The 139,281-nt window shown below is 49.8% G+C and overlaps 4 protein-coding genes, 1 long non-coding RNA gene and 1 pseudogene across 21 annotated transcripts in view; 4 read left to right on the top strand and 2 right to left on the bottom strand.

Annotated features, from left to right (window-relative positions):
- Positions 1–38,139, top strand: part of NAA60 (N(alpha)-acetyltransferase 60, NatF catalytic subunit) — a 42,859-nt gene extending 4,720 nt beyond the window's left edge. For 4 of the 7 annotated variants that reach the window (XM_030924720.1, XM_030924719.1, XM_010376047.2 and 1 more), the window contains 7 exons: positions 477–546; positions 26,540–26,655; positions 29,964–30,093; positions 33,678–33,774; positions 34,530–34,764; positions 35,879–36,240; positions 36,646–38,139. In XM_030924720.1, the coding sequence (XP_030780580.1) occupies positions 26,546–26,655; positions 29,964–30,093; positions 33,678–33,774; positions 34,530–34,764; positions 35,879–36,035 (729 nt within the window). In that variant the 5' untranslated portion in view covers positions 477–546; positions 26,540–26,545 and the 3' untranslated portion in view covers positions 36,036–36,240; positions 36,646–38,139. Of the gene's footprint in view, positions 95–476; positions 547–8,231; positions 8,430–26,539; positions 26,656–29,963; positions 30,094–33,677; positions 33,775–34,529; positions 34,765–35,878; positions 36,241–36,645 lie in introns of those variants that run through there. The other 3 variants (XM_010376048.2, XM_010376046.2, XM_030924722.1) reach the window with 3 other exon arrangements.
- Positions 38,140–44,193: 6,054 nt separating this feature from the next.
- Positions 44,194–46,369, bottom strand: C20H16orf90 (chromosome 20 C16orf90 homolog). 2 transcript variants are annotated; one of them, XM_030924718.1, is made up of 3 exons: positions 46,123–46,369; positions 45,236–45,589; positions 44,194–44,703 (listed from the first exon to the last, which is right to left on the bottom strand). In XM_030924718.1, the coding sequence occupies exons 1-3, from the start codon at positions 46,211–46,213 to the stop codon at positions 44,546–44,548; spliced, it is 603 nt and encodes a 200-aa protein (XP_030780578.1). In that variant the 5' UTR covers positions 46,214–46,369; the 3' UTR covers positions 44,194–44,545. The 2 variants fall into 2 exon arrangements, with proteins under 2 accessions (XP_030780578.1, XP_010374346.1); XM_010376044.2 differs by having other exon boundaries at positions 46,089–46,196.
- Positions 46,370–47,055: 686 nt separating this feature from the next.
- LOC104672340 lies at positions 47,056–47,693 on the top strand (annotated as a pseudogene).
- A 5,765-nt stretch (positions 47,694–53,458) lies between these two features.
- Positions 53,459–96,246, top strand: CLUAP1 (clusterin associated protein 1). 6 transcript variants are annotated; one of them, XM_010376043.2, is made up of 13 exons: positions 53,459–53,602; positions 57,429–57,540; positions 59,045–59,129; positions 60,990–61,169; positions 65,105–65,200; positions 68,604–68,687; positions 73,940–74,073; positions 77,757–77,898; positions 82,411–82,483; positions 87,512–87,619; positions 89,307–89,362; positions 92,761–92,960; positions 95,618–96,246. In XM_010376043.2, exons 1-12 carry the CDS (start codon positions 53,581–53,583, stop codon positions 92,911–92,913), a joined length of 1,245 nt encoding a protein of 414 aa, XP_010374345.1. In that variant the 5' UTR covers positions 53,459–53,580; the 3' UTR covers positions 92,914–92,960; positions 95,618–96,246. The 6 variants fall into 6 exon arrangements, with proteins under 6 accessions (XP_010374345.1, XP_010374344.1, XP_030780577.1 ...); XM_010376042.1 differs by lacking the exon at positions 95,618–96,246 and having other exon boundaries at positions 92,761–93,102; XM_030924715.1 differs by lacking the exons at positions 53,459–53,602; positions 95,618–96,246 and adding an exon at positions 54,351–54,462 and having other exon boundaries at positions 92,761–93,102.
- NLRC3 (NLR family CARD domain containing 3) lies at positions 96,236–138,552 on the bottom strand. 5 transcript variants are annotated; one of them, XR_004055392.1, is made up of 21 exons: positions 138,304–138,552; positions 125,323–125,404; positions 123,489–123,550; positions 123,029–123,230; positions 121,176–122,928; positions 119,873–119,959; positions 115,174–115,257; positions 114,488–114,571; positions 111,860–111,943; positions 109,808–109,891; positions 107,838–107,921; positions 107,119–107,202; positions 106,564–106,647; positions 106,092–106,175; positions 105,561–105,644; positions 101,434–101,517; positions 100,629–100,712; positions 99,881–99,964; positions 99,383–99,466; positions 98,847–99,107; positions 97,914–97,969 (listed from the first exon to the last, which is right to left on the bottom strand). XR_004055392.1 is itself a non-coding variant. In XM_010376040.2 (20 exons), the coding sequence occupies exons 4-20, from the start codon at positions 123,204–123,206 to the stop codon at positions 99,017–99,019; spliced, it is 3,201 nt and encodes a 1,066-aa protein (XP_010374342.2). In that variant the 5' UTR covers positions 123,207–123,230; positions 123,489–123,550; positions 125,323–125,404; positions 138,304–138,552; the 3' UTR covers positions 96,236–99,016. The 5 variants fall into 5 exon arrangements, 3 of the variants coding, with proteins under 3 accessions (XP_010374342.2, XP_030780573.1, XP_030780572.1); XR_004055393.1 differs by having other exon boundaries at positions 97,926–97,969; positions 98,850–99,107; XM_010376040.2 differs by having other exon boundaries at positions 96,236–99,107.
- On the top strand, positions 99,240–103,330 carry LOC115895214. Its single transcript, XR_004055394.1, has 3 exons — positions 99,240–99,684; positions 99,775–99,858; positions 102,996–103,330. It is a non-coding gene; the product is annotated as an uncharacterized LOC115895214 (long non-coding RNA).
- Positions 138,553–139,281: the final 729 nt, after the last annotated feature.

Below are 139,281 nucleotides of genomic sequence, written 5' to 3'. Positions count from 1 at the left end.
AAATGTTCCTGACCTACTGATACTGAATAATTATTGTTACTAGAAGCTGCAACTAAAGACTCCTGGAGGGTAGTAAGAGGTACAGAGAATGCAGGTTAGATACAGTGAGGACAGAGAAGAAATGATGGGTTGGAGGCTGGGTGTGGTCACTCACACCTATAATTCCAGCTACTCTAGAGGCTGAAGCAAGAGAATCACTTGAGTCCAGGAGTTCAAGGCTGCAGTGAGCTAGCATTGCGCCACTGCACTCCCCCTTGGATGACAGAGCAAGACTTTGTTTCTTTTTTTTTAAAAAAAAAAAAAGATGGGTTGCTTTGTAGTTTAGAGAACTACATGTTTAGATAGTTATTATTTCCCCAAAAGGGCCCATGAGATTGAAATTCTGAGATCCAGGGTTTGTCTGACACTAGCCTATGAGTTGTAGAGATGGGATGGCCAGGAGTGAAGTGATGGCCTTGTGTCTTTCTCCCCTGCAGCATACAGAACGGCTGTACCTGGAAGAAGGAAGTGCGGAGCCAGCCTGAGTTAGGAGTAGAGCTCCAGAGAGTGAGTCAAAGCCCTCTGTGTCCTGCTATGAATGATGCCCTCATAGTCAGAGGAAGCCTACTTAAGTGAAATCCATTTTTGACTTGTCAAGTATTAAATATTTTCTTAATTTTTAGTACTGAACAATAGAAGGCATCTAGTGAAACAAATGCTTTCACTTTCTTGCTAGGAGGGTAAATGAGTATATTCTTACATTAGGTACACAGGGATACAGTACAAGTATACCAGCCTCTCTGAACTATAAACAAGTACACAAGATTTGGTTTAAACATCAGTCTCTAGTGAGTCTGATTGATAAGCCCAGTCTCAGGGCACACTGACAATGTTAGTGGAGAACGAGACTCTCCCAGTGTGCTGCCCTGACCCCCCCGAGATTGGTCTGTGTAGCCATGTGGTGGTCATCCTGTACCACTTCTGGTTTGGTTCTAATCAAAGGAAGCAGTATCATCTTTGGTGATCCGTCTTACACACTTGCATCATTTTATACCAAAGGAGAATTTCTTTTGTTAAAAATTTATTTTTCATTATCTACTCATAAAGAAGGAACCAAAGGTCTGGGTGCAGTGGCTCAGGCCTGTAATCCCAGCACTTTTAGGAGGTGAGGCAGGCAGATCACTTGAGGTTAGGAGTTCGAGACCAGCCTGCCCAACATGTTGAAACCCCATCTCTACTAAAAAACACAAAAATTTAACCAGGCGTGGTGGTGCCTGACTGTAGTCCCAGCTACTCGGGAGGCTAAGGCAGAAGAATTGCTTGAACCCAGGAGGTGGAGGTTGCAGTGAGCCGAGATCATGCCATTGCACTTCAGCCTTGGGCGACAGAGTGAGAGTCCATCTGATACGGTTTGGCTGTGTCCACACCCAGATCTCACCTTGAATTCCCATGTGTTATGGGAGGGACCCGGTAGGAGGTAATTGAACCACGGGGCAGGTCTTTCCCGTGGTGTTCTTGTGATAGTGTATAAGTCTCACAAGATCCATTGGTTTTTAAAAAGGGGAGTTTCCCTGCACAAGCTCTCTTTTGTCTGCCACCATGGGAGACGTGCCTTTTACCTTCCACCTTAATTGTGAGGCCTTCTCAGCCACGTGGAGCTGTTAAGTCCATTAAACCTTTTTTTTTTGGTAAATTGCCCAGTCTCAGGTATGTCTTTGTTAGCCGTGTGAAAATGGACTAGTACATCATCTCAAAAAAAAAAAAAAAAGGAACCAAAGAAGAATTTATTTGGAAGCAAAATATTTGGCATCCAGGGTTTTGATCCATGCATACATTAATAAACCCTTCAGAACAATGAGTTGGGATAATTCACTGTCCCTCATGTCAGTCTCATGGAACTTTGTGCTCTTCTGGGAGTGCTACCAGGGTAGTCTGGAGGCCTCTCAGGCAGAGCAGAGGCTGGTCAGCGAGCAACAGGGCTTGCCATAAAGTGGTTTGTTGATGATTTGTTTCTGGGACCCTGGGAAAAATGTTTTCAGGGTCTGCCTGGAAAGGCTGCTTTTGGAAACTCGTGGATTTCTTCCTGGGTGAATCAGGAAAGTTGTGATTCTGCCGGGCGCGGTGGCTCATGCCTGTAATCCCAGCACTTTGGGAGGCTGAGTCGGGCGGATCATGAGGTCAGGAGATCGAGACCATCCTGGCTAACATGGTAAAACCCTGTCTCTACTAAAAATACAAACAATTAGCCAGGCGTAGTGGCGGGCACCTGCAGTCCCAGCTACTTGGGGGGCTGAGGCAGGAGAATGGCATGAACCCGGGAGGTGGAGCTTGCAGTGAGCCGGGATTACAACACTGCACTCCAGCCTGGGCAACTGAGCGAGACTCCATATCAAAAAAAAAAAGGAAAGTTGTGATCCAAGGGAAAGCATACGGGTTTTAATGATGAACCAGTTTGCTCCTTTGTTTCCTGGCTTTCATTCTTCATGGCATGTACTCAGGGCGGCCACTGGAGAGAGGCATCATTCTGTATGGTATAGAGGCCTTGGGTGGGTGTTTCATCATCTGTAAAATGAGGACAACAATACTGAACTTTCAGCGCCATTGTAAATCAGAATATACGGTACAAGCATTGTAAGGTAGAAGTAAATTAGAACATACAGGAGGGATTATAACTCAGTGTTTAGCATATAGCAGACACTTAGTAAATAATGCATTCACTCTGTTCCATTCTAGAAGCTCCATTGTTGTTTGTACAAAACACCTCTGTTGCAGTGCTTATCAGATCGTCTTGTAATCACATAACTCCTCAAAGGCAGGATGTTGTGTAATCACATATTTCCTTGGTCACCATTTGTACCCAGAATGGGGAAGGAGGAAATGAAAAGAATCCAGTATCTAAGCTCAGCCTCCATTTCACTTGCACTTGCCTTTTATTTATGAAAATATAGTACTTGTCCATGTAAATAATATCTCTGAATGGATACCAGGAAAATGGTAAGATGAGTTAGCTAGAGAACTTGGATACTGAGTTGGAGGGAGGGAAACTTATTTTTCACCAATGTATCCTCTTGTTCTGTTTTAAGATAATTTACCACAGGCTTGCATTACTTATAAAAATGTTTAGTGTCAGAAAACCCCCCAAGTTAAACCAAAACCAAAATATGTTTGCTACATCTGTAACACTCATTATAAAAGATGACATATAAATGATTCAAAAATAGAAAAGGCAATCGAACTTACTGAGAAATGTACATTAAAACAATGAGCTCTTTTTCACTTAGATTGCAGAAAGGTAAAGAATAATACCTGGCCAGGTGTGGTGGCTCATGCCTGTAATCCTAGCACTACGGGAGGCCAAGGTGAGTAGATCATCTGAGCTCAGGAGTTGGAGACCAGCCTGGGCAGCAAGGCAAAACCTTGTCTCTACAAAAAATACAAAAACTAGTGAGGCTTGGTGGCAGGCACCCGTAGTCCCAGCTACTCAGGTGGCTAAGGCAGCTGAATCACTTGAGCCCAGGAGGCAAAAATTGCAATGAGCTGAGACAACACCACTTCACTCCAACCTGGGGGACAGAGCAAGACCCTGTCTCAAGAAAAAAAGAATACTTGGCTGAGCATGGTGGCTCATACCAGTAATCCCAGAATCCCAGCACTTTGGGAGGTGAGGTGATCAGATCACTTGCACCAGGAGTTCGAGACCAGCCTGGGCAACATAGTGAGACTCTGTCTCTAGAAAAAATAAAAAATTAGTTGGGTGTGGTGGTGCATACCTGTAGTCCCAGCTACTGGGGAGGCTGAGGTGGCAGGATCACTTGAGACCAGGAGGTTGACGCTGCAGTATGCCATGATCACGCCGCTGCACTTCCACTTGGATGATAGAGTGAGACCATGTCTCCAAAAAATTAAAAAAGACTAATCCCCTATGTTGGTGAGGCTGTGGGCCATTTGCCCTGCTGTAGTGGGTGTAGAGTTTTCACACTCTTGGCATGAGAATAAATTGGTAAAATGTTCTGGCAGGCAGTCTAGGGTTTGTTTCCAAAGTTAAATGTGGTTAATTAAAAATAATTTTACTTGTGCCTGTAATCATAGCACTTTGGGAGGCTGAGGTGGGCAGATTGCCTGAGCTCAGGTGTTCGAGACCAGCCCGGGCAACATGGTGAAACCCTGTCTCTACTAAAAATACAAAAAATTAACCGGGCCTGGTGGCAGGCGCCTGTAATCCCAGCTACTCGGGAGGCTGAGGCACGAGAATCACTTGAGCCCAGGAGGCAGAAGTGGCAGTGAGCCGAGATCGTGTCACTGCACTCCAGCCTGGGGGGCAGAGCAAGACCCTGTCTGAAAAAAAAAAAAAAAAAAAAAAGAATGCTTGGTTGAGCATGGTGGCTCACACCAGTAATCCCAGCACTTTGGGAGGTAAGGTGATCAGATCACTTGCACTAGGAGTTTGAGACCAGCGTGGGCAACATAGTGAGACTCTGTCTCTACAAAAAATAAAAAATTAGCCAGGTATGGTGGTGTGTGCCTGTAATCCCAGCTACTGGGGAGGCTGAGGTGGCAGGATCACTTGAGACCAGGAGGTCAACGCTGCAGAGAGCCGTAATCATGCCACTGCACTCCAACTTGGGTGATAGAGTGAGACCTTGTCTCAAAACAATTAAAAAAGACTAATCCCTTATGTTGGTGAGGCTGTGGGCCATTTGCCCTGCTGTAGTGGGTGTAGAGTCTTCACACTCTTGGTATGAGAATAAATTGGTAAAATGTTCTGGCAGGCAGTCTAGGGTTTGTTTCCAAAGTTAAATGTGGTTAATTAAAAATAATTTTACTCACGCCTGTAATCTTAGCACTTTGGGAGGCTGAGGTGGGCAAATTGCCTGAGCTCAGGCGTTCGAGACCAGCCTGCGCAACATGGTGAAACCCTGTCTCTACTAAAAATACAAAAAATTAGCTGGGCCTGGTGGCATGCACCTGTAGTCACAGCTACTGGGTAGGCTGGGGCAACAGAATCGCTTGAACCTGGGAGGCGTAGGCTGCATTGAGCCAAGATCCACTGCACTCCATCCTGGGCAACAGAGCGAGACTCTGTCTCCAATAATGAAATAATAATAATGAAAAAACAATTTTTTTGAGACAGAATTTCACTCGTTTCCCAGGCTGGAGTGCAATGGCATGATCTCAGCTCACCACAACCTCCGTCTTCTGAGTTCAAATGATTATTCTGCCTCAGTCTCCCAAGTAGCTGGGATTACAGGCCCACACCACCACGCCTGGCTAATTTTGTATTTTTAGTAGAGACGGGGTTTCTCCATGTTGGTCAGGCTGGTCTTGAACTCCCAACCTCAGATGATCCGCCTGCCTCAGCCTCCCAAAGTGCTGGGATTACAGGTGTGAGTCACTGCACCCAGCCAATAATAATAATTTGAACCAACATTCTAGGAATTTTCCCTAAGGAAATAATCAGAACGTATGCAGATTTGTGTACAAGATTGTAAATTGCAATATTGTTTTTGACCTGAATGTGTAGATTTCAGTGGGGAAACCTGGTCCTCTCCTCCTGCTCCAACCCCAGTCCATCTGCTTACTACCTTTCCCAAATAGAGCTTGAGTAGGGCCATTGGTGGCCAGGATCCAGAACAGGGTATGGGTTTGGGGGAGGTGGTGGTTGGAATCACCTGGGGTTGGATACTGGATTTAGTTCTATAACTCTGTGGGTAAATGAGAGCCTGGGGATTGTGAGGAAGAGGCCTAGGGTGAAAATTAAAATGCCTTAATTTCAGGAGCAGTCTTGGCCTTGGAGATTCATGGGACTTCAGAGAGGAAGGGCAGAAGCTGACCATGTAGATGGTAGGTTGTTGCTCTCCCTGGGCCAGAGGGGCCTGCTTGCCTCCCTGTCTCCAAGGCTGAAAGAGGGTTGTGCAGCTGAGGATATAGGAATTGAGGATACAGGCAAGTGCCATGGCCTGGCAGCTTGGTATGTGACTGTACTACAGGAGCCTGCTGGCTTCCCACCATTGGGAGTGCCTTTAGGTGTCTCTGGCCAGAGGGTGAAAGGAGGCATGAGTAAGTAGGCAAGAGAAAAGCGATAATATGCTGAAAGAGGCCTTAGAGCCAGAGGGAGAAGGAGCAGACAGACTCTCATAAATAGGGGGTTCTGGTGAAACAACTTCTGCAAGAGATTCAATTATAGCAAAACTTTCTGGAACTGAAAAGCTTAAAAAAAAAAAAACTCAGAAGTTTAATAGATAAACTGAAGGAGAGAATGGTCAGCACAAATGGAGTAGCCTGTTAGATCAAGTGGAAGAAACACTCAAACATAGCAAAAAGAGAAAGGAGAGAGAGGAACTAGGAAAGCAAAGAGATGGAGGACCAATCGGCCCTAAAGTCGATGGTGATCAGCCCATTCCTGAGCCATCCCTGTGACCTGTAGATGCCCCTCTGCTTGACTTGCTTAGGCAGGGGTCCTCTGAACTCATCACTGAGCCAAGGGAGAATGGGATGACCTTAATGGGTTAGAACACTTAGTGAACACACTGGAACAAGGGGTAGAGTCTGTGCTACAAACACACAGAGAAAGGGTGGAATTTTTTTAGGGTACAAATAACCTTGAATATCTCCTGTAGTAACACATGGTGCCTAACTGAATGAACTGTTGTGAAGCTAAAAGAGATCTTACATAACATGTTTAACACAATGCCTCACACATAAGCCGTGGAGAAATAGTTATTTTCTCATTTGTGTTTTAAAAGAGTATTTTTTTCTTTTTTGAGACAGAGCGTCGCTCTGTCACCCAGGCTGGCGTGCAATGGTGCAATCTCGGCTCACTGCAACCTCAGCCTTGCGGGTTCAAGCCATTCTCATGTCTCAGACTCCCGAATAGCTAGGATTATAGGCATGTACCACCATGCTCAGCTAATTTTTATTTTATTTTATTATTTTTAGTAGAGACAGGTTTCACTGTGTTGGCCAGGCTGGTCTGCTGGTCTTGAACTCTTGACCTCAAGTGATCCACCCACGTCAGCCTCCCAAAGTGCTGGGATTACAGGCGTGAGCCACTGCGCCCGGCACCGTGTGTTTGGTTTTTCTGTTTTGTTTTGTTTTGTTTTGAGATGGAGTCTTGCTCTGTCCCAGGCTGGAGTGCAGTGGCGCGATCTTGGCTCACTGCAACCTCCATCTCCTGAGTTCAAGCGATTGTCCCACCTCAGCCTCTGGAGCAGCTGGGATTACAGGCATGCACCACCATGCGCAGCTAATTTTTGTATTTTTAGTAGCGACGGGGTTTCACCATGTTAGCCAGGATGGTCTTGATCTCTTGACCTCTGATCCACCCGCCTTGGCCTCCCAAAGTGCTGGGATTACAGGCATGAGCCACGATGCCTGGCCAAGACTCGAATCTTATAACCAGTTCTCTTCAAATTGAATTCTGGAAAGCTCGGAGTTGAAATATACAGCCCAGGCTGGTCGTGGTGGCTCACGTCAGTAATCCCAGTATTTTAGGAGGCTCAGGCGGGCACAACACTTGAGGCCAGGGGTTAAAGACCAGCCTGGGCAACATAATGACATTCCCATCCCTAAAAAAAAAAAAAAAAAAAAAAAAAAAACTTTTTTAATTAGCCAGGCATGATGGTTCACACTGTAGTCTCAGCTACTTGGGAGACTAAGGTGGAGGCCAGGAGTTCAAGGTTGCAGTGAGCCGAGTTGCGCCCCAGCCTGGAAGACAGAGCGAGACCCTTTCTCAACAACAAAAACTTTGCGTTAGATCTTGCATTATAGAACCCCTGCAACCGGAAAGCAGCTGAGGTTGCTTGTTTTAGGCAGGGATAGCCCAAAACTGCCTTCCGCCAGAATCGGACGGCTGAGATGCCAGTGTCGTTGCGGGGTGATGCTGCCCACTGGCCCAAGGTGGTCGGCCGGGAGCCAGCCTCGTGCACCTGCTTCCGGTTTGCCCGGCGCGGCGCTGCAGGCCCTCGCGAGCTTCGGATGCGCCTGCCAGGGCCTGTGCGGGCGGCCACTCGGGAGCCGCGTGACCCCCGACCCGCAAACCGCGCCACCGGCGTCCGCACACGCTAGGCCGGTGGACCCAGGGGTCTGGCCAGCCATGTCTCGGCGACCCCCCGGAGCGCGGGACAGGAAAGGAGCCGGCCCTCGCCAGTGCCCGGCAGACAGAATCCTGGGGCTGGCTTCGCACGGGGCCTGCCCACTCCCAAGATGGCGGCGGCGGCGGCCTCACGGGGCGGGGCCACGTGGAGGCGGTGGCCAATGGGCTTCCGGGCTGCGCTGCCGGCCGGGAGCGGGAGGCGGAAGTGCCGCGGGCTGCAGCCTGCGTCCCGGCTGCGGCCCCTGCCGGTTACATAACTCGTTGCGGGCTCCGCGCGGCCCCACTTCCCGGCTCCTTGCGCCTACAGGATGCGCTGAGCCCTACGAAACCCTCAGCGGCCGCCGGCTCCCGCCACGAGGTGAGGTGGCGGGGGTCAGCCCCCGGGGCTCGGACCTGCGGCGTGGCGCCGAAGGGGGCGGGGTAGGCGGGGAGGCGGCGCTGGGGTCAAGGGGGCCAGCGTCCCCCGGGAACGAGCGCGCCGACACCTCCGGCGCACAGCCCTCCCGGGAGCCGGTTTCGAGGACGGCGGCGGGGAGTGGGCGCTGGCCAGGGACGAGGGGTGAAGAGTTCGCGGCTCTCAATGCTGGGTGGGAGTTGGGCCTTCTGCCTGGGGGTTGCGTCAGTGCCCGACCCCGAGACGAGTGGTCGTGACAATTTGCAACTAGAGGGTGGTCCTCATGGGTACCCTGTGGGGTCTCGCGCGAGGTGAAGAACCAGGCCATTTCAGTCGGTCAGCGATTTGCGCCTTCGACCAGCTCCCGCCTCGCCCGATCCGGGCCTGTTTTGGTACTTGTTGCGCCGATTGGAGTTATTTGCGACTTGTTCGCCCTCCTCTGAACTCCTGAAAGCTGGGGGCCCCGTCTAGGTCTCCCCCTCGTCTTACTCTCCCAGCTTTCTATGTTAAGACAAATTCTTTACGTTCCTGGCCTTTTACAGACCGGCCCTACAGAATCCACACCACCGGCTCCGACTTTCTTCCCCAGATTGGGTACTTCCCAGGGAGTAGAGGGAATCTGTAGCTTTTGTGGTTTGTCCTGCTGGAAAAATCTGGGGGGAAGTGGTGGGCCTTCTCTGGACGACCACCCACAAATCTGTGTGCCCAAGCGGAGACAGGACCCAGGGTCTGGATATCAGGCAAGGGGTACTCTGCAGTAAACGTGGACATTGCCCGTTTTGTGGGTGTGTTTTTACTCTGCCAAGTCCTTGAGCCGTACACTTTTGTGTCGCTCATTTGTCTTGAAAGAAAAGGTTAACAGCCCAACAGAGTAGTTCGCTTTGGTATCTGGTAGGGATCCGGTAGTTAATGGGAGTGCCAGAACCAGAGAGAACATTGCCATTTACAGGTGTTTGCCTTTCACCAGGTCACTGAAGGCATAAAACCCCTAGTTAATGCTTAACTGAGTGAACCATGAAAGTCATGTGACTCCAAAGGTCATCTCTAGAAATGCGGCAGTCCATGTAGCACTGTGATGTAGAAATTCTGATATATGGGTCAGTGTTCACAGGCAGGGAGAGGGGGAGTCTTCAACATCATTGAATTAAAAAGGATCTGGAGCAAAAACAAATAAATATACACATATCAGTCAACTGCTTTAAGCTCGGTTAGAGAAGATGACCTTAAAGACCAGAAGAAACTCGAGGGAGACTGCAGTATAAGTCCCAGTTATCTTTCCAAACAGACATGTTCATCACAGCACTGAAGGCTGGTGTTCATCTGCCGCCTTGTAGGATTTTCTGCATTAATGTGCAGGGCTGCCCTTGGAGAATGGGGCAGGCATGATTGGGCTGTGTTTTGCTGGAGTTTCATCTCACTGAGCTTGCAGACGCACTGGGTGTCTGTGACAGTGGTTTAAACTGAAAGTAGCAAAGTCAAGCCATGGTCTGGTGTCAGCAGGCCAGAATAAAACACACAGACAACTTTTTACGAGGTCTGTGTACATCCTATCTTTAGCCTCTCGTGGTTGTAACTTGAAGTGACTTTGTCGCCCTGTTTGTTTTGACCAGGCCCACTCTGGAACAGTATGGAGAGTATCTTTAGATGTGACTTGTCTGGGTTGCTTAGCAACGGCATGCTTCTGACTAGAATGGAAGAAAGTTCCTGGACGTGAGGAGATTTAAGGGATAAAAGATACACCTAAAAGGAGACCAGGAGGGGTCGTGCCCTGTCATTACTAACCGGGTGCTTGTAACTGGAGACTGGGTGTACCTGTTAGCAGCGGTGGTTAGACCAGGTGGATACAAAATCCAGAATGGTCACATTGCAACCACGGGGAACAGACAGATGCAGAGAAGAGCCTTCTCTGAGTTAGGGCAGTGTATGGCCTTGCTTGCTTCCCTGCCCTCTGAGTTAGGGCAATACATGGCCTTGCTCTGCTGAAATAGCCCAGAAGTCCCCTGTGCTTGGTGACAGCTCTCACCTGAATAGAAAGCTGGCTGCTTATCAGACACTGTTTCCTTAAATGGCAGCTCCTCCACATCTGCGTCATCTCCATTATCTCCCCTATCCATCTCTTTCTGGAAGGAATCCACAAAGCCCTCATGGCTTTTTGTTTGTTTTTGTGTTTTGTTGTTGTTTGGAGATAGAATTTCCAGCCCAGGCTGGAATGCAGTGGCGCAATCTTAGCTACCGCAATCTCCACCTCCCGAGCTCAAGCGATTCTCCTGCCTCAGCCTCCTGAGTAGCTGGGATTGCAGGCATGTGCCACCACGCCTAGCTAATTTTTTTGTATTTTTGGTGGAGACGGGGTTTTGCCATGTTGGCCAGGCTGGTCTTGAACTCCTGACCTCAGGTGATCCGCTGCCTTAGCCTCCCAAAGTTCTGGGATTACAGGCGTGAGAGCCACCACATCCAACCTGCCTTCATGGCTCTTACACCTCTTTTCCTGGTTTGCAGAAAGCAAGGCTGGGGTGTGGACCCTGAATCGAAGCTGGTTCTGCTTATGTCCATGTGAAGTGCTTTCAAGTAAAATGCTGATCTGTAAAAAGATGCTGGAAGTCCAGGGTCTCTTCCTGGCTAAGTTCAAATGCCAAATTTGATTCAGCAGATAGTTGTGAGTGCCTTGAAGTGCAAAATATGATCCAGGGTCAGGACTCCTTCCTTCTATATCATTATTTTGGTATGTATGTATGTATATATGTTTGGAGACGGAGTCTTGCTTTGTTGCCCAGGCTGGTCTCAAATTCCTGGCCTCAAGCCATCCTCCAACCTCAGCTTCCTCAGTCATTGGGGTTACAGGAGTGAGACAGTTTGCCAGGCTCTGTATCATTGTTTTTAGCATGACCTCTGATAGGAGGCTGGCAGGACAGTTCAGGACTTACCTGAAGCCCACATATCTTACACTGCTGATTAAAGAGAGACCTGTGTTTGAAAACCAAACGGGCGTCTAATAGGATTAACATTCTGCTGTGAACACTAAGGCATTTGCATAGTGCTTGTAGGAGTGATAGGAAGGGAGTCTGAACTGGGGGAGCCAGGGCTTTCTGCAGGAAGTGGTTTGGGGTCCTTGTCAACAGTGAATGGTGCTTAATGGAGCCAGAGTGCCCCACTGCGGAGGTGGGCAGAGAGGTGCCAGTCACCCCAAAGTGGCCACAGGTCTAAGCTGAGATGGTCAGATAGAGGGAAGCAAACAAGGGCCACTCCCTAGTCCCACCTTGTCAACAACTTGGACAGGATTCTCAGCCAGGGAGAAGCCATCGCGAGGACTGGCTGTGAGTGCGACGGCTTAGAGATGTTCCAGTGTCTCTTCAAGTTATAAGTGAAATTATTATCCATTTTGCCCTAAAATGGACTCTTAAACCCCCATACACTTAGAATAGCATGTATTTTGTGCTTTGAAGCCAGAAATAAACATTCTAAACGCAGATTTAAAGTTGCAATGAAGAGGAGGTGGTTGTGGACAGACATGCAGAACAAATGTTTGAGAAATGTTCCCTTTGCTTCCACAGAAAGACAAAGGTATTTTCTCATCTTTGACAAACCATGTTAAAAAAATATTCTTGGCCAGGTACAGGGGCTCAGCACTTTGGGAGGCCAAGTGGACGGATCACTTGAGCTCACAAGTTCGAGAGCAGCCTGGGCGACATACCAAAACTCCATCTCTAAAAAAATACAGAAATTAACCAGGCGTGGTGGTGCACACCTGTCATCTCAGCTGCTTGGGAAGCTAAGGTGGGAGAATGGCTTGAACCTGGGAGGTGGAGGTTGCGGTGAGTTGAGATGGTGCCACTGCACTCCAGCCTGAGTGATAGAGCCAGACCTTATATCCCCCCCCCAAAAAAAAAACCTTTCAGTATTCTTTTTTGTGGTGTAGTTATTGTTATTAAAAAGCAGATAGTGTTTCTCTTTTTTTGTTTAGTGTATTCCTGAAATAGGGTCGATTTGGCCAGCAAAGTATTGACATTGGGACCCATCTTGAAAATACCTATTGAAGAAAGCAAATTGCATTTTATAAAATAGTAGGTGGGTAATTTTCCCTTAGGTACCAAAAAGCATTCTTTTCTGGAAAATGTTAATGCAACAATATTTCCCTCATTCCCTTGGCGTTCATGGGTGTTCTATTGAATGCTTTTCCAAACTTACTTCTTTCTAGAATATAGCTTGTTCTGACTCCTGTTGTAAACTGTTCAGAGATTATTCTTTCTATAGTCTGTTACATTCAGAATGTCTTGCTAGTCTGCCACTTGCTGCCCTTCTCTTTCTACTTAGTTTCAGATTGCTTTGCATCTCCTGTGGCCTCCCATTTTTAACCTTTTCATTGATATGTATACACACAGAAAAGTGCACTGCGTGACGAGTTGACATGGCGTGAACATAACCTGTACACCCCCAACGCCAGAAGACACATGGGCCCCTTACCAGGCAAGCCCTTCTCCTATTAAGAAAGCCCTTTTCTTGTTGGAAGCACAAGAAACCACTAATAGTAATTATACTAGGGATGGGGCGCGTACAGGATTCTGAATTTTTGCTTTGTGTTGCACATGAATTCTTACTTTACTATGAACATGGGTTACTTTGACAAATTTAAAACAAAGGCTTGGCCAGGCGCGGTGGCTCAAGCCTGTAATCCCAGCACTTTGGGAGGCTGAGACGGGTGGATCACAAGGTCAGGAGATCAAGACCACCCTGGCTAACATGGTGAAACCCCGTCTCTACTAAAAAATACAAAAAACTAGCCGGGCGAGGTGGCGGCGCCTGTAGTCCCAGCTACTTGGGAGGCTGAGGCAGGAGAATGGCGTGAACCCGGGAGGCAGAGCTTGCAGTGAGCTGAGATCCGGCCACAGCACTCCAGCCTAGGTGACAGAGTGAGACTCCATATCAAAAATAAAAATAAAAATAAAAAATAAGGCAGGCCGGGCGCGGTGGCTCAAGCCTGTAATCCCAGCACTTTGGGAGGCCAAGACGGGCGGATCACCAGGTCAGGAGATCGAGACCATCCTGGCTAACACGGTGAAACCCCGTCTCTACTAAAAAAAATACAAAAAAAAACTAGCTGGGCGAGGTGGCGGGTGCCTGTAGTCCCAGCTACTCGGGAGGCTGAGGCAGGAGAATGGCGTGAACTCGGGAGGCGGAGCTTGCAGTGAGCTGAGATCCGGCCACTGCACTCCAGCCTGGGCAACAGAGCTAGACTCTGTCTCAAAAAAAATAAAAAATAAAAATAAAAAATAAAGCAAAGGCTTGAAAGGACTCCCCTTTCTCAAGAAAAGGAAAATGCATTAAAAAAATTTTTTTTGAAATGGTTGTCTTAAAATTTCTAAATATTTTTTAAAATTAGATTTTATATAGCCATGCAAATTGTTCTTCAGTGGTTACGTAGGAATACTTTAAAGTATTTTTGCAAAGCTGCTTGGCCTCCCTGTCCACAGCCGCCTCTTTGTTTCTTTGCGACTTTGACTCTGTGTTTAGAACGTTTATTTCCGGGATGAGTGCATAAAATGCCATGTTACTCCAAGGCACAGAGTTTCAGAGTCAGCGCTGAGTCTATTTTAGGGCACAATGGGTAATTCTACTCATAATTTGAAAACACACTATTAAATACACAAGTTGCTGCTAACTAAAAACAGCCTGTGAGATTATTTTAATATAAAAATGCAAGCTGAGGCTGGGCACAGTGGCTTACACCTGTAATCCTAGCACTTTGGGAGGCCAAGGTGGGTGGATTTCTTGAACTAAGGAGTTGGAGACCAACCTGGCCAACGTGGTGAAACCCTGTCTCTACAAAAAATGCAAAAATTACCCGGGTGTAGTAGCTCAGTGTCTGTACTGTCAGCTACTTAGGGGGCTGAGGTAGGAGGATTACTTGCACCCAGGAGGTGGAGATTGCAGTGAGCCAAGATCGTTCCACTGCACTCCAGCCTGAGCGACAGAGTGAGACCTTGTTTTTTTTTTTTTTTGTAAATGCAAGCTGGCCTGGATGCGGTGGCTGAGACCTGTAATCCCAGCTACTTGGGAGGCTGAGGTCGGAGGATCCTTTGAGCCCAGGAGTTGGAGACCAGCCTGGACAACATAGGGAGACCCAGTCTCTACTTTAAAAAAAAAAAAAAAAAAAGAAATTCAACCTAGACTTGGTGGCATGTGCCTGTAATCCTAGCTCTTTGGGAGGCTGAGGTTGAAGAATCCCTTGAACCCTGAAGTTCGAGACCAGCTGGGGCAACATAATAAGATCCTGTGTCTTAGAAGAAAAAATGCGTATATATGTTCATAATTTTCACATACAACATGTTCACTTTTTTCTGATAATAAAAACAACCCAAGGTTATTGCAAAAAAAGATCCAATAATACAGAAACAAATGATACAGAATGGAACCGTCTGCCGCAATTGCTGAGGCAGATTCAGGCAGAAATTTAGATTACCTTTTTTTTTTTTTTTTTTTTTTGAGACGGAGTCTCGCTCTGTCGCCCAGGCTGGAGTGCAGTGGTGAAGTCTCGGCTCACTGCAATCTCCACCTCCCGGGTTCAAACGATTCTCCTGCCTCAGCCTCCCGAGTAGCTGGGACTACAGCCACCACGCCCTGCTAATTTTTGCATTTTTAGTAGAGACGGGGTTTTACCATGTTGGCCAGGCTAGTCTCGAACTCCTGACCTCAAATGATCTGCCTGCCTCGGCCTCCCAGAGTGCTGGGATTACAGGCACGAGCCACCATGCCTGACTAATTTTTGTATTTTTAGTAGAGATAGGGTTTCACCATGTTGGCCACGCTGGTCTCCAACTCAAGCTCAAGTGATCCACCCACCTCAGGCTCTCAAAGTGCTGGGATTACAGGCGTGAGCCACCACGCCCAGCTAGATTACTTTTAAATTATCATTTTAGTCATAAAAGTTAGTCAGATGGTAGTTCATACCAATACCAAATTTGACCGACTTTTATATTTGATAGTTGCTTGATTCCAGAGGATCTTAAGTGCAAACCCAGAGAAGCAGAGAGTAAAAAGCAAAAAGGCAACAAAACCCAGCAGATGGTGATGGAAAGTGAAGAAGCCAGGGAGGGGCAAGCGGGCATAGAAGGTGCTCTGAAACCCGACCCTCTCTTGCTGGGCTTTTTCCTTTTAAACTGAGGAGCTGCCATGTCCATCTCGCCTGCTGCTTCCTAGACAGTACAGAGGGTTTCCTGTAGCCTTAAGTTCTCTGTCCGAGAACAGACAAGTTCTTGGTTGAGTCTTAGACAGGGTCCAGTCTTGGGTGTTAGTCAAGAATGCTATTCAAGTAAACACGTTTTACTATCATTTGATTCCCATCTGCCCCCAAACCTAGTATTTTTACAGGTAGTTTTGTTGTTGTTTTGTTTTTAAACCAAACAGGGTGACCCACTCACTCAATCTGAGTTAGGAAGTTTATTCCAGGCACAGCCTATCAGGCAGTTGCCTGCCAAGATCCCAGCTGAAAGCATCACCGGGACAAAGGTACTGCTCTGGCCGCCACCCTGTTGGCTCCATCCATCCCACACCTCAGTTGTCTCGAGCTGCTCTTTGAATGGGAATGTGAGATCTGGGAGCAGACGCTCATCTGCACCCCCATTTTCTATTCCAGAAAAAGGAAACTTGTCCGAAGCAAGAGGGAGGCAGCCACGGGGCCCCGTCTTGGCACCACATCTGGTCCCCTGTTTAGCGTTCTGTCCTTCTCTTGGGTCATGTTCTTGTCTCTGTTCTTCATCGTCCCCTCTTCGTCCTTGTCATCTCTGCTTCTGATACTGACCCAGTGGGGCCACAAAAGGTGAGCGCCCTTCCTGCTGCCCCCACCGCCCGCCACAATCCAGCCCCGGCCTAAGAGCAGGGAAGGTGCTGTCCCCCAGGCTGCAGACGGAGGTTAGTACAGCAACCTCAGACGGCTTGTGTGTCTTGGGTGCAGTTTCGAGGAGGATGCAGAGGGATGGATCCCTGCCTTCTTCCGTGTGACCCCTGTGGTCGGGGAGCATCCCTGCTCAGCCCGGGGGTGGCTCTTTTCGTGTTTGCCGTGAGATTCCTCTAGCAAAAGCAGTGGGTTTTGTGAGTATTTAGGTAATGGTGCCAGAAAGCACCACGACACCCTGGAACGTCCCCCCATATAATCAGAGAGTCTGACTCTGCTCACTGCTGAGACCCTGATACCCAGGATAGGGCCTGAATTTTCAGTGCAATTTCGATAAATTAACGACTAAATGGATTCTCAGTTTGAAACGCAAGGCGTGACAGAACGTTCCACCCAGGGAAGATTGAGTTGGACCCGGGACCTTGCCAGAACACCTGTGGCTGTTGCTGTTGTTAACTGAGGTGTAATTAACATGCAGCCAAATGCATAGCTTCACCCGGCAGATCCATGCATTTTGACAACTGCAAAACGAGACAGCACATTGCCATCGAGCTTCTCAGCTCCCCCTTCACCACTCTGGGTGCCAGCACCAGGGATTTGTTTGGCCAGTTCCACAGTGTCGTAAACACAGAATCCTCCAGTGTCACTCGTCTGCCCTTGAAGAGACGTGCATCAAGTTGTATGCGACCACTCTGCGGGCTCCCCTCGGCACATGATGGTTTTCAGAGAGAGGCTGTTTGGAAATAGAGTGGTGGGTTTTTGCTTCTTGTCACCTGGTAAATGATTCATTCTCCTGCTACTCTGACGCTTTGGAAGAAGCCCAGGCTGCTGAGGAGATGGTTGCTCTCCTGTGGGCAGCAGCTCGTTTGAGAAACAAGCCATGCGCAGTGTCAGCTGCTGACATCCTCCACATTTAGCTCTTGAGCCCATTTCACTGATGTGCAAGACAGTGGCCTATATCTGTCACTGGTGTGTTTTTCCTTTTCTCCCCTGCTCCACCCCAAAGACCAGGAGCATGGAGTTCATGAGTGTTGGATTTTTCAAGCTAGTACACCTTGCAGCTGCCAGTGGTGGTTAATTCTTGTGGTATGGACAAGCACATGCTAATCTCCCTTGAGCTTCTCTTGAGCAGAAGTCTGGTGTGCTAATGGGCAGAACTGGGGTGGTGCTTTGAGAGGAAGAGGAGGAAGGTGGCCCGAGAGGGAGATCCACTGAGATGCAAGCTGCTTGGAGTTTGGGGCGGGGATTCCTGGAGGGCCTCTGGATTTTGCAGAGGGTCAGCTATTGCTGCATCTTCACCAGCGTGCTAGGGCAGAAAGTGGGGTGAGTGAGGAGTGTTTGAGGGGCAGGAGTAAAGCAGAAAGGTGGCAGTAGGTGTTGAGCTGTGAGTGGTTCCATTGCCTGGAAAGGAGGTGGCAGGGAGGCCTGCCCAAGATGGGTGCCTGCAGGGTGCGGACAGCCTGTCAGAGGGGAGTTTGTGCAAAATAAGAGATTGAAAATGTCAGACAGTGGGTGCTAGGGCCTGAGAGAAAGGGCCTGAGGAGCCAGACCAGGGGTTGAGGAGCGGCCTTTAGAAGCAGCGTCTCATGCAGCCTTCCCAGCGACCCTGAGGGAGGTGGGAGAATCTTCAGGCTACAGCTGAGAAGCTGAAGCGTGTGGCGGGAGAGCCAGCTCAGAACACCTGAGATCCCTGCAGGGTCTGGGAGCATGTTGGGGGCTCAGAGTGCAGGTAGGGACTGGCAGGGCGGAGCTGTGAGTGAGAAGAAAGAGAAGGCAGGGCAGGGTGGCCATGGCCAGCTGAACACTGGGAGTCTGCTCCTGAAGTCGTGGGCAGAAGCCAGGGCACCTCTCAAGCCATTAAGAGAGTGGCCTTTCCAAGCGCAGTGTGACTCGTTGGTCTTGAAGCAGTGCCGTCGCAGGAGGAGGAGGCCCCCGTGGACTTGGGGCATTAGGACAGGGACTGCCAAGGAGAGAGGGCACTGGGAAACAGGGTTATTTTTGGCTTTCTTACCTGGGGTGCAAGTAGAGCACCCTGTGGGCATCATGAGGGTGTCAGAAAACCCTTCTGGTAACTGAAACGCAGTCCATGCTGTGTTCCCCAGATTCTGAATTTTCAGCACCTGACAGTGGCAGGGGATGGCAGACATACCTGTGGGTGCTGGAGACATCTTGGCGGCCCTTACTCCGGTTTCGCACCATAGCCCCCTGTGGGCTGAGCACGTGGGCTCCTGGGCAATTGTTACCGATGGAAGGTATCCAGGTTCTTGGCATGTTGAACAAAGAATTGGACAAAACAGCACAAACAAAGCAAGAAAAGGATGAAGCAACAAGCAGAGATTCATTGAAATCTAAAGTACACTCCATAGGGTGGGAGCAGGCCCTGGTTACAGAATTTTCTGGGGTTTAAATACCCTCTAGAGGTTTCCCATTGGTTATTTGGTGCATGGCCTATGTAAATGAAAGTGACCTGTGGTCAGTCTGATTGGTTGAGGAAAGCGTCAGTCTGATTGGTTGAGGAAAGCAGCCAACCAGAGGCTGAAGTGAAAAAACAAAGTTACACTCCTATGCAAATGAAGACTTGACCCGAGACCGGCTGGATTGGTTGCAGGAGGAGACCAATCAGAGGTACTTTCAGTTATTTATCTGCCTCCTAGAAAAGCAGGGGGTGTGAAGGGAGTAGCCTCTGGTCCTTTTATTACTTGGAGATGGAAAGTTGGGGTTTTCCTTTGGATTTAGTTCTAAGAAGTCAGCATGAATTGGCCTTAGGTTCCCTGCCTCCAGACCCTATTCTCCTGCCTCGCAGTGATGTTGGTCAGGGGCTCAGCTTGGCCCTGCCAGTCCAGACACCAGCCCCTTCCAGCTACTGCCAGTCCTCGGAGGAAAGCAGTCTCCGGACAGCATCCAGAGAGGTCATTTCCATGTAAAAGAAAGATGAGGTCTGCAGGCAGCTCAGAAGCAGGGAGTTGGGGGAAGCAGAGAAGGCGTGAGGGCTGAGGCACAAGCACGGCTTTTGTTTGGGTTGAGCAGGATCAGTGCCTCCTTCCTTGCGTTGTGTCGCTCACCACCTCCTGAAGGCGAACTGTGATGCAGACCCAGGAGGCCAGCCGGGGGAAGATTTCTCCCTGCAGCCGTGAACCTTTGAAACTCCAGGTTCTAACTGAAAAATTCAAGAGAGTGGCCAGGCTCGGTGGCTCATGCCTGTAATCCCAGCACTTTGGGAGGCCAAGGCAGGTGGATCACGAGGTCAGGAGATCGAGACCATCCTGGCCAATATTGGCCTGACAAGGCCGACAACCTTGTCTCCACTAAAAATACAAAAATTAGCCGAGGTGGCACGTGCCTGTAATCCCAGCTATTTGGGAGGCTGAGGCATGAGAATCACTTAAACCCAGGAGGCAGAAGTTGCAGTGAGCCAAGATCTGACCACTGCACTCCAGCCTGGGCAACAGAGCCAGACTCCGTCTCAAAAAAAAAAACAAATTCAAGAGAGCTTCCCATTCTCCCATGAAGCACTTCCCTGCTTGTTGTAGTAGAGACGCGTCCTGTACCTTTTTAGGAACATGTTCTGAAAGATGGCTTGGGCAACTGCAACTTTAGTGCTCCTATCCCCCCAGCACTGCCCGAGTACCCATCCTGTTTGGAGGGCTCAGAGCAGAGAGCACCTGCCTGGCGGGGCCTCTCTCTTGACTTCGCCTTGCTGCCTCTCACAGCACTGCCCGAGTACCCATCCTGCTTGGAGGGCTCAGAGCAGAGAGCACCTCCCTGGCGGGGCTTCACTCTGGCTTCACCCTGCTGCTCCCTATTCTCAGCACTCTTGTCCCTGTGTCCTCCAGGTGGCCTGCAGGCAATGGAAGATGAGTACTTAGTAGAAGGTTCTAGGTGGGCGCATGAGGGGAGACAGGAAAGCTGTGGGAAGAGGGAGCAACGGCAGGACAGGGGCCAGTGGGGATGGGGGCCGCTGGCCCTGCCTTTGGATCATCTCTGACTTGATCAGCATGAACCCCTGGCTGTAGAGAGAGACTGATGGGCCAGGGCACATGTCGGTCCCCCTCACTGCCTCCACAGCAGTGGACCTACAGCTGCCCTCTTTGACCCCATCTCTTCCTTTCATGGGCACACAGGCGACCTGAGTCTCTCTTTCATGCACCTTCCTGTCTTTTCTCCTCTGCCCATCAGTTGGGCTGAGACACATGAGGTGCTGTGATGCGTGCTGCATTTGGCCCTGACTTAGGTGTGATGTTTTTCGATTTTTAAAGCAAGGAGTCTAAAGAACTGGCCTCCAGAAACACGGAAGCACTTTTAGTAGGGATTTGAGAATCCGCAGATCGTTGTATATCTCGGAGCCCAGTGTTTTTCTTGAAAGTCAAACTGGGAACAAATGAGGATACTGGGGGAAATGTGCAGTCCCAGGACATGAGAGATGCGAGCTCATTACGAATCTGTCTTTAGTACCAAGCCACAATACAGAGATTTGTGAAAATCTTCAAAAATCAATTTGACTGAAGCTTAAGATATCCACATACAATACACTGCACCCGTTTTCAGGGTACAGTTCAATGAGCTTTGATGTCTGTGTAGCCACCACCACCACAATCAAGATCTGGAACGTTGGCCGGGCTCAGTGGCTCATGCCTGTAATCCCAGCACTTTGGGAGGCCAAGGCAGGCGGATCACGAGGTCAGGAGATTGAGACCATCCTGTCCAACACGGTGAAACCCCATCTCTACTAAAAATACAAAAATCAGGCCGGGCGCGGTGGCTCAAGCCTGTAATCCCAGCACTTTGGGAGGCCGAGATGGGCGGATCACGAGGTCAGGAGATCGAGACCATCCTGGCTAACCCGGTGAAACCCCGTCTCTACTAAAAAAATAAAAAACAATTAGCCGGGCGAGGTGGCGGGCGCCTGTAGTCCCAGCTACTTGGGAGGCTGAGGCAGGAGAATGGCGTGAACCCAGGAGGCGGAGCTTGCAGTGAGCTGAGATCTGGCCACTGCACTCCAGCCTGGGCGACAGAGCAAGACTCTGTCTCAAAAAAAAAAAAAAAAAAGAAAAGAAAAATTAGCCAGGTGTGGTGGCGGGCACCTGTAGTCCCAGCTACTCGGGCGGCTGAGGCAGGAGAATGGCATGAACCTGGGAGGCGGAGCTTGCAGTGAGCCGAGACGTGCCACTTCACTCCAGCCTGGGCGACAGAGCGAGACTCCCTCCGTCTCAAAAAACAAAAATAAATAAATACAGATATGGAACATTTTCATCCCCTCAGGAAGTCATCCCTGCCCCAGGCAACCAGGGAGGTCAAGGCCTTACCAACCCCACTTCCTGGGCCCAGCTCTCAGGCAGGTCTCTCTGTGGCCTCCAGACCTGGGCTGCACCGGCTGGTTTCACAGGTTGCCTGCGCTCATCCTGCCCTGTCCAGTGAGAGCCGAGCAGGCGGTGGTTTTTTCAGAGCCAGCTGGCCCCACAGGAGTTCAGAAACCTGGGCGGCTGGGCCCATGGGCTCTGGAGCTCTGCCCAGGGTGGCCAGGTGAGCGACCTTTCCCCCGTGCTGGTTCCTGTAGCAAGGAGGAGGCCGTGTGCTGTGGCGCTTGTGTCAGGAGCCGTCTCTGGAAAGGCTGAATTGAGGAACCGGCCTCTGCCTCTGCTTTTAATGTTGTAGGGTTAGTGGCTTTGTCTCAGAGGTTCAAAGTGTGGGTAAGTGGTTTCTGGATTTGCCGGTTTTCTTAGCCCTGAGGGGAAAAGGGGTGGGAGTCTGCCCTCAGCTGGCTTCCTAAAAACACAGTACCTGTGCTTGAGTTACATGCCCACCCGGTGTCCTGTCGCGTTTTGAGACCTCAGTGGAGTGTGCGGGCCCTGAGTAGTATCCCCCCACTGACAGTGAACCAGGTGCTGCACCCTGCGGTTCCCGTGTGTGTCAGTGCCAGCCACGTGCCCAGGACCCACTGTTCCCAGGGATACAAGGTCCCGCGGCTCATGGTGGCAGCTGCGGCACACAGCGCTGCTTTCCAGAGCTCTCAGTGTAGACACCAGAGGCCTTTCATTCAGTCAGCTGGAAAACCCACAATCCACATCGGAAACCCAGTCTCTCTGGGATGAGAAATTTGGGTGGTTTTTTTCTTATGATTTTTTCGTTTGTTTGTATGTTTTGTTTGTTTTTTGAAACATAATCTCTGTCGCCCAGGCTGGAGTGCAGTGGCACGATCTTGGCTCACTGCAACCTCTGCCCCCCAAGTTCAAGCAATTCTACTACCTCAGCCTCCCAAGTAACTGGGATTACAGGCACCTGCCACTGTGCCCAGCTAATTTTTTTGTGTTTTTAGTAGAGACAGGGTTTCACCATCTTGGCCAGGCTGGTCTTGAACTCCTGACCTTGTGTTCGGCCTGCCTCAGCCTCCCAAAGTGCTAGGATTACAGGCATGAGCCACCGCGCCCGGCCCTGGTTGGTTTTAATTAAGAACATTTTCAAAGATCCACATGGCATACCCGTCATCCAGCTCTAACGCTCATTAATATTTTGCTACTTTTTTGCTTCAACTAAATTAAATTCTGGAACATTCTGTCATTTTGCCTCTGCATATTCCACTGTGCATCTGTTAATATAAAATATGGACTTTTTATACATAACCACAAGGCTTTTCTCACACCTGACAAGGTTAACACCTTCATCTGTTTTTTTAGAGGTTTTGTTTCTTTGTGTGTTTTTTGTCATCTGTTTTGTTTCGTTTCATTTAGTTTCTTTTTTTTTTTTTTTTTTTTGAGACAGAGTCTCGCTCTGTCGCCCGGGCTGGAGTGCAGTGGCCAGATCTCAGCTCACTGCAAGCTCCGCCTCCCGGGTTTACACCATTCTCCTGCCTCAGCCTCCTGAGTAGCTGGAACTACAGGTGCCCGCCACCTCGCCCGGCTAGTTTTTTGTATTTTTTTAGTAGAGACGGGGTTTCACCGTGTTAGCCAGGATGGTCTCGATCTCCTGACCTCATGATCCTCCTGTCTCGGCCTCCCAAAGTGCTGGGATTACAGGCTTGAGCCACCACGCCTGGCCTAGTTTCATTTTTGAGTCAGAATCTCACTCCGTCACCCAGGCTGGAATGCAGTGATGCCATCTCAGCTCACTGCAACCTCCGCCTCCCAGGTTCAAGTGATTCTTGAACCTCAGCCTCTTGAGTGGCTGGGATGACAGACGCACCATCACGCCCAGCTAATGTTTGTAGTTTTAGTAGAGATGGGGTGTGTTAGTCCGTCTTTATGCTGCTGATAAAGACATAGCTGAGACTGGGTAATTTATAAAGGAACTAGGTTTAATGGACTCACAGTTGTATGTGGCTGGGGAGGCCTCACAATCATGGTGGACGGTGAAAGGCACGTCTTACATGGTGGTGGCAAGAAACAATGAGAGCCAAGCAGAAAGGGAAACCCCTTATCAAACCATCAGACCTCGTGGGACTTACTCACCACCACAAGAACAGTATGACCGAAACTGCTCCCATGATTCAGTTACCTCCCACTGGGGCCCTCCCACAACACATGGGAATTTGGGGAGCTACAATTCAAGATGAGATTTGGGGAGGGACACAGCCAAACCATGTCATAGTGTTTCACCGTGTTGGCCAGCCTGTTCTCAAATTGCCTCAAGCAGTCCACCTGCCTGGACCTCCCGAAGTGCTAGGATTACAGGTGTGAGCCACCATGCCTGGCCCCAGATTTTTTTTTTTTTTTTTTTTTTTTGAAATGAAGTCTTGCAGTGTTGCCTAGGCTGGAGTGCAGTGGCTCAATCTTGACTCACTGCAACCTCCACCTCCAGGGTTCAAGTGATTCTTCCACCTCAGCCTCCTGAGTAGCCAGGATTATAGGTACCTGCCATCACGCCTGGCTAATAATTGTATTTTTGTAGAGATGGGGTTTTATCGTGTTGGCCAGGCTGGTCTTGAGCTACTGACCTCAGGGGATCTGTCCGCCTTGGCCTCCCACAATGCTGGGATTACAGGCATGAGCCACCGCGCCCGGCCTAACTATTTCTAAAGGGTCTGGAGTCAACAGTGCATGGATCCAGAACCGTGGGAACAAAGGGGTGGGCACAAGGGCGGGGTGGGGGCTGTGAGTTTAAAGAGGCTTCTCCCTATAAAGCTGAGCATGAACTACTTGGCACGCCTGACGTTGAACCAGGAGCTGAGAACCACACAAGTTAGGAGTCAGAGCAGAGCTGCTCAGGACGTCAGTGCTGGCCCTGTCCCAGATCCAAGGGTATACCCCTGGAAGTGGCTGGACCGGGCCAAGTATCAGCTAGTAGTGGGTGCTCAAGGCTGGTGTAGAGGGGCACCGCCTCCCTGCCAGCACTGTCCTGACACTTGGACCCCATCAGCTCGTCCCAGCACCGAACCACCCTGGGGAGGGGCCTGGCCATCTCCACTCCACAGAGGAGGCTCCAGGAATCTGATTAGCTAAGGCTGAGCCAGCAGAGACACCAGATTCGGCTTCTAAATTTTTCCCCTTGTCAGGAAGGGGAAGGTTGTGCAGAAGCCTGGACAGTGGATGGCCGCGGGCACTTCCCACCCGTGGCAGCAGGAGGGCGGGAGCTCAGAGAGGCTAGGCTCGTCCTGCCAGTGGAGTGGGGATTGCCAGATAAAGATGAGGCCTTTCCTGGGCAGTGAGTGAGTCCTGGGAGCCCAGCGGCTCTGCGTCAACACCTTGCACCTGCCCCCAGCCGCTTTGACTTGCAGATTTCACAGCCTTTCCTGATTCTTGTTTGACTCAGTCATTTCTGTTGGTGATTCCAAAATGGTGACTTTCTATTTCCGTCATCATTTCTACTTTTATTAGCCAGCATTCTTCTGTAAAAAAGAACTTTTCCTCAACCCTGAGATGAACTACACAATTCCTCCTAAAAAGGGAGGATGAATGCAGCATCTTTTCTCATTTATTTAAGGGTTTATTTATTTATCTTTAGAGACAGGGTCTTGCTATGTTGCCCAGGCTGGTCTCAAACTCCTGGGCTCAGGCGATCCTCCCACCTCAGCCTTCGAAAGTGCTGGGATTACAGGCATGAGCCACCACACGCAGTCTTCCATCCTTTCCTTTTTTCTTTCTTTTTTTTTTTTTTTGAGACAGAGTCTTGCTCTGTCACCCAGGCTGGAGTACAGTGGCCGGATCTCAGCTCACTGCAAGCTCCGCCTCCCGGATTCAAGCAATTCTCCTGCCTCAGCCTCCACAGTAACTGGGATTACAGTTGCCTGCCACCAAACCTGATTAATTTTTGCATTTTTAGTAGAGACAGGTTTTGCCATATTGGCCAGGCTGGTCCCGAACTCCTGACCTCAAGCAATCCACCCACCTTGGCCTACCAAAGTGCTGCGATTACAGGCGTGAGCCACCACACCAGGCCCCATCCTTTCCTTTTAACAACCAGTTTCCAACTTAAAGAACTAAGGCTTCTGTTTTTCCCCTTCTTGGTGCTGCCGGCCAGCGTTCCTCCCTCCATTTCTCTCTTCCTTTGTATAATAACTTCCTTGTTAAATAAAACAAGGGGGGCTTCTCCCCCAGCCCCTGGATTGGATGCACTTTCCTGATTTAAAAGAGTCCTTGGCCACTTGTGACCCCCAACTTGAACTGTGGTATCCCCCGAAGTCTCTTTCCGCCCAGGAGTGTTTGCTTGTTGGGTGGGGAGGAGAAATTGGGTGTGACCTGCTCAGCACAGACCCACGCCCTGGTAATAAAGCCGCGCCACTTCCCCTGCAAATCCAGCCGTTCACTGCCCCGGCTGCCAGGTTGCTTTGAAGGGGGACGAGGCATGGGGGCTGCTGAACCCACAACTATCATTGGCAGCCAACGGCTGGGGTTGAGAGGTCAGGCTGGCTGGGGCCACTGACCCTCTGAAGGACCACTGTCCTAAGATGTGAGACCAGTTCAGATGAGGAGAGAGGAGAGAGACAGGCTGGCCAGGACTTCCCGCAGCTGGGGCTGAGCAGCGATGGGGCTGGCTCCCCATCCGGCCTGCCCTCCTGGGCCCGGGTCTCCTCAGCAGAGGAGGGTGACTGCAACGCCTGGTGCAAGGGCGGTCATGAGGGGCAGAGGCCTCTGAGTGCTGGCGGAAGAGTGTCCATCCGTGGGACATGCTCCATGCTCTTGTGTCTCACCTGACTCAAAAGCAGAGCATGAGGAGGACCAGGCTGTGAGGTGACGCCCCCCACCCTTCCCCACAGGTGTGAATGACAGAGGTGGTGCCATCCAGCGCGCTCAGCGAGGTCAGCCTGCGCCTCCTCTGCCACGATGACATAGACACTGTGAAGCACCTGTGTGGCGACTGGTTCCCCATCGAGTAAGTGGAGCAGATTGCAGGGTTGGGGAGAGCCCACGAGCCTCAGGTGCAGAAGCTGGGTGGCGGGGTGGGGGCCTCCTGGACCCTTAGGACCATACTGCAAAGGCGGGAATGGCCTGGAGGGGCCACGGGGTCCCAGGTCACCCAGCTCATCCAGGGACCCCTGTTCCTGGGCTCTTTCCACCTCTCAGGGTGTGCAGAGTTCCGCAGAAGGTCTCTGTGAGAAATTTCAGTTACAGAGCTATCAGGTGTGGTACTGTTTATAATTCAGAAAATGTAGAAGCCACCCAAGTATCTTAACAGCAAGGAGTTGGTTACATGCATTAGAGTAATTAAGAGTATGTGCATATAAAGGTGCGATATTATTCAGCCAGAAAAAAAAAAAAAAAGGCCGAGCGCAGTGGCTCAAGCCTGTAATCCCAGCAGTTTGGGAGGCCAAGACGGGCGGATCACGAGGTCAGGAGATCGAGACCATCCTGGCTAACACTGTGAAACCCCGTCTCTACTAAAAAATACAAAACACTAGCCGGGCGTGGTGGCGGGCGCCTGTAGTCCCAGCTACTCGGGAGGCTGAGGCAGGAGAATGGCGTAAACCCGGGAGGCGGAGCTTGCAGTGAGCTGAGATCTGGCCACTGCACTCCAGCCCGGGTGACAGAGCGAGACGCCTTCTCAAAAAAAAAAAAAAAAAGAAACTTGTCAAAGAGGTGTATTTTTTGACAGAGAAATATTTTTTACAAGATATTAAAGGAGGCTATAATCCCAGCACTTTGGGAGGCCGAGGTGGGAGGATCACCTGAAGTCAGGAGTTCAAGACCAGCCTGACCAACATGGAGAAACCCCGTCTCTACTAAAAATACAAAATTAGCCAGGTGTGGAGGTGCATGCCTGTAATCCCAGCTACTTGGGAGCCTGAGGCAGGAGAATCGCTTGAACCTGGGAGGCGGAGGTTGCAGTGAGCTGAGATCACGCCATTGCACTCCAGCCTGGGCAGCAAGAGCAATATTCCGTCTTAGAAAAAAAAAGCTATTAAAGGAAAAAAGGCAGACTAGAAAACAGTATGTACCATGATCCTATTTTTATTTGAAAACATGTACAAGATAAAATTTTACAATGATAGGTATGAACTGAGGGGGGTGAAAAAAATGTTACAAGGGGGTATGTACCATTAACAGTGTTTCAATAGTTTGAGGTAGGTAGATTAATATTAGGCTCTATGATTGTTTTTTCTGGTCTGTCTTGCCTACATTATACGCACATACATCTTTTTTGATGAAAAAAGTTGACACAAACTTTGAAAATGGAAAATAAACAAGATCTTGTCAGCCATCAGCATTTCCTTGAGTGTTCACCTCAGACTGACTGAACCTCATGCTCTTGGCAGGGCGGTGGCGGGGACCCCTTTGCATCTCTGTGGAGGGGGAACTGTCTCTGTGGAGGGGGGAACTGTCATTGTCCAGGTGATGTGGGCTGACGGTGGCAACATGAGTTAAAAAATTGTTCTCGGGGCCGGGCGTGGTGGCTCATGCCTATAATCCCGCAGTTTGGGAGGCCGAGGCAGGCAGATCAGGAGTTCGAGACCAACCTGGTCTCGATGAAACCTCATCTCTATTAAAAATACAAAAATTGGGCCAGGCGTGGTGGCTCACGCCTGTAATCCCAGCACTTTGGGAGGCCGAGGCAAGTGGATCACGAGGTCAGGAGTTCAAGACCAGCTTGTCCAAAATGGTGAAACCCTGTCTCTACTAAAAATACAAAAACATTAGCTGGGCATGGTGCGGGCACCTGTCATTCCAGCTACTCAGGAGGGTGAGGCAGGAGAATCGCTTGAACCCGGGTGGCAGAGGTTGCAGTGAGCCGAGATTGTGCCACTGCACCCCAGCCTGAGTGACAGTGAGACTCTGTCTCAAAACAAACAAACAAACAAAATTAGCTGGGCGTGGTGGCATGTGCCTGTAATCCCAGCTACCCGGAAGGCTGAGGCAGGAGAATCACTGAACCTTTAAGGCAGAGGTTGCACAGTGAGCTGAGAGTACAACACTGAACTCCAGCCTGGGTGTGACAGAGTGAAACTCCATCTCAAAAAAAAACAAAATTAAAAAAGTGTTCTTCAGCCCAGCAGTTTCACTGCTGGAAACTAATCTAGAGAAATAAAAGCTGCGGTGAGTGCGTAGATCAGACTCTGCCCAGGGCTGCCTGAGAGCCAGTGGAGCCACGCTGGACTGTGGACTTCGGCCATGTGAGCCACTCAGCCTGCCTGTCTCTCCTGCAGTCCTCGTGAGCCTAAGGCCTCAGGTTCCCAAGACTGTGACATGAACCAGGCTGTGAGGCGGCAAAACTAAACCTACACACCCATGAAACTCCGCATGCCTCTGCCCTCCTGACCTTGTCTCTCTGAGGCTGGATTCGCCTGTTAATGACCATGTCCTGGGCCTTTATGCCCACTGTTCTTTTTTCCTTGCTCCTCTCGGAGGGGTCTTGGCCTCATTCTTGGTGAGCAGTCGTTAGCAGCCTCAGCCTCACATTCCCCTTAAGGGCAGGTTCCTCCGTGTCCGGGGAGGCATTGTCAACTCAGACGCCTGTCAGCTGTGAACCTGGCTCTTCCTGGAGTCACTCACTCCCCTAGTCTTCAGTGTCCAGAAGTCTCACAGATTCTCGTAGGCACTCATCCTGTGTCCCAGGGTGACAAAGGCCCTCAAACCCTCACTCACCTGCTGGAAGAACAGGGCCCTGCTGGTCACCCTCCATGAGTTGCTTACATGGAGACAACTTCATGTCAGATACAACTATTTTCCTGGGCCGGGCAAGATGGCTCACACCTGTAATCCCAGTACTTTGGGAGGCCAAGACGGGCAGATCACATGAGGTCGGGAGTTTGAGACCAGCCTGACCAACATGGAAAAACCCCGTCTCTACTAAAAAAAATACAAAATTAGCCAGGCGTGGTGGCACATGCCTGTAATCCCAGCTACCCGGGAGGCTGAAGCAGGAGGATCGCCTGAACCCAGGAGGCAGCAGTTGCGGTGGGCTGAGAACACGCCATTGTACTCCAGCCTGGGCAACAAGAGCAAAACTCTGTCTCAAAATAATAGTAATAATAATAATTTCCCATCAGAGATCCCCAGTCCTGTCTAGACAGATTACTGCTTTAAGAAGGTGGCTGTGACAGTTAGGTAGAGACTAAGTGATGCGTCAGCTTTAGAGCAGCAGGCAGAAGTGGCCCAGAGCTCCCTGTGGTTCTCATGTCTAGAGCACGACCTTAGTTGGACTTGACCTATGGCAGGTTCACCCGAGTATGTTCTCTTTCTCAGGTACCCAGACTCATGGTATCGTGATATCACATCCAACAAGAAGTTCTTTTCCCTTGCTGCAACCTACAGAGGTGCCATTGTGGGAATGATAGTAGCTGAAATTAAAAACAGGACCAAAATACATAAAGAGGTACGTACGTGTGTGCGGGGATGACTTGGCAATCACTGTCACTGGACGGCCCCAGGAGGCTTGCGATGGAATCATGCCGCCTGCTCCACAGCCGTTGTCCAAGGAGCCTGTGGCCCAAGGAATCCAAGTGGCCAATGACACTCGTCCCCGGCTGGCGCTTTTCTGTGTGTGTGTGTGATTTCGTGGCACATGGGCCTCCAGTCATGCCCAGCAGCAGGCTTCATAACCACTGTTGTTCTGAAGCAGGAATGAGCACAGATGATGCATTGAGAATCTGCAGTTATAACGTGATATGAAAATATCCCTGATTTGTGTTGGCGGCGGTGTCATAGAAACCGCTAAGACTGCTTCAGCTTGTTGAAGGAAATGCTAGTTACAGTTAGAGGTCAGGGAAAGTACAGAGATAATTTTGTTTCCTCTAACTTCACAGAGCCCTTTAAGATCTAAGAACCCTTTGGCCATCCGTGGACCCGCCTCAGTCCCGCTCCAGGCTAGCAAACCCCACTCTGAATGTAAACAGTAAGGCCATGGCCACGTTGTTCCAAATGGTTGACTTTGGTCAAGATTCTGCATGATAATGTTGGTTATGCCAGCATCTGAGGTAATGTTTACCACCCAAGGATTTAGCCAAGGAGGCAAAAACCCACCAACAACTGCCAGATGCTTCAGTTTGTTTGGCTTGAGGTTATTTCTTTAAAAGCTAGAGAAGGGGCCAGGCGCGGTGGCTCACGTCTGTAATCCTAGCACTTTGGGAGACCGAGACAGGTGGATCACCTGAGGTCAGGAGTTCGAGACCAGCCTGGCCAACCTGGTGAAACCCTGTCTCTACTAAAAATACAAAAATTAGCTGGGTGTGGTGGCAGGCACCTGTAATCCCAGCTACTGGGGAGGCTGAGGCAGGGGAATCGCTTGAACCCAGAAGGCAGAGGTCGCAGTGAGCTGGGATCACACCATTGCACTCCAGCCTGAGGGACAAGAGCAAGACTTCGTCTCAAAAAAAAAAAAGAAGAAGAAAAGTTAGATAGGGGCTGTGCACAGTGGCTCACACCTATAACCCCAGCACTTTGGGAGGCCCAGGTGGGCAGATCACTTGAGGTCAGGAGTTTGAGACCAGCCTGGCCAACATGGTGAAACCTCGTCTCTACTAAAAGTAAAAATAAAAATAAAGGCCGGGCGTCGTGGCTCAAGCCTGTAATCCCAGCACTTTGGGAGGCCGAGACGGGCGGATCACGAGGTCAGGAGATCGAGACCATCCTGGCTAACACTGTGAAACCCCGTCTCTACTAATAAAAAAAATAAAAATTAGCCGGGCGATGTGGCGGGCGCCTGTAGTCCCAGCTACTCAGGAGGCTGAGGCAGGAGAATGGCGTAAACCCGGGAGGCGGAGCTTGCAGTGAGCTGAGATCCAGCCACTGCACTCCAGCCTGGGCGACAGAGCGAGACTCCGTCTCAAAAAAAATAAATAAATAAAAATAAAAATAAAAATAAATTAGCCAGGCTGGGCGCGGTGGCTCAAGCCTGTAATCCCAGCACTTTGGGAGGCCGAGACGGGCGGATCACGAGGTCAGGAGATCGAGACCATCCTGGCTAACATGGTGAAACCCCGTCTCTACTAAAAAAATACAAAAAACTAGCCGGGCGTGGTGGCAGGCGCCTGTAGTCCCAGCTACTCGGGAGGCTGAGGCGAGAGAATGGCATAAACCCGGGAGGCAGAGCTTGCAGTGAGCTGAGATCCGGCCACTGCACTCCAGCCTGGGCGACAGAGCGAGACTCTGTCTCAAAAAAAAAAAAATAAATAAAATAAAATAAATAAATAAATTAGCCAGGCATGATGGTGCACACCTTTAATCCCAGCTACTCAGGAGGCCGAGGCACAAGCATCACTTGAACCCAGGAGGCGGTGGAGGTTGCAGTGAGCCGAGATTGCACCATTGCACTCTAGCCTGGGTGACAGAGTGAGACTCTGTCTCTAAATCTCTAAATAAGTAAATAAAAGTGCAAGAAGGTATGTCTCTACCTTTAAGGACCTGAATCCACTGGCATCTACCCTGTTTTGCCTATGGTCATGCTCTGTCTGGCACAGCTTTTTTCTCCTGCATCACTTTTTCTGTCCTAGCTTCCTCCTGAGCTTTTTTCTTTGATTTTTAAGAGCTAAGATGTAGCAGAATGCAAATGTCAACATTCTTTTCTCTCACCTCCCCCGCCTTTTTTTTTAACTGAAACAGAGTCTTCCTGTCACCCAGGGTGGAGTGCAGTGGTGCGATCCTGATCGCAGCTTACTGCAACCTCCACCTCTCAAGTAGCTAGGATTTAGAGGTGCGCCACCACACCCCGCTAATTTTTGTATTTTTAGTGGAGATGCAGTTTCACCGTGTTGGCCATGCTGGTCTGGAACCCCTGGCCTCAAGTGATCTGCCTGCCTCGGCCTCCCATAGTGCTAGGATTACAGGTGGGAGCCACCGTGCCCAGCCTGATCTCTCTTCTTGATGGGACACATGATCCCCACCTTCCCTCCATGACTCATTCCCCTGAACCCCCTCCACCTTCCGGTGGCTTTCCTGAGTGCCCCCTGGTGACTGTGCGCCTGCCCCCAGGTGGCGGCTGGGTCTCTTCCTCCTCTTGAATGTGTTTGTGTTACCTCAAGGCCGACATGGGGACGCTTTGGCTCATGTTCCTGGCTCTCAGTAGAGGGCCCTCTGGCCTGCACGCTGGCACTCATGTGGCTCGCCCCTTCCTCTCAGACTTAGTGAGTTCAAGGTCAGGGCAAAGTAGACCCTGTTAGGAGATGTCAGCTGGGGAACAGACACCCTTCCTGCAGGCCTGGAGTAATGAGAGTGATAAGGACGCCTTCCTCCCTGGACTGACATGTCCGGGTGAACTGTGGCTTGAAGAGGGCTGGGAGAGCAGGGAGCCCGGACAGGCTGACCCCAGCCCAGCACGTGGGAGCAGAAAGACCTTCTTGTTCTTTACGAGTTGGAAGATGTTAAGAGCCTCATGCTGATCGGATTCATGACTCCCACCCGGAATTCCATCTCTAGAACCAAGATGGTGGGTGGCTTTACGCGGGTGTGGCAGCGTCCTCTCCCTGTGGGGGCAGCAGAGGGGGTTGGACGGCTGCCCGAGTTTCCCTCCTCCAAGACCACCTGGGGCAGCGTGCGATTCTCTAACGGAACCTCTAAAACTGCTTTTGTCTGCTGTCCTGCATCCAGGCGTACCAGGTGACACGTGTGCATTCCCACGAGGCCCGTGCGGTGCTGTGTGGTTGCTCCTTTCATGCCATAACTTTACCTCGTGCTGGCATCAGAGCCTCATTCCCGTCCTTGGCTAGGCCTCCCACACACCTCCAAGAGAAGCTTCTTTTGTGTGTGTTCTTACTTCAGCCATTTTTCACCAGAAGGGCATAAACGCTCTCATTTCCATGGGGAATGGGGGCCCCTCTCCACTATCTCTTGATTCTGCCCCTCCAGTCGGTGTCCCTCTGGCTGTCGTGGTGGGGAGTCGGTGCAGAGCCCGCCGGGGCCGGAGTGTGCAGTGAGTCGTGTGCCAGAGCTTGAGCCTGACTTTCTCTCTGACTCTTCCTCTAGGATGGAGATATTCTAGCGTCCAACTTCTCTGTTGACACACAAGTTGCGTACATCTTGAGTCTGGGCGTCGTCAAAGAGTTCAGGAAGCACGGCATAGGTAAGGGCAGCCGGGCCTGTGGCTTGGCGGCCATCCCACCCCCTTGTCCCACCCCACCCCCATCCCATCTGCACCCAGTCTCTTCCCTGACCCCAACAACTCTGGCTCGTGAACATCCCTTAGTCTCATCTTCCATCCCTATCCCCATGTGGCCAGACCTTCATCATCCCTCCCTTGCCAGCACAGCCACCACTTTCAGCCATCCTCTTTCCACATGCCTCTGGGCCTTTCTGCCACAGCCTTGCTCAACCCCTAGGATGGAGCTGAGGAAACAGGCACCTCTCACTCCTGCTGCTGCCACACATACAACTCGTGTATCCACTGCTCATGATTCAGAGTAGAAAGTGTGAACACGCACGAGGAAGCACCACTCACCGTTTCTCCGATGTCCCATCCCGCTCGGCCACATGGCCAGTGAGCGGCAGTCTTAATTAATTTTAAATCCAGGCCCATCTAGTCCGTGTTTTCCTGGGCTCACATTTACCGTTTGTTGTCTGAAAGGGAGTCTCCTTGCAGGCCCAGCCCCTGGGAGGGCGCTACCAGGCCACCTCTGCAGTCCCTCCCAGCGGTCTGTAGCTACCAGGCTCCCTCTGGCCATGAGATTTTAGGGACTTTGACAATGGTGGTGAAGGAAGACTGGTCTCTGATACGGTGGACCGAGACATCTCTGAGAGACTCATGCAAAGCCCCCATCCTAGTCCAGTCATCCTTCCTTACTGCTCTGCCCGCATAATTCTTAACCCCTTCTCCCCAAGGTTCCCTCTTACTTGAAAGTTTAAAGGATCACATATCAACCACCGCCCAGGACCACTGCAAAGCCATTTACCTTCATGTCCTCACCACCAACAACACAGCAATAAACTTCTACGAAAACAGAGACTTCAAGCAGCACCACTATCTCCCCTATTACTACTCCATCCGAGGGGTCCTCAAAGATGGCTTCACCTATGTCCTCTACATCAATGGCGGCCACCCTCCCTGGACGATTTTATATCCTTAACTTCTGGGGGAGAGGGACTGTGGCTTCCTGTCCGTAGGGTGGCAGAGCCAGTGAGGAAGTTGGAACGGTGGTCCCCCTCAGATGATGTTCAGGTGGCCAAGCTTATGGACGCTTCTCTCCCTGACCTGATCGTGTTGTGGGTAAATCTGATGCACATTTGGGTAAATCGTGCTGCACATATTACCATGTTGCCCAGGCTGGTCTCGAACTCCTGAGCTCAAATGATCTGCCTGCCTCAGCCTCCCAAAGTGCTGGGATTATAGGCATGACCCCCCGCACCCAGCTGGAGAGCCTCCTGCTCTATTTGCACTGGGGATCAGCAGTACGCAAAACAGACGGGATCCCCTGCCCTCTCAGAGCCTGTGGTAGCAGAGGGGAAACAAGTGCGGTGAGAAGAGATTTTTACTTTTTTTGAACACCTGGGTTCAAACCTTCCTTATGGGATGCATAACCCAAAGGTGTGCCCTTCCCCGCTTCCTTCTCCTTAACTCTCACTGGTCCCTGACAGGTCGGAGGGAAGCCAGGAAACTTTTTAATAGTCACAGAATGTGGCCCAAAACATGCTGTGCGTGTGTGTGTGTTTTCAAATTCAGGAGTTTAGGATTTATTCATCACATAGAATAATAAGCAGGAAAGAGAGGGGTGACCCCACACTCCACAGGCCTTCTAGCTTATGTGAGGACGGGCCCCTGCAGACATCTAGGGGTCAGCACTCTTGACCTCCTCCTTGTCGTAAGGACAGGGCTCTGTCCCTCTTGCTGCCCCAAGGGTTGAGGATCTAGGGAGAACCAGAAGCACCTGCTCTTCTGCCAGGCCCCTTCCCCACCCGCTGTACATCCCTGGGTGTAGGGGTGTCCACATGCCCGTGGCCTCACTCAGAAGGCCCCTCTGTCCCCAGACCCCACCCTTTTGTTATTTTGCACAGCAGAGGCCACTTGGTCTCATGAGCCTTTCCAGCTCTGCAGAGGCTTAGCGGGCTCTCTGCCTCCCGAGCGTGGCTTGCCGTCTGCACACAGTCCCGCAGGCCACTGTGCGGGCCCCTGATGACTGTGCCCTGGTGAGCATGGTCAGGGCAAGTTGGAATCTTCCTTAACAGAGCCCCACGGACTACATCCAGCACCTGGGCTCTGCACTAGCCAGCCTGAGCCCCTGCTCCATCCCGCACAGAGTCTACCGCCAGGCCCATAGTCTGCTCTGCAGCTTCCTGCCATGGTCGGGCATCTCTTCCAAGAGTGGCATCGAGTACAGCCGGACCATGTGATGTCGGCTGGGCAGCCGCCGCCAGGCCCCACCCTTTGGCCCCCCGCAGAGCCCGCCTTTCTGTCCATCTGACCCCTGCTATCTTCTGCAAGGAGCTGCCAGCCATCTACTGGGCTCGTCGGCCTGCCCCAGCTGCAGGCCCGGTGCTACACGGGCTCGGGAACAGAACATCGTGAGCACGCGCAGAGCGTGCCCATCTGTGGCAGGTATGCCGCAGCAGACAGGAGGGTATGGGAGCTTGGTGCCTCCAGCCACAAAAGCAGAAGGCCCTGGATGGGCACAGAGAACGGCAGAGCTGGAAGGGGCCATGGGGAATGCAGAGTCTACCACCTTGTGCACCAGCACAACCCAGAGGTTTGGTGACTTACGCCAAGCTCACATAGCAGGCTCCATAGCCACTGGGCTGTGTAACCGACTTCGGATCCATCAGTGCCTTTATTTATGTGGGGACGGAGAGGTGCCTGGTGGCTGCAGGGAGACACCATGGCCTGGAGAAGGGCTTATGCTCCTGGAGCACCCAGGCCCAGCTGTGTGGCCCATAGGCGGGGTATGGGATGGGCAGAGCGTCTCCGCCGGGCCTTCACCCTGCGCTGCTCTTCTCTTCCCCACAGGCTCTTCAGCTCCCCTTTCTGCTTCTGGAAAGCTCTGCCCCTGCTGCCGCCCAGGCCCTGCCTACCTGCGCATGCACCGTCCCCAGGGCTGACCCAGTGTGGCTGCATTAACTGGGAAGGGGCTGCCCTCACTGGGCCTCTCCCACTCTGCTGCCTGTTCCTGCAGCTCCTTCCTGCAAAGCCGGAGGGAACTTTCTGCTGCAAGGGAGGAACACAAGTATTATGGACACACTTGACCGTAAAGGCACAGGAGCCTTGGAGCAAGGGGGCGCAATAAAGGGAATGCCCCGTCCCCCTCCAGAACCAGCCCAAAGAAGCCTGGGGGGTAGGGAGTGGCCCCTAGTCCTCCATGAGGGGCTGATGAGGGGTGGGCAGACTGGGGGAGGCTTTCCTCGCAAGCACAGAGCTCTGAGGCTCAGCCCCCCGGCACGGGCGGTCACACGCCTAGACGGTTCCTGCTCCTTGGCACCTTCCGTGCAGTTCCCAGTGCCCTGGGAGGTCACACTGCCCATCGGACCATGGCATGCTCTGTTCAGCTGACCTGCTGAGGACAGGCACCGCCGAGACTCCTTGGGTCCCCCCCGCCCTCCTTCATGCTGCCACGAGCTGCTGCTCCGAGGCCTGGCCACATGCAGACAGGAGGAAGCTGAACTCGACATTGGGCCTCAAGGCTGCCATGTGTCTCCTAGGGCCTGGCCTTGTGGGCAGGGGGCAGTCCTGTGCCTTGTGGGCCCTCAGCCTGTGAGGGTGGAGAGGCTGTCAGTGCCGCGGGTGCATCACACACTTCTAGCATCCTCTCCACCCTGCATCCCCCAAATGCTGCTTGCCTGCCCTACACTCCGATGCAGGGGTGGGGTGGGGGGCAGGGGGAGGGCACCCAGCATAGCTGCAGTGTCACAAAGCCATGGCAGAGGGTCCTAGCAGTGCCACCCTGCCCCAGCCTGAGGAGGAGGGAGGGGGAGGAACAACCCTGGGCAGACGGGGCCTCGGGGACCTGTGTCCTTCCTCCTCCAGAGCTGCCCAGCCGGGGGCTTTCAGGGTGCTGGGGCAGCCCCAGGTCCCCTCTTGACCTCAGCTGGGGCCAGGGGCCCTCAAAATGAAGGCAGGCCCCAGGCAGGAGCAGCATCCCCCTCCCTGACAGCGCTGGCCAGAGGGCCGTGCCATGCTGACTGCCTGAACCTCTGCTGACCTGACGGTGCTGGCGGGAGGGCCGCGCCATGCTGACTGCCTGAACCTCTGCTGAGGCTGCCTGCCTGCCGGGCCCAGCTCAGCGCCTTCTCCACTGCAAATCAGCGGTGATCATGTGATTTCTATTTCTGCCCCACAGGGTAAGGGACGAGTCTTCTGGAAGCCTCTGCCATGGACATTTGTCCTCGGGCTCAGAGGCCTTACCCTGCCCCACGCCTGCCCCTAATCACTGCAATGTGCAGCCCAGTGTTGAACAGATTGTAGCGTTCTATCTCATTATGAGCAAATAAATAGACTTTCACTGGAGTTGGTCACAGCCTGTTTCCCGTACCCACCTGGCTGCACCTCGGGCCTCGCCCCGTAGCTGAAGTTGGCCTGGAGCTGCTTGTCACTGGCAAGGCCCCAGGACAGCTTCCAGATAAACAGGCTGATGGTTTTGTGATGGTTTTGTGTGATTAACCCTGCCAAAGAATGAGAACCTTTGGCCGGGCACGGTGGCTCTCACCTGTAATTCCAGTACTTTGAGAGGCCGAAGCGAGTGGATCACGACGTCAGGAGATCGAGACCAGCCTGACCAATACGGTGAAACCTTGTCTCTGCTAAAATAAAAATTAGCCGGACGTGGTGGTGTGCACCTGTAGCCGCAGCTACTCAGGAACCTGAGGTAGGAGAATCGCTTGAACCCAGGAGGCGGAGGCTGCATTGAGCCGAGATGATGCCACTGCACTCCAGCCTGGTGGCAGAGCAAGACTCTTGAAAAAGAATTCGAACCTGGGGAAGAGGTTCTAAAGCGTGGTGGCTCACGCCTGTAATCCCAGGACTTTAGGAGGCCAAGGCAGGTGGATCACAAGGTCAGGAGATCGAGACCATCCTGGCTAACATGGTGAAGCCCTGTCTCTACTAAAATTACAAAAAATTAGCCAGGCGTGGCAGTGGGTGCCTGTAGTCCCAGCTACTTGGGAGGCTGAGGCAGGAGGATGGCGTGAACCCGGGAGGCAGAGCTTATGGTGAGCCGAGATTGCGCCACTGCACTCCAGCCTGGGCGACAGAGTGAGACTCTTGTCTCAAAAAAAAAAAAAGTTGAGAAGCACACTGGGTCGTTTTTTCACTGGAAGGCCCCCATCTCCCTGGCTGTAGGCCTTGAGCTGGGGCCCAGTCCAGACAGGCGGCTCCAAGGTTGATTGGGTGCACCCTGCCGTGGAGCCTGAGGTGGGTGCACACGCAGCACAGACCTGGTGCTTCCATCAGCCTCTCATGGAAACTTCTGGCCACCCTCAGGGGATGTTGCTATTCCTGTTAGAGATGAGGAGAGCTGGCTTGGGTTCTGGGAGTTGCCCAGGAGCCACGCAGTTTGTGAGTGTTGGGCCCAGGCCTGGACCACTCTGAGGCCTGCGTGGCTGCTCTGTTACACCATTCCTGTGCTGTTGACCTCAGCCAGTGGCCGGGAGACATGCAACTTGCTGAGGGTCCTCCCAGGAGAGGGTCTGAGGCATCTGCAAGATAGAGTAGGGGTGGACGCTGGTGCCCTGGGAGGCCAGGCAGCTGGGCATGGTGGACACATGTCCAAAGCCATGGAGTGAGTGAAACCAGATTAACCCGCTGAGCTTGCCCACGGGAGCGTCTGCTGGGGAAGCACAGTGTCGGTTACTCCAGCAAGGACAGTTTCACCTTTGCTGATGAGTCACCTTGCGGTTTAAGAGGGTAACTCTTGGGGGCCTTTGGTCAATCGTGTGACCAATTAGTAACTTGCCCAGGTGAGGGGGCTGTGGATCCTCAGGCCCTGCTTCAGTGAGGCCAGGCAGGACTGTCGCTGCTCCAGGCCTCTCACCATAGCCCCACCAGACCGCAGAGCTGGGACACAAATGCTCCTGCTCCACTGGGGGGCAGAAAGGGAGTGTGGGACGCAGGGAGAGATGGGACACTCACACGGGATGCACCCAGACATAGCACGGAGGCCAGCCCTGAACGGAGCCAGCTCTGCCCCAGGCCTGCTCAGGTGGAGCCCGAGGCAGCCCTGGGTCTCCCCGGTCCCTGCATGCACCACCCAAGGATCTCCGACAGGGTAGGGTCCTTCTTACTTCCAGGACGGAGACAGGCTCCTGGTCCTTCATTCCCAGCCCACCGTGTTCAGGGACTCACGGGGTGAGGGGCGTGCTCAGGGATGGTCAGTGTGTGTTTTCCTAAGCGTCCGCTTGCTCAGGCCAGGTGCTGCTTTCTCCACATGGACTCCCGCCCCAGCACACCATGACTGGGTTTTTTGCCTCTCAGCCTGTTGGAGTGCTTCTCAAAAAGGCTTTGGGAGGTTTTGCAGGAGGAACTGTCTAGAGGCCAATTTAGAGCCAGTTTTCTTTGGGGCCAGCATGTGGCTGCAGCAGATGTCTTTCTCAGCGGTAAAATCCTGGCTACTGCTGTCTGTGGCTGAGTAACAGACTGTCTTTTTTTTTTTTTTAGACGGAGTCTTGCTCTGTCGCCCAGGCTGGAGTGCAGTGGTGCGATCTCGGCTCACTGCAAGCTCTGCCTCCCAGGTTCATGCCATTCTCCTGCCTCAGCCTCCCGAGTAGCTGGGACTACAGGTGCCCACCACCACGCCCGGCTAATTCTTTTTTGTATTTTTAGTAGAGACGGGGTTTCACCATGTTAGCCAGGATGGTCTTGATTTCCTGACCTCATGATCCAACCACCTTGGCCTCCCAAAGTGCTGGGATTACAGGCGTGAGCCACTGCACCCGCCTGAGTAACAGACTATATTAAAGTTTCACAGCCTAAGCAGGGGCCATTCTGTTTGCTTCCAATTCTAGCTGGGACAGAAGTCAGCAGGGACTCCGTGTGGCATTAGCTAGGCAAGCTTGCGGGGCTGGAGGACCTGTGTGAAAGATGGCCTTACCCACAGGGCTGCCCTCAGTGAGCTCAGCAGTGGCTGTGGGCTTGGCTCCTTCCTTCCATAGCTTCCTCAGGCTAGGCTGGTTTTGCACCATACCACAGTCCCAGGGTAGACTCTTTATGGGACCACTGACCTCCTGGGAAGCTGCCAGGCTTCCTTACTGCCCAGAAGTGACACCCTGCCACTTTTGCCACATTCTACTGGTAAAGCAAGATCTGGAGCCTGTCCCAATTCAGGGGGAGGGGCTACACAGGGGCCAGAACACCAAGACACATGGCTCATCGGGGTAGCAGAGGGGCCACCGACCACAGCCTGGGACCCCCCCTACACACACAAAATCTGGAGCCTGGGGAAAACAGTGCTTCTCTCTGAGCTTCCACTCTGTTCAGAAGTGAGTGGAGTCCAGGTGCGGTGGCTGAGGCCTGTAATCCCAGTACTTTGGGAGGCCAAGACAGGAGGGTCTCTTAAGCTCAGGAGTTCAATACCAGCCTGGGCAACATAGTGAGACCCTCATCTCTTAAAAAAAGATAGAAAATTAGCTGGGCATGGTGTCCCACAGCTGTGGTCCCAGCTACTCAGGAGGCTGAGATGGGAGGGTCACTTGCTGCAGGAGCTCCGGGCTGCAGTGAGCTGATTGTTAAACACAGGGCCCAGTGTGGAGCCTCACCTGTAATCCCAGCACTTTAGGAGGTGGAGGCGGGAGCATCACTTGAGGCTGGGAGTTGAAGACCAGCCTGGGCAACATAGTGAGACCCTTTCTCTACCAAAAAAAGTTTTTAATTAGCTGGACATGGTGGCAATTGCCTTTAGTTCCCTCTATTCAGGAGGCTGAGGCAGGAAGATCACATGAGCCCCGGAGTTCAAGGCTGCAGTGAGCTAAGATCATGCTACTGCACTCCAGCCTGGGAGACAGTGAGACCCTGTCTCAAAAAAAAAAAAAAAAAAAAAAAGAGTGGATTAGGCCCCTAATGGTCTCCAGACTCCAAGGACTTTGTATTGCTGGCCTCTGGACGGCCTCAGTTCTGCCCAGCATCCACAGCTGGTGGCTGGGACAGGTGTCAGTTGGTGTTCTCTCAGCAGCCTCCCTAATGTCCATCTTTAAGTGGTTTCTTGGGTCCACCTGGCCTCTGCGTCTCTGGGGAGTGAGTGTTGTGGGAGAGAGAGAAGGCAGCTGCCCTTCCACCACCCCATGTGACTCATCAGTGGACCTCAGGCCAGCTGCACCCCACCCACACCTGCCCCATCACAGCTGCTCTTGGGTGCAGCATCTAAACACCTGCTCTCTCAGAGCTCCCCCTCCTGGGGACCTGTCAGCCCTGGGCGTCCCCCACCCCAGGCCGTGCCTGCATAGTTAGAACAACCCAAAAACCACCCAAGGACTGAAGTCTCCAGATCTGCTGTCCCAGGGACACAAGAACTGCCCAGGGTGGACCCCGGGTACCGGGGAATGGAATAAGCCTGGCAGTCCTGGGCACACCACATGTGACCTGGCAGGAGCCCAGAGCATGTGACCTGGCAGGAGCCCAGTGGAACTCAGCCCTAGCCTGACCCAGGCTGCAGTCGCCAGATGGGAAGGTCACTGAGGCAAGCCCAGGTGCTCCCATCTTCTCCCCATAGGATGGAGGCCTGGTGGAACAGAGCAAGTGTATTAGTCCGTTTTGACACTGCTACCTGAGACGTGGTAATTGATAAACAAAAAAGGTTTAATTGACTCAGTGTTCCACGTGGCTGGGAGGCCTCAGGAAATGTATAGTCACAGCGGAAGGCAAAGGGGAAGCAGGCACCTTCTTCACAAGGTGGCAGGACAGCGAGAGAGGCGGTGGTAGCGGGGAAGGGTGGAATTGTCAAACACATTTTATTGTTTGCTTATTTTTATTTGAGATAGAGTCTTTCTCTGTTGCCCAGGCTGGAGTGCACTGGCGAGATCTTGGCTCACTGCAAGCTCCACCTCCTGGGTTCACTCCATTCTCCTGCTTCAGCCTCTGGAGTAGCTGAGACTACAGGCACCCACCACCACGCCTGGCTAATTTTTTATATTTTTAGTAGAGATAGGGTTTCACCGTTTTAGCCAGGATGGTCTCGATCTCCTGACCTCGTAATCTGCCCGCCTCGGCCTCCCAAAGTGCTGGGATTACAGGTGTGAGCCACCGCGCCTGGCCCACTGCCAAACACTTTTACAGCATCGGATCTTGTGATAACTCACTATCATGAGAGCAGCATGGCAGAACACCCCACCCCACCCCATGATCCAGTCACCTCCCATGAGGTCCCTTCCTCAACACGTGGGGATTACAATTTGAGATGAAATTTGGGTGGGGACACAGCCTAACCCTGTCAGCAGGCTTCTCACTCACAGTAACAGTGCTCCCCAGGGACACGGGACAATGTCTGGAGACACTTGCTGTCACAGCTTAGAGGAGGGTGCTACAGGTACCAAGTGGGTGGTGGCCAGAGATACTGCTTAACATCCTACATGCACAGGACAGCCTCCATCCCAAAGAATGATCCAATCCCAAACATCAACAGAGTCGAATGGAGACACCCCAGCACAGAGGAAGCCCACGCCTGGGTGTCCAGAGTCTGGTCCAGCTGGGAGGAGAAGGGCTGTGCTCATCCTGCCCAGAGGGATGTGGTAGCTGAGGTCCCACAGAGCAGTGACCTCACCTGGTAGGGTGCAGGTAGGGCCCAGGTCCACATCCCTGCCTCAGCTGCTCTCCTCCCTGGTGCCCTCCCTGACCCGGCCCTGCCTTCATCCACTGTGCCCTCCACCCACAATGCCATGGCCTGCATTTAGGATCCTCCCGAGGTGGGAGGATCACTTGAGTTCAGGAGTTCGAGACCAGCCTGGGCAACATAGCAGGACCCCCCCCCCCCCCCCAACTCTTAAAATAATAGAAAATTAGGCTGGGCGCAGTGGCTCACGCCTATAATCCCAGCATTTTGGGAGGCCGAGGCGGGTGGATCATGAGGTCAGGAAATCGAGACCATCCTGGCGAACACGGTGAAACCCTGTCTCTACTAAGAAAATACAAAAAAAATTAGCCGGGCATGGTGGCGGGCGCCTATAGTCCGAGCTACTGGGGAGGCTGAGGCAGGAGAATGGCATGAACCTGGGAGGTGGAGCTTGCAGTGAGCCGAGATTGCACCACTGCACTCCAGCCTGGGCGACAGAACGAGATTCCATCTCAAAAAAAAAAAAACAACGTAACAAAAAAATAGAAAATTAGCCGGGCATGGTGGCTCACGAGGTGGGCTGTTGAGCCCCTACCCACCCTGTGGAGCCAAGCTCAGCAGTGTCTCATCCAGGAAGACCTCCCAGACTACCTCCTTGGTGTTCCCATAGGCCCTTGCCCCAGCTCACACCTCTCACGCCCTGGCAACTAAGGGTGGGGGGCACAGCAGACCCATCCCTGGAGAGAGACAGGACTGTTTTTCTCACCAAACTGGCCTGATGACAGACAGGCAAATGGACAAGAACGTGCAGGCCTTGGCTTTTATTGAGATCAGACCTCTGGGCTCCCCGGCCTCTCAGGTAGGAGGCAGGGGGGCCTGATGATCCACTCAGCCCAGCCTCCCAGGTACAAGTGGCTGACTGGAGTCTGAGCGGGCTGCAAGGGCATGGCTATGCTTGTATTGCTTCTGCCCCTCCCTCGGGACCTCCTCCTCCTCCCACTCCCCATCACATTCTCCTGAGGCCCAGGCCTGGGCGCTGGGCCGCTACCTGGGCCACCCCATGTGGCAGGGCCACTGCCGGGAGCTGAGCCCCTCCTGCTCGGGCTGCCTCCTCGGCCATCCTTCCCCTCCTGTCCCCAATCCTGGCACCTGGGATCCCTATAGCCTCTCCAGGGCCCCAGAGCGGGTTCTCTTGCACAAGGGACACATGGCCTCTTCCCAGGCCCCCCAGGACCTCTTGGGCCTGAGTCCCAAGCCCTCAGAAGGACCAGGCTGGGGGAGGGCACCCTTGTCTGGGTCCATACTGGAACTGGAAGCTGAGGAAAGAGGAGAGAGGAGTCACTCGAGGAAGCCAAGGGGAGGCTAGTGGGGAGGCTGGCAGCCCACCCTGGGGTTCCCAGCATCCGATATTCTTGAAAACAGAAGGGAAGGGGGCAATGCTTCTTCCCTGACAGAATCCCCAGGAAAGGGAGGAGGTTGAGGGAAAAGAATGGTTCAAGCTGGAAGGACCATCTAACCTGAATCCTCATTTTACAAGTGGGGAAACTGAGGTCCAGCAAAGGAGACAGCTTCCAAGGCCCCTCACCGAGTGTGGAGCTGGGGCAGTCACCCAGACCTCCCTCCCAGAGCCTCCCTTTTTCTCGCACCTCTTTGTCCCTGGTGGATTCTCCAGGCCCCACCCAGCTGTGCGTGACACAGGGATAGGGACAGATTCATCAAGATCTTGGCCTCCTGGGGCATGGTGCCACTGTGGAGGCTTGGGAGTGGAGAAGGGCCCGTCTGAGGCCCTAGCCCAACCATCCGCTAGGGTCTTCCCCCCTTGCCCAGTCCTGCCTTGACAGAGCTCACCACTGCTTCCCAAGCTGTCCCTGGGCAATCGGGCTTCCAGAAGGGCTGAGCAGAGGCTATTACCTGGGCCCAGAGTCCCCTGTGGCAGGTCCAGGGCCCAGGCTGTGCCCTCAGGCTGTGGCAGGCAGCCCCCAGCCATGAGCCGGCTCAGCCAGTGGCTCTCACACTGGCCAGCGGGTGGTGGGTGGCTCTCCAGGTAGAGGCCCAGGCCCCGTAGGTGGCGCAGCCGGAAGTTCTTGGGCTTGCTTCCCTGGGCACTGGGGCACTGCGGCTGTGGGGACCCCAGGCCCCCCTCGTAGATGCTGGGGTGTATGTCGGGGTGGCCGGGACGTCCTTGGGCCTGGCTCACTGCATCTGCAGAGGAGACAGCAGGAGGGTGGTGGCCAGCCCCCCACAGCAGCCATGAGGGGAGAGTACGGTCACATGCCTCTGAGACCAGCTCACATGATGGGCTGCACCCCCAGCCAGCCTGGCCTCAGTTTACCTGTGTGTCAAATAGGCCCAGTCCACTGCCTCCCCCTGCCCATGCCCAAGACGTGATTCCTCTTCCCACTACCAACCAACAGGGAGGCCTGGGAAGCCTAGGGCCTTGGTACTAAGAGTGCTTTAAGGACCTCAAGTCCTTTCTACTACCCTGTTCTGCCCACTACCCTAGAAAGAGTATTCTGGTCCCTGCAGAGAAATTGCACAGTGGGTTTGAGAGAAAGTGACCAGCCCAGGGATTCATGGCCTGGCCCAGCGGCCATTCCCCTCTCCCAAGCGTACATGTCCCTGAGGCCACCCCACGGCTTTGGGCCCAGGTGGGGACAGGAGTCCATCTCTCTTCCTGCCACTCCTCCCTGCAGCCCGGCACCTTCTCTTATGCGCAGCTCAGAAAATGCACAGACCAAGGCTTCCATGGAGGGCCAGTGTGGTGGGGAGGAGCGACCGGGACTTGGGTGCAGCAGGGCCCTGCTCTCCCCCACCTAGGGGGTACATTGGCAGGTCTCCCCTGGCGACTGGTTCTTATGACATCACAGGGAAGACTCCTACCCTTCCTGGACCCCTAGTTTGGGAGAAGACAGTGCTGAACCAGGAAGTTGCAGTGAACCGAGATCGTGCCACTGCACTCCAGCCTGGGCAACAGAGCTGGACTCCGTCAGAAAGAAAGAAAAGAGAGAAATAAAGAGAGAAAGGAAAGAGAGAAAGAGGGGAAGGAAGGAAGGGAGAGAGGGAGAGAGGGAGGGAGGGAGGGAGAGAGGGAGAGAGGGAGAGAGGGAGGGAGAGAGGGAGGGAGGGAGGGAGGGAGGGAGCGAGAGAGGGAGGGAGGGAGGGAGAGAGGGAGGGAGCGAGAGAGGGAGGGAGCGAGAGAGGGAGGGAGGGAGGGAGAGAGGGAGGGAGGGAGGGAGGGAGGGAAGGTTGTTCTGGAGGGAAGGTTGTTCTGGGTGACTGAGCAAGTAACTTAACTTTTCTAACTGTTCATTTTCCAGTTAATCAGTTACCATGTATTGTGTGGACCACATCAAGTGTAAGGATGCGGAGGAACTGGAACTCCCATATACTGCTGGTGGGAGTGTAAAATGGCGCAACAACTCTGGAGGACAGTTTGGTAGTTTCTTAAAAAGTTAAACATTCAGGCTGGGCGCGGTGGCTCACGCCTGTAATCCCAGCACTTTGGGAGGCCGAGGTGGGCGGCTCACAAGGTCAGGAGATCACAACCATCTTGGCTAACACGGTGAAACCCCATCTCTACTAAAAGTACAAAAAATTAGCCAGGCGTGGCGGCGGGCGGCTATAGTCCCGGCTACCCGGGAGGCTGAGGCAGGAGAATGGCGTGAACCCTGGAGGTGGAGCTTGCAGTGAGCCAAGATCTCGCCAGTGCACTCCAGCCTGGGCGACAGAGCGAGACTCCGTCTCAAACGAACAAACAAAACATTCATTTTCCCAGACCTGGCTGAGCAGGAGGCGCCATCATGGGAGTTGACATCCGCCGCAACAAGGACCTAAAGGTTTGGCGCAAGGAGCCCAGGAGCCAGGATATCTACCTGAGGCTGTTGGTCAAGCTGTGCAGGTTACTGGCCAGACGAACTACCTCCACATTCAACCAGGTTGGGCTGAAGAGGTTGTTTATGAGTCGCACCAGTCGGCCACCTCTGTCCCTTTCCCGGATGATCCGGAAGATGAAGCTTCCTGGATGGGAAACAAAGCGGCCGTGGTTGTGGGGACGCTAACGGATGACGCGCGGGTTCCGGAGGTGCCCAAACTGAGGGTGTGTGCGCTGCCCGTGACCAGCCGGCCCGCAGCGGCATCCTCAGGGTGGGGGGCAAGATCCTGACTTTCGACCAGCTGGGCCTGGACTTCCCCAAGGGCGGCCGCACCGTCCTGCTCTCCGGTCCTCGCCAAACCCTATTTCCGCTCTAGGGAGCAGAAGTTCGAGCGCCCCAGAGGCCGACAGACCAGCAAGAGGCTACAAAAATGAACCCTCTTATTAAAAAGATTTTGGATGCTGACAAAAAAAAAAAAAAAAATTAAACATTCAGTTTTCTCTAGTCACAGACAACCTGATTGATTTTTTTTTTTTTTTTTTTTTTTTTTTTTTTGCAGTGGCGCGATCTCGGTTCACTGCAACCTCAGCCTCCCAAGTTCAAGTGCTTCTTCTGCCTCAGCCTCCCGAGTAGGTGGTATTACAGGCACCCACTATCACGCCCAGCTAATCTTTGCATTTTTAGTAGAGACGGGCTTTCGCCATGTTGGCCAGGCTGGTCTCAAATTCCTGACCTCAGGTGATCCGCCCACCTCGGCCTACCAAAGTGCTGGGATTACAGGCATGACCCACCGCGCCCAGCAACCTGATCTTGTATATAGGAAATATTAAATAATTCACACTTGAAAAATAAATCCTAAACCTAGTAGAGCTTTTTCAGAGCTAATGAAGTTCAGAAAAATCTCAAGTCATAAAATCACCACACAAAAATTAATTGTATTTCTAGATACTAGTAAAGAATAAAAAGAATAAAATAGGAATACATTTAACCAAGGAGGTATAAGATAACTCTGAATACTATAAAACATTGCTGAGAGAATCTAAAGACTTAAATAAATTGGAAAACATTCCATGTTCATGGACTGAAGACTTAATATTGTTAAGATAGCAATACTCCCCAAAGTGCTCAGTACAATTCTTATCAAAATCAAAATGGCCTTCATGTAGTGTATTAGGTTTCTCCAGAGAAATATAATCAGCAGGATGTATACAGATATTTATAGATAAAATATTTATTAGGGGATAAATAAATCTCTTTATATAGGGTAATTTTTTTTGAGACAGGGCCTTGCTGCATTGCCCAGGTGAAGTACAGTGATATGATCATCGCTCACTGCAGCCTCAACTTACCAGGCTCAGGCAATCCTCCCACCTTAGCCTCCCAAGTAGCTGGGACTATAGGTGTGCGCCACCAGGCCTGGCTAATTTTTAATTTTATTTTTATTTTTTAATTTTTAATTTTTTACTTTTAGTGATGGAGATCTCACCATGTTGCCCAGAGCCGGTCTTGAACTCCTGGGCTCAAGTGATCCTCCTGCCTCCATCTCCCAAAGTGCTGGGATGGTAGGCGTGAACCACCGTGCCCGGCCAAGACAAGATTCATTAGGGATATTGGCTTATGTGATTATCGGGGACAAAAACTCCCACAATATGCTGCCTGCAAGCTGGAGAACCAGGAAAACTGGTGTTGTAATTAAGTCTGAGTTCAAAAGCATGAGAATCTGTGCAGGGCTGGGGGTGAGGGCTGGTGTAAGTCCTGGTGTCCAAAAGTCCAAGAACCAGGAGCTCCAATGTCCAAGGGCAGGAGAAGAAGGATGTCCCAGTCCATGAAGACAGCGTGAATTCACCCCTCTGCATTTTTGTCGTAATTGGGTGCCCAGAAGATTGGATGATGCCCACCACATTGGTGAGGGCAATCTTCTTTACTCAATCTACCAATTCAAACGCTAATCTCTTCTGGAAACGCTTACACAGGCACACCCAAAAATAAGGTTTTACCAGCTATCAGGCATCCCAGTCAAGTTGATACACAAAATTAATCATCACAAGCAGAAAGGGAAAAGCTAATCCTAAAATTCATGTGAAATTACAAGGGAGCCCAAATAACCACAACAATCTTGGAAAAGCAGATCTTCAGAAACTAGAAACACGGCTGGGCATGGTGGCTCCTGCCTGTAATTCCAGCACTTTGGGACGCTGAGGTGGTCAGATCACCTGAGCTCAAGAGTTTATGACCAGCCTGGCCAACATAGTGAAACCCCGTCTCTACTAAAAATACAAAAAATTAGCTGGGCGTGGTGGCAGGCACCTGTAATCCCAGCTACTTGGAAGGCTGAGGCAGAATCGATTGAACCCAGGAGGCAGAGGTTACAATGAGTCGAGATTGTGCCACTGCACTCCAGCCTGGGTGACAGAGCAAGACTCCAAAATAAAAAAAATAAATAAAAATAAATCAAAAACACACTTTCTGATTTCAACACTTACTACAAAACACAGTAATCAAAACAGTGTGCAACAAGCATAAGAATAAACATCTAGACCAATGAAATACAATAGAAAACCCAGAAACAAACCCATTCATCTATGGTCAATTGATTTTGACAAAGTTACCAAGACCATTCAATGTAGGAAACAATAGTCTCTGCAACAAATGTTGCTGGAGAAATGAACAGCCACATGCAAAAAAATAAGATTGAATTCCTATCTCACATCAAATTTAAAAATTAACTGAGAATTGACCCAAAACCTAAATGTAAGAGGTAAAACTATAAAACCTTCAGAAGAAAACACCGGGATTTGGCAATTGATTTTTGGATATGACACCAAAAGAAAAAATAGATAAGTTGTACCTCATTAAGATTAAAAACTTTCATGCTGCAAACCTCTATGAAGAAGAAAACAGAAGCTGGGCACAGTGGCTCACACCTGTAATCCCAGCCCTATAGGAGACTGAGGCAGGCAGATCTCTTGAGCCCAGGAGCTCGAAACCAGCCTGGGCAACATAGCAAAACCCTGTCTCTACAGAAAATACAAAAACAAGCTGGGAATGTTGGCATGTGCTTGTAGTCCTACCTACTTGGAAGGCTGAGGCAGGAGGATTGTTTGAACCCAGGAGTGGGTTACAGTGAGCTGTGATCGCGCCACTGCATTCCAGCCTGGGCAAGACAGCGAGACCCTGTCTTAAAACAACAACAACAACAACAACAACAATAACAAGTGAAAAAAGCCCAGGCGCGGTGGCTCACACCTGTAATCCCAGCACTTTGGGAGGCCGAGGTGGGTGGATCATGAGGTCAGGAGATCGAGACCATCCTGGCTAACATGGTGAAACCCCATCTCTACTAAAAATACAAAAATTAGCCAGGCGTGGTGGCGGAGGCCTGTAGTCCCAGCTACTCAGGAGGCTGAGGCAGGAGAATGGTGTGAACCCTGGAGGCAGAGCTTGCAGTGAGCTGAGATCTCGCCACTACACTCCAGCCTGGCTGACAGAGCGAGACTCCATCTCAAAACAATAAATAAATAAATGCAAATAAACAAGTGAAAAGACAACCTATGAAATGTAAGAAAATATTGGCAAATCATGTATCTGATAAGGGTCTCATATGCAGAATATATAAATAACTCTTACAATTCAAAAACAAAAGGATGTACAACCCAATTTTGAAATGGGCAAAGAACATGGCTGCACCTTTTTCCAAAGGAAATATACAAACGGTCACCAAACATGTAAAAAGATGTTCAACATCTTTAATCATCAGGGAAATGCAGGCTGCGTGCGGTGACTCACGCCAACATGGCAAAACTCCATCTCTACTAAAATTACAAAAATTAGCTGAGCATGGTGGTACACATCTGTAATCCCAGCTACTCCGGAGGCTAAGGCAGGAAAATCACTTGAACCCGGGAGGCGGAGGTTGCAGTGAGCTGAGAATGTGCCACTACACTCCAGCCTGGGCAACAAGAGCAAGACTCCATCTCAAATAATAATAATAATAATAATAAATAAAAATAAAAAAGTTCAAGTTGATTAGCATCCTTTCAAACTCTTGTCAAGAGTTTTTTGTTGTTTTAGCCATTTTATCGAGATTTAATTTTTAGGTTTTTTTTTTTTTGTGAGACAGAGAGTCTCGCTCTGTGGCCCAGGCTGGAGTGCAGTGGCGCGGTCTCAGCTCACTGCAAGCTCCGCCTCCCGGGTTCACGCCATTCTCCTGCCTCAGCCTCCGGAGCAGGTGGGACTATAGGCGCCTGACACCACGCCCGGCTAGTTTTTTGTATTTTTTAGTAGAGACGGGGTTTCACCGTGGTCTCCATCTCCTGACCTCCTGATCTGCCTGCCTCGGCGTCCCAAAGTGCTGGGATTACAGGCGTGAGCCACCACGCCCTGCCAAGTTTTAGGTTTTTAACGTGTTACCTGATATGGCACGTTTTAGCCAATTTAATAACTTCATAGTGATATCTCATTGTGGTTTAATACGCACTTCTCTAATAATAACCTTGATCATCTCTTCATTTGCATATTGGCCATCCATATATCTTCTTTTGTGAAGTTTTTTTTTTTTTTTGAGACCAAGTTTTTGCTCTTGTTGACCAGGCTGGAGCGCAATGGTGCAATCTCGGCTCACTGCAACCTCCACTCCCGGTTTCAAGCAATACTCCTGCCTCAGCCTTTCGAGTAGCTGAGATTACAGGCGACTGCCACCACGTCTGGCTAATTTTTGTATATTTAGTAGCGATGGGGTTTCACCATGTGGGCCAGGCTGGTCTTGAACTTCTGACCTCAGGTGATCCACCCGCCTCAGCCTCCCAAAGTGCTGGGATTACAGGCGTGAGCCACCGCGCCCGGCCTTGTGAAGCATCTTTTTAAATGTTTTCTCCATTCTCTAGACTGTTTCTCATTGAGTGTTGAGAGTTCTTTATACATTTTGGATACATGTTTCTTTATCAGATTTGTGTTTTGTGAATATTTTCTTCTAGATTGTGGCTTACCTTTTGTTTTTCTTAATAACACGTGAAGTAACATTTATGGGAGGCCACTGTTTTGGAGCAAGCTCCTGCACAAGGTACCAACGGACCAGACCAAACCAAAATGGAATCGCTAGTGCAAGGTGCCACGTAATCAAAGCGAACTTAAGAGACAGGCCAGTGTGCTAAAACACAAAAGATTCACGGCAGCCAACAGAAGGGGCCCTGTCCACCTAGGCTGGCATAAGGAAGCCCCCTCTGCTTTAACCCACACAAACAAATGCATCTGAAATAACCTGATGCCAACCAATCGCTTTGTGCACTACGCTGTTTCCCTGTTCCTGCTCAAGCTACCTTACAAAACCCGGCTGCTGTGCCACGCCGGTCGGGGTATCTCCCCAGTTCACACGTGGGGTCCGCCCCTAACGGCCGCCTGCTCGCGCCCTCCTCCAGAGGCCGGGGCTTGCCTGACCCGCGCGCGCGCGCGGCTGGGGGCAGCTTTCCGGCATGTTGCGAAGCCCCGGCCGTCTGCGCGTGCGCGAGACCCGGGCCTGGCCTGCCTCTGGGCGCCCGTAGTGATCCCGTCTTCCGCTCCGCAACCGGATTCCGACGGGTAGCGTGCTGTGCCTCGGACCCGGGAAGGCTGGCTTCATGAGTATAGTGCATTCTTTTTTTTTTTTTTTTTTTTTTTTTTAGACAGAGTCTCGTTCTGTCGGCAGGCCGCAGTGCAGTGGCAACCTCCGCCTCCCGGGTTCAAGTAATTCTTCTGCCTCAGCCTCCCTAGTAGCTGGGATTACAGGTGTGCGCCACACGCTTGGCTAATTTTTGTATTTTTTGGTAGAGACGGGGGTTTCGCCATGTTGGCCAGGCTGGTCTCTTAACTCCTGACCTGAAGTGATCAGCCTGCCTCGGCATCCCAAAGTGCTGGAATTATGGGCGTGAGCCATCGCGCCCGGCCGAGTATCGTGCATTCTTTATAGAAATGAGGGGGAAATAAGCATTATGGAAAGCGCCTAGCGGAATGTCAAGCACATAGTAGGTACTCAGAGTCTGTCAGCCAGCGCGAAACGTCCGCAAAGCAAAGCGTGTAAACACAGGCCCAGAAGCCGGGGAGCTTGCAGCCCCCATAGACGCTGGGATCACCACCCCCTCTGCCCTCGGCGTCTCAGGGGCGCCCTCTGCCGGCCCACTCTCCCTGTGCACGTGCACGAACCGCGGCGCCTTCGCCTCCCTTCTTATTTGTCCCTGACCGTGCGCCGTCCAAGGGTCCATTGGTTGCCATAGAGACCGGCGAGCGCTGTTCCTGTGAGCGCTGAGGTGCGAGCAGCTGCGACCCTGGGCTCCTGGGGACCTGAGCGTCATGTCTTTCCGCGACCTCCGCAGTAAGGAAGCCCTGCGCCCCTGTGACCTGCGGGTCTTCCAGAGATTCAGGGCTCCCGCCCGCTAGGTCCCCTATGTAGGCGACCGCTGAGGCTTGCGCCGCCAGAGCCTCCTTTCGGGCCTCTGCGCCTCAGGGAACGCCTCTGACTCGCGGCTACAACCCCGCCGAGTGCCCCAGGCCCTTCTTAGGTCATTTCTAGCGAGGATGGAAAGTTCTTTGTCTGCCACTGGCCGCGTTTGGCTCAAAGCGCTGGAAATGTGGCTAGTGCAGATGAATAACTGAATTTTTAAGTGTAACTCATTTCTATTTGTGTAGCTACCGTATTGGAAAATGCATAGATAATTTAGAGACTATTTTTTGAGTTGGATTAGCTTAGCGCTTAGAAAACCGAACAGCAGGCCAAGCTTGGTGGCTCACGCCTGTAATCCCAGCACTTTGGGAGGCCGAGGCGGGCGAATCACCTGAGGTCGGGAGTTCGAGACCAGCCTGACCAACATGAAGAAACCCCATCTCTACTAAAATTACAAAATTAGCCGGGGGTGGTGGCAGTGGTGGCGGGCGCCTGTAATCCCAGCTACTCGGGAGGCTGAAGCAGGAGAATCGCTTGAACCCGGGAGGCGGAGGTTGCGGTGAGCCGAGGTCGGGGCATTGCCCTCCAGCCTGGGGGACAAAAGCGAAACTCCATCTCAAAACAAACAAACAAAAACAAAAAACCCCAAACCAAAACAAAGGAAAAAAACAGCGGCGAAACCGATGAGAGGGGCTGCCAGGGCCTACTCTGTGTTATGGCCATCATTTCATTTTAATCATCTGAACAACTGTGCCGCCTGCATCTGGAAGTGAGGAAACGGGCACAGAGAGGTCAGGTAACTTGGGCAGGTGACACAGGCGATAGGAGGTGGCACTGGGGATTGAATTCAGGTTGCCTGAACTCCAGACCTCCTGAACTCCGTCTGCATCCTTTCTGCAGGGCTGATGAGAAGGGAGCTCGAATTCGTTTGCTAAGAGGGTGGGGAAGTGGAAGAATGAGGCTAAGAGTGTTGGTTACGACCGCGCACAGTGGCTCACACCTGTAATCCCAGCGCTTTGGAAGACTGAGGCAGGCGGATCACTGAAGGTCAGGAGTTCAAGACTAGCCGGGCCAACACGGTGAAACCCCGCCTCTGCTAAAAATTCAAAAAATTAGGGCATGGTGGTGTGCACTTGTGGTCCCAGCTACTTGGGAAGCTGAGACAGGAGAATTGCTTGATTACTGGAGGCAGAAGTTGCAGTGAGCCGAGATCATACCACTGCTCTCCATCCTGGGCGACAGAGTGGGACTGTCTTAAAAAAAAAAAAAAAGGAATAGTAGATGATTGCCAATTTGGTGTGATCTTAGGGGTCTCTTAAAGAGCCAATTTTCTCACCAAATTGCTGGTGCCTGAAATTTTAGCATTAGAGATTACGCCTTGGGTTATGAATTGCTCTTTTCTACAATGTAAAAATAGGAAAAGGCATTACCTTTTATCCATACAGCCACTGAGCACCAGAGTGTGAATCCTGTCCTCTGGGGTTTGAAGGTTTTTGGTGGCCACACATCATATAGGATGAGTGTCTCCTCCCACATAGTTTTTAGAGAGGCCAGCACCCTGCCAGGGGATGTAGAATGGGGTTTTGTTGTGAGGAGCATACATGGAGATTTCGGAATATTTTGACCTTAAATTAATGCTCTGCAGTTGTGCGTTGTATGGTAAGGATCTTACTCAAATTAGTCTCTATTTTGACAATAACACTGCAGCATTAACAGAACTTGAGTAGTACCTAGTGGTCAGAAGAATTTAGGCAGTGCCTTACTGTGTGAAGGAAAGGCTGCTCTGTCGCCCAGGCTGGAGTGCAATGGTGTGATCTTGGCTCACTGCAACTTCTGCCTCCCAGGTTCAAGCGATTCTCCTGTCCCAGCCTCTCCAATATCTGGAATTATAGGTGCCCGCCACCACGCCCACCTAACTTTTGTATTTTTATTTTTATTTATTTATTTATTTTTGAGATGGAGTCTTGCTCTGTCGCCCAGGCTGGAGTGCAGTGACACAATCTTGGCTCACTGCAAGCTCCGCCTCCCGGGTTCACGCCATTCTCCTGCCTCAGCCTCCCGAGTAGCTGGGACTACAGGTGCCTGCCACCACACCTGACTAATTTTTTTGTGTTTTTAGTAGAGATGGGGTTTCACCGTGGTAGCCAGGATGGTCTCGATCTCCTGACCTCATGATCCGCCCGCCTCGGCCTCCCAAAGTACTGAGATTACAGATGTGAGCCACTGTGCCCAGCAACTTTTGTATTTTTAGTAGAGGTGGGGTTTCACCATTTTAGCCAGGCTGGTCTTGAACTCCTGACCTCAGGTGATCTACCCTTCTCAGCTCCCAAAGTGCTGAGATTATAGGCATGAACCACCCGCGCCTGGCCTTTTTTTGTTTTTGTTTCTGAGACAGGGTCTCACTCTGTCACTGAGGCTGGAGTGCAGTCACATGATCTCAGCTTACTGCAACCTCCTGGTTAATAGCTGGGACCACAGGCATGCACCACCACACCCAGCTATTTTTTTTTTTTTTGATCTCCGTATTCACATTTCCCAGAAAACAGTTACAGAGTCTTTGTGACTTTGCTGTTTCCTATGCTCACACTTTTTCTTCCATTGTCTTGCGAAGTCTGACCTGTCTTCTAGTACCTGGGTAGGTTAATTGTGAACATTGATGGAACATTTTGAACATGGATCTTCAATAAGAGTGCAGACAGACCTTAAATAACCAGGAAGCACACTGAATGTAAATCTTGGTACATCATGGGAGCTCAACAATGTTTGTGGTGTTCATTTCCAAGTCCTGCTCTCTTGAAAGCTCTAATGCTTTTCCTGAGGTGACCCCAACCTATGGATCAACAAGTATTAGTATTACTATTTCTTTTTTTTTTTTTTTTTGAGACGGAGTCTCGCTCTGTCACCCAGGCTGGAGTGCAGTGGCCAGATCTCAGCTCACTGCAAGCTCCGCCTCCCGGGTTTACGCCATTCTCCTGCCTCAGCCTCCCGAGTAGCTGGGACTACAGGCGCCCGCCACCTCACCCGGCTAGTTTTTTGTATTTTTTAGTAGAGACGGGGTTTCACCATGTTAGCCAGGATGGTCTCGATCTTCTGACCTCGTGATCCGCCCGTCTCGGCCTCCCAAAGCGCTGGGATTACAGGCTTGAGCCACCGCGCCCGGCCTCTTAATGTGTTTTGTAATAAATCTAAACATGGTTATGTAGTTCAACCACTGTATTTAAGATTTCCCTAAATACATGGCAACTGATCTTTAAAACTTGTGTTATTTGGGTCCTATATGCTCACTAAAATTTAAAAAAAAAGAACTCAGAAACACGAATGTCATGCTACCGATTCCCCTCAGAAATAACCACTGTTAACATTTTAAATTTTTAATCAGCTGAGTTTGAGTCAAACCACTGTTGACATTTAAAAATACTTTTTCTGCATGACATTTTATAAGGACAGGTGTTTCTTACTTTTAGCAGTAAAAAGAAATGAGATATTAAAGAGAGAAATGAAATTCACAGCTAATCCCTCAATTCTATTTTCATGTATAGCCATCCACTTCTCCCATTGAACTTACATGCTTTTTAGGTAGCATTTTTGTTATTTTAAATTTTATCTCTTTTTTACGTTCCCTTGTAGAAAGTTGACAGATAATCCCTAAAGCTGTCAGTAGGCTGGAAATAAGAAGGAAAAGTAAAGACAGTATCTAAGTTAACAAGTAGTTGCTATGTGACAGGGAACTGAATGAATTGTATTTTTCCTTGGACAGATTTCACAGAGATGATGAGAGCCCTGGGATACCCTCGACATATTTCTATGGAAAATTTCTGTACACCCAATTTTGGACTTGTATCTGAAGTACTTCTCTGGCTTGTGAAAAGGTTAGAACTGCACTTTATGGACGTCTAAGAGTGAATATTGGATTTTATTTGTTAGTCACCTAGAAAACAGGACATAGTTGTGATGCTGCAAAAGGACGAGTTGTTTGAGTTCGACAGACGCAATTGTAATCTGTTAAAACGTAGCTGTGGGCCGGGCGCGGTGGCTCAAGCCTGTAATCCCAGCACTTTGGGAGGCCGAGACGGGCGGATCACGAGGTCAGGAGATCGAGACCATCCTGGCTAACACGGTGAAACCCCGTCTCTACTAAAAAATATACAAAAACTAGCCGGGCGAGGTGGCGGGCGCCTGTAGTCCCAGCTCCTCGGGAGGCTGAGGCAGGAGAATGGCGTAAACCCGGGAGGCGGAGCTTGCAGTGAGCTGAGATCTGGCCACTGCACTCCAGCCCAGGCGACAGAGGGAGACTCCGCCTCAAAAAAAAAAAAAAAAAAAAAAAAAACTTAGCTGTGGCTGGGCACAGTGGCTCGTTCCTATAATCCCAGCACTTTATAATCTCAGGAATTCGCGACCATCCTGGTCAACATAGCACGACCCTGTCTCCACACACAAAACAACAATTAGCTGAGCGTGGGTGGTGCACACTCATAGTTCCAGCTACTCAGGAGGCTGAGGCAGGAGGATCACCTGATCCCAGGAGTTTGAGGCTGCAGTGCCACTGGTCATGCTATTGCACACCAGCCCGGGCAGATTGAGACTGTGTTTCAAAAAAAAAAAATCAGTGGAGTTTAAAATATGCTGTGGGAGAGGGAAATATACCAGGAAGTGGTGAAAGGAGACTGACTATTCCTCAGTAGGGTGCTGGGCCAGGCTGCTCTTCAGCCCCTCACTGCAGAGTGACAGGGGCCTTTTTGCACATTCTAATCAATACGCTGGATTAGAAATAATGTAGGTTTCTTTTTCTGTGAAAAATTGAATATGATATATGATTCAGGGTTGGCAGCTTTTTCTGTTAAGGACCAGATAATAAACATTTTACCTTTTGCTAAACATAAAATTCAGAGACTGCATACGATCTCTATTGTGTCTCTTCTTTTTCTTAAAATGTGAAAAGAGTTCTTAGCTTGGAGGCTGTACAGGTTGGAGGCTGCAGTCTGCTGACCCCTGGTATCAATACCTTGAAGAAAATAACTTTGTCAACTCTGCTGCCGCTTAGAGCTGACTAATCAGCCCTAGCACTGATCTCTGAGTCAAGGGCTGTCAGCCGGGGTAGCAGTTCTGATTAATTTCATGACATTTCGAGGTCTGAGAGAGATTTAATTTTATAAGCTGAGACCCACGTTTAGTTTTTGAAATCTTTTGTTCTTAGGTGGGGATTTACTCCCTTGGTATTTTGGTTTTACTTTTGAAGTTTGCATTGATCTTACTGTCACACTTGGGGACTTGGAGAGCTTTGTTCCAGACCTGCTGTCCTCTCAGTTGCCCACATTCTCTTAGTGGACTTTCTCTTTGATTAACCTGTGCTCTCTCCTCTTACCTCTCTGATAGGTATGAGCCCCAGACTGACATCCCGCCTGACGTGGACACTGAACAGGACCGAGTTTTCTTCATTAAGGCAGTTGCCCAGTTCATGGTTAGTGGACACTTATTTTGTGGAGTTGTAAAATTAAGTAAACTAGAAAGGATGGCTCCTCGTTAGGGCTACTTTCAAACTGAGTAATTGAATTTTTCTTTCTCTTTTTTTTTTTGAGATGGAGTCTCATTCTCTCGCCTAGGCTGGAGTGCAGTGGCGCAATCTTGGCTCACTGCAACCTCCGCCTCCTGGGGGTTCTCCTGTCTCAGCCTCCTGAGTAGCTAAGATTACGGGCACACACCACCACACCTGGCTAATTTTTGTGTTTTTAATAGAGACTGGGTTTCACCATGTTGGCCAGGCTGGTCTCAAACTCCCATCCTCAAGTGATCCACCCACCTTGGCCTCCCAAAGTGCTGGGATTACAGATGTGAGCCACCATGCACCTGGCCTGAGTTTGCTTTCTAAAACCATTCCATTGCTGGGTTTCTATGGCGCCATTTCACCAGCGAAGTTCTTTTTGTTTGTTTGTCTTTTAATTCATTATTTGTTAAGAATTTTGTTTATGCCAGGCATGGTGGCTCACGCCTGTAATCCCAGCACTTTGGGAGGCCGAGGCAGGCAGATCACGAGGTCAGGAGATTGAGACCATCCTGGCTAACAGGGTGAAACCCCGTCTCCACTAAAAATACAAAAAATTAGCTGGGTGTGGTGGCGGGTGCCTGTAGTCCCAGCTACTCGGGAGGTTGAGGTAGGAGAATGGTGTGAACCCGGGAGGCGGAGCTTGCTGTGAGCTGAGATCGCACCACGGCACTCCAGCCTGGGCAACAGAGCGAGACTCCATAAAAAAAAAAGGAATTTTGTTTCTTTATTTTTGACTAGGTAACATATTTCATGGCTCACAAATTGAAAGTAGGCTGGGCGTGGTTGTTCATGCCTATAATCCTAGCACTTTGGCAGGCCAAGGTGGGAGGATAGCTTCAGTTCAGGAGTTTGAGAATAGCCTGGGTAATGTAGTAAGATCCTGTCTCTACAAAAAATAAATTTAAAAAAAAATTAGGTGGGCCTGGTGACATGTGCCTGTAGTCTCAGTTATTTGGGAAGCTGAGGTGGGAGGATTGCTGAGCCCGGGAGGTTGAAGCTGCAGTAAGCCATGATCATGTCATTGCACTCCAGCCCAGGTGACTAGAGTGAGATGCCATCTTTAAAAAAATTAATTAATTAATTAAAAACATTATGTGACAAAATGGAGTAAAATGACTTTCTACACTATCTGCCCTGGGCGGAGTTCTATTCCAAATAATCACTATTTTAAATCTCTTCCAGAGTGTGTGTGTGTGTGTGTGTGTGTGTGCACAAATAAAAATTTTTTTTCCTTTATTTTACACAAATGGTACTGTATACTACTTGATGTACTTACCGTACACTACAAGGTGTTTAGCATCTTGTTTTACCTAATGGTATATTTTAGAGAACTTTCCAAATACATATATAATTTCCTCATTCTGTTTACACCTGAGTGGTATTGTTTGCATGGATAGGCCATAATTTATGTAATTTATATAGGTAGGCTTTTAGGTTGTCTCAAGCTTTGCTGTTTGAAACAATGCTATAATAAGTAACCTGTACATCTCATTTTGTTTGTGTTTGAGTGTGTCCCTAGAATAAGTTCTTATATTTGGAATTGCTGGATCAAAAGATACGTGCATTTGTAATTTTGGCGTCTTTTACCAAGTTGCTTTCCATCAAGATTGTCCCGGTTTATATACCCACTCACAATGTTTGAGTCACTTGAATGCTTACTCTTATTAGGTTGTATCCCAGTTGTCAGCAGAGGCATTTTCAACTTACCTACATGGGATTTGGTGTAGACATTACATGGAAAGGGCCCTCAACTTTTTTTTTTTGATCTAAAAATAGGCCACCAAGGCACATATAAAACTCAACACTAAGAAGCTTTATCAAGCAGATGGGTATGCAGTAAAAGAACTGTTGAAGATCACATCTGTCCTTTATAATGCTATGAAGACCAAGGGGATGGAGGGCTCTGAAATAGTAGAGGAAGATGTCAACAAATTCAAGTTTGATCTTGGCTCAAAGGTAAGGACAACGAAAGCCTTGTAGTGAGCGACGGAGCATTGATTTCTTGAACTCTGAAATGGAAGGAGTCTGCTACAGCTCCACTGCTTTTCTTCCTCCTCAACTGAGCTGTTTGTCAGTTTTGTGTTCATCAGCATTTGGATAAAGGCAAATTCACAATCCAGCAATTCAACTATTTATTAAAAGCTTAGTATTCGTCAGGTAGCATTCAAGCACTGGGGATACAGTTGTGAACAAAAAGGACAGAAATCGTCTGTGTCTGCTCTTTAGTTGGAGGAGTCAGACTGTGAACAATAATGTAAGAGGGGTGGAAGGTCAGATGCAGTGCAGTCTGCGGAGAATAATAAGCTGGGATGGGGATGGACGCTGCCCGAGGTGATCTTAAATAGGGCGATCAGAAAGTCCTCATAGATTGTATGGTGTTTCCAGCAGAGATCTGAGGGAGGGAAAGAGTGAGTTGTGCAGTTGGCGGGTGGTGACACGGTGTCTCAGGATGAGAATTTGTTTGGTGCTGGGTACAGTGACTCACTTCTGTAAGCTAAGCATTTTGGGAGGCTGAGGTGAGAGGATCCTTTGAGGCCAAGAGTTTGAGCCCAACCTGGGCAACATAGTGAGATGCCATTTTTACCAAATAAAGAAGAAAATTAGCAAGGCGTGGTGGTGCACACTTGTGGTCCCAGCTGCTCAGGAGGCTAAGGTGAGAGGATCTCTTGAGCCCAGGCAGTCAAGCCATGTTCAGGCCACTGCTCTCCAGCCTAGGCAACAGAACAAGACCTTGTCTGGGGGAAAAAAAAAAAAAGAATGTGTTTTGTGTGTCTGAGAAAAAGCAAGGAGGCAATGTGATGAGGGTTGGGAGTGACAGACCCTCTAGTGCCTGGGAAGGCCCTGAAAAGCCTTTGCCTTTGCCTCTGAGGTGGGAATCATTGGGATCCGAGCAGAGTCTTCTATGCTTATTTCCCATCCAAAGGGTTGCTCTGGCTGCTGAGCTGCCATCAGACTGAAGCGGGAGGCAGGGCTGGAAGCAGTGAACCTGTTTGGAGAGTGAGGGGTGACCATGGCTTTGAGCAGAGTGGTGGTGGGAGAGGTGCTGTCAGGTGTCAGGGAGCCACCACAGCAGCAAGCCAGAAATAAAGGTTAAGCCTTTAGTTAAGCCCAAGGCCTCAGAGCAGGAGACCTAGAAATGAAGGCCCCGGGGCTGGGAATGTACCTAGGAGTATGGCCACTCAGGGTGCCTGAAACCACAGTGCGATGGCCGAGCTCCAAGTCTGGTGCAGGGAAGAAAGCTTCCCCTGTGAGGCCTGCTAGGTGAGGCCTTGTTATTGTCTATGGTTGGGCTTGAAAAGTCACACATATATGTTTAGTTTTGTTTTGTTTTGAGACAGAGTTTCACTCTATCGCCCAGGCTGGAGTGCAATGGCACGATCTTGGCTCACTGCGCCTCAGCTTCCCAGGTCCAAGAGATTCTCCTGCCTCAACCTCCTAACTAGCTGGGATTACAGGCGCACACCACCACGCCCGGCTAATTTTTTTTTTTTTCTTTCTTTTTTTGAGATGGAGTTTCACTCTTGTTGCCAGGCTGGAGTGCAATGGCACGATCTCAGCTCACCCCAATGTCTGTCTCCCAGGTTCAAGTGATTCTCCTGCCTCAGCCTCCTGAGTAGCTGAGATTACAGGCATGCGCCACCACGCCCGGCTAATTTTGTACTTTTAGTAGAGTCAGGGTTTCTCCATGTTGGTCAGGCTGGTTTGAACTTCGAACCCTGGTGATCCGCCCGCCTCGGCCTCCTAAAGTCCTAGGATTACAGGCATGAGCCACTGCGCCCGGCCTTGTATTTTTTTTTTTTAAGTAGAGATGGGGTTTCACCATGTCGGCCAGCTAGTCTCAAACTCCTGACCTCAGGTGATCTGCCTGCCTCGGCCTCCCAAAGTGCTGGGATTATAGGCATGAGCCACTGCGCCTGGCCTCACACATGGGTTTTTAACCAGGAGCGACACTTGTCAGCAGAAGCGTCTAGAGATTGGGGCATATTTTGATGGTAGATCTCATGGGAAGAGGCGTGGGTTGAGAGTAAGCCAGGTGCTACAGGCAAGGTCTTGGGACAGACGTGTGGCAGAGCTTGCAGAGCTCGTGGGTGTGTTCCACCTCTGTGCTGTATTCTACGGGAACCACTGGCCACATGTGGCGAGCACAACTGAGGAACTGAGTTGAGTTCTGCGTTTTCTTTAATTTTTAAGTAATTTAAGTGAAAATGGCCACATGTGGCTAGTGGTTACTATATTAGACATCACTGCTCTGAAGTTTTTTATGTGAGCCCCTGGAAGGATGAAGTTACCATGTACTGAAGCAGAGGAGGTTCTGGACATGCTCCATTTGCCACGCCCATTGGCTGTCCAGGTGGAGATGGTGCGCAGGTAGCTAGTATGTGAGACTAGAGCCCAGGGAAAGCCCAGGCTGGATCTGGAAGCTAGGGGAGGAATCAGCACACAGATGGTATTAAAGCCGTGTGGGTAGGAGCAGAGCCAGCAGAAAAGACAGGGGGTCCCGGGATGAAACTGACTCGCTTCACTGTTGAGAAGCAGAGGTGGTGACAGACTCCTGCAAAGAAGTTTGGGGATGTGCTGCTCGGAAGGGAAGAAAAGCAGCTAGAGCCAGAGCAGGCTGGATACTGGAGGACTAAGGAAGAGGGAAGCAAGCTATCAAAGCCATCAGCTGCGAATGAAGAGGGAGAGTTGTTGCTAGTGGGTCGAAAATGAGAGCCAGAATGTGGGGATTAGTTGAGTCCCCACTCTTACTGTCCAGGAGAGAGGGAGAGTGAGCAGAGCAGGGAGACATTTACGTTTGGGCTCATTAGAAGAGTTAGCATATTCCAGGAAGAGGGGGTGACACGTGCATCCTAAGAAGCCTGTGCAAAGGGATCGGTGCTAAATCCTCATTGTGCTTGTCTTCACCTTCCTGGCAACAGCTGCCCCTCTGTGGAGCCCAGAACCATTGTAAGTCCTTAGTGGGTGCCACCCCATTTGAACCTCTCCAAGCCTGTGGAGGAAAGTCTGAGGCAGAGAAGGAGGACAGGGGGGTACAAAACGCAGGCCGTCAGGCTGCTGCAAGAGGATGTTTGTCTCTCAGGCTGTCCCTTCATGTGGTCACTCTGCTGCTGCCGGATACCCTCTACTGTGACAGAGTCCAAGTAGGAGGCATGTGGGCTTTCTCCCAGCCATGCCCTCCTGGTTGGGGCTTCAGTTTGACGTGACATTAGGTTTTTTGGAGCGACCTAGGCATCCTGGAATTGGTCTCTTTAGTACTTAGATGATCATTTCTTGAGTGTATGTCCTGCAGCCTATGAGCGTGTGACTGGGGAAGCACATGTTTGTGGTCACGTGTCCCAACCAAAGGTAGGAACTGATGTGAACAGGCTGGTGGTCAAGTGCATGTTAAAAATCTGGCTGGCTGGGCACGGTGGCTCACGCCTGTGATCCCAGCACTTTGGGAGGCCAAGGTGGGTGGATCACCTGAGGTCAGCAGTTAAAGACCAGCCTGACCAACATGGGGAAACCCTGTCTCTACTAAAAATACAAAATTAGCCGGGCGTGGTGGCACATACATGTAATCCCAGCTACTTGGGAAGCTGAGGAAGGAAAATTACTTGAACCCAGGAGGTGGAGATTGCAGTGAGCTAAGATCGCGCCATTGCACTCCAGCCTAGGCAACAAGAGCAAAACTCCGTCTGTCTCAGAAAAAAAAAAAAAAAGAAAGAAATCTATGATTGGCTGAACATGGTGGTTCTGCCTATAATCCCAACACTTTGGGAGGCTGAGGTAGGAGGGTCACTTGAGGCCAGGACTAAGTTAGAGAGGAGCCTGGGTAACATAGCCAAGACCCTATCTCTATTAAAAAAAATCTGTTGCTGAGGTTTCTGTTTTTGTTATTTTCCTTCCAGATTGCAGATTTGAAGGCAGCCAGGCAGCTTGCGTCTGAAATCACCTCCAAAGGAGCATCTCTGTATGACTTGCTCGGCATGGAAGTAGAATTGAGGGTAAGCATTCCAATACTTCCTTAACTATGCGGATTTTCTCTTCAAGGTTTTCTTTTTCAATTCTGTTTCTTCCTTTTCAGTTCTGATTTAATGAAATACACCTGGTTAAATGAGCTAATGTGTGGAAAGGTGATACAGGATGTTAGATGCCCTTCCTGCTTCTGGTGGGCACTGGTCTACATTCATTCATTCATTTATTTGAGACGGAGTCTCACTCTGTCGCCCAGGCTGGAGTGCAGTGGTGCGATCTGGGCTCACTGCAAGCTCCGCCTTCCAGGTTCACACCATTCTCCTGCCTCAGCGTCCCGAGTAGCTGGGACTACAGGCGCCCGCCACCACGCCCGGCTAATTTTTTTGTATTTTTAGTAGAGACAGGGTTTCATCATGTTAGCTAGGATGGTCTCGATCTCCTGACCTCGTGATCCGCCTGCCTCGGCCTCCCAGAGTGCTAGGATTACAGGCATGAGCCACCGTGCCCAGCACTGATCTACCTTTAACTTCTTGTTTAGTAGTGGCAGCTCCATGGCATGTGACTGAGCTGTCCTTGTTGTGCCCTGGCAGACTTTGTTGGTCATGATGCTTTTTTCTGGTGTGCCCTGCTTTAGCATTCTTCTCAAAAATGATCTTCTGAGCTTGCAGTTCCCAGACCTTGCTATCCAATGCAAACACCTGGGGACCTCTAAAGACTTCTGAAGCCTGTCTTTAACTCTGGGGTCCTTGTTATGGAATGTGACCTGGGCACTGGGAGTTTTCAGATTCTCCCGGGTGATTCTAACAGCAGAGTTGGGGACCAGCGATCTTTGTGTCACTTCCAGTCAGCTGAAGTTGATGTTGCAATGGAGACTGATTTGATTTGCAATCCTTGTTGCTGCCAGTGCCAGCCAAGAAGTATGTGCCATCACCTACATTTAAGCAGCTATTTAAGAGTAGAGTGGTGTTTATTTTTTATTTTTAAAATTTTGTTATTTTTTTTGAGACGGTCTCACTCTGTTGCCCAGGCTGGAGTGCAGTGGCTCAATCTTGGCTCACTACAGCCTCCGCCTCCCAGGTTCAGGTGATTCTCCTTCCTCCGCCTCCCAAGTAGCTGGGATCACAGGTGTGTGTCACCACGCCCGGCTAATTTTTGTATTTTTAGTAGAGACAGGATTTCATCATGTTGGCCAGGCTGGTCTCAAACTTCTGATCTCAAGTGATTTGCCTTCCTCAGCCTCCCAAAGTGCTGGGATTACAAGCATGAACCCCTGCGTCTGGCCTAGAGTGGAGTAGTGTTTAATCCTTACCTGTAAAGATTTATGGCATTTGGGCCAGGCGTGGTGGCTCACGCCTGTAATCCTAGCACTTTGGGAAGCCGAGGCGGGCGGATCACGAAGTCAGGAGATCAAGACCATCCTGGCTAATACAGTGAAACCCCGTCTCTACTAAAAATACAAAAAATTAGCCAGGCGTGGTGGCGGGCGCCTGTAGTCCCAGCTGCTGGGGAGGCTGAGGCAGGAAAATGGCGTGAACCTGGGAGGCGGAGCTTGCAGTGAGCGGAGATCATGCCACTGCACTCCAGCCTGGGTGACAGAGCAACACTCTGTCTCAAAAAAAAAAAAAAAAAAAAGATTTATGGCACTTGAAGCATATGTGCTCAATCTACTGCTTAATTAAATGAATTTCTTTCATTCACTTCCTATCAGGAATGCCAGCCATGGCTTCTCTCTCTCACTGCCTTGCCTATGTTTGACATACCCTGGGAGCAAACCGGAAGTGGAAGTCTGGGGAAGAGGGGCTTAGGTGCCAGGTTGCTATGCCTGCTCATCATATATTGACCTGGCAGTTGCCACCCGATGAAGTGTGGTTGGCAGAATGAAACTGCCACTGACATCTTCTAGCTAATTCAGATGATGAATAAGGCACCTCCAGGCTTGCCCCTGTTCTGTTTCTAGTGCAGTGGTGTACATATGTCTGTGTGTGTCCCTAAGAGACCCAGAGACAGGAGCTGGCCACTTGCTGATTGCCACTAGAGCTGTGGCATCACTGTGAGACTTCACTTCCATCCCACAGGGACTCTTTCAGCACCATCCTGTAAAGAATGATGAAGTAACCAGTGGCAGAACTGTTCCCAAGGAAACCAAGAGACCCTGAATGTAGTACTTTTCAAATTCTGTACGTAGTCATGATCCGAGGAAGATCCCCTATCCAATGTTTGTTTTTCTTTCATTCAGTCAACATTTACTGAGGTGCAGCCCCAGTCACAGGCAAGGCACTGAGTTCTGCCTCCTTGACTAAGTCCTCACCCTGCCCTCAGCCGTTCCCACCAGCATGTGCAGGTGCACCGTGGAAGAAAGGAAGCACAAGACGCGTTTTGACACAGTGCTCTAGGAACCTTGTCTTACTCCGTTCAGGCTGCCGTCACAAAACACAATAAGCTGAGTGTGACTTGTAAATAACAGATTTGTTTCTCACGGTTCTGGAGATTGGGGAGGTCTAGATGAAAGCACTAACAGATTCAGTGTCTGGCGAGGGTATGTTCCTAACAGATGTTGCCTTGTTGCTGGTTTCTCACATGGCAGCAGGGGTGAGGGATCTCCCCAGGGTTTCTCTTATGAGCTAATCACCTACTAAAGGCCTCACCTCTTAACATCATCACATTGTGGGTTAGAGTTTCAACATACGAATTTTGGAGTCACGCAAACATTGTCTCTGGCAAACCTCATAACTATATCCACATTAAAATCCCATGTCTCAGAAGTTTTCAGCACTGATGTGATAGTCACAGATGTCTCCCTTGATTGGTTAATGGTTCATGCTAGGGGCAGGGCCATGGTAACTGTTCTTGTCGGTTGTGTTTGTTAGTGATAGGCAACTGAGAGGGACTTCATCCTAAGAAAGATGATAGAGGCTGGCAGGGGATCCTGACAGCAAGTTGAACTGTGCTTAGTTTGGGTGTCACCTGGACAGAATGCAGGTAAAGAAGCAAATTTGAGGCTGGGCACAGTGGCTCATGCCTGTGATCCAAGCACTTTGGGAGGCCAAGGAATGTGGATCACTTGAGCCTAGGAGTTTGAGACCAGCCTGGGCAACATAGTGAGACCCTCTCTCTCTTAAAAAAAAAAAAAAAGAAGCAAGTAAATTTGGGAGAAAAAATAATGGATGCTAAATTCAGTTTTGCTCATAGAGTTGGGGTCACATGGGCCTTTGGCTGAAAAGGAGGATCTTGAGCTCTGGAGAGAGGCTGGGTAGGCACTTAGATGATGGAAGACATTATAGGAGGTGATGGTGGAAGTGTTTTTGCATCAGAGATTCATGTTGTAATGAAACTTTGGAGAATCAGTCCACAAGGCACATCTAGATCTAGGAATACTGATTTTGAGAACTCCTTTTCTGAAAATATTTGTAAATGATTTTACCGTTTCCCTAGGAAATGAGAACAGAAGCCATTGCCAGACCTCTGGAAATAAATGAGACTGAAAAAGTGATGAGAATTGCAATAAAAGAGATTTTGGTAAGATGACTTTGCTTTTATATAATGTTTTTAATGCCTGGGATTCAAAAATACTGATTTCTTGCCCGTACAAGACAGAACAAGCTAGGCTTAGTAAAGAGGGATGTGTTTTTTTTTTTTTTTTTTTTTTTTTTTTTGAGACGGAGTCTTGCTCTGCCACCAAGGCTGGAGTGCAGTGGCCGGCTCTCAGCTCACTGCAAGCTCCGCCTCCCGGGTTCACGCCATTCTCCTGTCTCAGCCTCCCGAGTAGTTGGGACTACAGGCGCCCGCCTCGTCGCCCGGCTAGTTTTTTGTATTTTTTAGTAGAGACGGGGTTTCACCGTGTTAGCCAGGATGGTCTCGATCTCCTGACCTCGTGATCCGCCCGTCTCGGCCTCCCAAAGTGCTGGGATTACAGGCTTGAGCCACCGCGCCCGGCCTTTTTTTTTTTTTTTTAAATTTTTTTTTTTTAATTTTTTTTTTTGAGACGGAGTCTGGCTCTGTCGCCCAGGCTGGAGTGCAGTGGCCGGATCTCAGCTCACTGCAAGTTCCGCCTCCCAGGTTTACACCATTCTCCTGCCTCAGCCTCCCGAGTAGCTGGGACTGCAGGCGCCCGCCACCTCGCCCGGCTAGTTTTTTGTATTTTTTTAGTAGAGACGGGGTTTCACCGTGTTAGCCAGGATGGTCTCGATCTCCTGACCTCATGATCCGCCCGTCTCGGCCTCCCAAAGTGCTGGGATTACAGGCTTGAGCCACCGCGCCCGGCCATAACGAGGGATGTGTTAGTGGGGAAATGAAAAACTCAGAGGACATTCGAGCATACCTAGGTCACTCACTATCATTTTTTCCCCTTGTTATAAATAAAAACAACTTCTCATGTTGTTAAAAATTCATCAGTTTCAGTGATTTGATAATTTTCAATTATTCAAGAATTTTAATAAATAATGCTCTATTTTATTTTGCTTAACCAATTCCTCACTGCTTAGTATTTAAATTGTTTCAGGGTTTTCTAAATTCCAGACAGCACTGTAATAAGTAGAAGGATCACCATTGTTTAGCTCACCCACATCAGTTATCCTCTCATCTAAAGGAGTCAGTTGGAAGGCAGATCATGAGGGTGACTTTAGACTCAGATTGCTTGGGTTTGAATTCCACTGTGTGATCTTAGGCAAGTTACTTAACCTCTCTGTGCCTCATTTTCCTCATCTGTAAAATAGCAAGAACTGCATTCCCAACTGTGTGGGGTCTTTATAAACATTAATCACGACAGGGCATATCAAGCCTCGTCTCTGATGCACAATAGATATTCAGTCATCATTGATGATTTATTTTACTCAGTAGACACAGATGGGGGCCCCTGTGTACATTCAGAGTAGGCATAGAACAAGAATTTGCTATGAGTTATACAAAATTCTAAAAATCATAGGTTTTTAAAAATATATAATTCTCTTGTCATTGAACTGTAGTAACCCCTGGGTAGCCCAGCCCAGGAAGTCAGAGCCTCACAGGGGGAGAAGGGCACCACAGCCCTGGTTTGGAGATTGGTGACAGATAGGCAGATGGATCAGATAAGTAAAAATATGGTAATGATAACGAAGCCACGTTCCTCACTGTTGGAGAAAAAAGTCACAAAAATGTCACAAAAATGGAAAGAGAAAATTAGAGTGAACCTGAAATTGGAGATGTTGGTTAAATGCATAATTTTCAATATATAGATAGATATAGGAATAAATTTTGATATGCATGTATATACATTTAAGGAATTACATACATATGTATGTAAATATGTTTTATTTATATACATACACATAGACACACCCACACTCATACATTTCTTAGCTCTGAGCACACCAAGCACCTGGCTTAATACCATTCTCCACCAAAAGGAACCAGAACTCTTAGGGGTAAATGGCTGATTCCAGAGTTGGGCAGGAGCAGTACAAGAAAGTAAGGAAGAGCTCAAAGGAGGAAAGGGAGCTGTTGCAAGCATACAGAAGTCAACTTGAGTGGGCCTCTCCTGGCCAAAGTAGGGACAACTTAAGCATCAAAATAAGTTAGAATAATTAATTTTATGGCATAATAGAATGAAATAGGAAACCACGAGTTCTCACTGGCATAAAAAAAAAGAGGCCGGGTACGGTGGCTCACGCCTGTAATCCCAGCACTTTGGGAGGCCGAGGCGGGCGGATCATGAGATCAGGAGATCGAGACCATCCTGGCTAACACGGTGAAACCCCATCTCTACTAAAAATGCAAAAAATTAGCTGGGCGTGGTGGCAGGCGCCTGTAGTCCCAGCTACTCGGGAGGCTGAGGCAGGAGAATGGCGTGAACCCAGGAGGCGGAGCTTGCAGTGAGCCGAGATCATGCCACTGCACTCCAGCCTGGGTGACTGAGCGAGACTCCGTCTCAAAAAAAAAAAAAAGAATATTGGAAGCTGAGGAGGAGCAGCAGGTCATTCACACAGTTTCAAAGTAGCTTTCCACAAAGTACTTTTTTTTTTTTTTTGAGACAGAGTCTTGCTCTGTTACCTAGGCTGGAGTGCAGTGGCACAACCTCAGCTCACTGCAACCTCTGCCCCTGAAGTTCAAGTGATTCTCATGTCTTAGCCTTCTGAGTAGCTGGGATTACTGGGGCGCACCACCACACCTGGCTAATTATTGTATTTTTGTTTTATTTTATTTATTTATTTATTTTTGAGACGAAGTCTCGCTGTGTTGCCCAGGCTGGAGTACAGTGGCGCCATTTCAGCTCACTGCAACCTCTGCCTCCTGGGTTCAAGCAATTCTTGTGCCTCGAACTCCCGAATAGCTGGAATTATAGGCATGTGCCACCACACCCAGCTAATCTTTGTTTTTTTTTAGTGGAGATGGGGTTTTGCCATGTTTGGCCAGGCTTGTTTCAAACTCCTGACTTCAGGTGATCGGCCCGCCTTGACCTCTCAAAGTGCTGGAATTACAGGCATGAGCCACCGTGCCTAGCCCACAGAGTACTTATTAATTACAGAGAGGAAAAGAGTCGCTTCTCAGGGAGAAGCCCGTCAGTTACCCCCTTAATCAAGTGATCAAAGTGAAGATCATCGTTGTAGAACAAATCAGAATGATGCACGCCTGGTCGGATGCAGTCACTTCTGAGTATTCCTGCCAGTGATGCATATCTGACTCTAATGAGACAAAGCCAAATTGAGGGGCATTCTACAGATTAAGCAGCCTGTATGCTCCCAAAGTGAAAAGGTTCTGAAAGTCAAGGAAAGCTGAGGGGGCATTTCAGACTGAGGGAGGCTGTGGAGATGTGATGACTGGACACATAGGCAGCTCCTGTCTGCTGTTGGGGACTTCACTGGGACAAGTGGGGACAGTGGAGTGGGGCTGGGGTTAGATGGTGGTAGTGTGTCAGTGCTGGCTTCCTGTTTTGATGATTGTATTGCGGGGATGTAGGAGAAAGTCCTTATTTGTAGGAAATACACACTAAAGTATCTAGGATGTTGGAACATCTGGTCAGCAACTTACTGTCACCTAGGTTGGGAAAAACGTTTTGTGTTGTACAACAGGTCTTACGTAAATTTTTGATTGTTTCTAAATTTAAAAATTAAAAAAAAAGTGTTATACCTCTTAATGCTTGCCAGTGTTCTAACTGAATCAGGTGAACACGGCATGAGTGTGCCCTTAGCACTAATATGTTAAAAGTAGAACACCCAAGAGGGGACAGGGTTCATTTCTTGGTAGAAATCTCTTAAGACTCCTTTCATTGTTAGAAAATATCTGTGATGTTTGGTCATTCTAAAAACTAAACCAAAACAACAACATGGGTACTTAAAAGGGGTTAGGAAGTACAGGCCATTTATTTCAGAAACCAGGGAAAAATTGTGTTTACACAGCTGTTTTGCATTGTGGATCTTTCTTGTTTGAGGAACAGATATGTTTAAGGTGGGATAAATGTACAAGGTTTTAATCTGACTTTGGTTCAAGGAAATAGTTGCCATTGACTGAAGTTGTTTAGAAAGGAGACCTACCTTTCTTCCTGGAAGGGTGAACTCACATTTCTCCTGGGGGCTTTAAGGCACTTGCAGCAAATGGATGATAAGGATTTGATTATTTTAATGAAAGTATCTTAAAAATGGCCAGCGTACTTAGATCAAAAAAATCAGACCATAAATGCATTGTCAGGAACAGTGGCTGCTTCCAAAACACACCATCCCTGAGAGTTGTGGAGAGTGTCTGGGCTTCTTAGGCCATTTCTCTGTGGAGCCCATAGCTTTTCAGAGACTTGCAGGAAAACAGAGTAACCCCTTTACGGGATGCTACACGTAGGCAAAGTGCTGGAGGAGCAAGCCCCACCTTGGCCACCAGGAACTTAATGCAGGGCTGGAAAGCCAGAACCCTGGGGGGCCAGTTCCACGCTCAGCTGGGTGGCAGTCCAGATTCCTTATGAAGAGATTGGAGCCTGAACCATAGGCTTGTGACCCGGCAGGCCACCGGACAAGACGCATATGAAGACAGTGCTCTACCTGTGACTCTATCTGCTTCAAATGAACCTTCTCTTAGGATAGGGAGACTTGTGTCATTGTCAGTGGGCCCGTGTCCCCTTTCCGTTCTTTACTCAGCCTCTGTTGCCCAAGGGCCTCTCTCTGACTGTTGCCCTGGGCCCCTTCCGGAGCTGGTGCACGTCAGTGTGGCCAAGGCCACTGTGGGAACTGCTTTTGTACTGACTTCAGCATGGTTTCTTCTCATTTATAGTCTGTAGTCAAGCTTCTGTTGCCAGGAAGAGGGAAGAGGGACCTTCTCTCAGTCCCAGCAGGCAGTGGGTTAGGGCTGGGACCAGCTGTTTCTTTCTCTCCCCTCTAGCAGTACTTGGTGTGTGTGTATTCTGTAAGTCGGGTGTTTGTAACTATTGGCATGGCCTGAATGATAAAAAAGGCAGATTGACCATCCAGACTGATGTGTACCTTGTTCTAACCGAGTGAGTCAGACAAAAGACGGCAGGCCTCTCCACCTTGACCAGGACACTCTTCTTTCCATCTTCACTTCTTTCCCTGGACAGAAATGCCTGCTTTTCATGGGGGAAAAAAAGATAATTTTTTCTGGACCTGTGTGATATTCTCCCTGGAACTAGTGGGTTAAGTGAGTCATTGCTTGGGGAAGTGTCTACTTTATTTATTTGCTTTTGTGTTTGTTGAGCATAATGTTGCCATGCCTGAAGAGTTGCAAAATTCTTCTATGAGTTAGGATGGCTGTTTTTATTGCCACCTTGTCTCATTATTTCCCATTAAATATAGACACAGGTGCAGAAGACTAAAGACCTGCTCAATAATGTGGCCTCTGATGAAGCTAATTTAGAAGCCAAAATTGAAAAAAGAAAATTAGAACTGGAAAGAAATCAGAAGCGACTAGAGACTCTGCAGAGTGTCAGGTAGATATGAACACTTGGAGAATGAATAGAAAAGTGTCCTGGAAAGTTCACACAAACTGGGCGTGGTGGCTCATGTCTGAAATCTCAGCTACTCATGAGGCTGGGGTGGGGGGTTCTCTTGAGCCCAGGAATTTGAGACCAGCCTGGGCAGCATAATGAAACCCCATCTCTAAAAATTTTTAAAAATTACCTCAGTGTGGTGGTACACACCTGTAATCTCAGCTACTTGGGAGGCTGAGGCAGGAGGATTGCTTGAGCCCAGGAGGTTGAGGCTGCACTGAGCTATGGTTGCATCACTGCACTCCAGCCTAAGCAAAAGAACGAGGCCCCGACTCTAAAAGAAAAAAGAAGGCCGGGCGCGGTGGCTCAAGCCTGTAATCGCAGCACTTTGGGAGGCCGAGACGGGCGGATCATGAGGTCAGGAGATTGAGACCATCCTGGCTAACACTGTGAAACCCCGTCTCTACTAAAAAATACAAAAAACTAGCCGGGCGAGGTGGCGGGCGCCTGTAGTCCCAGCTACTCGGGAGGCTGAGGCAGGAGAATGGCGTAAACCCGGGAGGCGGAGCTTGCAGTGAGCTGAGATCCGGCCACTGCACTCCAGCCTGGGCGACAGAGCAAGACTCCGTCTCAAAAAAAAAAAGAAAAGAAAAAAGAAAAGTTAGAACAAAGACTTAAGAGAATAGAATATGATCTTAACTCTTCTTAAGCAATGAATAAAAGCCTTACATAAGGATATCTTCACCTCAAAATGTGCATGTGTTGCCTGTCGTAACAAGCAGATGGCTAAACTCATTCTCTTTACTGCTTGCAGTATGTCTGGAAAACTGCTTTATGCTTGAACTGCCCTTTAAGCTTTTATAGCTTCTTGAAACTCAAGGCAGAGTAAGTGAATCCAGATGGGGAAATCCAGACGTGGTCTGCTAAGAACTTGCCATAAATTAGGTAGAAACAGAAACATACTCCTGCCTCTTTGTTGGCATAGATTTTAGACTTTATTTAAACCTTGATCATTCCTCACCAGTCAGTAATTCGTCTTTCTTCCTACTTTACCTCATTGGAAATGTATTTCCCAGGAATACCGATGGAGAATAGTGGTGCCAGCCCTCTGTTCTCTTCTTCGTTCTGCACCTCTTTCCCTCCCCCGTGCTTCTGCTCTTTCTCCCTTTTCATTCTCCCTTTATTTTTCTTTCTTCTTAGCTCCCTCCTCTTCCCAGCTGCCTGCTCTGCTCGAATATGTTTTGCCTTTTTGGATGTTCGTGGCTGGCTACACCCTGGCCACCGTCCCGAGGTCTGTGGGGGGACAGCACCTGGGGGCAGTGACAACAACCACAGGGAGCGCCCTGGCTCCTCGCCACCCAGCGCAAGGCCGAGGCCCTTCCCCTCCTGAAACTGGCTATTTACCTCTGGAGCCTCAGAGAGGGAAACAAAACAGAAGTCAGTGCCGCCAGATAGATTGATCTCGACACATTCCACCTTTACAGCATCAATTCATTTTTGTTAAGCTGCAGATCCTTTTAACAGAAAAAAAAAGTCTCTTTGTTTTGCTCTAGTTCAAAAGATTATAATTATTTCTTAGTTTATCTGCTTATATTTTTAAAAGAGTAGAATTTTCCCTTTAAGGTCAATAATAGGAAAAAAAGAAAAAGTTCAGCAAATCAGTTGAAATAGATTTTTATGTTTTTTTGTTTTGTTTTGTTTTTGTTTTTGTTGTTTTTTTTTTTTGAGATGGAGTTTCGCTCTGTTGCCCAGGTGGGAGTGCAGTGGTGCCATCTCAGCTCACTGCAACCTCCACCTCCCGGATTCAAGCAATTCTCCTGCCCCAGTCTCTCAACTAGCTGGGATTACAGGCAGCCACCACCACGCCCAGCTAATTTTGGTATTTTTAGTAGAGATGGAGTTTCACTATGTTGGACAGGCTGGTCTTGAACTCCTGACCTTATGATCCACCCGCCTCGGCCTCCCAAAGTGCTGGGATTACAGGTGTGAGTCACCACGCCTGGCCTTTTAAAAAATTTTTTTATCGTTTAAAAATCTCTTTAGACTGGGCATAGTGATTCATGTCTATAATCCCGGCACTTTGAGAGGCCGAGGCGGGCAGATCGCTTGAACTCAGGGGTTCAAGACCAGCCTGGGCAACATGGCGAAATCCCATCTCTACAAAAAATATATATAAAAAATAGTCGGGGCCGGGCGCGGTGGCTCAAGCCTGTAATCCCAGCACTTTGGGAGGCCGAGACGGGCGGATCACGAGGTCAGGAGATCGAGACCATCCTGGCTAACATGGTGAAACCCCGTCTCTACTAAAAATACAAAAAACTAGGCGGGAGAGGTGGCGGGCTCCTGTAGTCCCAGCTACTCCGGAGGCTGAGGCAGGAGAATGGTGTAAACCCGGGAGGCGGAGCTTGCAGTGAGCTGAGATCCAGCCACTGCACTCCAGCCTGGGCGACAGAGCAAGACTCTGTCTCAAAAAAAAAAAAAAAAAAAAAAAAAATAGTCGGGCATAGTGGCACATGTCTGTAGTCCCAGCTACTTGGGGGCCTGAGCCAGGAGGATCACCTGAGCCCAGGCATTTGATGCTTCAGTGAGCCATGATCATACCACTGCACTCTAGCCTGGGTGACAAAGTGAGACCCTGTCTCAAAAAAACAAACAAAAAAAACCAGCTTTAATTCGTAACAACCTATGGTCCCCTTTTTAGAGGATTGCTTAAAATTTGTAATAGCCTGAGAGTAGAACACTATTATTGTTATTATTATTTCTTTTGAGATGGAGTCTTGCTGTGTCGTCCAGGCTGGAGTGCAATGGCGCAATCTTGGCTCACTGCAACCTCCACCTCCTAGGTTCAAGCGATTCTCCTGTCTCAGCCACCTGAGTAGCTGGGATTACAGGCATGCGCCACCATGCCTGGCTAATTTTTGTATTTTTAGTAGAGACGAGACGAGGTTTCACCATGTTGGCCAGGCTGGTCTCAAACTCCTGACCTCAGTTGATCCGCCTGCCTTGGCCTCCCAAAGTGCTGGGATTACAGGCGTGAGTCGCTGCACCCAGCCGACAGTAGAACATTATACCCAAATAAGATAATAATATATATATTTGTTGATTTTGAGAGATGTGTCTGGTATGTGACTTTTTGCCTTTAGAAATGAGGTCTCAGTGTGTCCCCAGGCTGGAGGGCTGGAGTGCCATGGCAAGGTCAGAGGATCGTCACTCACTGCAGCCTTGAACTCCAGGCTCAATCCTCCTCCTACCTCAGCCTCACTAAATGCTAGGGTTACAGGTGTGAGCCAATGTACCGGCCTGATCATTTTTAACTCTATTGACGTTATGATATATTGAAATGAAAAAAAAATATAGAATTTCTTAGTATATTTAATTTTTGTTTAAAATGCATTCCTATCTCTATGCATAGAAAAGTCTGGAAGGATGTATGTCAGCTATCAAATGCTTATACCTGGTGATGGGATTATCAGTAGTTTTTACATCATTCTTCATACATACTTTCAGGGTTATTTCAAGTTTTTACAAAGAGTACATCTTACTTATGATGAAAAAGACGTATGTCCATTTTGGCGGGAGAAAGGAGAAGAGGGAAAATATTTGTAAGCAGTTACAAGAATGAAGGCCCTTAACTACTGCACATTAACTCACCTTTCACTTTTTATTTCATTTGCTCGTTTTAGGCCATGTTTTATGGATGAGTATGAGAAGACTGAGGAAGAATTACAAAAGCAGTATGACATTTATCTGGAGAAATTTCAAAATCTGACTTACCTGGAGCAGCAGCTTGAAGAGTATCATAGGATGGAGCAAGAAAGGTTTGAGGTGAACTGAGCCTGTCCTCTGTTCAGCCATTCCTTCTGGTGTGTTATTTTGTACTGGGTGACAGGTCATTTTGTTAATATCATTGTGAAAAAAATATCGGTACATGTTTTTCTCCCTGGTCAGTCTGAGGATTGCTCATGTCATGCATTTGTTTTGCTGGCAGTGTACCCTGGACTCCAGGGTTGTCAAATCTTTGATGTCATATTTCTTCAGGTTTAGTCAGTTGAGAATACAGACAGGGCCGACGTGAGGCCTGTGCGGCTGCATAAGAACCTGTGCCGACATGGGGCCTGTGGTTGCTTTCAGGCCCTGTTGTTGCCGTCTGGAAATCCATAATAATTTTTAAGTGTATTTTATTTTCCACTGATTCCTCGAGTGCAGATTTAAAAGCTTGCTTGGCTTCGGCAGGTCAAGGTGGGTGGATCACTTGGGGTCAGGAGTTCGAGACCAGCCTGGCCGACATGTGAAACCCCACCCCTCCTGAAAGTAAAAAAAATTAGGCTGGGCGCGGTGGCTCAAGCCTGTAATCCCAGCACTTTGGGAGGCCAAGATGGGCGGATCACGAGGTCAGGAGATTGAGACCATCCTGGCTAACACAGTGAAACCCCGTCTCTACTAAAAATACAAAAAAAAATTAGCCGGGCGAGATGGCAGGTGCCTGTAATCCCAGCTACGCAGGAGGCTGAGGCAGGAGAATGGCGTAAACCCAGGAGGCAGAGCTTGCAGTGAGCTGAGATCGGCCACTGCACTCCAGCCTGGGTGACAGAGCGAGACTCTGTCTCAAAAATAAATAAATAAAAATAAAAATAAAATATAAAAAAATTAGCCGGGTGTGGTGGTGCACGCCTATAGTCCCAGCTACTCGGGAGGCTGAGACAGGAGAATCGCTTGAACCTGGGAGGCAGAGGCTGCAGTTAGCCAAGATTGTGCCACTGTACTCCAGCCTGGGCAACAGAGCAAGATTCCATCTCCAAAAATAAAACTTGCTTAAGTCAGTTCACATAAAGATTTTCAAGGCAAGGTGCGATGGCTCATACTTGTAATTCCAGCACTTTGGGAGGCTTAGGCAGGAGGATCACTGGAGCCCAAGAATCCGAGACCAGTTCGGGCAACATAGTGAGACCCGTCTCTACAAAGAAGTAAAAATAAATTAGGCCGGGCACGGTGGCTCACGCCTGTAATCCCAGCACTTTGGGAGGCCGAGGCGGATGGATCACGAGGTCAGGAGATCAAGACCATCCTGGCTAACATAGTGAAACCCTGTCTCTAAAAATACAAAAAATTAGCTGGGCATGGTGGCGGGCGCCTGTAGTCCCAGCTACTCTGGAGGCTGAGGCGGGAGAATGGCGTGAACCCAGGAGGCAGAGATTACAGTGAGCCGAGATCGCATCACTACACTCCAGCCTGGGCGGCAGAGCGAGACTGTCCCTAATAAATAAATAAATAAATTAGCTGGGCATGGTGTTGCACACTTATTGTCCCAGCTACTTGGGAGCCTGAGATGGGAGGATTGCTTGAGCCTGGAAGTTTGAAGTTGGAGTGAACCATGATCATGCCACTGCACTCCAGTTTGGTTGACAGAGCAAGACTCTGTCTCAAAAAAAAAAAAAAAAAAAGGCAGGGAGGGAGGCCCAGCGCAGTGGCTCACGCCTGTAATCCCAGCACTTTGGGAGGCCGAGGCGGGCGGATCACGAGGTCAGGATATCGAGACCATCCTGGCTAACACAGTGAAATCCTGTCTATATAAAAATACAAAAAATTAGCCGGGCATGGTGGTGGGCACCTGTAGTCCCAGCTACTCTGGAGGCTGAGGCAGGAGAATGGTGTGAACCCAGGAGGCAGAGCTTACAGTGAGCCGAGATCGCATCACTGCACTCCAGCCTGGGCGGCAGAGCGAGACTCTGTCTCAAAAAGCAAATAAATAAATAAATAAATTAGCTGGGCATGGTGTTGCACACCTATTATCCCAGCTACTTGGGAGCCTGAGATGGGAGGATTGCTTGAGCCTGGAAGTTTGAAGTTGGAGTGTACCATGATCATGCCACTGCACTCCAGCTTGGTTGACAGAGCAAGACTCTGTCTCAAAAAAAAAAAAAAAAAAAAATGCAGGGAGAGGGGCCCAGCACGATGGCTCACGCCTGTAATCCCAGCACTTTGGGAGGCCACAGTGGGTGGATCACGAGGTCAGGAGTTTGAGATCAGCTTGTCCAAGATGGTGAAACCCCTTCTACTAAAAATACAAAGTTTATCTGGTATGGTGGCGGGCACCTGTAATCCCAGCTACTTGGGAGGCTGAGGTAGGAGAATTGCTTGAACCCAGGAGGTGGAGGTTGTAGTGAACAGAGATCGTGCCACTGCACTCGCCTGGGCGACAGAGCAAGACACCGTCTCAACAAAAAAAAAAAAAGAAGAAAAAAAAAAGATTTTCAAGTTGTGTTTAATTGAATCACCAAAATAGTTCATTGGAGATTGTTTTGTAAAGAGGAATGGCAGTTTATCGGTTGATTGTGGGAAATATATGTGGCCTTGAACCTGACCAGCCATCTTACAGGTTCCTTTCATCCCCGTGGGTAAGGCCATTTAGGAAAGAGTATTTCAGACCCGAGCATGAGTTGATAAATGTGGAATTTAGAGCAAAGGAAATTGAACCAAGTTGTGATCAATTTTTGAATTGCCCTATCCTTAACCTGAGAATAGTCTTTTAGACTCCATTTTCATGATGAAATTGGTCTGCAGTCTCCCCTTCTCATGCCCTTGACAGCTTTTGGTATTAAGGTTGTGCTAGGCTTCTTTTTTTTTTTTTTGAGACGGAGTCTCTCTCTGTCACCCAGGCTGGAGTGCAGTGGCCGGATCTCAGCTCACTGCAAGCTCCGCCTCCCGGGTTTACGCCATTCTCCTGCCTCAGCCTCCCGAGTAGCTGGGACTACAAGCGCCCGCCACCTCGCCCGGCTAGTTTTTTATATTTTTTAGTAGAGACGGGGTTTCACCGGGTTAGCCAGGATGATCTCGATCTCCTGACCTTGTGATCCACCCATCTCGGCCTCCCAAAGTGCTGGGATTACAGGCTTGAGCCACCGCGCCTGGCCTATGCTAGGCTTCTTATAATTCTGAGCATTTGAGTTGGGCAGAGCTAGTTTGTTGTCCAGGAGGGCTAACTGGGAGTACCTAACGCATCCATGTGGACACATGTCATCTTGACGAGGAATTCATTAATAGCATTACTCGGTGGCAGAGGCAGGCCATGGAGAAATGGTACAGGACAGGCACATTTCGAGGGCACTGGAAAGAGCCTGGAGTTTAGAACATTTTAAACATTGGATACCTGGGAAAGAGCAGTCAAGGGCAGTGAAAAGAAACGTTGGCCATTTTGTTGTATTATCTGGGGCCACCTCTGGGTTCAGAGAACAGACCAAACAGTATGCCTCAGAATGGCAGATAGGTGGCCCAGGAGACTTCCGGGGGAGCCCTCTACCCTACCTTTCCTCAACAAGTACATCTCTTTTTCTCTGAGTCACTCTCGCACTCTGTCCTTAGAATACCTGTTCCCTCGAAATACCCCATGCCTGAAACACAGTGCTTTATTTTTAATGTTTATAACTACAACAATATTTAAAGCCAGCTTCCTCCCTCTGTCTGTCCCTCCCCCACCCTGCACCCCCCATCTCTCTCTCTCTCCCTTTCTCTTTCTCGACAGGGTCTCACTGTGTTACTTGCCACTCTAGAGTGCAGAGTGTGATCATAGCTCACTGTAGCCTCAGACCCAGACTCAAGTGATCCTCCCACCTCAGCCTCTTGAGTAACTGGGACTTTAGGCATGTGCCACCATACCTGGCTAAATTTTTAAAATGTATTGTAGAGATGAGGTTTCCCTATGTTGCCCAGGCTGGTCTCAAACTCCTGGGCTCAAGTGATCCTCCTGCCTTGGTCTCCCAAAGCATGGGGGTTACACGTGTGAGCTACCACGCCCAGTCCCCATTTTCTTTCTTGATAATAAGGCCACGTTTTATGATCTGAGATATTTCCTCTTGTCCCCACCCCTATTCCCATCCTTACCTATCCTACTATTTAGCATCTTTTGAGCTGGAATCTGAAGGCAGGGCAGGAAAGATAAATGATAAAATCTATACTTTCTTCCTATGAAAGCAAGAGGCCTGTCTCTGCCCTAAAATTAGATGTGTCTGTTCTGTGTCCCCAGGCCATACAGGCACACATGGTGGGCATTTAGTTCTCCTCAGAGGCAGGGAAGTGTAGTCGGAGAAGCATGGGGGTGGGGCAGCTGCTTCACTCTGGGTGCCTGTGTCCAGCAGGCCGCCAGGCGACCTCAGAGAGAAAGGGCAGTAAGTTTCGGGACCCTGGAGTTGTTCAGGCCGTGTTAATTCTTTCCCCTTCCTTGAGTTTAGCTCTTTTTTTGTTCTGTAGCACAAACTTAGCAGTCCTTACACAGTGGTAAAGAAGAATAGAACAGTCCAGAAAAGGGCCATCTCTCCTGAGTCTGTTTTTCCTCTTCCACAGGAAGCTAAAAACACTCTCTGCCTGATACAGAACAAGCTCAAGGAGGAAGAGAAGCGCCTGCTCAAGAGTGGAAGTAAGGCTGGGCTTTGTAGATGAGCAGTTTACTCTGGACTAGCATTTTCAGCCTTGAGAGATACGTGTGTGTGTGTGTCTCTGTGTGTGTCTGTATTTAAATATGTATTTTCTTTTCTTCAGCAGTTTTTTTTTTAATGTAGTAAGAACACTTCACTCTACATCTTCAGTTTTGAAAAGTATAATAAAATATTGTTGACTATAGGTACAAAAATATTTTCGAAAGGCAGTTTTCTCACAACTTCTATTTTATGTACCATTGTATTCACTCAAGAGTCTGGTTTAAATATAGCATTTAAAACACATTTCATTCTTGTGCCATTTAAGGTAGTGTTTTCCCGTGTTTAAATTCTAGTTTGAAGGCCGGGCGCGGTGGCTCAAGCCTGTAATCCCAGCACTTTGGGAGGCTGAGACGGGCGGATCACGAGTTCAGGAGTTCGAGACCATCCTGGCTAACACGGTGAAACCCCATCTCTACTAAAAATGCAAAAAAATTAGCCGGGCGTGGCGGCGAGCGCTTGTAGTCCCAGCTGCTTGGGAGGCTGAGGCAGGAGAATGGCGTGAACCCGGGAGGCGGAGCTTGCAGTGAGCCGGGATCGCGCCACTGCACTCCAGCCTCTTTTTGAGACTCTGTCTCAAAAAAATAAAATAAAATAAAATAAAATAAATTATAGTTTGAATTATATATGATGTGTAACTATAAGAAAATGTGGTCCTAGAGGTGTGTAGGGTTCTGTATTTTCAGGCTGACTGATGGAAAACAAGCATTGGGATGCAGTGCAGGGAGAGGGACCACTCGCTTCGTGATGGTCCCCATGCCACTGAGATGCCCCCCATAATCCAGAATGGCTCAGCAAGACACTCAGCTGGAGAGACACAGGGTTACGTCCATACAAGGCCGAGATTCCTGGAAGGAGCTCTCTGTGACCAGGCAGCTTCCCTTACCCCTGAACTTCAGTGTCAAGTCACTGTCAGGGACCAGTAGCAGCCCAGGATCTTCCTGCTGAATTGACGGCCTTCTTGCACGGAGTTCCTCCTCCTCTTGCTGATTGCTCTTTCTTTTCTTCACGGCGAAATATTCTGTTTGATCTCATACTTGAGGCATCAGGCCCACACACATGCTCCCACGCATGCTCTCTCGCGCTCTCTCTCTCTCTCTTTCTCTTTCTTTGCCATTTCCCTTGTATCTCTCTCATTTTGCACCTGTTCTATGACTCTGTCATCTGAATCTCAGGAAACCCTGGAGGAAGGATAGGGACTGCTGGGCGGTCCTCCAGGAACAAGGTTAGGAAATTTGAAGGGCATGTCTAGCCAAAGCAGCCCTCCTCTGTTTAATTCCATGTCAGCCAGGAGCGTGAGAAGCAGCCCTCAGTGATCAGCCTGCATGGGGTTTGTCCCTTGCGAGAAGCCCGACTCAGGCAGGAGCCCTGGTTGGTTACTTGCATCCCATTCTGTCCCTGGGCCAGGATGCTAAGACCTGCCATGCTGATCTTACTTTATTCACCAAGATTTACCTCTGTGTTTTCTTCTAGGAGTTCTGTAGTTTTAGCTCTTACATTTAGGTCTCTGATCCACTTTGAGTTAATTTTTATATATGGTGTGAGACAGGGGGTCCAACTTCATTCTTTTGCATGTGGCTGTTCAGTCGTCCTATTATTATCTGTTGAAAAGACTATTATTTCCCCATTGAATTATACTGGCATGTTGTCAGCCATACTTAATTTTAATTGTCACTGTCAGCTCAGTGGTTTCAGTGTCAGCATGCATTAATGTCTTAGTCTGTTTTGTGCTGCTGTAACAGAATACCTGAGACTGGGTAATTATATATTTTACATAAAATATATACAGCATTATATATATGGATATATGCAGTCATCCCTCAATATCTGTGGAGAACTGGTACTAGAACCCACCTGTGGATACCAAAATCCACAGGTGTTCAAGTCCTTTGCATATAACCTATGCACATCCTCCTGTATACTTTAAATCATCTCTAGGTTACATAAAATACCTAACATAATGCCTATATATCACTTCATTCACATGGATTCAGCCTAGTACTTGGCATGTGGCAAATTCAAGTTTCGCTTTTTGGAACTTTGTAGATCTTTTTGGAACTTTGTTGATTTTTTTTTTTTTCCAAATAATTGTAGAATTTTTTTTCCAAATAATTCAGATCCGGCCGGGCGCGGTGGCTCAAGCCTGTAATCCCAGCACTTTGGGAGGCCGAGGCGGGCGGATCACAAGGTCAGGAGGTCGAGACCATCCTGGCTAACACAGTGAAACCCCATCTCCACTTAAAAAATACAAAAAAAATTAGCTGGGCGAGATGGCGGGCACCTGTAGTCCCAGCTACTTGGGAGGCTGAGGCAGGAGAATGGCGTGGACCCTGGAGGCGGAGCTTGCAGTGAGCTGAGATCCAGCCACTGCACTCCAGCCTGGGCGACAGAGCGAGACTCCGTCTCAAAAAAAAAAAAAAAAATTCAGATCCATGGTTGGCTGAACCCATGGATGTGAAATCCATGGATACAGAGGGCTAGTTTTGTATGTATCTGTATGTGTGTTTGTTTATATATATATGACATATATATAATATACAATATATGACATACAATATATGACATATACTGCCATATATAACATATGACAATTATATAACATATATTAGTATTAGTTTATATTATTATTATTATAAACAGAAACTTACTTGTCTGAAACTTAATGAGCCACAGTTCTGGGGTCAAGTCCAAGATCAAGGAGTTGCATCTTGCTGCACCATCCCATGACAGAAGGACAAAGAAAGGGGGAGAGAGAGCAAGAGATCAAACCTACAGCCTCAAGCCCTTTTATAACCAGCATTAGTCCATTCTTCAGGGCGGAGCCCTCATGACCTAAACACCTCCCAATCTGCCCCACCTCCCAACATGGTTGCATTGGGATTTAAATTTCCAACGCATGCTTTTCAGAGACACATTGAAATCATATGATAGCAATTGACTTTAGTTTACCTGCTCACTTCTCAAGTCTGTATTGGTTTGAGTTGTAAGAAGAAATTTTTATTGAGCCTGAGGTACATGTATTAATTTTATTTTAAAATTGATTATATAATTTGATTTGCATTGCATGGGATAAGGATTTAATGTCTTAATTCCCTGGATGGCATAAGAAATGAACTAAGCTGAATAGTGGTTTCATTTTGTAGTCCTTAATTGATGTTAATATTTAATAATATTCTCTGTAAAGACTTTCAGAAGATTTCAAAGTAATTGTGTCGAAGCCCAGGATGTTGTTATTGACACTTTCTCCAGCTCCTAGGTTGGCCCTTCCTGTACTATAAAGCACAGCTCTTCTCTCCATGGCTAAAGAAAGCAGAAAACCTTCCCACAGTGCCTAGCTAGATACTGTTACCATTTCATTACTTTCTCTTTCTTTGAGACCCAGTCTCGCTCTGCTGCCCAGGGTGGAGGGCAGTGGTGTGATGTCGACTCACTGCAACCTCCACCTCCCGAGTTCAAGCAATTATCATGCCTCAGCCTCCTTAATAGCTGGGACTACGGGTGCGCACCACCATGCCTGACTAGTTTTTGTATTTTTAGTAGAGACAGGGTTTCACCATGCTGGCCAGGCTGGTCTCAAACTCCTAACCTCAGGTGATCTGCCCACCTCAGCCTCCCAAAGTGCTAGGATTACAGGCGTGAGCCACTGCGCCCGGCCACATCACCCTCTTATAGTAGGGGCATAGCAAAGCCTTTGGGCAGACTAACAATTACTGTTCTTCCAAACTAACTTCTGAGTCAATCATCAGAACAAGGTCCTCCAAGTCCATCCTTACAAAACCTGTGTGGCTCCCTGGGTGCAGAGAAGTCAGGTGCCAGGCAGTGAAAGGTCTTTCTTCCCACAGTGGAGACTCCTTCTATAGGTTCCCTTTAGGAAATATTCAGCCTATAGGTGCAAGACTCCAAAGAATGTATTTAAGAAATTAATATAAAGAGCTGTTCCGGCTGGGCATGGTGGCTCACGCCTGTAATCCCAGCACTTTGGAAGGCCGAGGCGGGTGGATCATGAGGTCAGGAGATCGAGACCATCCTGGCTAACATGGTGAAATCCTGTCTCTACTAAAAATACAAAAAATTAGCTGGGTGTGGTGGCAAGCGCCTGTAGTACCAGCTACTTGGGAGACTGAGGCAGGAGAATGGCATAAACCCGGGAGGCGGAGCTTGCAGTGAGTGGAGATCACGCCACTGCACTCCAACCTGGGCAATAGTGCGAGACTCCATCGCAAAAAAAAAAAAAAAAGGGGTGTCCCATCGAAAATTACTTTGGAAAAAATCTGTCTTTGTGATGGGATTTTCCCCAGGGGAGAACAATCACATCACCAGTTTTCACTGCCAGTCACTAAGATCATCCTTCTCCTCAGGGCAGCCCCATTCGTGCCATTCCTAGCCTGGCCTCCCTGCCTCCAGTCTTGCTGTGTTACCTTACTAGCAGCCTTCACTTCCTCATCTTTGTCACGATCTAGGAACTTGAGTTCTGGTAACGCAGCCTAACATTAGTCAGAGAATGGGTTTTTCCCTGAACTAGCCAAGCGCTTGACAGCTGGCTATTCAGTTTTTAAATTTTCAGATTTCCTTCAAGGGCTTCAACACAATTAAGTTGAAAACTATCTTCCAAAAGTCTTTGCAGAGAATATGTAAAAACTTCACTGCCTGGCACCTGATTTCTCTGCACCCAGGGAGCCATGCAGGTTTTAGAAGGATGGAATTGGAGGCGTTTGTGTCGCTGTTCTGATGACTGTAATAGCGTTTCTAACTAATGATTTTCCTTGCTTTGGGAAATTATTTTTTTAAAAAAAACAGCACATCATTGTCCACATTAATTCTTAACTAAGCATCTACAGGCAAATCCGGAGAGTCTTATAAAATCTAATGCATCCAAAGAAAGGCTAATGCACGCAAACCTTAGTGGGCAGAGCTGTTTAGTTGTGATCATGAAGCCGCTCCTTTGTTTTGCCTGCTTGTGTTCCTGCCAGGTAATGATGACTCGGACGTAGACATCCAGGAGGATGACGAATCCGACAGTGAGTTGGAAGAAAGGCGGCTGCCCAAGCCACGGACAGCCATGGAGGTGCTCATGCAAGGTACCCCCGCATCTTTTGCTGGCCTTCCTCCTTGTGCCCCGTTTCACAGAACACCTGGCCAGGACTGGGGCAGGCTGCTTAGTGTTGAGGCCCACACGCGCACTGTGAATGGCCCCTGGAAGCAGCTCTTGCTCAGGTTTATCCTGTCCTGTTGTTTATGGCTCTTGAACTGCTCAGTGGTCATGTTTGCTCCTAATATTCGTACTTGTCTGTGATCCCAAGACTGGATGGTTCATATTTATGGCTTGGTATTTCTCACAGAGCCACAAGAACACATTGCCTCTGCCACTCTCAGTGCAATGATATACCTAATAGCCTGAAAATTAATGCAGAAAGGGACTTAAATGAGCATCTCTGCCTTAAAAAAAAATGTTCTTCTAATTCCTTTACTCATCACAAAAGATTCAAGTAACAAAGCTCGGCGCAGTCACACATGCCTTATTCCCAGCTACTCAGGAGGCTTAGGCCGGAGGATCGTTTGAGCCCCAGAGCTTGGAGCTGTAGTGTGTGATGATTGTGTCTGGGAATAGCCACTGCACAGTGGCCTGGCGACATAGAGGGGCTCTTAAAACTAAGTTAAAACATAAAAAGACTCAGGCAACAACATTTGTAGAGCGAATGTGAATGCTGCCCTGGGGTCTTCCTCATGTCCCACTCCCATCTGGCAGGGCTCATGGCTAGTGGCCAGGGTGGGTGTGTCTTTACACATTACCTGTCTGTACATACACATATGCACATACATGCACACTCACACGCACACATACACACACATGAAGATCACCTGAAAAAAATTTAACCTGAGTGCAATCAGACGGTATGTATGGTTCTGCAACTTGCTTTTGTTTTTAAAAATTAAATACAATTGGAACTCTTCTTTTGTCAGTAATAGATCTGCCCCCTACTTTTTTTTTTTTTTTTTGAGACAAAGTCTCACTCTTGGTCCCCAGGCTGGAGTGCAATGGCATGATCTTGGCTCACTGCAACCTCCGCCCCCGGAGGGAGCGATTCTCCTATAATCCCGAGTAGCTGGGATTACAGGCCTGCATCACCACACCCAGCTAGTTTTTGTATTTTTAGTAGAGACGGGTTTTCACCATGTTGGCCAGGCTGGTCTGAGGTGATCCGCCCGTCTCGGCCTTCCAAAGTGCTGGGATTACAGGCTTGAGCCACTGCGCCAGGCCATGTCTGCCTATCTTTAGGTTGCATCATTAAAAGTCAAATTCTTAGGTCAAAGGTTCTGTAAATTTTTAATTTAGTACTACAAAATTCTCCTATATTTGCCTTTAAAAACATTTCTTATCTACCACCTGTTAATGTTTGGAGCACTGTCACTTTTTTTTTTTTTGAGACAGAGTCTCATTCTGTCGTTCAGACTAGAGTGCAGTGGCACAGTCTCAGCTCACTGCAACCTCTGCCTCATGGTTTCAAGCGAGTCTCCTGCCTCAGCCTCCCAAGTAGCTGAGACTACAGGTGTGAACCACTATACCTGACTAATTTTTTAAAAAAATTTTTGTAGAGATGAGGTTTCATCATGTTGCCCAGGTTGGCCTCAAACTCCTGGCCTCCTGTCTCAGCCTCCCAAAGTACTGGGATTATACGCATGAGCGTCAGAAAACAAATCTTGAATGCTATTTCCTGCTTTATTTTCCAAGGTTTTATGACTTCTTCATGCTTTTGTTATTCTCAGGAAGACCTGGCAAACGCATTGTGGGCATGATGCAAGGTGGAGACTCCGATGACAATGTAAGTCCCCCGCTCCCCTCAGCGGTTCTGTGTGCGCTGGCCTTGGCTGTCCCATAGATGGGAGTGGCTGAGTTGCTGCCAGCAGCCAGGGAGCCGTCTGTGGTCAGTCCAGCCACGCCTCGATGCATGGCAAGGCTGGCCTCATGAGGCTCTGGGCTCTTCCTTGCTCATGGATGGTTCATTTCTTTTCAAGTGAATGTGCTTGCTCTGCTTTTTTCGCCTTCTCACTGTTCTTTCCATTCTCGCTTTCCAAAGATGGAAGCAGCACCAGCTCTCTTAGGTAAATGCAAGACTTCCAACTCCAAGAAGCAGGTTGGTTTTCTGTTCTGCCTCATGTGTTTGTGGGTGTCTGTCAGCCCTCCCAGGGCCAGCCAGGGGCCTTGCCCTAGGAGTGATGCTTCCTCTCTCCTGGGCAAAAAGCCACTCAAAAGGGATCCCATGGTGACAGCGGGATCACTGAAGGCCCCTATGCTAAAGAGGAGGCGCAAGCACCGAGCCTGGAGACGGGGAAAGCTCAGGCTGGCAGTCCTCAGGCCCTGGGCCGTAACCTAGAGATGAAGGAGGACGCCGAGGGCTGGGCTCAGGACCAGCCCTCCTCCCTGGTCTGTGCTGGGGAAGGAACGGTGAAGCAGCACTGTCCCCAGACTAGGCCCCTGGGGTGCCAGGCATGAGGCTGAGATATCAGGCTGCATTGAGCTTTACTGAGTGGATAACTCCCTGAAGCACTTAACCAAAAAGGGAGTCTAGGAGACCTTGGTGGGATCCGGTCATCAGGGCTCTGCTGGCCATTACTCAAGTCTGCGTTCTTTGTTGCATCCCTGGCAGTGCTGTTCAGCCCACACAGCGAAGGGCAACTAGACAGAGACTGACCCCAGGCTGCCTCCATTGGTGGATACACCTGTGTCTGTGGCATGGCACTAGTGGCTGCACAGAGACAGAAACAGGGCCTTGCGTTCTTGCACACAGATTCACGCATCCGCAGCCTGTGCTGCTGCGGAATTCACAGTGGGGAGAGGCCGCTCAGGTTTGTCAGCAGGATGCACAGAGATCAGGCCTTGAATTCACAGGACACAGTCTGTAGAGAAGCAGAGAGAGCAACTAGAAAATAATTTTCTTAACAAGCTCGGGCGTGGATGATAAATAGCTTCTCTCTGTCTTGCCCATCCAAGACAGAAGCAGAGGGAGTGTGGCATGGGAATACTGGAGCAGCACTGCCTGTCTCTTTTCCAAGGTGTGCCTTCTCTCAGAGCGAATGCATTAGTTGCAGCTGAGCTTTATGCCTGGTACTCACTTGTTTATTTCAAAGAGGCTGTGTCCATGCAGCCCTCCAGGCACAGGGTTCCATGCTTTACGTGTTCAGGCATCCAACACGTGTCTGTTGAGTGCCTGCCACATGGCAGTGCTGTCATGGATTATGGGGAACGCAGCAGGGGGCAGAGACAAGCCCCCGCTTCAGAGACAAGCCCCCAGCAATAATGATGGAGCGGCGGATCCAAGGCTCATGGTGTTAACAGGAGGAATAACAGCTTCAGGGGACAGGGAGTGACAGGGAACAAGGAGGGGGTGGCATCTTCCACAAGCTCAGCAAAGGGCTCTGACATGGTGGTGTTTGAGCAGGGCCTGAGTGGAGGGAGCGAGTCTGTGGGTTGGTGGCACCTGGGCATGTGGAATGTGCTCCTCACGTTGAGGAGCAGAGGCAGCTGGTGTGACTGTGGGTGAGCGAGAGAGGCAGCAGGGGCCATGCAAAGCCTTGCAGGGTGAGATGAAGACTCTGTTTTCTGAGTGTGGTGGGGAGACCCTGGAGAATAGTGAGCCCAGAAAGGTCAAGAGCTGACACCCATTTGAGAGAAGCCAGTTAGGAGGCGCCTGCACCTGTGGAGGTCAGAGATGATGGTGCTTGGCCGAAGGTGTGGCAGCAGAGGTGCTGAGAAGTGGTCAGGTCCTGGGTCTGTCTCTAAGAACCATCAGGTTTTGTGAATTGATTGGACACAGGCTGTTAGAGAAAGAGAGAAATGAGGGTGCCTCGGCAGGGTCTAATCAGCAGAAAGCAGAGTTTCATTTTCTGAGATGGGGCCAACTTGACAAAGGGGCTTGGAGGGCAGATAGAAAGTTTGGTTTTGGACATTCTGAGTGTGACAGCCACATGCTAGGGTTGAGTAGTCAGGTGGAATTTAAGTTTGGAGTTTAATGGGCAGGTCTGAGCTAGATATTGAATTTTGGGAGCCACTCTTATTTGGTTGATACCTAAGCCACAAGGATAGATGTGACTGCCTAGGGAGAACAAGTAGACCAAGAAGAGAGGTGACCCAAGGTCCTGCGTGCACCTGCCCTGCAGAGGTCGGGGAGGAAGGGGCAGGCAGGGGAGGCTGGGGCGCGTCAGCAGTGAGGGAGGGGGACCTGGACTAGAGAAGGGGCCTTGGGGGATGGAGAAGATGGGTTTTAAGGATGAAGGGGTGATTCCACAGCTCAAGCAGAATGAGGCCTGAGAATCAATCCTAATCCATTGAATGTTTCTGTCTTGATAGGAGCAGTGCTGGGGTCAGTGGGTGAGAGTCCGGGGGAACTGAAGCATTCGTGAGGGGCAGAGGTGCAGACAGTGAGTTCAACAACTCACTCAGGAGCTCTGTGTGAGGGGAGAGAGACAGGGCAGAGCAGCTGGAGAGGAAAATGGGTTTTTTTCCAAGAAGGAAATTACAGCATTTGTGTGTACCGATGGGAATGATCTAGATAGAACGACCAGCCATCCTGGTTTACATGGGACGCAGGACTTGCCGTTTTAAAGCTGGGCTGAGTTGGTCACCCTGGATCTGATGAGGAGGGAGAAGGTGTGTCTTTCACTTTACTCCCTTTCTTTTTTTTTTTTTTTTTTGAGACGGAGTCTTGCTCTGGAGTGCAGTGGTACAATCTCGGCTCACTGCACCTCCGTCTCCCAGGTTCAAGCAGTTCTTTTGCTCAGCCTTCTGAGTAGCTGGGATTCACTTCACTCCTTATACCCATGCCTATGTTGCTTTCTATCCACAATCTGCAAAAAGCCAAAATAGGCCTCCCTTCCCTCTCTCCAAGCCCCTGTCCTTCTTGCCATCGGTAGGGGGAGTCTCTGGGTCCATTGGCCCTCAATGCAGATCCAGAGTGCTTCTGAGACACTGTGGGAAAGCCAGCCCCTGCAGCACCACACAGATGCACCTGGAGTTTGGAGGATTCTGGTTGGATGATAAATTCCAGCCAGCAGTACATAGCCTCAGTCCCATCCATATGCCCTCCCACAGCCTGCCTGGCACTCTGCCGGCCTTTTCCTTCACACAGGGATGCTGCTATAGAAAGGGAGGCACAGAATCTTAGGACAAGATGTCAGGAATGAGGTGGAACCCCCTGTTGCATCTGCCATTTTTTTCCTATAGGAGGACTCGGAGGAGAGTGAAATTGACATGGAAGATGGTGATGAGGAGGAGGAGGATGATTTGGAAGATGAGAGCATTTCTCTCTCACCATCCAAGCCCAATCGAAGGGTCCGGAAACCTGAACCCCTGGATGAGAGTGACAATGACTTCTGACCCTCTTGCCAAGGGACCCTGGCAGATTAAAACCCTCAGACTTGTAGGTAAATGGGAACTTAGAAGGTTAGGAAGGTAACACCTGTTTTGTTCAGTAAGTTGGCTAGACTCATGATTACTGAAGCAATACTTATTTCTGCTTCAGCCTCCTATGTTTGCATTCCTTGAAGCTTAAATAAGAATTGAGGCTGGGCGCGGTGGCTTAAGCCTGTAATCCCAGCACTTTGGGAGGCCGAGGTGGGTGGATCACGAGGTCAGGAGATCGAGACCATCCTGGCTAACACGGTGAAACCCCATCTCTACTAAAAATACAAAAAAATTAGCCGGGCGTGGTGGCAGGTGCCTGTAGTCCCAGCTCCTCGGAAGGCTGAAGCCGAAGAATGGCTTGAACCTGGGAGGCGGAGCTGGCAGTGAGCCGAGATCGTGCCACTGCACTCCAGCCTGGGCGACAGAGCGAGACTCCGCCTCAAAAAAAAAAAAAAAAAAAAAAAAAAAGAATTGAAGCAAATCCCTAAGATTTTTTTTTCACCTTATTTATCTCCTAAAACTTGAGGAATGCATGTGTTCTTAGTGATTCACATCCACGGGACAAAACCTCAAGGAGAAATAAGAGCTGATGCCACACAAGTCTTGGCTGCTTTTGTTACTATACATTTTCTCCGAGAGTCCAGCAGAGTTGAGGCTAGAACTTGGACTGGGGATTCGTGTTCAGAATCGTAGGGGGACATCTGGCTGTTAATCACTTGCACAGTTGAGAACATTTCCTGTACTTTGGCTTTTAATTCTAGCCCTTATTTCATTTTGTCATCTTTCTTTCTTCTGCATGTTCACAATACCAAACATTAAATGTATTTTAATAACTACAGATTTCTGAAAGAAGCTTAGCTAACGTTAAATGAAAACTGGGTTTCCTTGAAAATCAGGCGATAGAGACAGGCTCCAGATGAGGAATCCTCCATTTTCTCTCCAAAGCTGACATTCTTCTGGGAGTCAAGTTCACCTTGGATTACAGCCACCTTCATGGTTCCACGGCTGGTACTAAATTTGGAAACTCTGGTGACCTGAGCTGCCCTCTTAGAGACTCCAGACTCCCGGGGCAATGACAGCCGGGACACTCTCCTTCCCTCCAGCCAGGGTTTCTCTAAAGGAGCTTTGTTTTGTCTAAAGTGTGGCAAGATATAGTGCACAACACAGGGAAAAAGGCAGGTTTCCTGCAGCTCTCTACCTAAGTGTTTCTGTAGGGGAAGGAGCCTACTAAGAAAAAGGTGTTGGTACAGATTCATGTTTCTGACTTAAAAAAACAACACAGGATTGAATTAGGTAGAGTAGTAGCACTAGAAGATTTTTTCTGTTGTGAAATTAGAAGTGGAGTTGTTTTTTTTCTTTTTTCTTCTTTTTTTTTTTAATATGAAAAGTACTTAGCTGGACATCGTGGCAAGCGCCCATGGGCCCAGCTACTCAGGAGGCCAAGATGGGAGGATCACTTGAGCCCAGGAGTTTTAGACTAGCCTGGACAACTAAGTGAGACTCCATCTCTACAAAAAATTTAAAAATTAGCCAGGTGTGGAGGGGCATGCCTGTGGTCCCAGCTATTCAGGAGGCTGAGGCAGGAGAATCACTTGAGACCAGGAGGTCGAGGCTGCAGTGAGCCATGATCGTGCCACTGCACTCCAGCCTGGGTGACAGAGTGAGACCCTATCTTAAAAAAAAGAAAAGGCCGGGCGCGGTGGCTCACGCCTGTAATCCCAGCACTTTGGGAGGCCGAGGCAGGCGGATCGTGAGGTCGGGAGATCGAGACCATCCTGGCTAACATGTGAAACCCCGTCTCTACTAAAAATACAAAAAGTTAGCCGGGTGTGATGGCGGGCGCCTGTAGTCCCAGCTACTCGGGAGGCTGAGGCAGGAGAATGCTGTGAACCTGGGAGGCAGAGCTTGCAGTGAGCCAAGATCATGTCACTGCACTCCAGCCTGGGCGACTGAGCAAGACTCCGTCTCAAAAAAAATAAAATAAAAGCACACTGCTTGTAAAAAGCATACAGTAGGCCAGCGCCTGTAATCCTAGCACTTTGAGAGGCCGAGACGAGTGGATCACATGAGGTCAGGGGTTTGAGACCAGCTTGACCAACATGTCAAAACCCCATTGCTACTAAAAATACAAAAGTCAGCCAGGCATGGTAGCACATGCCTGTAACCCCAGCTACTGGGGAGGCTGAGGCAGGAGAATCACTTGAACCCAGGAGGCGGAGGTTGCAGTGAGCCAAGATCGCACCATTACACTCCAGGCTGGGCAACAGAGTGAGACTCCATCTCAAAAAAAAAAAAAAAGCATACAGTAAATTAAAAAGGAAAGCACAAAACAGTTTTCACTTATTTTTACAATTAAAAAGAAGACTTCTGAAGTTACTTTTAATAAATGTATTTAACACTATATTTCATATTATTAAATAGGTTTTACTTAAAAGTATAATTATTTTATTTGTACCTGTCAGATATAAATACTTATTCAGGAGTTCACAGGTATGAAAAGATACACATAAATTTTAGGAACTTTCAACAATTATTTCTGTCATTTTTCCTTTTTTCTCTTTCTTTTCGTAAATTTTATGTATAAGATTACCCCTTTAAAAAAAAAAAAAAAAAGCCAGCATTCAGTGAATTCACCAGTAATTTGAAATGCACCATATTGTAAATGATCCGCTGACAGGGAAGCCAGCATGTTGGAGCCATGCCAGCCACCTCAGACGCCGTGGTTCCAAGACGCGGAAGAGTCACTGCACCTTTTGGATGTTATGGATTTGGTTTGCCTGAATGTGACTTGACTTCTGTTTTGAAACAATAATACAAATAGAGTTCTATTTTCCTTATGTGATGCTTTCTTCTAACGCACTTTAACACAGAAGCCTACCCTAGCTACAAAGAGCCCATCCACAGACATAGGCAACAGCTCCAAAGGGTATTTCATTGTGTCACCTGCTTCTAGATCATGTTAGTTAACTGACTTTGTGCAAAGTCTCGCCATGTATAGCACTGCCTTGCTTGAGCAAGGACGTTTCTATCAGCAACAAGCTGTGTGTACTCTATCCTTTTTACTAAAGTATGACCCATTGTAGAATGGATCCAGGAGTCACATGTGCAAGTGCTTTATGACCTGGCACCATTTGGTTTTGGCCAAGCAGTAGAGCAGACCTCAGGACCTAAGGAGGATGGTTGTGATTAGGTCAATAAAAAACTAGCAGGCCATTGCTGATAATTTTTTACTATATAATTAGAGGACTTCCTCAAATGCTTTAAAAAATGTGTATTGATGAAAAATACAAAGGAATTTTTCAAATACTCAATTTTTATTGGTAGTAGTTATCAAGAACAAAGTCCTCGGACTTCTGATGGGAAATCTGAACGACTGTTTCTCTTTTAGCTTGGACAAGAAGAAATAGATCCCTCTCATTAGCACTTTAATATCAGTGTCACATGTCTGGAAGGAACTTGTATTCATTTAGGTAAGCAACACACTACATAAATATCACAGCTGTTAGACCCAGGGGACTCTCAGGTGCTAGAATTGAGGACTCCTTTAATGGGAAGGGAGCTAAAGGGTCTACCTCCTACCTAGAAGTCCTTTCTATGTGGATATGAATTAAATTGTCCTGTCTGTTTTGCTCTGATGGGGTCTGTGTGGCCTAGCTGGCTCTGGTGTGTCCCTGATGACAGACTGAACTCTTTAACCATTTCAGACAGTTTGAAGATGTATGATCATTATTTGAAAAGGGAGAGAGGGAGGACTGTTTGTTTTCTCCACCACTTTGGCTTCTGAGGTTTCTTCAGTGTTAGGTTTCTGTAGGGCCCAGCTTTCTCCAGCGTTTGGCTACTGCAGCTCTGTTCTGTTAAGCTCTTAACTCAGACAGAAGCAATGCAAACAAAGCATCACCTTAAAAGTACTAAAACAGCTGTCAATCTAGAAGTCTATGCCCAGCAAAAACTGTCATAAATACTGCAAGACCCATGTTCAGATTTCCTCCCTTTTACAAATAATGTTTTGTTGTATTTCACAGCTACGACAAGTGATCCAAATGTTCTTTGTAACAGACTTTTTCCTCCAGTCTAGGATCCAGTCAAAGATCTTGCATTAAGTTATATCTCTGTAATCTTTCATTTTACGCTATCTGCAACGTTTTGCATTTTTCGTGACAGTGATGTTTTTTAATGAGTTCAGGCCATTTATTCTGCAGAATATTTGTCAATTTGGATTTTTTCTAATTGTTCCTTCAATGATTAGAATCAGGCAAACAGTTTTTGACAAGAATACATCAGAGACGACTCTGTGGTGCATCAGACTGGGGGCACGTGATGTCCATGTGTCCCATTATTGGCGATGTTCAATTCTGTCACTTCCGTTGAGGCTGCACTTGCCAGATTTCAGATTAAAGGTACCTTTTTCCCTTTGTAAATTAGGATATCACCTTTGTGGGGTGCTGTTCTGAGACTGCAAGGATATCATCTTCCCAAGTAGGCCTTCATCCATGGCCTTAGCATCCATGTCAGCATCCTGTCCAGATGCTCACTTTTGAAGAAACATTTCAAATAGCGATTCCTTTCAAATTCAGAAGTGATCATTGCTTTATAGTCTTAATAAATATTTTCTGTGGTTATTTAGTTGATGAGAGCTGTGATGTCCATTTGGATTTTTTTCCCTCCAACACAAACAGCTCCAGGAATTGGTGCCACATAGAGGCTCAGCTTGCCTGTCTCCATGGAAGCTGTGGCCACAGCAGTGGCTTTGGAAGCCTAATAAGGAAGTGCAGTGGCTCACACCTGTAATCCCAGCACTTTGGGAGGCTGAGGTGGGCAGATCACTTGAGGTCAGGAGTTTGAGACTAGCCTGATCAACATGGTGAAACCCCATCTCTACTAAAAATATAAAAATTAGCTGGGTGTGGTGGTGTGTGCCTGTAGACCCAACTACTTGGGAGGCTGAGGCAGGAGAATCACTGGAACCCAAGAGGTAGAGACTGCAGTGAGCCGAGATCACGCCACTGTACTCCAGCCTGGGTGACAGATTCTGTCTCATAAAAAATAAATAAAGAATGACATCACTGAATACATTGAATGTGCTATTGATAACCAGTGTGCCAGACTCCAGATAACATGTGCCAGGTATCACCTACGTCTTTGATTTTGTAATAAATAAAAAATGGGGCCAGGTGCGGTGACTCACGCCTGTAATCCCAGCACTTTGGGAGGCCCAGGCTGATCACCTGAAGTCAGGAGTTCGAGACCAGCCTGGCCAACATGGTGAAACCCCGTCTCTATTAAAAATACAAAAATTAGCCGGGCATGGTGGCAGGTGCCTGTAATCCCAGCTACTGGGGAGGCTGAGGCAGGAGAATCACATGAACCTGGGAGGCGGAGGTTGCAGGGAGCCGAGATTGCACCGCTTCACTTCAGCCTGGGTGACAAGAGCAAGACTCCATCTCAAAAACAAACAAAAAAAGGCAGAATCCTTGGAGAACTCTATTGTCTCTGTTTCCAGAATCCTAGAATTAAAACTTTCATTTATCTTCACAATTTTCCTATAGTTTTTTCATGTCTGTAAGGATGATACCCTAAAACTTTCTTCTTGAAAAAATAAAGAAGGGTCCCCTCTGTCGCCCCTGCCACATGGATGCTCCTCATGGGCTTGAGATGGCAGCTTATCTCAGAGCATGGGATGATTTTTAACCAGGTGAGTGGAACGGGGCAGTAATAAACATTTTTAAAGGTTGGGGGCATATGAAGTACTCAGGATGTAAATAAGCTGGAACCAGCCTCCTACACTGCTGAGCTTTCAGGCCTTTGTCCCCTAGTCCCTTGGTGGTGGCCCCCTCCCTCCTCTGTGCCGTAGCAGAGGACCCGTTGCCCCCTGCCTGAACCACTCCTGCACCAGGAAAGGAGCTCACCACCTCCTCTGGCAGCACCTCTCCTTTCTCCGTGCAGAGCCCCACTCTGGTGCTGAGTGAGCAGCGTTCCCAGCTCCCAGCAGGTCCCCAGAAGTCGGCCTTTCTGTTCAAAAGCTTCCAGCTGAGTCTCTGCCCATTCTCCTGCTCCAACCACCAGGAACTCCTTTTGCTCACATTTCAACAGTGCACGTGGGAGCATTTGTCTTGATGGCCTCTGAGATCATCCTGGCCCCGGATTCCCCAATGTGGTTTCCTTGGAGGCTAGAAGAGAATGGTTAAGGCAGGGCTTGAAGCCTGCAGGTTCTCTTTAGTAGAGCAGGTCATAAGATAGAAAATGCAGGACCCCGTGCAAAGCCTTTGTGCTTCTAGGATCCCCTCGCTACATGGACAAGGCTCAGGGTAGCCCCCCTTAGACCAGGTTTCCCTGTAGGGCTGCTGAGGGGTCTGGGGGTCAGCTGGCTCTCAGAACTGAGCAAAAGGCAGTGCGTGACCTGGAAGCAGTTCTAAGGGCGAGCAAGAAGGGCAGGTGCACTCACTTGATATGCTGGAGCCTGTGGTTTCCAGACAGTGCCGTGGCAACGCATATCGCCCCGCCCATCCCCAGGGAAGTCTCTTGAAGACTAAGTGGAGAAGAGATGGAGACACACGGTGAGCCATCAGGGCAGAAGGAAACACCCGGGGAAGCAATACTGCATTGTCTGGGGCAGTAACCCAGGCAGATGTGTCTACAAGTGCCATGGCAACGCCAGGTGGGAGTTGATCCTGCAGACAGGTGTCTACAAGTGGCCAGATTGTCCCACCCAAGTGCGATGGAGGATGTAAGACCATAAATGCAGATGTGAGTGACTTCTGACTGAAGCTAAGCAGACTCAACAAACCCAGCTGCAGTGGAATGTGGACTATAATAAGTCTGATTATTTATATTCAGGAGGAAGTAGCTACAGAGGAAATCAGGAGCATTTTATCCCATCGAGGAGGACCCAGCAGAGAACTCTGCTGCTCCAGGATGCAGGTAAGGCCCTCCAGCCACTTACTTGAGTCTCCGGAGACTTGAGTTTACCTTCAGAGCATTTGCAAGGGCTTTGGCTCCAGACACCCCGATGGCATTTCCTCTTAAGCTGTGGGGAAAGACAGGAAGCCTAAGGCATGGGTACAGGATGAGGTGATCCTGACCCCCTCTGCAGGTGGGCTTGGGGCTGCTTGGCAGAGGAAACAAGTACTTCAGCAGTCACAGGAGGCCAGGGCTCTGCCTTCCTCACTCCAGGGCAGCAGGGCAGAGCTGGCTGTGGGAAGCAGAGCACAGAGGAAGGGGAATGGCTGGCCCAGCCAGGTGGGTTGTTGGAGCCTTTCTCCTCTTCCACTCCAAACAGAAAAGCGGGGCTGAGATAAGAGAGGCAGCCCTCCATCCAGGCAGGTCCCCAGTGCCCCCAGCAAGGGCAGGAATTCTGAGGACATGCCTGAGCCTCAGAGCTGTAGCCTCATCCCAGGACTTTGGATCTGCCCAGAGAACAAGATCAGCCACCCTGGGACCCATAAACCGGGCCTCTAGATGTGTTCAGCCTGGCAAGGCCAACCTGGAGAAAGAGGGCAAATGATAGCGACTCCCAGCGAAAGGCATGAAGTGGGGCTGGGAAGCTGGTACACTTGTGCTGAAATGAAGATCACTAGGATGATTTGTGAGTTACCTGTACACTTTGTTCTCATATCTATTCCTTAAGGATTCATTGTTTTTTGGGGGGGGGGGGGCGGCTAAAGACCATAGCTGGAGACTGGAATACTTACTCAAGAATCTCCAAGGTTCTGTTCACAGCCAAGGCTTCCCCTAGCACCTGAGCACCCAGAGCACCAATGGAGGCCACCTGGAGACTGGAGTGGGGAGGGTGCCGTCAATGTGGGCCAGCTGGGCCCACATCCTTCCACACACTCTGTTCCCTTTCACCACCCCTTGATTCAGGGTGGAAAGTGGAGAAACAGCACTGAGAATGGTTGGCCAGTGCTGTGTCTAGGCACTCCATCTCCTACCTACACTGTTGCCTAAGACAGAAATCTGGATACGAGAAATAGAGTCTATCCCTGGAAGGGCTCGGGGAGAACGTTCCTTGCACCTCCTCATGACTACTATCTAGGTGTTTGAGCCCCCAGTTGCTAATGTAATATTTCCTATAATAATACTAGGAAAATCAAATACACCTTCCTTGACTTGTAAACAAAAATAACGTCTAGGTCAGGTGTGTTGGCGCACACCTGTAATCCCAGCACTTTGGGAGGCTGAGGTGGGCAGATCACCTGAAGTCAGGATTTTAAGACCAGCCTGGCCAACATGGTGAAACCCTGTCTCTACTGATAATACAAAAATTAGGCTGGGTGTGGTGACGCATGCCTGTAATCCCATCTACTTGGGAGGCTGAGGCTCGAGAATCACTTGAACCCGGGAAGTGGAGGTTACAGTTAGCTGAGATTGCGCCACTACACTCCAGCCTGGGTGGCAGGGGAAGAGTCTTGTCTCGAGAGAAAAAAAAAAACCTCTAACATGAAAGGAATGGTGAAGGGTCCGGCTTCCTGACTGCTGCGCACATCTAGGACTTACTAGAGAGCAGTGAGGGCTGTGTTGACCTTCAGCGCATGGGCCACTGCACACGCTCCGTCATCCCCGATGGCGTTCTCCTGTAAACTGGACACAGAGTGTGACGCCTTTGGGTGCATGGGGCACACGGAGCGTTCTAGCAAGGCCCTGTGGTGCTTGGACCTGCCAGGTTTAACTGACTACACACACCATAGACATAGACTCCCAGGGTTTGCCTGGGGATAACTGCCCTTCCTCTGCAGGCCCTGCAGCCCGCTGCCTCATACTAAGCACACAGAAGGGTCTGGGGGCCTGCATGAGTCTGAACCGCCAGAGACAAGCAGGAAATGGGACACATAGAGTGATCATCAATAGGGGCTTGGGACCCAAAAAGGGTTGCTTTTCACAGCCAACCAGAAAATGAACTTAAAGCCCTCAATCCCTGAGCCATTCTTGTTTGTCTTGTTTTCTCTTGAGACAGGGTCTCACTCTGCCACCCAGGCTGGAATGCAGTGATGAGATCACAGCTCACTGCAGCCTCAACCTCCCAGGCTCAAGCGATCCTCCTACCTCAGCCTCCTGAAGAGACTAAAATACTTAAATAGAGACTGGAACTACAGGCACATGCCACCATGCCTGGCTAATATTTTTATTCTTCTGTAGAGATGGGGTCTCACTATGTTGCCCAGGCTGGTCCTGAACTCCTGGGCTCAAGCAGTCTTCCCACCTTGGCATCCCAAATTGCTGGCATTACACGCAGGAGCCACCATGCCCAACCTCCTTGGCCATTCTTGCTAATTAGGGTTTTGTGTCATTTTTTCGCCTTCTAAATTGGAGGGAAGTAGCAGGCCCTGAGTGACTGAGTTTAGCTCATTGATACATTCAAGGCTAAGAGCTGTTTGCGTTCATTATTTTAATAGACATTTGGGTGTGGCTGGGCACAGTGGCTCCCGCCTTTAATCCCAGCACTTTGGGAGGCTGATATGGGTGGATCACTTGAGGTCAGGAGTTCGAGATCAGCCTGGCCAACATGGTGGAACCCCGTCTCTACTAAAAATACACAAATTAGCCGGGAGTGGTGGAGGGCATCTGTAGTCCCAGCTACTGGGGAAGCTGAGGCAGGTGAGTCACTTGAACCCAGGAGGCAGAGGTTGCAGTGAGCCGAGATCATGTCACTGCTCTCCAGCCTGGGCGACAGAGTTAGACTCCATCTCAAAAAGTTAAAATAAAATAAAAAAGACAACATTTCAGTGCGTCTCATGTGCTAGGGGTTGTATAAGGCAGTGGACCTGAGTCCCCTTCTCGAAGCTCAGGTGAGAAGACGTGATTAAATAAGCAGGTACAACAGGCCAAGTGCAGGCTGCAGGGAAAAGCAAGCAGCGTCTCCCACCCCAGGGTGTCCGCAGAAGGCTCCCCAGAAGAAACAAGTCAAAACCCAAAGTGGGGAGTGTGCCTGACTCAGCTAAGGAACCCAAACGAATTGAGTTCCTGGGGAAGTGAGAAATGAGTCCAGGGAGGGACAAAGGAAGCAGATTTTAGGGGCCCCAGAAGCCACCCTGAGGGGCTGTGTGTACTTGACTCCACAGGCCCTGAGCGGCCATCCATGGATGGCACCCAAGATGGAACAGAGCTGCTTTGGAAAGGTCTCTAGCCAGCAGTGTGAGAGGATGGACTGAGGTGGAGGCTGCCACAGGGATGGAGGTGAGTAGTGCCGACGGCCTGGATGGGGGCAGTGGACGCAAAGGAAATCGAGTGGGTGGCAGGGACACAGAGGGGACTGACCCAACAGGACTTGAGAGTGAATAAGAAGCAGGAGGTGGGCAGGCACAGTGGCTCACACCTGTAATCCTAGGACTTTGGGAGGCCAAGGTGGGAGGATCACTTGAGCCCAGGAGTTCAAGACCAGCCTGGGCAACATAGTGAGGCCCCATCTCTTAAAAAAAATTGTAAATATTATTTTAAAAAGTAAGTTATATGCTGGATGTGGTGGTTCACGCCTGTAATCCCAGCACTTGGGGAGGCCAAGGTGGAAGGATCACTTAAAGGTCAGGAGTTCGAGACCAGCCTGACCAACATAGTGAAACCCCATCTCTATTAAAATAAACAAACAAACAAACAAAAAAAAAACGCCAGGCGTGGTGTTGGGCACCTGTAGTCCCAGCTACTTGGGAGGCTAAGGCAGGAGAATCGCTTGGACCCGGGAGGCAGAGGTTGCAGTGAGCCAAGATCATGCCTCTGCACTCCATCCTGGGCAACAGAGTGAGACTCCATCTCAAAAATAAAGTAAAATAAAAATTATAGAAAAGGAAGCGGGAGGTGAGAGTGAAGTCCTTGTTTGTAGCTTGCACAGTTGGTTCCATTCACAAAATGGGGAACCAAGAAGCAGGTTTTTGGGAGAGAGAATGCAGGGACCCCGCACCCCAGCGAGACCCTGAGGGGAGGTGCAGAGGGGGTGTGGACGTGCCGGTCTGGGGCTCAGGAGAGAGGCCTGGGACATGGACATGGGAGTCGTTAGGACTTTAAAGATCACTGGAGCCCAGGGAAAGAAGAGCTCCAGGAAAAGAGATGCCAGGCAAGGGAAGATGACATGGGACAGATCCCTGAGGAGCCCTGCGCTGAAGAGCCAAACAGAAGAAAAGAGGACAAGGCCCAGCCAGAGGGGACATCCTGGAAGCTGAAGGAGAAGAAATGGTCAAGGAGAAAGACCGATGAGGCTCCAAGGGTTAAACCTAGAGTTCCCTCACGTCCCCAGCGACTCCACTCCCAGGTATATCCACCCAGGAGAAGGAAAGCTCACGTCCACACAGAAACTGTGCACAAAGGTCCACAGCAGCGCCGTTCCTAACAGCCAAGTAGGAAGAACCCAACGTCCATCAGCTGATGAATGGAGAGATAAAACCTGTGTACTCATACAATGGATATCATTCAGCCTTACAAAGGAACTATGTCCTGAGACAGGCTACAATGTGGATGAACCTTGAAAATCTGACACCAAATGAAAGACGCCAGCCGCAAAAGGCCATGTGTTGAATGATTCCATTTTTGGCCATGTGTCACACAATTCCATTTATATGCAGTGTCCAGGGTAGGAAGATCATGGAGACAGTAGATTAGTGGTTGCCAGGGTTGGGGGAAAGGGAGAATGGGTAGTGAGTGCTAACGAGGACAGGGGTTCGTTTTGGGGTGATGGAAATGTTGTAAAATTGATTGTGATGGTTGCATCACTGAATACACTAGAAACCAGTGAACTGTATACTAAGCGGGAAGATCTTCTGGCGTGAAGATTATATCTCAATAAAGCTGTCATATGTATATGTGTGTACATATATGTATACATATATGTGTATATATATGTGTGTGTATATGTATATATATATATTTTTTGAGACAGAGTCTCGCTCTGCCGCCCAGGCTGCAGTGCAGTGATGTGATCTCCAAGCACTGCAACGTGTGCCTCCTAAGTTCAAGCGATTCTCCTGCCTCAGCCTCCCAAGTAGCTGGGATTACAGGCATGTGCCACCATGCCGGCTAATTTTTGTATTTATAGTAGAGATGGGGTTTCCCCATGTTGGCCAGGCTGGCCTTAAACTCCCAACACTTCAGATGATCCACGTGCCTCAGCCTCTCAATGTGCTGGGATTACAGACGTGAGCCAACACACCCGGCCAATATATTTAAAAGGCAGACAAGGGCCGGGCGCAGTGGCTCAAGCCTGTAATCCCAGCACTTTGGGAGGCCGAGGCAGGCGGATCACAAGGTCAGGAGATCGAGACCATCCTGGCTAACACGGTGAAACCCCGTCTCTACTAAAAAATACAAAAAACTAGCCGGGCGAGGTGGCGGGCGCCTGTAGTCCCAGCTACTCGGGAGGCTGAGGCGGGAGAATGGTGTGAACCCGGGAGGCGGAGCTTGCAGTGAGCTGAGATCTGGCCAGTGCACTCCAGCTTGGGTGACAGAGTGAGACTCCGTCTCAAAAAAAAAAAAAAAAAAAAAAAAAAAGGCAGACAAGGACTGAAACGCGCCTGCTGGCCTTAGGGAAGATGAAGCTGTGTGCCAAGGGTCACTGGATTGAGCCTCTCCCTGGTGGGTACCACCAGGTTCACCCGTCCCCGACGGCCCCCGCCCTGCAGCCCCTGGGCAGGCCAACTTACTCTAAGCTGGTGAGGCTCCTGTTGAGCTGTAGTGCTTGTCCCAGGGCCTGGGCAGCGCTGGCCTGGATGAAATTCCACTGCAGGCTGGGCAGACACAGACACATGTGACTATGTGACTATGTGGCCCTGGGGCAGAGCCAAGGAGGCTCTGATGGCAGGGGGTGGAATCCCTGCAGGATGTGGCAGGAGAATTCCTGCAACCCCTGCCCAGGCTTAGTTCTCAGTGGGTCACATGTACTCCCTGTTGAGCTGTGGCCAGAGGGCTGGGGAATAAGCAAGGAAAGACGCCTCCAAATGAAGTGTGGGCACCTGGAGGCCCAGCTGTGACCACCTTTTAACACATGTCTGTCTGTGGGTCAGGAGAGCACAGGATGGGGCACAGTCTGCTGGCAGCAGTCTAGCCTGGGCAGCCTCTGAGACCTTTGCAAGGGGTGTCCCCAAACCAGGCTTGGCCTGTACATCATTGGCTTGGGTGGAGCCCAGCAGCTCTGCAGAAGGGGGACAGGGCAGGGTGGAGAGCTGCAGACTCACTGAAGGGAGGTGAGGGTACGGTTTTCTCTCACTGCCACTGCGATGGCCTGGGCACCCTGGTCGTGGAGGAGGTTGGCTGTCAGGCTAGGAGAAAGGGAACGGGAGCAAGTGAGCAGGGTGCTGGCTGTGAAGCCTCCGGTCCTTGGTCACCAGGGATTCCAGGGCTCAATGCCAGGTCACACAGCCAGGACGTGGGGGAGCTTCCTGGGGATATGCTGCCCAATGGCATGATCACATCCTCATCCATCCCCACCAGCTGAGGCAGATGGTGTCATACCAGCCTCACCCTCATGCAATTTACACTATGAGAGTGGGGGACTTGCCATCCGATGCCAGGTCTCCTGACTGCACCCTCCCCAGCCAGCTCCTTCTCCAACCCTGTGATGCAGCGAGGGTGCCCATCAGCCCAGGCTCAGTGTGGGTGTGGTCATGGCATGAACAACCTGTGGAGTCACAGGCCCCCACCACGTACTCCAGGTTCTTCAGGTTGCTATTGGTACAGAGGGCATGAGCGATGGCCTGGCCTCCCTCAGGACTGATGGAGTTTTCTCGAAGGCTGAAAAAAAAAGGAAGACCTGAGCTTCTGACGGGGCAGATGAGGCATCTGGCAGAGCCAAGCCCAGGTGTTTAGGCTTCTGGAAGCCCAAGAAACTGTAGGCAGGGGACCTAGGGTTCTGCACAGTCTGGGCTGAGGTGTGAAGGAGCCAATGCCAGCGAGCCAGTGCTGGGCCAGCCAGGTGCCCCCGCTTTAGGACCATCCACAGTACAGGGAGAGGATAGGATGACAGGGCCCCAGAGGTGCGAGGGGACAGGTGGCTCAGTGTGCATCTGGGAAGGGAGCAGCAGAATGGGCCACTGCGGGCAGCAGCTGTCCCCTGCACCCCAAGAGATAAGGAAGAGGGCCAGGCTGCCAGGAAGGCTTCCCCAGCAATAGATATCCCTGAGACAGGCTTCCCAGTGCCAAGTCCCTGCAGACAGGTGCCCGGTCAAAGAAACGCCATGTTTGGAGAGGGTGGCCAGGACGTACCTGAGGCTGAGGAGGGTCTGGTTGGTGCAGAGGGCCCCCATCAGTGCTGCCACCCCTGCGTCACTGATGGAATTGCTCTGCAGACTGTGGACAGAGAAGGACGCGCACTGGGTGTGGCTGTCGCAGGACCCAGAGGGAGCTGCCCTGTCCAGTCTGGGACAGCAGGCACTGGGTTCAACAGGGAGTTGGGGGCTCCAGGGACAGTGGCGGCCACACTGCTCCTCTCCTCATCTCTCTTTCCTCGCCCATCCCCTCACCTAGCCCCTGCCAGGTGAGGGCAGGTGGGTTTAGCACAACAAACCTCCAAATTTAGACCCTGCCTTGATGTGGGTGGCCCCAGACAGCCTCAGAGCAGGGTGTACTGGGTCTGCAGCCCCCAGAGGGAGTGGTGCAGCAGGCTCCCCAAGTGTAGGTGCAGCGCTGAGCTCTCCTGCCCCCACCAAAGCTGCTACAGCTGACTCCCTCTCTAGCCACCCATGCTGGCTTCTCAAGGACACTTGGAGCTCATCATTCCAAACACTTCAGACCCCACCCCAGCCCCCACTGTCTAGGGAAATGGAGCTAGTGGGGCAGGGAGCACTGAGGACAGTGTGTACCCAGGGTTGATGTTGGCAGGGAAATGGCTCTGGGGGACAGCCATATTTCAGGACTGCCAGCCCACCATCTACTGAAAGAGAACACGGGGACTCGTCACCCTGGCAGGGGTCAGGTGGACTCACTCTAGGCTCTCCAGGCCCTGGTTCACCTTCAGGGCCTCGGCCAGGGCCTTGGAACCTCCATCACCAATACTATTACTGGAGAGCCTGCAAGAGAAGGGATATGGATGAGCCAGCCTCTGGGAGTTGCCGGGCAGGGCTGGGCGGAGGGATCAGGGTCAGGGAAGCCCTCATGGGAGGGCTGGCTCTATTGTCTCAAGGGTGGCCAGTGCACAGTTTGTTCTGCCTGAGGCCTGTTGACTGTAGTCTCTGCATGTGACCACCTGTTGCCTGTAAGAAATCAGGATAGCAAAGTCCCTCTTGACTCCCTGGCAAGAAGAGTCAACCCTTCAGTGATAAGTATTTTGGGGGGTTTTGTGAAGATGGTCAGGAAATGTTTTCTTCTGCCAGGTGGGAAGATAGTAAATGTGAGCCCAAGAAGGTTGGGGTTCACCCAGTCCTGGGAGTCTCCATTCTCCTCGTTTAGTGCTTTTGGAGTCCACAGTCAGCTAACCAGCACCCACACATCCATCAGTCTATCCATCCACTCACCCGTCAATTTATCTACTTACCCACCCACTCATTCATAAATCCATCCATCCAGTCATTCATCCATCCATCCACCTACCTACCTACCCACTTACCCATTCATCTGTCCACTCATCCATCCACCCACCCATCAGTCTGCTCACCTATCAGTTTGTCTGTCCATCCACTCATCCACCCATCCATCCATTTGTCCATTCATCCATCCATCCATCCATCCATCCATCCACTCACCCATTCATCCACTCATTCATTCAACCATCCATCTATCCACTGACCTGTCCAGTCATCCACTTATCCATTTATCCATCCACTCACCCATTCACCCATCCATCCATTCATGTACCCATCCACCTATCCACCCATCCATCTCTACCCACCCATCCACCTACCTATTCACCCATTCAACCATCTATTTGTCTGCTCATCTACCCATTCATCCACATACCCACCCATCCATCCATCCCTCCATCTACCCACTCACCCATTCATCCACTCATTTATTCAACCATCCATCCATCCATTCACCCATCCACCAATCTGCCCATCAGTTCATCCTTTCATCCACTCATCCACCCATCCATCCATCCATCCACTCATCCATCCATCCATCCATTTATTCAACCATCCATCCATTCATTCAACTCTCCATCCATTCATTCAACCATCCATCTATCTATCCATCCATGCATTCACTCATTCATCTACTCATTCATTCAACCATCCATCCATCCATCCATCCATCAATCCATCAGTCCACTCAACCATCCATCCATCCATCCATCCATCCGCTCATCCATTTATCCATTCATTCATCCACCCCCCATGCATCCATCCATCCATTCACCCATCCATCAGTCCACTCACCCATCAATTCATTTATCCATCCACTCATCCACCCACCCATCCATCCATCCACTCAGCCATTCATCCACTCATTCATTCAACCATCCATCCATCTATCCATTCGCCCATCCATCAATCCACTCATCCATCCATCCACTCATTCATTTATCGATTCATTAATCCGTTCACCCATCCATCCATCCATCCATCCATCCATCCACCCACTTACCTACCTATCCACCCCTACCCACCCATCCATCCATCCACCCACCCATACACCCATTTAACCATCCATCCATCTATCCACTCACTCATCTGTCAGTCCACTCATCCATCCATCCATCATCAGTGTATCCATTCATTCACCCATTTATCCATCCATCCATCCATCCATTCATCCATCCATCCATCCATTTACCCAGCCACCCATCCACCTACCCCACCCATCCATCCATCCACCCATCTATCCATCCATTCACCCATCCATCCATCCATCCATCCATCCATCCATCCATCCATCCTCAGGCTCACAAATATTTGTGCTGGGTTGGGCGTTGTGCTGGACACTGAGGATACTAGTGTAGGCCTTTCATAAGTCTCACATGAGCTCTTTCAGACTCCTGTTCTGCTTTAAGGCGTCTGCCATCCGCTGGGCTCCCATGGGCCCAATGCTGTTCTTCTGCAGGCTGTGGGAGAAAAGAGAGGGGTCCTTTAGAAAGGCTGGTCACAGCCATTCCCAGACCAACATTCAAGGTCAGGGACAACTAGTGTGCCCTCTTCATTAACTGGAGCAGGTGGGGAGGGGGTTCTCCAGATAGGTCTTTGGATTGTTGCCTAAGTGATAATAGACTGACATTATGATGAGGGAGAGTAAGGGGTCAGAGCAAATGAACCTCCCTTGCAAGGGGTAGAAAGCAGAGATCAGATTATCAGCTGATAATGCCCAACAACCTCCTGAGTGGGGAACTCCATGGACAAGTCTCTCTGGTGCCTCACCCACCAGTCTGCCTCCCATCTAGACCAGCAGGCTGCCTCCCACCCCAAGAAACCTCCCTAGGGGCTGGGTACAGTGGCTCACGCCTGTAATCCCAGCACTTTGGGAGGCCAAGGTGGGCGGATCACGAGGTCAACAGATCGAGACTATCTTGGTCAACATGGTGAAACTCCGTCTCTACTAAAAATACAAAAGTTAGTGGGGCATGGTGGCGTGCACCTGTAGTGCCAGCAACTTGGGAGGCTGAGGCAGGAGAATCACTTGATCCAGGGAGGCAGAGGTTGCAGTGAGACAAGATCCACCTCTATTGCCAGCACTCCAGCCGGCAATAGAGGGAGACTCTGTCTCAAAAAAAAAAAAAAAAAAAAAAAAAAAAGAAACCTCCCTAGGGAGACCCTGGCTTAGGTTCCTCTTCTGAAAAAGCTACTTCCTCTTGTACTAAATCTGGTGGAGGGAGACAGCACAGGAGAAACCCTGTCCTCATCCTACAAGGACAGACAGGCAGGACCTCTCCTGTGTGAGGCTAAATACAAATCTTAACAAATGTAATTTTCCCTGGTTCCAAAAAGGAAAGAGACTCCCCACCACCCCCATTTTCTTAGAGCATTTCCTGAGAAAAACTTGAGGTTGCACATGCTGCCTCTGTCCCTTTAAGATGTATGTAAATCTTTTTAAAAGCAAAATCAGCCTCTGGCCAGTTTCACAGCCTGGGAATGTCTTTTGTAAGGGTTTGGAGCCATCTCTTTGAAATGTAAACATTAAGGAAGATAGAGTCCCTCTTGCCCTGCCTTCGTGGGAATTAGGCTAGGCATCTGGCTTGAAGCTCCTAAGTACCTGCGTGTCAAAAAGATAAAAGAAGCTTTACTTTTCCTTTGGATAAAGGCAATTAGGGACCACAAATGGCCATTCCAATTATCCAGTGTATTTAGGATAAACGGCAAATGGTGCTGCCTGGCCCTCTTGCCTGAGGACATCTGCTTGGCTCTAGAAAAGCGAGCTTTCTGTCTTTACACTCGCATTGGCGGGTTGCCCTGATGCACCGTGCTGTCAGTTTAATGTTTATCGTCTCATTGTTGTATTCTTTCCTACATTTGTGGGTTGGTAGGAGGTATTTTATATTTTATTATTTTATTTTATTTTTTAATTTTATTTTTTGAGACAGAGTCTTGCTGTCGCCCAGGCTGGAGTGCAGTGGCACAGTCTCAGCTCACTGCACCCTCTGCCTCCCAGGTTCAAGCGATTCTCTCAACTTAGCCTCCCAAGTAGCTAGGACTACAGGCTTGCACCACCCCGCCTGGTTATTTATTTTTATTTTTATTTTTTTAGTAGAGACGGTGTTTCACTATTTTGGCCTGGCTGGTCTCAAACTCCTGACCTCAAGTGATCCGCCTGCCTTGGCCTCCTAAAGTACTGGGATTACAGGCATGAGTCCCTGCACACAGCCTGGAGGTTTTATTTTTAATTATTTCCCCAACACCTGCTCTCTTGAAAAGCAGTGGGCATCAGGTTTTCCAGAGGCCATCCAGATGGGTCAGAAGGCCTTAGGTCCTAGCCCCATCCATTCTTCCTAGCAGATAATAGGCAGTGAGGCCCTTGGAGGAGGAGGGAGAAGGAAGAGGAGGGGGAGAGAGGAGAGGAGAGAGGAGACGTGTCCACTCACTGCAGCATGGAAAGGGTCCGGTTTGAGGCCAAGGCCTCAGCCATGGACCTGGCCCCATCATCCCTGATGGTGTTGCCCTGGAGGCTGCAGACAAGAAGAGGCGCATCACTGATGGAACAGAAGCTGGAACCCAAGGGCCTGAACCCTCTCTGCAGTGGGGGCACCTCTATGGAGCAAGGGGTTCTGACTGCTATGTGCCCTCACTGCCCACCATGCAGGGAGAGCAGTCGACCCTTTGCACCACTGCCTGGAGCTTAGGTTTTTCTTTGGGTTGCTGAGCATTTGCCTGCCAGCTGGGAACAAGCTCTCTGAATAACCACAACAGGATCATCAATCATCCTCATTACAGCTGAAAGACACAGGATCCAAATGTTGGTGAGAATATGGAGAAACTGCAACACTGCTGATGGGAATGCAAAATGGTCCGCTCTCTGTGGAACATGGTCTGGCAGGTCCTTAAAAGGTTAAACATGGGTTGACCATGTGACGCAGCAATTCCATTCCTAGATATATACTCAAAAGAATTGAAAACAGGCACCGCAAATCTTATTCACCAGTGTTCACAGCAGCGTTATTCATATAACCAAAAGGTGGAGACAACCCAAATGGCCGTTACTGGGTGAATGGATCAACACATCATGGTCTGTCCATCCCACAGAATATGATTCAGCCTTAAAATGGAGGGAAGAGGCTGGGTGCAGTGGCTCACACCCGTAATCCCAGAACTTTGGGATACCAAGGTGGGTGGATCACTTGAGGTCAGCAGTTTCAGACCAGCCTGGCCAACATGGTGAAACCCCATATCTACTAAAAATACAAAAATTAGCTGGGTGTGGTGGCACATGCCTGTAATCCCAGTTACTCGGGAGACTGAGACAGGAGAAGCGCTTGAACCCGGGAGGCAGAGGTTGCAGTGAGCTAAGAACACGCCACTGCACTGCAGGCTGGGTGAGAGAGTAAGACTCTGTCTTAAAAAAAAAAAAAAAAGAAATAAAAAAAAAGTTAAAATAAAATAAAATGGAAGGAAGCATTGACACATGGTACCACACAGAAGAAACTTAAAAACATCATGCTCAATGAATAAAGCCAGCCACCAAAGGCTGGACTATATAAATCTATATACATGAAATGTCCACTATAGGTAAATCCTTAGAAATGGGAAGCAGATTGGTGATTGCAAGGGGCTGGGGAAAGGGGAGAATGGGAAGTGACTGCTTATGGGTATGAGGTCTCCTTCAGGGGTGATGAAAATATTCTGAACTGGACAGATGTGATAGTGGCACAACATTGTGAATGTGCTAAATGTCACTGAACTGTACACTTGAAAACAGTCAGGTTTTTTCAGACGGAGTCTCGCTCTGTCGCCCAGACTGGAGTGCAGTGGTGCGATCTTGGCTCACTGCAACCTCCGCCTCCCAGGCTCAACTCACCCTCAGCCTCCTGAGTAGCTAGGACCACAGGCACCTGCCACCATGCCCGGCTAACTTTTTGAACCTTTTTTTTTTTTTTTTTTTTAGTAGAGATGAGGTTTTACCATGTTGGCCAGGCTGGTCTCGAACTCCCAACCTCAAGTGATCCACCCGCCTTGGCCTCCCAAAGTGCTGGAATTACAGGCGTCAGCCTCTGGGACCTGTCTAAAACAGTCAATTTTATGGTACATGAATTTCACCCTAATAAAAATAAATAAAAGAAAACACAGAACAGAAAAGTGGTACCTACTCAACTAATGATAGATACAACCACAGGCTCTTAAAAGAGATACAACGGGCTGGGCTCAGTGACTCATGCCTGTAATCCCAGCACTTTGGGAGGCCAAGGCAGGCAGATGGCTTGAGTGCAGGAGCTCGAGACCAGCCTGGCCAACATGGTGAAACCTTGTCTGTACTAAAAATACAAAAAAATTAGCCGGGCTTGGTAGCAGGCGCCTATAATCCCAGGTACTTGGAAGGCTGAGACAGGAGAATCGCTTAAACCTGGGAGGCAGAGGTTGCAGTGAGCCAAGATCACGCCACTGCACTCCAGCCTGGACGACAAAGAAAGACTCCGTTTAAAAAGAAAAGAGAGAGACATAACAAACCACATCACACATCTGTCCCCTGCTCAGGCCACACACACAAGCTCAAAGTCTAGGGAAGAGCTAGAGCCTGGAAACTTGTTTAGGGCACAAGATCCCCAGAACCCAATGGGATGGGAGCCAGTATCCCATGCCTGCCATCTTTGTTTGTTTGCTTGTTTTGAGACGGAGTTTTACTCTGTCAGTCACACAGGCTGGAGTGTAGTGGCGCGATCCTGGCTTACTGCAACCTCTGCTTCCCAGGCTCAAGCGATTCTCCTACCTTAGCCTCCCAAGTTGCTGGGATTACAGGCACCTGCCACCACGCCAGCTAATTTTTGTATTTTAGTAGAGATGGCGTTTTGCCACATTGGCCAGGCTGCTGTCAAACTCCTGACCTCAAGCAATCCACCTGTCTCAGCCTCCCAAAGGGTTGGGATTACAGGTGTGAGCCACTGCGCCCAGCCGCATGCCTGCCATCATGAATCACCTCCCATTCTCATAGTTGGTGCCTGAGGAGAGGGTTTTCTGGGCCCTCTCTTGGAGTCACAAGACAGGGAGCAGGTGACACACACCTCAGAGAGGTCAGGGTGCGGTTGATCTTCAGAGCATCTGCCAGCGCCTTGGCCCCTTGTGGTCCAATGGAGTTACCGTGGAGGCTGAAGGAGGAAGAGAGAAAGAGACGCCTCCTTCATCTGTCTCCCAGGGAGGGAAGGGGAAACAGAAACTGCATTGACTTTGAAATTCGTGATCCTCTAAGTGAATGTATGAGGGCTTAAGATCTCATGTTTGGTGGAACCAGGGCAGAGATCCTTATATGAACAAGGAAGGAGTTTCCCTAAGACTGTCCCAAGTGTTGGGGGAAAGAAAGCAGGACCTGATGGACTAGTGGACTTGGGCCAAATGTGGAGATGAGAATGATGGCCCCAGATGTAGGGCCAAACATCTGGCGTGTCTCTGGCTGGAGCCCAGCAACTGAGGAGCCATGGTTCTGCCCGGCTGTCCTTCCGTCCCACCAGGAAGGCATGTGCGCTAAGGTGTGGCCTCCCTGTGTCTTATTCCCACAGGAGTCTTAGAAGCTACTCCAAATGAAGTATGGGTATTATGTCCAGATGCTACCCAGGGGCTGAATCATGGGAATCAGGGACGAACAGACAGGTAAGACCCCAGTCATTTCCTAGGAGGGGAGGGGACTTCACAAGATGCCTCACAACTCTTCTGGTTCCAATGGCGAAAGTTCGGCCTTGGTTGTCCTACTTACTCCAGAGAGGTCAGACTTCTGTTGACCAGGAGGGATCTGGCCAGAGCTTTGGCCCCTTTGTTACTTATCTGGTTCTCTGCCAAGCTGCCCAAGGAAAGGGAGAGGAGTGGTTATTTTGGGCATGCACATCTCATGGCCTCTTCCTCAACACCGTGCCCATGATTATTCCTGTAGGCCTCCCCCCATCATCAGGGTCTGGACACAGCTGGAGATGAGGTGACCCCTGGAGCAGAATGCCAGGCACAGCAGAGCCCCTGAGCCTGGGCAGCATAGGGGCAGGGTAGGAGGACAGACCCTCACCATGGCAAAGGGTCCCTGAAAAAAGTTTAACCAGAATCCAGCACAGCAGCTTCTACACAAACAGCACAGCAAAGAAAATGGAAATCTCAGAAGCCTAACATGCAGATGGCAGCCAGTGGTGTGCTGGTAAACTGGCTCCCAGGAAAAACAAAATTTCAAAAACTGGGCTATGCATGGTGGCTCATGCCTATACAATCCTAGCACTTTGGGAGGCCCAGGTGGGAGCATCACTTGAAACCAGGAGTTTGAGACCAGCCTGGGCAACATAGGAAGATCTTGTCTTTACAAAAAAAAACATAAAAATTAGCCAGGTGTGGTGGCACATCTGTAGTCCAAGCTACTTAGAAGGCTGAGGAAGGAGGATTTAGCCCAGGAGGTAGAGGCTGCAATGAGTCATGATCAGTGACATCACTGCGCTCCAGCCTAAGCGACAGAGTGAGACCATATCTCAAAACAACAACAACAAAACAAAAAGCAAATGCAAAAACAAATGCTACCAAACTGATTTGTAGCATTTGCCAATTTCCACGGTATAAATACTCCCACCAACACCAAGTTCAAGCAACTCCAGCTTGCAAAATTCCTGAAAATTTAACAATCAGCTCTCATGAACTGGTACAAATGAATTTAGGCAGACTACTGATCCTAGCCTCTTTTCTAGTGCAAAATGGCAAATAGTGGAGTTATTTAAAATTAGCTTTAAAATTAAAAAAAAAAAAGCACATCTTGATCTGCCTTGAGAGCATGGTTCTGGCAATATGGTGATGGATCAACTCAATGTTGCTTCATGTTTCCAGTTGCAGAAATAGTAGCTGTCTAGGCTCTTTGCAGTTTGTAGGCATTCAGCCCCATGGGATATAGTAGTTCAATTAGAATCCCCAGGCTGGTGCTGTTCTTTTTCTTTTTTCAGACAGGATCTCATTCTGTCACCCAGGCTGGAGTGCAGTGGCACGATCATGGCTCACTGTAACCTCGAACTCCGGAGCTCAAGAATCCTCCCACTTCAGCCTGCCAAGTAGCTGGGACCAGAGGTGCATGCCACCACACCTGGCTAGTTTTTTAATTTTTTGCAGAGACAGGTTTTTACTATGTTGCCCAGGCTGGTTTCAAACTCCTGGGCTCAAACGATCCTCCTGCCTTGGCCTCCCAAAGTGCTGGAATTACAGGCATGAGCCATTGTACCCAGCCTGGTACTTTTCAAGCTATATTCAAGCAAACTGTTCACTGGAATAAAGTCTCTTTTCTCTAAATTCCTTTTCAGAGAACTTCAATTCACAGCATTCGTCCAGGCCACCTCTATATAAATGTTCTCAAATTCTAAAGTGCTTCCATCCCCCTGCGACTTTATGGTATTTTATAAGTTGTATTTAACTTATAGTTGAAATAGGGATGTGGCACTGAGGATCAGCTACAGAGAGGCAAAGAAGAGCATGTGGCCAGAGAAGAGATTTTTTACTTCATTCAGAATAATTTACTTTTATTTTTATTTTTAGTAAAGATGGCATCTTGCCATATGTTTCCCAGGTTGGTGTTGAACTCCTGGCCTCAGAGAATCCCCCCACCTTCCAGATTGCTAGAATTATAGGAAAGAGCCACTGTGCCTGGCCCCCGAATAATAATTTCTGAGCACTACCTAGCCTCCTTTAAGCAAAACTAAAAGTTGGCTATTTTGTCATGTGCTAAAAATGCTGGGGGCTCTCACAAAGGCAAAAAATTAATAATAATGATAATTTGTCATTCTTTTTTTTTTTTTTTTTTTGAGACAGAGTCTTGCTGTGTCGCCCAGGCTGGAGTGCAGTGGCACGATCTCAGCTCACTGCAAGCTCCGCCTCCCGGGTTCCCGCCATTCTCCCGCCTCAGCCTCCGAGTAGCTGGGACTACAGGCGCCCGCCACCTCGCCCGGCTAGTTTTTGTATTTTTAGTAGAGACGGGGTTTCACCGTGTTAGCCAGGAGGGTCTCCATCTCCTGACCTCGTGATCCACCCCCCTCGGCCTCCCAAAGTGCTGGGATTACAGGCTTGAGCCACTGCGCCCGGCCGGAGAATTTGTCATTCTTTTTCTTTTCTTTTCTTCTTCCTTTTTTTTTTTTTTTTTTGAGATGGAGTCTCACTCTGTTGCCCAGGCTGGAGTGCAGTGGCACAATCTTGGCTCACTGCAACCTCTACCTCCCGGACTCAAGCAATTCTCCTGCCTCAGCCTCCTGAGTGGCAGGGATTACACACACTCACCACCACGCCCTGCTAATTTTTGTATTTTTAGTAGAGACAGAGTTTTGCCAGTTTGACCAGGCTGGTCTTGAACTCCTGACCTCAAGTGATTCACTGGCCTCAGTCTCCCAAAGTGCTGGGATTAAAGGCGTGAGCCACCGCCCCTGGCCTAGATACCCTTCTAACCCCATTTTTACCCTCTTTAGGCACAGAAATGACTTGTTCAAACTCACACAGAGCCTACACCTCTAACCACACTCCCTAGTGATTTATTTTTGTTCCTGAATCAGTCTAAATTGCCATTAACTCAGATAAAGATTATTTCAGCCGGGCGTGGTGGCTCACGTCTATAATCCCAGCACTTTGGGAGGCCGAGGCGGGTGGATCACGAGGTCAGGAGATCGAGACCATCCTCGCTAACACGGTGAAACCCCATCTCTACTAAAAACACAAAAAATTAGCTGGGCGTGGTGGCGGGCGCCTGTAGTCACAGTTACTCGGGAAGGTGAGGCAGGAGAATAGTGTGAACCTGGGAGGCGGAGCTTGCAGTGAGCCGAGATGGCACCACTGTACTCCAGCCTGGGCAGCAGAGCAAGACTCTGTCTCAAGAAAAAAAAAAACAAAAAAGATTATTTCAGAACCCAGAGGCTTGTATGAGAATGAAGAATTACCCTTGGGTACGGTGGCTCACACCTGTAATCCCCGCACTTTGGGAGGCTGAGGCGGATGGATCACCTGAGGTCAGGAGTTTGAGACCAGCCTGGCCAATATAGTGAAACCCTGTCTCTACTAAAAATACAGAAATTAGCTGGGCGTGGTGGTGGGTGCCTGTAGTCCCAGCTACTCGGGAGGCTGAGACAGGAGAATGGCTTGAACCCGAGAGGCAGAGCTTGCAGTGAGCCAAGATCGTGCCACTGCACTCCAGCCTGGGCAACAGAGTGAGACTCCGTCTCAAAAAAAAAAAAAAAAAAAAAAAATTACCCCTGGGGTTCTCTTCTCTAAACTCACCTCCCTAGGTCTCCAACAGCCACCTTTAGAGGATCAGTCACATTGATTGAACCACAAACCCTGGGTGTGTGTAGTTTCTCAGATCCAGGAATGTTACTCCAGGAGAGATTTCATAAGCGCACATTCAGCATATGAACTTTTGTCTAATTACAAGATGCAGGGTTTTTTGTTTGTTTTGCTTTTTGAGACGCAGTCTTGCTCTGTTGCCCAGGCTGGAGTGCAGTGGCGCGATCTCAGCTCACTGCAAGCTCCACCTCCCAGGTTCACACCATTCTCCTGCCTCAGCTTCCTGAGTAGCTGGGACTATAGGCGCCCGCCACCACGCCCAGCTAATTTTTAGTAGAGACGAGGTTTCACCGTGTTAGCCAGGATGGTCTCAATCTCCTGACCTTGTGATCCGCCCGCCTCGGCCTCCCAAACTGCTGGAATTACAGGCGTGAGCCATCACGCCCAGCCACAAGATGCAGTTTTAATTAAAAATTGTTTAAATTGATTTATAATTAAATTTGAAATTAAATTTTAATTAAATTAAATTTGAAATTTAAAATTTTAATTCTAAATGCAGTTGGCTGGGCGCAGTAGCTCACGCCAGTAATCCCAGCACTTCAGAAGGCCGAGGTGGGTGGATCACGAGGTCAGGAGTTCGAGACCAGCCTGGCCAACATAGTGAAACCCCGTCTCTACTAAAAATACAAAAACTAGCCAGGCGTCGTGGTGGGTGCCTGTAATCCCAGCTACTCGGGAGGCTGGGGCTGGAGAATTGCATGAACCTGGGAGGCAGAGGTTACAGTGAGCCGAGATCGTGCCACTGTATTCCAGCCTGGGCGACAGAGCAAGACTCTGTCTCGGTGGGAAAAAATGCAATCCTGTGCCTAGAATGCTGTTGGACAGCAAACTTGGAGAGATGCTTAGAGAACATCGTGCCTGGTGTTATGTCAGCACATGTAGTGTCGAGTCCTCGGCCAGGTCACCTCCCTCTTCCTACTGATGAGGCACCTGAGCCTCTGGCACTTTCTGGAATTGGGCAGAAACAAGCAGGCTGCATCTGGAGCCACATGCTCCAAAGACACCTCTCCATGGCAGCACCACTGCTGTGCTGAATGGAGGATGATGAGAAGAGGGTTCCATACCCCCCATACCCCACAAGACCATGGGCACCCTGGGGTCCCCTGGGTCTGCATTACCTGATCTTCTGAATGCGACAGTCCTTCCCACTCAGCACGCTGCCCAGCAGCTCCATCACGGGGTCCTGGAACTGGTTGGTGTCCAACCTGGCCAAGGGAAGCAGTGACAGTGAGTGTCCCACCCGCCCACTGGCAGGGTGGGGGCCCTGGCCCAGGGCCTCTGCCTCTCTCCATCCCATTCAGCGCCGTCACCGCAGCTCTGAGATCTGCACTCAGCCCCGGTGCTCGAACCTTTCCCATGAGAGTGAAGAGGAGGCTCGGTGCCCATGAGACCTGCCGTTCCTATGCAGAATGGCATCTTCCACGGGCTGTCGTCCTCACCACCCCACACGCCGCCTGCCTCTGCGGGACACCTGGATGACCCTCAGCCTGTGTCCTTTCCTCCCTGCTCACTGAGGTCCAGAGCGGCGGGCGGGGGGTGGGCTGAGAGCATTCAGGGGGGCAGCTTCTGTCAGACTGGATGGTTCTGAGGGGTTATGAAGTGAATTGTGTCCCCACAAAAGATAGGAAGTCCTAACCCCCAGTGCCCCAAGTATGTGGCTTTATTGGGAAATGGGGTCACTGCGGATGTACTTTGTTAAGGTGGGGTCATGCTGGAGTGGGGTGGGCCTGTAATCCAATGTGACAGTGTCCTTTTAAGACTAGAAAGCACTGTCCAGGAGCAGTGGCTCATGCCTGTAATCCCAGCACTTTGGGAGGCTGAGGTGGGCGGATCACCTGAGGTCAGGAGTTCGAGACTAGCCTGGCCAACATGGCGAAACCCCGTCTCTACTAAAAATACAAAAATTAGCCAGGCATGATGGTGGGCACCTGTAATCCCAGCTACTGGGGTGGCTGAGGCAGGATAATTGCTTAAACACAGCAGGCGGAGTTTGCAGTGAGCCGAGATCGCACCACTGTATTCCAGCCTGGGCGACAGAGCAAGACTCCATCTCAAAAAAAGAGAGAACAGCACCATGTGGAGACAGACACAGGGAGAAGATGGCCAGGCAATGGGTCAGAGACTGAAGTAATGCAGCCTTTAGCCAAGGGTTGCCGTCAAACACCAGAAGCTAGAGAGGCAGGAAGGAACGTCTCCCATATGTTTCAGAGAGCACGTGGCCCTCCTGGCACCTTGATTTGAGACTTCTGGCCTCTAGAACCGTGAGAAAACACACTTGAGTTGTTTTAAGCCACTAAGTTCATGGTCCTCTGTTACAGCAGCCCTAGAAAACTGATAGAGAAGCTCGGTGGTGGGGAGGGGATGGCTTCTGCTCTCTCCTCTGCCCCTTCCGCAGCCCCTGACCCCCGCTCTGGCACCCACCTGAGCTTCCGGCAGTAGAGCAGCTGGGGCAGCAGGCTCTGAAGGACGCCCTGGCTGAGGCTCAGGGACAGGTTGGCCTCCTGGGCACAGGCGTCGGACACCTGAAGGAGGTAGGCCAGGGCGGCATGGTGCGGAGGACCGGTCAGCCTGGCCAGGGCCCCGCTCTCCATGGCCTCCTCCACACTGCGGACCAGCTCTGTGTGCTGCAGCTCGTGTAGGCAGTGTAGGACATTGATGTCCCGTGCACAGACTGCAGCATCAGGGCGCAGGCAGCCCTGCAGGAGCTCAGCCACTTGGGTCCGGTAGGCCTGGTGCTCGCCTTGGGCCAGGAGGGAGCCAGCCAGGAGGGCATTGACCCTCGGAGACAAGAGGCCGGAGAGGAAGCGTAGGAACACGTCCAGCCTCCCGTCCTCTGCCTGCATGGCCCGCTGGGCTGCACTCCTGAAATGCGTGAGGAAGCCCAGCCTGGGCCAGGATACACCGCTCTCAGTGAAGAGGTCGAAGATGGCCCTCCTGGATGCGCCATAGTAATACGCGGCTGCCACAAACTCCTGCAGGGACAGGTGGGTGAAGCAGTAGGCCAGCGATGATGCCAGCGTCTCCTCCCGCTGCAGGAAGCAGCTGCACAGGGCACCCTGCAGCAGAGCGAGGTCCACACCGAATGCCTTCATGTCTTGCTCGTAAAACACGTATTTCTTCTTGAGCAGCCCATGGAAGGCCAGCCGGCCCAATGTCCCCACCATCTTTCGGCCACCGTGGGCCACCTGCTCAATGCGAGGGCTTGCCTTGCCCTTCTCCTGACCCTCCCCGCTGAGGGCCATCCTAAAGTACCATGAGTAGAGCTCGCACAGGGTCCTCGGGGGCCACAGGTCTGCGTCCTGGGGCCCCGTCCTGCTGCTGTGCCACAGGTGGCCTAGTGCCGCCCCCGTGAGCCTGCAGAAGGCTGGGACGGTGCACATCAGGTACAGGGCCCTGTCGGCCTGTACTTGGCTCAGCACCCAGCCCAGGAGGGCCTGGTCCTTGGGGAACATCTGCTCCAAACACACTTTGATCTCCTCCTCATTAAAGCCCCGGATCTCCGTCATCCGATCCACCAGGCCCCCCGGGATCTGGCCAGATGCACTGGGACGGGAAGTGATCCAGATGGAAACTTCTGGAAAGAGGTTGCCACGGATGATGTTGGTGATCAGGTGGTCCACCGGGATCTCCTTCTTGGGGTCCATGCAGGCCACAGTGTTGGAAAAGTCCAGAGGCGTCCTACACTCATCCAAGCCGTCCAGGATCAGGAGGGCCCTGGCTGGGACTGCCACTGCCAGGCTGGGCTCGCCGATGTGCGGGAAGACGGAGCAGATGAGTCGGTCAGCGCACAGCTTCTCGTGGGTGTTGAGATCTCGGAAGGTCAGAGGCAGCACCAGCGAGAAGTCCTTGCCGACCTGCCCATGGGCCCAGAGGCGGACGAAGTGCCTCACCAGGGTGGTCTTGCCCATGCCGGCCACCCCAATGGTGATGGAGACCCGGGGTGGGACCGACACCCGGGAGAGAGGCAGGAAGAGCCGGTCTAGGGCGACGGTCCTGGCAGGGCGCCCACCCCCGCGGGTGGCCTCCACCTGTGTGAAGTCGTGCTCCCTCAGCTGCAGGTCCGTCAGGCCCTCCACCAGCAGGAGGGAGGCCAGCCTGTGGCAGGGTCCGGCCAGCTGCAGGCCACCTGCCACCTTGCTCAGAAGGGCCTTGCGGTGCCTCTGTATCATGGAGTCTGTGGGACAGAGGCCAGTGGGGAGGGTGGGTAAGGGAAGAGTGGGCACAGACAGCCCAGGTATCCCCCACCCCGTGTCTGCCTCCCAAGCCAGTCCTACCACTGCTGCAGGGCCCCAGCGGGGAGTCCGGTGTCTTGTCCAGGGCCTGAGGCGTCTGGGAGCCTTGACTGCCCTTCCCAGACAGCAGATCCATGAGGGCTTTCACCTGCTCGGCCGGGGAGCCTGTGCCGTGACCCTGGCCGGCCTCCCTGCCTGTCTGCACCTCTTGCTTCCTCATGGAGTTGGAGATTACTTCCAGGAGCTGTGAAGAGAGGGCCTGAACCTGCTGCCTGCCATGCTCCCCATCCAGCAGCCTGGGACAGGTGAGCAAGTCCCCAGGAACGGGGTCAGGGATCCCGTCTTCCTCTTTCCTCAGCCTTTGGGTAGCCCACTGACCTGATTTCTAAGAAGGGACTGGAAGGGCCATTTGTTCCTGGATGGTGACAATGATCACACGAATGCAGGGGCCCAGTGGATGAGAACTGGGGCCCTGGGCTTGCACCCTGGCCCTGCCACTTACCAGATAGGTGACCGTGGGCAGGCTGAGTCTCCTCTCTGCGCCTTGGTGTCTTCATTTGTGACCTGGAAATGGTGATGAGGTTACAAGTAAGTTCGCTCAGAAGGAGGGAGGAATGAAAGAAGCCACCCTGTTGGAAGATGTGGGAAAAAGGAAAAAAAAAGAAGCCACTCTGGGGATGCTACACTGTGTGGTTCTGACTGACATTCTGGAAAAGGCAAAAGTATGGAGACAGGAAGACAGTGAAAGAAAGGGCCAGTAGGGGCCAGGGGTTGGGAGGAGGGGTGAACCGGTGGAGCACAGACGATTCCTAGGGCAGTAACATGACTCTGTAGGGTCCTACAGTGGTGGGTCCATGTCATATCATTATACATTTGTCCAGACCCACAGAATGTACAACTCCCAACACTTTGGGAGGTTGAGGTGGTGGATTGCTTGAGACCTGGAGTTTGAGACCAACTTGGGTAGCATAGAACCCATCTCTAAAATTTTTTTAAAATTAGCCAGGTTGGGGGTATGTGTTGGTAGTCCCAGCTACTTGGGAGGCCAAGGCAGCAGGATCGCTTGAGCCTAAGAGGTCGAAGCTGCAGTGAGCCATGATCACACCATGGCACTCCAGCCTGGGTGACAGAGCAAGACCCCATCTCTAAGAAAAACAAAATAAAACAAAAAACTCTGAATTATTCTTGCTACTGAGTTAAAGCAAAAAAAAAAAAAAAAAGAGTGAGCCAGAATATAAACTAAGGGCGTTGGCAACATGCCCATGTAGGTTTACTGATTGTAATCAATGGACCACTGTGGCAGGGGACGGTGATAGTGGCAGTCTGGGTGGGGGCAGGCATGGGGCGTATGGGAAGTCTCTGTACTTTCCCATCCGTTTTTCTATAAGCCTGACCAGATGCGGTGGCTCATGTCTGTACGCCCAGCACTTTGGGAGGTCGAGGCGGGCAGGTCACTTGAGGTCAGGAGTTTGAGACCAGCCTGGCCGATATGGTGAAACCCTGTCTACTAAAAATACAAAAATTAACTGGGCGTGGTGGCTCATGCCTGTAATCCCAGCATTTTGGGAGAACGAGGCGGGCAGATCACCTGAAGTCAGGAGTTTGAGACCAGCCTGACTAACATGGAGAATCCCTGTCTCTATTAAATATACAAAATTAGCCAGCCATGGTGGCACATGCCTGTAATCCCAGCTACTCATGAGGCTGAGGTGGGAGAAACACTTGAACCTGGGAGGCGGAGGTTGGAGTGAGCTGAGATCACGCCATTGCACTCCAGCCTGGGCAACAAGAACGAAACTCTGTCCCAAAAAATAAGTAAAGAAATAAAAAATAAATTAGCCAGGCATGGTGACGGGTGCCTGTAATCCCAGCTACTCAGGAGGCTGAGGTAGGAGAATCACTTGAACCTGGAAGGTGGAGGCCGCAGTGAGCTAAGATAGCACCACTGCACTCCAGTCTGGGGGAAAGGGCGAGACTCCATAATCCTAAAATTGCTTTACAAGGAAAAGCTTATTAATTACAAAAAGGAAATAAAACAGAGAAGAAGGAGGAGTTGAAAAAGAGAAATTGCTGGTTCTTAGAGCAGCTGTTTTTCTTACTATGTTCCTGGGGTCTCCTGGGAGTGCAGGAACTCCTGGGCTCCCAGCAGCGCTGTTGGCCTGCTGCTGCTGGGGACAGTGATACAGAAATGCAGAGAGGCAAAGCCGAGGCCCCCCACTCCCATTTGCCTCCTTGTTGCCAAGACTGGTTGTCATCCTGCCCCCACGGCCCTCCCACAGCCAAGGTGGACACTGAGGCTCCGAACTTGCGTCCACCCACCCTGCTTCCCTCCTCACCGGGCACCCTGGCCACAGCAGCCCCTCCAGCGCGGCCCCAGGAACTCAATGGATGGGGCTCAGCCCTCCATTGTCCACGGTTCTAGGAGAAAAAACACAATGTGGCTAGCAGAGGTGATGGCCCACTGCTGCTGATGGCAACCCTGCATTCAAAAATAACCCCTGGTGTTGTCACTGCACAGAGAAGCAGGTTGGACCCCACCTGTCCACAGGGCATTTCCCTGGTTCTCAATGTTTACCTTAAGAGTTTGCTGTCAGGCTGGGCGCAGTGGCTCACACTTGTAATCCTGGCACTTTGGGAGGCCAAGGCGGGTGGATCACCTGAGGTTAGGAGTTCAAGACCAGCCTGGCCAACATGGTGAAACCCCATCTCTAATAATAATACAAATGAGCTGGGTGTGGTGGTGGGCGTCTGTAATCCCAGGCACTTAGGGGGCTGAGTCAGAATTGCTTGACCCTGGAAGGCAGAGGTTTCAATGACCTGAGATCATGCCACTGCATTCCAGCCTGGGCGACAGAGCGAGACTCTGTCTCAAAAAAAAAAAAAACCAAACAAACAAACAAAAAACTTGCTGTCTGCAGCCCTGGGATTCAGCAGGCTCCCTCACCTTGGATTTGCAGTGGGGAGCCTGGCTTTTTCTTTTTTTTTTTTTTTTTGAAACGGAGTCTTGCTGTGTCACCTAGGCTGGAGTGCAATGGCGTGATCTCAGCTCACTGAAACCTCTACCTCCCAGGTTCAAGCAATTCTCCTGCCTCAGCCTCCCGAGAAGCTGGGATTACAGGCACCTGCCACCACACCTGGCTAATTTTTGTAATTTTAGTAGAGGTAGGGTTTCACCATGTTCTCCAGGCTGGGCTTGAACTCTTGACCTCGTGATCCCCCACCTCAGCCAAGCCTGACATTTTAACACAGGTGATGCTTTTTATCTGGAAAATGATAAAAGAAGCTTAGCAATAAGTAAATAAGTAATAAGTAAATAGTAAAGTAAAAATAAGTAAAATACCATTTTTCAGGCATTCACGTCATGGTGTTGAAAAAGTAAGGAGTGCGATCAGTTTGAGGTTGGTGGCACCCAGGCCAGCTGAACTAACCTGGAACATTAGGAACAGGCCAAGGCAAGGCCAGTCTCCTTATGCTGCCCCAGATCTTGTTGGCTCTTCCCATTCTTTTATTCTTCTAAATGTCAAAACCAAGAGGGATAAAAAAGATGGGATTTTGGGATAGGCACAGTGACTCATGCTTGTCATCCCAGCACTTTGGGAGGCTGAGGTAGGAGGATCACTTGAGCCCAGGAGTTTGAGACCAGCCTGGGCAAAGTAGTAAGACCCTAGCTCTACAAAATAAAAATTAAAAAATTAGCCAGGCATGGTGGTTCACACCTGTAGTCCCAGCTACTTGGTAGGCTGAGGTGAGAGGATTGCTTGAGCCTGGGAGGTTGAGGCTGCAGTAAGCAGAGATTACACCATTGCACTCCAGACTGGGCAACAGAGTAAGATGGGATTTCAATTGACATTGCCTCATGTGCATGGGTCCATGTGGGTAATCTGCGGTCTTTTAGATCCTTCGGTAAAACTTTATATTTTTTCTCACCTCGATCTTGCCAGTTCCTTATTTGCATCTAGGTATTTTTAAAAATAGTTTTTGTTGTATGATGAATATTGTTGGTATAACAGATGATTGACTTTTGTTTATTTTATCTCATGTCTCATCAACATATTAAATACTCACATTGGTTCTCATCATTTTCCAGTTAATTTTCTTCAGGTTTTCAAATTACTTCAGCAAGGCTGGGCACGGTGGCTAACACGCATAATCCCAGCACTTTGGGACGCCAAGGCGGGCAGATCACTTGAGGTCAGGAGTTTGAGACCAGCCTGGCCAACATGGCAGAACCCCATCACTACTAAAAATACAAAAGTTAGCTGGGTGTGGTGGCGTGTGCCTGTAATCCCAGCTACTGGGGACACTGAGGTGAATCACTTGAACCCGAGAGGAGGAAGTTGCAGTGAGGTGAGAATGCACCCCTGCACTCTAGCCAGGGTGACAGAGAGAGACACCATCTCAAAAAAAAAAAAAATTATTCAGCAAGAATAATTTTTATCTCTTCATTTCTGAAAACTATGTGTGTGTGTGTGTATATATATATATATATTTTTTTTTTTTTTTTTTTTGAGGTGGAGTCTCGCAATGTCACCCAGGCTAGAGTGCAGTGGCACGATCTCACTGTAGCCTCTACTCCTATGTTCAAGCGATTCTCCTGCCTTAGCCTCCCCAGTAGCTAGGATTACAGGCATGCACCACCATGCCTGGCTAATTTTTATATTTTTAGTAGAGATGGGGTTTCACCATGTTGACCAGGCTGGTCTCAAACTCCTGACCTCAAGTGATCCCGTTTTGGCCTCCCAAAGTGCTGGGATTATAGGTGTGAGCCACCGCACCCAGCCCAAAAACTGGAACTCTTATTTTGAACAATTTTACCACATTGGCTAGGCCTACCCCTTCCCTAGAGCAGTGAAGTTGCTGCAGGCCTTCTTGTTTTACTCTAGACTAGACCAGGAGTGGTTCTTGCCCAAACTGTTAGGTGTGATGTTTGTGACAGATTTCTAGTTAGTTTTCTTCTCCAATGGAGGAAGATTTCTTGTGTTCTGTTACCATTCAAATACTATTATGTAATATTTGCTGAAGGCATACTGTTTTCTGGATTTTCTGTTAAGCACTATATTTCCGTAATTTATTTCTCATAATTCTCAATACCAGTATTTCTCCCATTTTACGGATGAGGACACTGAGGCTCAGAGAGGTTAAGTGACTTGTCCAAAGATACATAGCTGGGAAGTGGGAGTTGGGATAGAAACCAATTCCTCACTGACACACCAGTGCTTGTGCTATATAATCTACTGCCTCTTAAGGTAGTTTTACACTTTGTTTTGTTTTTTTGTTTTTTTTTTTGAGACAGAGTCTCAAAAACTCCTGACCTCAAGTGATCCACCCACCTCGGCCTCCCAAAGTGCTGAGATTACAGGTATAAGCTGCTGCGCCTGGCCACATTTTTTTAAAATGAGGAAAGTCTGTTAAATTAGCAAATTATTTTTTAGCATATATTGATATATGATTTATTTCTTTTCATTTATTCAACCAGCAAATATTTATGGAGAGCCTGTTATATGTTCTAGGCCCTGGGGATGTGAAGGTGACCAAGTTAGATAAAGTTCTTGACCTGGGTTTGACGGGTAAGGGATAATGACAACGGAAAGGAAAACAAGTCAATAAGCAAGGCAGTTTCTGCTGGTGGTTAGTGCTGTGGGTGGAATAAACTGTGAGTGACAAAGAGGCCTGGAATTCTAGGGGGAGGGGGAGCAGAGGTGGTAATTGGGGAAGACTGCTGTGAGAGGCCTCTGAGAAAAAGCTATCTAGGAGCAGAGAGGGCGACAGAGAGTCATGCAGAGAGCTAGGGGAGGGGCATTTCAGGCCAAGGAAACAGCAGGTGCTCAGAGGAAATGCTGTTGGAGCACAGTAAGTGAGCAGGTGGCACCACCCCCCTGGGATGGGAAAGCCAGTCACCGCTGTTGTAAAGAGTTTGGATTTGTTTTAAGTGTGGTGGGGAGCCACTGGGGGGAGTGACATGAGCAATGGATATTAGATCTCTCCTGGAATCCATGAGCTACACAAAACGATTTTCTGATATTGAACCAACTTTGCATTCTAGAATACAATCTTTCATTTATATTATTAAATAGAAGATGTATATATTCCATATATGTAAAAAACACATGGGCTAGCACAATAATAGATATGTAAGTTAATAGAACAGGATATAGAGGCCAGGAACAAATATATTTATATTATCTACATATTAAGGAGTTTGGTAACATGACAAAAATAGCATTTCAAATCAGTGAAAATGGCATTGGGGCAATTGACCAGCCTATGAAAAATATTTTCCAGCTCTACTTCACATTAAACACAAAATTTATTTTCAGGTCAACTAAGGAGTGAAAGTTGTAAACACAAAACCATAAAAGCACAATTTAAAAATATGAGATAGTATTTTAAAATATTATTTGGGTAAAGGCTTTTTACAGTGAGACATAAAACTCAGAAGTCTCAGCCTGGGCAACATAGTGACACACCATCTCTACAAAAAAAAAAAATAGCTGGGCCTGGTGATGGGCATCTGTGGACCTAGCTATGGGTAGGCTGAGGTAGGAGGACCCCTTGAGCCCAGGAGGCTGAGGCTGCAGTGAGCTATGATCGTGCCACTGCAATCCAGCTTGGATGACAGAGCAAGACCCTGGCTTAAAAAAAAAAAAAAAAAAAAAAAAAAAAAAAATTCATGAAGAGGGAGACTAGTATATTTGCCTTAATTGAATTAAAATATTAAATATTTAGTTTGATTTTATATAATTAACCTATTTATAAGTAATAATAGATGCCATAAAGTTGAAAGAAAAACCATAAGCCAGGAGTCAACACTTGCAACATACATGAAAAAATATGAACATCCTTAATATATAAAGAATGGTGATAAATCAATAATAAGTAACCAAATAAAATTATGAACCCCAAATGAAATAGAAAAAAGGACACAGAGAATTCATCGAAGTATAAATGACCAAGATATTGAAAAGATGCTCAGTGTCACTAAGGATGAAGAAAAAAGCAAAAGAACAAACTATCATTTTTCATATGTCTCTGGTGAATATTATAAGAACATAACAGACTGCATTGGTGAGAATGTGGAGGTAGTGGGAATCTTTTTTTTTTTTTTTTTTGAGACAGGGTCTCACTGTGTCACCCAGGCTGGCGTGCAGTGGCACGATGAGGGTTCACTGCAGCCTCAACTTCCCTGGGCTCAAGTGATCCTCCAAAGTAGCTGGGACTATAGGCGCACGCTACCACACCCAGCTAATTTTTATATTTTTTGTAGAGACAGGGTCTTGCCATGTTGCCTAGGCTGGTCTGCAACTTCTGGGGTCAAGCAATCTTCCCACCTTGGCCTCCCAAAGTGCTGGAATTACAGACATGAGCCACTGTGCCAGGCCTGTAGTGGGAATCTTAATACATAGTGGGTGGAAGTATAAATTAGTATAACAATTCTGGATTATAATTTACCATTATCTATTGTCATGAAGTATCTTTTGTCCTAGATATTCCACTTTTGGGAATTTATCCTAAAGAAATACGTGACCGGGCGCGGTGGCTCACGCCTGTAATCCCAGCACTTTGGGAGGCTGAGGTGGGCAGATCATGGGGTCAGGAGATCGAGACCATCCTGGCTAACACGATGAAACCCTGTCTCTACTAAAAGTACAAAAAATTAGCTGGGCGTGGTGGCGGGCGCCTATAGTCCCAGTTACTTGAGATGCTGAGGCAGAAGAATGGCATGAACCTGGGAGGTGGAGCTTTCAGTGAGCCGAGATTGCGCCACTGCACTCCAGCCTGGGTGACAGAGTGAGACCCCGTCTCAAAAAAAGAAAAAAAAGAAAAAAAAATATATGTATATGTGTGTATATATATATAGATATATGTGTGTATGTGTGTGTGTGTGTGTGTGTGCCAGGCGCGGTGACTCACACCTGTAATCCTAGCACTTTGGGAGGCCGAGGCGGGCAGATCATCTGAGGTCAGGGGTTCGAGACCAGCCTGGCCAACATAGTGAAACTCCGTCTCTACTAAAAATACAAAAATTAGCTGAGCGTGGTGGCACACACCTGTAATCCCAGCTAGTCAAGAGGCTGAGGTGGGAGAATCGCTTGAACCTGGGAGGTGGAGTTTGCAGTGAGCTGAGATTACGCCACTGCACTCCAGCCTGGGTGACAGAGCGAGACTCTGTCCCCCCTCCCCCCCAAAAAAAAGAAATATGTGGACAAGTTCCTTATTTCTTTATGATAAAGATGTAGCTATAAGCATTATCACGGAAGCCAGAAATTGAAGGGGAATAAAACTAAATTTCTATCAAAGGTAATTGGTGAAGTAAATTATAGTCTGGTTATACAGTGGATTACTATGTGATCATAAAAAAAAAAAAAAAAAATTGGCCAGGCATGGTGGCTCACATCTGTAGTCCTAGCACTTTGGGAGGCCAAGGCATGCAGGTTGCCTGAGCTCAGGAGTTCAAGACCAGCCTGGGCAACATGGCAAAACCCGGTCTCTACTAAAAATACAAAAAATTAGCCTGGCATGTCTGTAGTCCCAGCTACTTAGGAGGCTGAGGCACGAGAATCGTTTGAGCCCAGGAGGCAGAGGTTGGAGTGAGCCGAGATCATGCCACTGCACTCCAGCCAAGGCGAGAAAGTGAGACCCTGTCTCAAAAAAAATAAAAAATAAGGTCAAATTACATGTCAAACTGGAAGAATGTCTACAGTATATTTTTGTCTTAATATCATAAAGGTTTTAATCACTTTCTTTGAGGCATGATTTATGTACAATAAAATGTATCCATTTTAACACTGTACAGTTAGATGATTTTTGACAAATGTATACACCTGTATAACTACTACAACCAAAATAGTCAACATTTCTTTCTCCAATAAAATGCTCCCTTCTGTTTTTGTTTTGTTTTGTTTTGTTTTGTTTTGTTTTGTTTTGTTTTGTTTTTTGAGGCGGGGTCTCGCTCTGCCGCCCGGGCTGGAGTGCAGTGGCCGGATCTCAGCTCACTGCAAGCTCCGCCTCCCGGGTTTACGCCATTCTCCTGCCTCAGCCTCCCGAGTAGCCGGGACTACAGGCGCCCGCCACCTCGCCCGGCTAGTTTTTTTGTATTTTTAGTAGAGACGGGGTTTCACCGTGTTCACCAGGATGGTCTCGATCTCCTGACCTCGTGATCCGCCCGTCTCGGCCTCCCAAAGTGCTGGGATTACAGGCTTGAGCCACCGCGCCCGGCCTCTTTTTTTTTTTTTGAGACGGAGTCTCGCTGTGTCGCCCAGGCTGGAGTGCAGTGGCGCGATCTTGGCTTACTGCAAGCTCCGCCTCCTGGGTTCCCGCCATTCTCCCGCCTCAGCCTCCCGAGTTGCTGGGACTACAGGCGCCCGCCACCGCGCCCTGCTAGTTTTTTTTGTATTTTTAGTAGAGATGGGGTTTCACCGTGTTAGCCAGGAGGGTCTCGATCTCCTGACCTCGTGATCCACCCGCCTCGGCCTCCCAAAGTTCTGGGATTACAGGCTTGAGCCACCGCGCCCGGCCCCCTTCTGTTTTTTATAGTCTATCCTGACCACACTCCTCTGGCCCTAGGCCTTTGGTCTACTTTTTTCACTGTAAGTTAGTCTTGCCTTTTCTAGAATTTCACGTAAAACGAATCACATAGTATCTATGATGTATTTTTATGCGGAAAAATATCAAGATGCAAGGCTGGGTGTCGTGGCTTATGCCTTTAGTCTAGCACTTTGGGAAGCTGAGGAGGGAGGATCACTTGAGCCTGAGTTTGAGACCAGCCTGGGCAACATAGGGAGACCCCTGTCTCTACAAAAAATACAAAAATTAACTGGGCATGGTGGAGCGCACCTATAGTCCTGGAGGCTGAGGTGAGAGGATTGCTTGAGCCCAGGAGGTTGAGGCTGCAGTGAGCCATGATCAAGCCACTGTACTCCAGCCTGGGCAATAGAGTGAGACCCTGTCTCGAAAAAATAAAAATAGTCCAGGCGTGGTGGCTCACGCCTGTAATCCCAGCACTTTGGGAGGCCGAGGCGGGCAGATCACCAGGTCAGGAGATCGAGACCATCCTGGCTAACACGGTGAAACCCCGTCTCTACTAAAAATACAAAAAATTAACCAGGTGTGGTGGCAGGTGCCTGTAGTCCCAGCTACTTGGGAGGCCGAGGCAGGAGAATGGCAGGAACCCAGGAGGCGGAGCTTGCAATGAGCCGAGATCATGCCACTGCACTTCAGCCTGGGCGACAGAGTGAGACTCCATCTCAAAAAATAATAATAAATAAATAAATAAATAAAATAAAAATAAAGGCCAGGCACAGTGGCTTACGCCTGTAATCCCAGCACTTTGGGAGGCCAAGGCGGGCGGATCATGAGGTAAAGAGATGGAGACCATCCTGGCCAACATGGTGAAACCCCAGCTCTACTAAAAATACAAAAATTAGCTGGGCGTGGTGGCAGGCGCCTGTAATCCCAACTACTCAGAGGCTGAGGCAGGGAATTACTTGAACCCAGGAGACAGAGCTTGTAGTGAGTCAAGATGATGTCACTGCACTCTAGCCTGGGCGACAGAGCGAGACTCTATCTCCAAAAAAAAAAAAAAAAAATCAAATATCTAGGAATAAATCTAGCAAATATTTGCAAGACTTCTATACTGAAAACTATAAAACATTACTGAGAGAAATCAAAAAACATTGAAAGGAGGGATGGAGGCTGGGCGTCATGGATCACCCCTATAATCCCAGCACTTTGGGAGGCCAAGGTGGGTGGATTGCTTGAGCCCAGGAGTTTGAGACCGGCCAGCCCGAGCAACATGGGCAAAACCCTGTCTCTATAAAAAGTAGGAAAAAAAAAAATTAGCTGAGCACCGTGGCACATGCCTGTAATCCCAGCTACTCAGGAAGCTGAGGTGGGAGAATTGCTTAACCCCCGCCTTCGAGGCCACAGTGAGCTGAGATCTCACTACTCCACTCCAGCCTGGGTGACAGAGCAAGACCCTGTCAAAAAAAAAAAAAAAAAAAAAGTTAAGCTAGCAACTATCTAAACATTAAAAGGTAAGTCAGCCCAAACGAAGTGGTGCTGCTGTCTGCCTGGTAAGCCAGAGGCCAGGACACGGGGGCCTCTGTCCTTCTCTCCATTGTGTGACATTAGGGTGTGGCCAGGTGGACACAGCCTCCTGTTGTTGGATGTCTAGGTGCACCCACCAGGTGACCAGCCCTGCTGCGGACAGCAGGAGTGGCCTGGAGGATGAGAGGACTGCATGGAAGAAGTCCCAGCCCAAGGCCTCTCAGCTCTGGTGGGGCATCATCTGGAGTCTTACTGATTGATTAATTTAAAATGTTGGTGAAATACACACCACACAAAATTTACTATTTTAACCATTTAAAAAATAATTTTCCTTAAAAAATAGAGACAGGGTCTTGCTTTGTCACTAAAAAATAAAGACAGGGTCCTGCTTTGTCAGCCAGGCTGGAGTGCAGTGGTACAATCTTGGCTCACTGCAGCCTTGACCTCCTGGGCTCAAGCGATTCTCCCATCTCAGCCTTCCAAGTAGCTGGGATTACAGGTAAAGACCACCATGCTTGGCCCATGGTAACCATTTTATCTTTTATTTTTAATTTTTAACTTATTATTATTATTATTTATTTATTTTATTTATTTTTTTTTTTTTGAGACGGAGTCTCGCGCCCAGGCTGGAGTGCAGTGGCCGGATCTCAGTTCACTGCAAGCTCTGCCTCCTGGGTTTACGCCATTCTCCTGCCTCAGCCTCCCGAGTAGCTGGGACTACAGGCACCCGCCACCTCGCCCGGCTAGTTTTTTTTTTGTATTTTTAGTAGAGACGGGGTTTCACCGTGTTAGCCAGGATGGTCTCGATCTCCTGACCTCGTGATCCGCCCGTCTCGGCCTCCCAAAGTGCTGGGATTACAGGCTTGAGCCACTGTGCCCGGCCTATTATTATTATTATTTGAGACAGAGTCTCACTCTGTTGCCCAGACTGGAGTGTAGTGGCACCATCTCAGCTCACTGCAACCTCTGCCTCCTGGGTTCAAGCAATTCTCCCACCTCAGGCTCCTGAGTAGCTGGGATTATAGGCACCCACCATCAATACCATTTGTATTTTTGCAGAGACAGGGTTTCACCATGTTGGCCAGGCTGGTCTTGAACTCCTGACTTCCAAAGTGCTGGGATTACAGGTGTGAACCACCACGCCCGGCCTTGTGGGCCATGGTTTTTAAATAACCAGTGCTCCTCCTGACCACCCAGAGATTCGATTGGTCTGGCGTGGGCCACGTGGATCTAGTTTAAACTCCTCAGGTGATTCTAACCAGAGTTGAGAACCACAGGACCTGAGCAGGGCTGGGAGAGGAATGAGGGAGGGACAGTGCTGGCAGGAGTCATGTGTGCCTGGGAAAGCAGGGCTGGCGAGCACCCCTGCCTCTGTGGCCTCATTAGTCTCTCAGTGTTGAGGGTCACCACTCCTTCCTGACCAGACACCCACCCCTCTTTGTGGGCCCATGACCTTGGGTCCAGGGTTGCCAGATACAGCAAATTAAAATACAAGACAAAGCTGGGCGCAGTGGTTCATGCCTATAATCCCAGCACTTTGGGAGGCTGAGGTGCGCAGATCACCTGAGGTCAGAAGTTCAAGACCAGCCTGACCAACATGGTGAAACCCCATCTCTACTAAAAATACAAACATTAGCCAGGCATGGTGGTGGACACCTGGTAGTCCCAGCTACTCTGGAGGCTGAGGCAGGAGAATTGCCTGAACTCAGGAGACAGAGGCTGCAGTGAGCTGAGATCGCACCACTGCACTCCAGCCAGGGTTTCAGAGCAAGGCTGTCTCAAAAAATAATAATAAAATAAAAATACAAGATACCCACAGATACTTAAATTTCAGATAAACGACATAATTTTTAATATATAGTTCATGTCATACTGGAGACATATTTATACCAAAGAAATGGATTATCTGAAATTCAGATTTGACCGATTGTCCTGTATCTGATCTGGCACCCCTACTCAGGCCCCACTCAGATGAAACTGGCTTTCACCCTCGGACACTTTCCCTAAGAAGGACAGAGGAGGGGTGAACCAACCCCCGCATTGCCAGAACCTCCCAGGGCCAGCCCCAGAGGCTGATGGGGGTTGGTTACCTGGCTGCCACCACTGCCAGGCCCTGCACACAGCCCTGACATCCGTCTGGCAGGCTGGAGCCTTCCACAGACCTCTCAGCAGAGTGAGGTCGCGAGGCCACAGACACCACTTTGGATGACTAGTCAGGCAGCCCCTGTGAGTGCAGCTGAAAGACAGACTGAGGACAGGTGGGCCTCGGGTTGCTTTGGGGGATCTGAAGACCAGAGGTCGATCCACAGCTGGTCTGAGCTGCCGTGAGCAGGGTGAGGCCAGAGGGATGAGTAGGTGCCACTACTGCCTCCTCCCCGGGAGCCTCCCAGGTAGCACCAGGGTTCACCCCTAGATCTTTGTCTGTGGGCGAAGGTGGACCTGAGGCCTTCCTGGTGTGGTTTGGGCTCAGGCCCAGTCCCTCAGGTTCAGCAAATGGGCTGCTGCCTCATTCCTGAGAAGCCTCAGCCCTGACGGACTCGCCGCCTCTGCCCATCACCCGCCCACCTGGTCTGTGCCTCAGTCCTCACAGGGACCTGCTGGGTCCTTTCCTGCCACTTGGCGCCCAGGTGGGACCTCCCGGTGCTGGCCGCCTGCCTGAGCTCCCGGTATCTCCCGCTGCGGCTGCTTGGACGGTCCTTTCTTCCCACACTCTGCCCCTCTCCCCTCCCAGGGCCTCAAAATTCAGGACTCGGTCCTCTCGAGGTGGCCCCAGTGTCATCACTTGAGCTCAAAGCCTTCCCGAAGGAAGAGGCACCTGCACCTCAGGGCCCCACCCTGCTCACTGCACGGACCCCTAGAGTCCAAGGGGTGGAGAGGCCCAGCCCTGGGGAGCCCAGCACCCTGGGACAGAGCGGGGAGTCGTGCAGCCTGTGTTGGCCGACAGTGAGCCCCAGGCTTGGGGGCCACCTCCAGGGAGGGTGCCGGAAAGGACACCAGAGCCCCTGGAGCCTGGCCATAGGGGAGGACCCTGCAGCCAACACCCAGGCTGGCCCAGGACAGTGGCACTTCTTCCAAGAAGGCCTCTGCAGTTGTCCTCTCTCTCAAGCCTTGTCTCACCCAAGGCTGTGGCCGGGAGAGGCCCTGGGGCTGCCCACTCACCTGGGGGCGGCGCCTGCACCCTCCCTGCCCCTCATGACCTGGCCCCTCCTGTGTTGTCACCTCCATCTACAGGTGGGGAGAAGTAAGTAGCCTCGGCCGGGCGCGGTGGCTCAAGCCTGTAATCCCAGCACGTTGGGAGGCCGAGGCGGGTGGATCACGAGGTCAGGAGATCGAGACCATCCTGGCTAACACGGTGAAACCCCGTCTCTACTAACAAATACAAAAAACTAGCCGGGCGAGGTGGCGGGCGCCTGTAGTCCCAGCTACTCGGGAGGCTGAGGCAGGAGAATGGCGGGAACCCGGGAGGCGGAGCTTGCAGTGAGCTGAGATCCGGCCACTGCACTCCAGCTTGGGTGACAGAGCGAGACTCCGTCTCAAAAAAAAAATAAATAAATAAAAGAAGTACGTTGCCTCCCATGGGGGGGTCCCAGTGCCAGGAAGGGTGTCCAGGTCTGCTGATTCCCTGGGCTGTGGCTCAGCATCACCACTGCCCAGCATCACCACCACCTGCCCCTAGCACCTTCAAGATGCTTCCTGCTCCTCCTGGGCCATCACTGGTACCTGGGGGAGCTGGGCTTTGTCTCTGGACCTGTCTTGGGCCATCCTTAGGCACATGTCTGTTTTTTTCTCTTTTTTTTTTTTGAGATGGAGTCTTGCTTTGTCACCCAGGATTGAGTGCAGTGACTCGATCTCGGCTCACTGCAACCTCCGCCTCCTGGGTTCAAGCGATTCTCCTGCCTCAGCCTCCTGAGTAGCTGGGATTACAGGCGTCTGCCACCATGCCTGGCTAATTTTTTTTTTTTTTTTTGTATTGTTAGTAGAGATGGGGTTTCACCATGTTGGCCAGGCTGGTCTCAAACTCCTGACCTCAAGTGATCTGCCTGCCTTGGCCTTCCAAAGTGTTGGGATTACAGGCATGAGCCACCGTCCCCGGCCACGTCTGTTTTTTCTACAGCATGAGCCAGTCCTGCCCCAGGAGACACCTTGGAGTCTCGTGGAGTCTACCGAGTCCCCCTCCCCAGAGTAGCTCAGGCCTTAAGGCCACCATCCTTCCTGCTAGCATGCCTTCTCCCTCCCCTGCCCTGCACTGAGGTCACCTGGACCCAGCTTACCTCTTGGGCCTCAATGCTACACCAAGACTGGGGGGCCTGGAGGCTCCATCTCTGTGCTCCTGGGCTCAGCCCTGCTCCAGCTGGGTGGTGGTAGATGCCCTGGGGATCCCTGTGCCAGCCCGAGTCCTCAGGACCAGGGATCAGGGCGCTTACCACACCAACCGACCAACCATGCAGGGGCCGAGAGTAGTGTAGCCGTGACTTTCTGCAGCCCCGCCGAGCCCACCGGCTGTCCCTGCAGCTCCGGGTCCTCACCTCTTCCTGTGCTGGGCTCCACCTCAACCTTCCTTCCTGTCTGATTTCAACAGCCAACAGCCTCACAGACACATCGAGGAGCCAGGGCTCCCTGGCTTGGTCACCGCCCTCCTGTAAGTCAAGTGTGGCAGCGATACTGGGGGTCTTGACTCTGGGACTAAGTGTCCCTGCAGGTGGCATGCTCAGGATAAAGTGGCTGGTGCCAAGATTGTTGACACATCACCTCCATCCCGCCACAAAGGAAGCTGCCCTGCCATCGATAAATGCTTGTTTTCAGGCGGGTGGTGGTCAGGAAATCAAGTGAGCAGCCTGAGGTCACGCAACTAGAAGGTGACCCCACCAGGACTGGTCTGCGCCCTCCCACCTCCAGGCCATGGCCTGCCTTATTTATTTATTTATTTATTTATTTATTTATTTATTTATTTATTTATTTATTTATCTAAGACAGAGTCTTGCTCTGTTGCCCAAGCTGGAGTGCAGTGGTGCAATCTCAGCTCACTGCAACCTCCCCCTCCCGGATTCAAGAGATCCTCCTACCTCAGCCTCCTGAGTAGCTGGGATTACGGGCACGCACCACCATGCCCCGCTAATTTTTGTATTTTGGTAGAGGAGAGGTTTCGCCACGTTGACCAGGCTGGTCTTGAATGCCTGACCTCAGGTCATCCGCCCACCTTAGCCTCCCAAAGTGCTGAGATTACAGGCTTGAACCACTGCACCCAGCCT

This window comes from Rhinopithecus roxellana, chromosome 20 (assembly GCF_007565055.1).
Source record: "Rhinopithecus roxellana isolate Shanxi Qingling chromosome 20, ASM756505v1, whole genome shotgun sequence".
Taxonomy (NCBI): domain Eukaryota; kingdom Metazoa; phylum Chordata; class Mammalia; order Primates; family Cercopithecidae; genus Rhinopithecus; species Rhinopithecus roxellana.
This window is presented reverse-complemented; position numbering and strand designations above follow the sequence as displayed.

Bases quoted from the DNA above. Each gene is read 5' to 3' on its own strand.
- C20H16orf90 (XM_030924718.1), bottom strand. From the start codon at position 46,213: ATGTACCCCCTAGGTGGGGGAGAGCAGGGCCCTGCTGCACCCAAGTCC. The intron at 45,590-46,122 runs GTCTGTGCATTT...TCTCCTCTGCAG, and splicing joins GGCCCTCCATGGAAGCCTTG to ATGCAGTGAGCCAGGCCCAA. The intron at 44,704-45,235 runs GTGAGCTCTGTC...CTCTTTCCTCAG, and splicing joins GGACAGCTTGGGAAGCAGTG to CTTCCAGTTCCAGTATGGAC.
- CLUAP1 (XM_010376043.2), top strand. From the start codon at position 53,581: ATGTCTTTCCGCGACCTCCGCA. The intron at 61,170-65,104 runs GTAAGGACAACG...TTTTCCTTCCAG, and splicing joins AGTTTGATCTTGGCTCAAAG to ATTGCAGATTTGAAGGCAGC. The intron at 65,201-68,603 runs GTAAGCATTCCA...CCGTTTCCCTAG, and splicing joins GCATGGAAGTAGAATTGAGG to GAAATGAGAACAGAAGCCAT.
- NLRC3 (XM_010376040.2), bottom strand. From the start codon at position 123,206: ATGAGGAAGCAAGAGGTGCAGACAGGCAGGGAGGCCGGCCAGGGTCAC. The intron at 107,922-109,807 runs GTGAGACTTATG...CTTCTCTTGCAG, and splicing joins AGGAGTCTGAAAGAGCTCAT to GCTCTCCAGTAATAGTATTG. The intron at 101,518-105,560 runs GTAAGTTGGCCT...CTCTGTGTCCAG, and splicing joins AGGAGCCTCACCAGCTTAGA to TTTACAGGAGAACGCCATCG.